This window comes from Lampris incognitus, chromosome 19 (genome assembly GCF_029633865.1).
Source record: "Lampris incognitus isolate fLamInc1 chromosome 19, fLamInc1.hap2, whole genome shotgun sequence".
In the NCBI taxonomy this organism is placed as follows: Eukaryota; Metazoa; Chordata; class Actinopteri; order Lampriformes; family Lampridae; genus Lampris; species Lampris incognitus.
In genome coordinates this window covers 19,185,535-19,323,033 of record NC_079229.1, presented here as the reverse complement: position 1 = coordinate 19,323,033, position 137,499 = coordinate 19,185,535, and the positions used below count along the sequence as shown (strand labels likewise).

Here is a 137,499-nt window from a genome sequence, read left to right as displayed (position 1 = left end):
TCAAACCTATGTGAACTGCTCCAATATATTCTACATCTATATACAGCTCAATAAACATACTTGAATATACTTCAAATGAGCTAGCTATCTTTAAATGACAACATTCACATGAGTGAAGATGAAGGAGGGCATATGAAATATCTGGGACCCAACAACAGCACAAAAGTTCACACTAATTGCTTGTCTTCTACAAGATAAAGGTCCAGTTTCCCGAACACAGATTTAGCCTACTCCTGAATTTAACTGACTTTTGTATAGAGAATCTCCATTAAAATTCAGTTTAATCCAGAACTAGGTTTAATCAGTGTCTGGGAAACTGACCCATAGTGACTGCATGACATAATTCCAGGAAAAGATGGGACTTGGTGGGTAATTTTGCATTTAGTATTGATCAGAGTTCTGTTGACAGATTTCAAATTATGCATTCTGTAGGCAGACTGTAAAATCAACAGCCCTGCTGGTAATATGAATGTAAACAACATTTTACAAAAGCAGGAATGAGAATGCAAAGCTCTGTTACAGCAGAGGTGCTGCAACTGTCTCAGGTTAGTGCCGAAACAGAGGAAATGTCCCATCCTAGAACTGTGGTACACGATACGACATACAAAGCTCTTGTCATATTGAAACCACAATAGGCGTGGGGCTCATTATATTGAAACCACAATTGGCGTGGGTCCAGACCCTTCCGTTTATGAAATATGGGACTATTTTGAATCCAGACCTTTCCTTTGAGGAAAACAGCATGCTGCTATTGTTGCAAAGGAAAATCTCAAGTGTATTTATTAATTTCACACACAGAAACATGTATGAATGCAAATTAACACTCGGGATTTGTGTGGCGAAATCTCTATAACAACCCACCTAAGTGGCTCTCAACCCGGTCTCAGGTACCTACCTGGTTTTCTATTCTGCAATAGTTGAATAGAAAACCTAGCTGGAAATAGAAAACCTACCTGCAATAGTTGAATAGAAAACCTAGTTGAATAGAAACCCTACCTTTTCAGAATAGAAAACCTACCTGGTTTCCTTTACTACAAGGTGGCTCATTATATTCACCTGTTGTTCCAGTTATTCCAGCCACCACCAATCAGGGAGGGTCTAGACCAGGCACCACAGGTGAACGTAATAATTACCTGACAGAATTGAGAATCGGCAGGATTGGTGGTACCTCAGGCGCCATAGAGTGCCAAGAATATGCAGGTCTTCCTTACATCTGACCACACCAGATAATTTCACTCCTTTTTATCTGCAAATTTGGCTAAAATTTCCATGTGTAATTTCACTAAATTACACATTTCAGGTGAAATCGTCTGGTGTACTGTAGTGGTTGGTTGAAAGGAAAACATGCACGCTCCCATCATAGCACATGGTTGTCTTAAATCAGAGTCCTAACGAACACAGCGCTTTTCCCCCCTGTGTAGGGCCGATGAAGTGCACATGGTGCCACTTGAGATGCAGCAGTTTGTGTGGTTGTGTGTGTTGGTTGTGTGTCTCTCGCACAGGGCCAGGAAGTCTTGCAGGAGGAATTCCAGTGGGTTACATAAGAGGTTTCACACAAAGCTAAGTGCGCGGAGGGAACAGAGTCTCTGGCTGCCCTGTCCATGTTTTAAAAACAACAACCACCAGAAGCTGTGCTGTGCTAAAGAAGATGACGACGTGGGCGAGAATAACAGCTGGGAGATATGGGAACAAGTGTGGTGTCGTTTTCTGACACTTAATACACACACACGCACCTGCCCCGACCGGCTTAAAACAGCAGCTTTCTGATACGTTTTCCGTCGTGCTTACAAAGGCATTGGTCTCACTTACCCCCCCTTTTTTTCCTTTTTAAATGTTTCGTGTCCAAGATCCTATTCCCCGTCGTCTCTCTCCAACATCCAAAACATTGCGCGGCGGCGGCGGCGGAGCGGTAATTGCGGCGGATTACAGAGAGACCAGTTCAGAACGCAGCTCGGCTCCACCGCATTCCCTGGACCGTATATCCTCCATGCGTGTCGCTTCCACTCGGTGGTGTGTGTGTTATTCCCAGCTCAGGTGACATGGTGTCCTCTTGTGTTGTCGGCACATCAGGAAATAAAAAGCCTTTGACACGGCAAGGGCACAGGACTCGTCCACACGAGACAACCTGCAAGACCGCGTTGAGGGGAGAAGCGACGCGTTTAAGGCTCCACAGCTGGATGCCCGACTGCTCTGCCGCCGCTGGTTTCTCCTAACGCGAATCGCTTGGCCCCAGTTTGTGTTTTCCGACATTACACATCACACTTCAGTAACACGCGACGGTCTCGGACATCGTCTTAAAGGGGAAGGTCGTCGTCGTCAACGGTACCACTGTAGGACAAAGGGAGAGAGAGGGTGGGTAAAATGTACGGGGTTTGAAGCCTCTTCCAAGGGACGAGTCCCCCCCACCACACACACACACACACACACCAGCAGATTCGGGAAAGATCGTCTCAAACCGGAAAAAAGGAGACGTCCCCCTTTCTGCGCTGCCTTGCACGTTAACATCTCTGCCGCATGGCGGCGCCATAAATCACAGTCTGTGGACTCCCGCACAGTGAAGGTCAAAATTATTAGCCCCCAAGGAACTACGGAGCCCTAAAATTCTGCCCAATGTTTGCATCATTTATATAGTAAAACACTCGTCAATGTTAAGGCCCCTATTTGGCACATTTTGGAATGTAGAATAAATCTTCAGGTTTGCTTTATACCAAATGTAGTGAAAATTGAGGCGGTCGAAATTATTAGCCCCCATGTGATCTTTTTTGCTTTCAAAACACATCTGACCAATCAATCAGCTTTCAAACCACACCTGAGCAATCAATCAGCATTGAACTTTACTTAAGGGACTCCAATGAGCAGGGCTAGTGGTACTTGGAACACTTGATTGATAGGGACTACTCTTAAATTCTTGGTAAGAAGTAATTTCATCATGCCAAAAAGTAAAGAAATCAGTCTGCAACTCAGAAAGAAGATAGTGGATGCTCACCTTAAAGGGGAAGGCTATACTGCCATTTCCAAGTGTTTCACTGTGTCTAGAACAGCTGTACGTTGCATCATTGCAAAGCACAAGGAGACGAATTGTGTTAGAAACAAACCTGGGCATGGTCAAAAGTGCAAGATTTCAACAACTTTGGAGAGGAAAATAGTCAGAGATGTCAACAACAATCCCCAGATCTCTGCCAAGATGATTGTTGCTGAACTGGCCTCTTCTGGACTTGATGTTTCAAGGAAGACTGTTGTGAGGGCTCTTCATCATGGTAGGCTTTGAGGTCATCATCCAATAAAAACTCCATTGCTCATACAGCGGCACATCAAAGCCAGACTGAAGTTTGCCTGTGAACATTTGAAACACGGGCATGAGTTTTGGAAGTCTGTCTTTTGGTCAGATGAGACTAAATTTTTAGCTGTTTGGGCACATGGATATTGCTTTTGTTTGGCGAAGGAAGAGAGAGGCCTTCAACCCTAAAAACACAGTTGCCACAGTTAAACATGGTGGGGGGAGCATAATGGTGTGGGGCTGTTTTGCTGCTTCAGGCACAGGGAACCTTGTTCGGGTGCATGGGACCATGAAGAAAGAAGATTATGTTGACATTTTGAAGGATAATGTGAAGAAACCTCTGCCAGTCTGCTGCCAGTCTAGCTTTAGGTCGCTGCTGGGTCTTCCAGCAAGACAATGACCCGAAGCATACATCCAAGTTGGTCCAAAACTTTTTGAAGGACACCAAAATCAAGGTCCTGGAGTGGGCCTCTCAGAGCCCATATCTCAATCCTATTGAGAATCTGTGGAGGGAGCTCAAGGTTAATGTCCATGCTCCGATGCTAAGATTCCTCAAGAGACATGTGCCAACCTAGTTAGGAACTACCATAAGAGGTTGTTGTCAGTTGTGAGTCAGAAAGGTTATACTATTGACTGTTATTTGTCAGAGGGCTAATAATTTTGCCCTTGTCATTTTTGTTTTTTCTTGTTTCAATTCAGCGCATCAGTAAAATATCTTAAGCTTAGTGGAGATTTTGTCTTTTTTCTTTTGGAAGCAATTAAACTATAAACACTTTTGGTTATGGCCATTTCCATGGAAAAGTTTAGGGTTTTATTTGATTTCATAAAGGGGGCTAATAATTTTAACCTTAACTGTAAGTGTCAATATTACAGACCACACTGGTGTTTCATGGATAATTAATCAGGTAGGTCAACTGACAAAGGTCCAAGTCCAACCAAGTGTATCCAATGAAATGAAGCAGCCCTTATGAGCAAAATAAACTGGGCAAAATACACTGGGTCACTACCATATGATGTTTTAAAGCCTGAAATATCCATTATTTGGCAATCCTTTCACTAAATTACATATTTTAGGATACTGTAAAGCAGTGTATTGGTAGCCGCAAAAGGTCAAGGTCGGCTTGTGGGATATGTTGAGAATAAAAAGCTCTTCTTTTAGGAAAAAAAGGCCAACCCTCTTTCGTAGGCTGACCACAGCCCGTGTTTTAGCCCATTTACTACAAATCACATTTACTTACTCCAGACCATAGAGGCATATGTCATCACTTGTAGGACAAAATGAGCAGCAAGATGCAGATGGTTCACACGCCAAAATCCCCATTATATTTTCCCATTAGAAAAAGCTAAATCTCCCCAAATAAGACCTGTGTTTCACACAAGGTTAAGTCACCTACCGATTTTGTTCTCCAATTCAAAAGCTGTTTTATGGTATCAATATGAATTTTGAAGAAGTACTCACACGAGCAAATATTGCTAATGAAACGGCAGGCTGGCTATAGGCCACTCACTCTGTAAGGTCGGACTCTCAACCAGTTAGCATCTCATTAGCAAAAGATTCATCGTGAAAGTACTGCTTCAAATGAATTTCCTATACCCATCCAGGCAGCCAGCCATTCATTTCAGTATGGTAAGACAATCAACTTTCAGGTAAACCATCACAGTGAACATTTTGTCGTCTTCATTTTTTTCCGCTAAAGTTGCATTATCATTATGCAGTTGAAAGTGGGGATGAATTTAAGAATGATAGGGTCTGGGAAAAAAAGATTGTTTTACAAATGGATTCAAACAGCCATGACTTACTCATGGAAACACCAACATTAGCAGAGAATTCCAAGGTAGATTTCAATCCACCTTAATACGTCCTGAATAAGAAAAAGGGGGAAATTGGGTAATCATTCAAACATCTTTAAAAAAAAAACTGTGGTAGGCTAGAAGTAATGTAAAGTACACTTACATTTCACGTACTCCAAAATGGCTGAGAGGGTTATTGCATTGTGACATCATCCACAATAGCTCGCTGGAAAAAAGAAAAACGATGGAGGTGCATTCCCCGTGCCAATCCCGGACAATATGACCCCCTGTGGTCATATGTCCTCCCACCGACCCCGTATTGGCACGCCCACCGGAAGCGCTATTCCTCTTTCCATCTCCAACTAAATGAGATCGGTCGATGGCTGTTTCTCTCTCGCTGGGACTAAGAGGAAAACTGCAAATACGCAAGTAATCTAGTGATATACTGGTATATTAGATACTAATTTATAGTTAGCTTACCTTTTATCGCCAAGATGTTCGTTAATCCGGTCGATGTGGCCGGATTCTACGCTTGGTGCGGGTGTGTTAAACCGGCGACGCTCCAATGGGACCCCCATCCGGACTGTGTCTCCCATATCCCGCATGTTCACTACACGGGCTACTTGAGGGATGTAGACCGTAATGAGATCGACTGCAATTTCTGTAAAACCATCAGAGGATCAGGGCGCCAAAGGTGGGCTGCCTTGTACCGTCAAAGATGGGGACTTGCAGATCCCTTCGCACCTGCTAACGAGGCGGCTAGCATGGTGCTACCTAGCTATAGCCATGGGGCGGAGGCTAGCAACATCCCTCCGATGCTTCCTAGCTACAGTCACGGGACGGCGGCTAGCATTAGCATCCCTCCGGAGCCAGAGGCTATCCCACCATCCGGGATAGTTAGAGAGGACTGGATCAATGAGATCCTATCTCTCCCTGGTGAATCCGTGGCATGTTATTCGGCGGGTGCTGAACCCGAGGATTCACTGCCTGAGGAAGTAGACGATCAGGGCGTGGAAGACGGCCAGCCAAGTTCGTCTCAACCAAACAAAGATGGCGACGCCATGCAACGTGGGTCCGAAACATTCCTCGCCAGTTTCCGCGATCTGTTCGCGCGAGCGGTCAAGTCTGCCGACATCGTTACCGAGCCGGGCAATCCTCAAGATCCGGTGGTAGCCGATTTTCCACGAATGGCAGAGAGGGTCAGGGACTCCACTCTACCACCTTATCCTCACATCGAACGAGCGTTTAAGCGGGCGGAGGCGGATCCGCTACTTAAATCGTCCTCAAAGTTCAGTCAGAAGGGGGTTGACGTCTTAGCAGTCGAGGTTAGGAACCTCAACTACAAAGACTGGAAAATTCCGCAACCAGAGAGGGACGTTTTATCGTTCAACCCTAACACCAAGGTGGGGTCTCGAGATACTCCCAAACACCCTTCGCAGTGGGGCCAACAGGTGGATCGTTACGCGTGTGATGCATGGCACGCCAGTACACGCGCAGCTGGACTCGTCTCAACGGCTGGGATGATAACGGCGTACATGCGCAAGCTCTGCAGCCTATCAAACGTCGAGCAAAGCAAAGCCGCCATCGCTACAGCAGGTATCGACGGGGCCGAGTTCGGTGACGTAGTGGCCAGCGAAGCAGGTTGTGAGTACATCTTGGAAATGGAACCCATAACTTACTCCCCACCCCTAAGCCCGCGGTGGGCACAGGGCAGGGGGACAAGCCTGCGCGCAAGCAGAAATGGAGAGAGACTTATCCAAAAAGAGGTGGTAAAGTGGGGCGCGGGCGTGGACAGGGCTCACGTCCAAACTCCCAGTCTTCCACAGATCCAGCGGCCAAGCCGGACAGCACAGACACTTCCAAGAAGGGAGCTGCCAAGTGACGTGTTTCGGCAGGATGTTACGACCCACACCAACAGACTGATTCCAGAGCCGTCTCCGGCGATATAGACGCTTGTTCAGGGGACACAGCGTGCGCAGGGCTAAACACTGCGCCTTTTATTTTGGTTTCTGATGCACAGTCTACTTGTTCTATTCCAAAGGTTGTGAATGTGAATAAAGGTTTTTATGTTGGTGATGATGGTGATTGCGTTTTAAAAGGTTTGAAACGCAAGTCTGATTGTCTGTCTGAATCTTTAGGTAAAGATGATGATAACAATGTAATAACATCCCTGCTGGAAATATTGGATGATAATGACATGAGCGCAAATGAGCCCCTGGGAGGGGACTATGATGCGACAATGTTTAGTCTCTCTGATGGGTCAAATGGTAATTTGGAAAGGTTCAAAACGCCAATTCCCCCATCTGGGTCTCCTTTACAAGGACGAAGCCCCCCCATGGATGCAGGGCATGGCGGGCGGGGCTTCCCCAGACCCTTTACGCGCAACTTATGCGCGCTACCTGAACAGCAAGGTACAGGAGGCAACGAGACCTCTTGTCATGCATGATACACAGGTGGAAGGAATTGGTCCCGTCGGCTTCTGTTTTGGATCAGATAGCCCACGGACACCAAATCCTTTTCGAGAACGGTATTGTACCCCCGTACTTGGGAATAGTGCATACGGAACCGGGGTCGGTGGCCGAAGCACAAATCCTAGACAACGAACTCACAGAGTTACTCTCGAAAGGGGCAATCACGGTGGTTCCTCCCCTAGAAAGAGAAGACGGGTTTTACAGCCGTTACTTTCTGGTCCCGAAGAAGGATGGGGGCGTGCGCCCAATCCTAGATTTGAAACCCTTCATCAAGTATGTAGAGAAGGTCAGTTTCAAAATGCTATGCACACCGGTTCTGCTGTCAATGGTGACACAGTCCGATTGGCTAACTTCGGTCGACCTAAAAGATGCTTTCTATCATTGTCCGATTGCGGAAAGACACAGAAAGTATCTTCGGTTCTGTTACCGGGGTCAGTGTTACCAGTACACATGCCTCCCGTTCGGATATCGCCTCTTTCCTCTGACATTCACAAGGTGTGTGAAAGCAGCGCTCGGAGTGTTGATGCGCAAAGGTATGCGCTTGGCATGGTTCCTAGACGACCTGTTGGTGTTGGCCCGGTCGCCGGAACAAGCAATACTCCATACTCAGGAGTTGATGGAATTCATGGAGTACATGGGTTTCACTATCAACATAAAGAAGAGCGCGCCATGGCCTTCGTGCCAGGCAACGTATCTGGGTCTGAGTTTGGATACGGTATCCATGCGCGCAACCCTTACGCAAGAGAGATGGCATTCCACCAGGACCACGTTAGCACATTTCGTCCCGGGGACATATGTCACTTATGATCAGAAGGCTGCTGGGCCTTCTGGCATCGGCTCACCAAGTTGTTCCTTTAGGTCTGTTGTTCATGAGGAGACTGCAATTGTGGTTCGCAGTTCACTTCTTGAAATACGGCAACGAACGCCGGTACAACAACCATCTTATCCTGGTCCCGCGCGTGGTAGCGCAGGACCTAGACCACTGGAACAGAGCCTGCGTGGACATGTCTGGGGTCCCTATGGGCCCCAGGGGACCCGAGGTAACGATTTATATGAATGCGTCCCTCTCGGGTTGGGGGGCCATCCTTGGCTACAAAACAGCGCGAGGAGTGTGGCCGTCTGGGGAGAAGGTCCACATCAACGCGCGCGAGACGGAGATGATTTGGCTGGCTATCCAGCATTTCGCTCCGGATCTCGTAGGCCGTCACATACTGATAATGACAGACAGCATGACGGCCAAGGCCTACATCAACCGCCAAGGCGGTTTGAAGTCCAAGCGTTGCAGAGAGTTGGCCATGCAAATTTGGATTTGGGTCAACAGCAACGCGCTATCAATCAGGGCGCTTCATGTTCCTGGGAAGGACAATGAAGCAGCGGACATCCTCTCTAGAGGCGGCCCGCATGCGGACAATTGGAGCCTCAACCCAGCCATAGTGGCTATGATCTGGGAGAGGTTCGGGGTAGCTCAAGTGGATCTGTTCGCATCGAAACTCAATTACAAGTGCCCTCGTTGGCACTCGATGCTCCCGTCCGACCTAGCGCCGTTGGGGGTCAACGCACTTGGACTAGATCCATGGCCCGAGGAGATGCTTTACGCATTCGCCCCGCGCAGGTGCCTCCTAGACCTGGTGGTCAAGTTCGAGCGCACAGGGGGTCGGTTAGTTCTCGTGGCCCCGTATGAACCGAGCACCCCGTGGTTTCCGCGAATAGTGCCCTGGATAGTAGGCGAGCGGTTCGACGTCCCGGAGTGGGCGGACGCGCTCACGCAAGCAGGAGGGCTGCTATGGGAGGGCCCCTGGATAGGAGGCTCCCGATTAGCGGCGTGGATGCTTACAAAGCCAGGCTCTTAGCTATGGGACTTAGTGCGCAAGTGATTCGTGTCATCTTAGCGGCGCGTAAAGACTCCACGTATTCCAGGTACCAGGGGTACTGGAATCGATTTGACCAATTTTGCGCTGAACGCGACATGGACCCTTTGTCAGTAGGGATTGGCCCTATACTGACTTTTGTGGAGGTCTGTAGGAGTGATAGACTATGGTCTTTCTCCTCGGTCAAGGTCTGTGTATCGGCTCTCACGTTCTTCCGGGGGGAAGATCGAGGGTAGCACGGTTTTCACGCACCCGCTCATGACGCAGTACCTGTTGGGTGCTAAGAAGCTCTCAGCTAAGGAGCTTACGAGAGCTGAAACTTGGGATGCTTCCCTTGTTCTGCGCGCACTAGAGAAAGATCCCTTTGAACCCATGTCTACGGCAGACATGCGTTATGTCTCGGCTAAGCTGGCTGTGCTCTTGGCACTTACCACCGCAGGGAGGGGTTGTGAGCTCACTGCACTCACCATCAAGGGGATGGTGTTTTCTGGTGATCTGATGGTCACGCTCTTTACAGACCCCAGCTTCGTGCCCAAAACTGTGTCTGTCCTGACGAGTAGAGCCCCGGTGGTGATACACGCGTTTCATCCGTCACCGGTGACTAGGGATGAGAAACGCTTGCACCTCTCGTGTCCTGTACGGGCTTTACGCATTTACATGCGGCGCACAGCAGATATTCGTAGGTCTGACAGGCTGCTGTTGACCTACAGAGTGAGCAAACCAGGTTATGCCCTTTCCACCCAGAGGCTAGCACACTGGCTGGTGGATGGTATTACGGAGGCGTATACCAAAGCGGGTAAAACAGCTCCTAAGATGAAGGCGCATTCTACCCGAGGGACTGCTACGTCGATAGCTGTGTTGTCAGGTATCGACTGGGAGGTCATCCGCCAAGGCGGCGGTTTGGAGTGGTGAGACCACTTTCTTACGGCATTATTACCGGCACGTTAAGGTGCGGTCGGTTGCCGACGCTGTTCTGGAGCAGGCCTCTTAGGATGCTCTCATCAGAACGCGTACCCCTTCCCACCAGGGGTTTGAAGGGTTCATTGGACGGCTAGGGAACGGAGGCAGGAATCCTGTCGTTGTTCAATGCAATAACCCTCTCAGCCATTTTGGAGTACGTGAAATGTAACTTTGGGTTCGCAACGCGAACCCTAGTTATATGAACAACGACAAAATGGCTGAGAATAGAGCCGTTCTCCTCCTACCCGGGCCACAGGTGTGGTGCTCATTTAGTTGGAGATGGTTCGACTTACAAAGAGGAATAGCGCTTCCGGTGGGCGTGCCAATACGGGGTCGGTGGGAGGACATATGACCACAGGGGGTCATATTGTCCGGGATTGGCACGGGGAATGCACCTCCATCGTTTTTCTTTTTTCCAGCGAGCTATTGTGGATGATGTCACAATGCAATAACCCTCTCAGCCATTTTGTCGTTGCTCATATAACTAGGGTTCGCGTCGCGAACCCAAAGTTGTTTTTTTGTAAATGGACTCAAACATGCAAAAACACTGGTATGGTGTGTCAGCTATATAAATGCAATCAATCTAACCATCAACCATGGAAAGAGAGGCTTCATGTCGGTGAAATTATAAAAACATTTATATTTATCTGTTAATACATGAACTCGTTAAGACAAGTACAACTAAAGAAATGTATTGTACTGCAGTACACTACATAGTGTATCAGGAACATTTAGCACTTTCTCAAAATACCATGTGTGATGTTCTCATGTGTAATACAAATAGGCATACAACTTCTTAAACAAACACGGAACTTTACTGGAGAAGCTCAGGTTCAATGCATACAGCCGTACTGTGAACTACTGTCTAACTAACTGATCTCGCGGGTTCTGCCTCACGTAATGTATGACTGCACATGACGGCAATACGTCACCGTAGTAAATATTAATCACTGTAATGTTGTACATGTCTGTAAACATTACATCACTCCCTTTTTTAAAAAAACGATTAACACGGCTGTCTTCACGAACAGGTTATAAGGTCTTAGACATAATTGATTCACTTACTGTCTGCAATACTATCTGCAATTCTCAATCACAACTCAACATACAATTTAAAATTTAAATACTACATTGTGTTAGTTCAAGTTCAAATAAAGTCATTGGTGTGTTTAGTGCAAACAGTATCAAATATATAACACTCATTCATAATTATTAAAATACATTCATAGTGTACCCAGTGTAAATGGTTTTAAAGACAGAACAGTCATTTAGAGTCCTTCAGATGAATCCATTAATGCCTTGAATGTAAACAGTCTGAAACACATAACAGTTTTCATCTATATTGTTAAATTAATTCATTTGGCCACATTGATGGCCTACAGGTAACCATCTTAATCATAGTCATTGAGGTATGACGGGTGCTGGCGATTGCTTCTGAAAGGATACCTCATGTGTTGCAACAGTAACAGTGTCACTATCATCCTCACCAGGATCTGTGTGAATGTCCTGTATCTCAGCATTGATCTTTTTAAAGAAAGAAGAGTTTTTGGTTATGGAATGTCCATCTTTGGTTGCTGTGACCATTGAGCCTTTGACCTTTGACACTGTGTAAGGCTCACTGTTGTACGGAGGGGTGAGCTTGCTGTGTTTGGGTTGTTGGTGAAGCACAGTATCACAAGGGGTGAGTGCACTTGACTTGGCATGACGGCGTGCGTCTAAGTCAGACTTCATCTTTGCTTTAGCAGTCTTGTCTCGTTCTCTTGATTTTGTGGTCAATGTCACTTTCAATGGTCGAGGTGATCATCGGGATCTCGGTGTGGATTTTGCGTTGGAACATCAGTTCTGCAGGTGACGCTTCAGTAGTGCTGTGTGGTGTGAAGCGGGACTCACGGAGAAACGTGTTGAGTCTCTGTTGCCATGGGACGCTATGAGTTTATGCCATGTGGATGGCTTTTCCAAGCGTGCGCATAAAGCGTTCTGCTGTTGCATTTCCTTTAGGCCAGAGGGGTGTTATTTTCTGGTGGTGGAAACCTAGATGGCCAGAAAACTTGTAGAACTGTTCACTATTGAAAGGAGGGCCACTGTCTGTTTTTAGGTTTCTCAGAATTCCAAACATGGAGAACACTATCGATGGCTGGGATTGCTGTGTTGGCTGAAGTGGATCTCACAATTTTAGCTACTGGGTAGTGTGTGTATTCGTCTATGATTGCTAACAGGTATTCTCCGGTAGGGAGTGGGCCATAGAAATCTGCACTGACATTATGCCAGGGGCTACTGGTAATTCAGACATCTTCAAAGGTTCCGACTGTGCTATGGGTGTATTGACCTGGCATGCTAGACAGTTCTTAACAGTGAGTTCTGCTTTCAGGTCAATGTTAGGAAACCATACCTTTGATCTGAGGAGTGTCTTTGTCTTTACAATGTCCTGGTGTCGTTCATGGGCTAGCTGTAGCACTCTGTGTTCAAGAGATGCAGGGATGACAATCTTTGTGCCTGCAGGATGATGTCATCAGTGTGTGACACAGTGAGCTCACTACTGATTTGTTTGTATTTCTTGAGTGTTTCAGCGTGCTGTGTCACTTGCAACTTCGTACCATGTATTGTCTCTGATGTGGGTACTGACCTTCTGCAGGACTGGGTCTTTAAGTGTTTCGTCTTTTATCTCTGTGAGAGTCATTGCTTTGGGTGTGGCGTGTTGTGCCACAAAGTTCACATACTCCTCCGCCACCTTCTCTGCTCTTGTGTTTCCATTTGTCTGCACTGGAACAAGGTGATGGGATATGTAGTCTGCAGGGTTCTCAGCTCCTTTTCTGTATTCTACCCTGAAGTTGTAGGGTTGTAGTCTCAGTTCCCATCTTTTGATCCTGGTGGGTGGTTTCGATCAGGGGTTGTTCCAGATCACCTCGAGTGCCTTGTGGTCTGTGACAAGGGTGAAAGGGTTGCCATACAAGTACAGGTGGAAGTGTTCACAACTCCAAACAATGGCCAGTACCTCTCTCTCTGTTTGCGATTAGCGTCTTTCCACATCACTGAGGGAACGGCTGGCACAGGCTATGGTGTGTCTCTCCCCTTCTTCCTTTTGGTAGAGAATGGCGCCCAGGCCGACATGGCTGGCATCCACAACAAGTTCTGTGCCTTGGCTAGGGTCAAAATATGACATTACCATGTTGCTGGTCAGGCTCTCGTTGATGGTCTGTAGTGCTTTGTCTTGCTCTGGGCACTGGTGCCACTGTGTGTCTTTTCTGGTCAGCTTGCGTAGTGGTGCTGAAATTGAAGCAAAGACTTTGATAAAGCATGAGCAATAGTTGGCCATACCTAGTAGGCTCCTGACTTCAGTCAGGTCTCGTGGGTCGCTGGCTCGCTAAATGGCGGCGACCTTTTTGGGGTCAGCTGAGATTCCGTCGGCTGAGAAGATGAACCTGAAAAACTTGAGTTTGGACTTGTTTAACTCACACTTTTTCCTGTTGAGCATGAGCCCTCTCTCTTTCAGTCTCCGGAACACCGCTCTGAGGCTGTTGTCATGGTCAGTCTGCATTTTCCCATAGATGATGATGTCATCACTCAGGTTCTTCACCCATTGGATCCCTTGCAGTGTCTGGCAGATTGCATTCTGAAACACCTCCGCTGCTGAAGATATCCCAAAGTTCAGGCTCTTGTAGCATCTCAAGCCTAGGTGTGTTGTGAACGTCTTGATGTACCTGCTGTCCGGGTGGAGTTCAAGCTGATGGTATCCAGCTGTCAGGTCAAGCTTGGAGAAGACTGTCGCTCCGCTCAGCTTGTGGATCACGTCGTCCATGGTGGGGGTGATGTGACATTTGTGCTGGATGGCGGTATTGGCTTGTCTCATGTCAACACATACTCTCACCTTGTCTGGATCTTTTGGCTTGGGTGGTGTGACGATGAGTGAGACCCATGGCGTAGGACCTGTGACTGTTTCAATGAGGTCATCTTCTAGCTTTTTCAATTCCTCTTCGACTTTCTGTCGGATGTGAAATGGCACTCGCCTGTGTGGCTGACAGGTCGGCTGAATGTCAGTGTTGATGTGCAGGATAATTTGAAAGTCTTTTAACTTGACAATGCCTTGAAACAGCTCTGAGTAGCTGTCTACCAATTCATCTGCTACTGTTCGGCTGTTGGGGAGGTCATACTATTCACGATTTTGACGGGGCCTAGCTCCTCAGCTGTTTTGTAGCCTAGCAGAGAAAACAGCTGTCCCCAGTCATCACATATAATTTGGCTTTAGTCTTTTAATCTCCTGCTTCTGCGTTGCATGTGAATGCACCAGCTGTGGGCAGTGGTTTTGTTATCCTGATGTAAACTGGGGTGAGTTGTGGGCGTAGGCTCAGTGTACTGAGCACCTTTTCACTAATAATGTTCACTGCAGTCCCTGACTCTATCAGCGCTAAATTCCTAACATCATTCAGTCTAATGTATGTCTGTGGCTGCATAGCATTGTTGCTGCCACTGGCTGCAAACACATATGCCTCGTCACTGCTAGATGAATCTTGTGTGTTAACACTATGTGTTGTTGTGCTGTTAATGTTATACACTTTATTGTCCGTTTTGAATTGCTTACTGTCTCTGGGTTTCATTTCAAAGTCTATTCCAGGTTGCTTTTGCTTTGACCTGCACTGTTTCGCGAAGTAATTCAGCTTGCCGCATGCTTGACAGTCTTTCCCTTTTGCTGGGCATTCTCCATTGTGAGGGTATTTTTTCCCGCAATTCCGGCATCGGTTATTGGGCTTGGCTCTCCCGGCGCGTCGGCTGGTAGCTGGTCGCCCCTTCTGATGCATTGCGTTCCATGACGCAGCTACACTCTGCTCCATGCCTGCTGCTTGCTGCTCGGGCAATTCCAGAGATCTCCCGTGCTCTAGTTCTTCTAGGCTACTATCAGGCTCCCTGAGCGCTCGTCTGCGTAGCCTCGTTGAAGAGCAGCTTTGAATCAGTTGCGCTTTAATCTCCTAGTCGACGTCGTTAAACTCACAATTCTTCGCTAGCATACGTAGTCTTGTACAGTATGTGTCTAAATTCACCTGGCTGTTGCACTGCCTTTCTAAACATGTGCACTTGGTATTGCGCATTCTTTTTAGGAGCGAAGTACTTTCCTAGCTTCTGCTTTACCTCCGCAAACTTGTCTGCCTCTGCTGCTAGCGTGTCATAAATGTCATGCGCTCTCTGTTGTAGGGTAATGTTATGCAGCCAACAGCTCCCCCCTGGGGGCACTGATTGATGTATACTTGCCCTGTGTAACATGCCTCAGCTGCGTTATGGGCACAGCGGTGAATACATGTTACTAAGCGACACAGCCCGACTCTGTCTGTTATTTATATGCACCTACACTTGCAACATGGTGTCAGAAGCTGTATTGGAACCCAACGTGAGTCTTATGTTGCCTGTTGCTTGAACAGCGTGCGTTTATTTTTTTACCAAGCGTAGCTAGAAGTTTTAGTTAGCCTGCTAGCATTAGCATCGAGCCAAGACGATGGCTTCCAATATTCCGCCGCCGGAGCCCATGAAGATGACTGGGGATCTTCACAGCAACTGGGCTAGCTTTCCATCAGAGTTTGAGGATTATGCGCTTGCGACCGGGATCGACAAGGCAGAGAAGCCGGTGCAGGCAGCGACGCTCCTGAGGCTAATGGGGAAGGAATGCCTCCATGTTTACGTGCACAACCTGGGACTCACAGCGGAAGAGCAGAAAGACACCGGAGCGATACTCGACAAACTGGGGGAATACTTCACACCTACCAAAAACGTCATCTTTGAGAGGTATGTTTTTGGCAACCTTAACCAAGAGGAAGGAGAACCTGTGGATGCTTTTGTCACGAGACTGAGAGAAAAGGCTGCCACATGTGAATATGGAGCTATAAGAGACGAGCTTATAAGGGACGGGCTTGTTCTTGGAACAACCGATGAGGGCGCCAGACAACGCATGCTAAGAGAAAAGGAGCTTAAGTTGGAGGGAGCTATTGACATTTGCCGTGCAGCGGAGGTGTTGGACAATAAATTAAAATCCACGTCACTTAGCAGCTCTGTGCCTGGGGAAAGCATCAATGTAGCACATGGACAGCGACCAGGACAGAGACCTACCAGCAGGCCATCCGAGCCCACCAACACATCTGCACAGCCACAGAGAGGCACAGGTGAATGCAAGTACTGTGGCACACCGCACAGACGGGGGCGAGACCTGTGCCCCGCATTTGGAAAGTCATGTCGCTTGTGTGGCACTGCTAATCACTTTGCCAAAGTATGCATGAAAAGAGGCCAGCAAGCACATCAGTTGAACGCTGTGGATGACCCGCCGCTAGGGGACCCGGAGGACAGCGACCGCGATGAGAGGGATGTGTACACGGCTGAGAGCGTGGGGGCTGTGAACACTCAAAGGAAAAAGTGGTTTGTAAACCTGCCACTGCACAGAGGGGTCCAGAGGTGCCAGCTTGACTCTGGAGCCACCTGCAACGTGATGAGCTTGAAAGACAAGATGAGACTGGCGCCTAGAGTGCCTCTTCAGAAAAGTCTCACCAGGCTGAGACTCTACAACAGTGAGTGGATGAGCTCAATGGGCGTGTACAGCACACAGTGTGTCATCAGGGGCAAGATGCACAGACTGGACTTTGAGGTCGTGCGCACCAGCCAGAAGCCCTTGCTTTCAGGGGAGACATGCGAGAGACTTGGCTTGATACGCTTCACCATTCCCGAAGAGCTGAATAAAGTGGAGCACTGCAAGACAGGTGAGCTAACCAAAGGCTGTCTCATTAACACTTACAATGACGTGTTCACCAGCCCAGTCGAGTCACTGCCGGGTGATGTTCACTTCGAGTTGGATAGCACTGTGGCCCCTGTCCAGTGCGCACCAAGAAATGTCCCGGTGGCCCTCAAGGCAGCTGTTAAGGCGAGGATGGACACTTAACCACAGTCACTCAGCCCACAGACTGGATTAGCAATCTGGTCATAGTGAAGAAGCCGGACAAATTGAGGCTTTGCATCGACCCCAAGCCACTTAACCGAGCCCAGAAAAGGTCCCATTACCTCATGCCCACTTTAGATGACGTGCTGTACAAGCTGCCTAAGGCACGTATCTTCACCCTGGTGGATGCGCGCGACGCATTCTTGCAGTGTCGCCTTGATGAGGAGAGCAGCCTGATGACAACGTTCTGGACGCCGTGGGGTAGAAAGCGATGGCTGAAGCTCCCTTTCGGCGTGTCAGTCGCACCAGACCTGTACCAGAGGAAACAACATGAGCTGCTGGCCAGTTTGAAAGGAATTGAGCCCATAGCCGATGACATCCTCATAGTCGGCTGTGGGGACACGGAGGAGGAGGCTGTTCGCAACCACGACGCAAACCTCATTGCTCTGATGGACAGATGCAGGGAAGTGAAGCTGAGGCTGAGCATAAAAAAGCTACAGTTTCGTGTGAGGGAGGTCCACTTCCACGGCCACATACTGTCGGCGAAGGGCCTCAAAGCTGATCCCAAGAAGGTCAGGACAGTCCTGGACATGCCAAACCCCACGGATGCAAAAGGCGTTCAGCGGTGTGTCGGCTTCGTTAACTATTTATCGAGGTTCATACCCCACTTGTCAGAGGTGTGTGAACCGCTGAGAAGGTTGCTGGACAAAGGTGTGCTGTGGCACTGGTTGCCCAAACATGATGCTGCTATGAAGGAAATCAAGACGCTGGTCACGGTGGTGCCAGTACTACGTTACTATGATGTCAGCTAGCCAGTCCCCATACAGAGCGACTCCAGTCAGACCGGTTTGGGCTGCTGCCTGCTTCAGAGAGGACAGCCGGTCGCGTTCGCCTCCCGTGCGCTGAACCAGACGGAGCAAAACTATGCACAGATTGAGAAGGAGTGCCTGAGCATCGTATTCGCTTGTCAACGCTTCCACTACCACCTATATGGGAGGGGTGATGTGACTGCAGAGACCGACCACCGCCCGCTGGTGTCAATCTTCACTAAGCCCCTTCTCAGTGCACCAAAGCGCCTTCAAAGCATGCTCCTCACACTTCAGAACTACTGCCTCACGGTGATGTACAAGCCAGGCCCTGAAATGTACATCAGTGACACGCTCAGCAGAGCCACCACCCCGCCACAGAGAACGGACACTCAGTACAGACATGAAATGGTATGCAGCATGCAGCAGGTGCAGTACGACACGGCAGCCATTCAGCAAGCAGACTATCTAAACATCACCAGCCAACGCCTCGCACAGATTCGAAAACACACAGAGGAGGATGTGTGTCTTCAAACACTCAAGTCGGTCGTGCTGGAGGGATGGCCAGAACACAAAGAGGAGAGCCCCATAGCCATCAGAGAATACTGGGCCATCAGAGATGAAATAAGCGCACAGGACGGTGTGCTTTTTAGGAGCCAGCGTGTCATCATTCCGAAAGCTATGCGTCCTGAGATGCTGAAACGGATCCACTACAACCACGTGGGGGGTGAGGCTTGTTATAGACAGGCCCGGGATACTCTCTACTGGCCAAATATGCAGGGGGAAATCAAAGACTATGTGCAGCAGTGCTCAGTGTGTAACGAGTATGCACATGAGCAACAAAAAGAGACTACGATGTCACACCCGCTCCCCACACGTCCCTGGAAGCTGGTGAGTATGGACTTGTTCAGCTACGCAAGGCAGGACTTCCTGTTCATGGTGGATCACTATTCAGACTTCTGGGAGATTGATCTACTCCCAGACCTGTCGGCAGAAACGACCATCCGAAGGTGCAAGGCACATTTGCATGGTACGGTATCCCTGACCGGGTCATTTCCGACTGCGGAGGTCAGTTTGATTGTGGGGAGTTTCAGGCGTTTGCGAGGGAGTGGGGCTTCGAACATGTCATGTCCTCCCCGAGACACCCAAAAGCTAACGGCAAAGCAGAGTCTGCAGTGAAGATTGTGAAAGGCCTACGCAGGAAAGCAGACCGGGCCAACGAGGACCCCTGGAAGGCTTTCTACACTGGAGAAACACGCCCACTGAGGGCATGCGCTGCAGCCCAGCACAACGGCTGATGTCACGGAGGCTGAGAACTCTTCTCCCTGTGGCCGACCAGCTACTAGCACCTCAGATCATCACTGGGGTCACAGACAAGCTGAGAGTGAAGCATCAGGCAGCGAAGCTGACATATGACAGAACTGCGAGGGATCTGCCAGAGCTAAACGTCAGCCAGCCTGTCAGAATGAAACCAATCCCGGGTGACAGGACAGGCCGATGGAGGAGAGGAGTATGCCTGCAGCAGGTGGGACCGTGGTCCTATCTCGTCAACGTGGAGGGAACCACGTACCGTCGCAACAGGGTTGATCTCCGACCAGCAGAGGTTGCCCCTCCACAGCCGTCAGCCCACACAGAACGGCCACCGGAGCAGCCTGTGGGCGCGTGTGCAGCTGAAGGGGGCCATGTGGGCGGGGGCAGCATGGAGGAAGTCGTCAGCAGCCCTGTAATGTCTCCAAGGTCGTCAGCCCCGAGGTCGCCGCCATCTCCCCCACAGGCTGTGACCACACCATGCCGTGAGTTACAGGGCCGGGCCTTCTCCCGGAGCGGGAGGCAGATTAAGCCTCCAGAAAGACTTGACCTCTAGGTCATACATTGTACTGAGATTGACACACACACACACTCACACACATACACACACACTGGACTGTGGACATTAAAAAAAAAAACGAAACAAAAACACGTTCACTTCTAATGTTCTTATTCAGTGGTCTTGTGGATGTTCTGATGCTACCATTTTGTCGTTATTGTTCTGCAAAGGTTTTGGTTGATATTGACTTGCTGTTCCTTCTTGATGCACTATTTCCATTGCACTATTTTAATATTGGGATATGAGCACTAACGTTCTAATGGTTAATACTATCCAATATATTATTTGGTATTGTATTCTACGAAAGGAAGGGAGATGTTGTAGGGTAATGTTATGCAGCAAACAGCTCCCCCTGGGGGCACTGATTGATGTATACTTGCCCTGTGTAACATGCCTCAGTTGCGTTATGGGCACAGCCGGTGAATACACGTTACTAAGCGACACAGCCCGACTCTGTCTGTTATTCATATGCACCTACACTTGCAACACTCTCCTGCTAAGTGTAGCAGCAATGCGTTTTGCCTTGCATCGCCTTTAATGTTCATAGTAGTAGTATAATTTTCAAACCTCTGCACCCATTTGGTCCAGCGTGGTCCGACTGAGCTTGGATCCATTTCTGTGTCGAAAGCTGGCAACGTAACGGTGTTTGCGAGTGACATTTTAAATGTAGTCTTTTGCTAGCCACTCATTCATTCTCTTGTGTATGCCACTCGTGGTGGTCCGTTGGTTAGCTTAGCACTTCGTTTTTGTTCGGTTTAGTTTTCCTTTCTATTTCTTTACTTGTGTGCAGAGTGTGTCATTCGTCGTTGTTTTGTCGTCGTTTGTCCTCGTCGCCAATGTGATGTTCTCGTGTGTACTACAAATAGGCAGACAACTTATTAAACAAACGCGGCACTTTACTGGCGAAGCTCGGGTTCAATGCTTACAGCCGTACTGTGAACTACTGTCTAACGGATCTCGCGGGTTCTGCCTCACGTACTGTATGACTGCACATGACGGCAATACGTCACTGTCGTAAATATGAATCACTTTAATGTTGTACATGTCTGTAAATATTACACCATGTCAATCCCCCCCCCTTCCATTTATTTGATTGCAGAGTTGTGTTATGTCTGTTTAACGGTGGAATTTACTGGCATACCAGCATTCGTGTTACTGTGCCTTTACCTTGTTTCTAAGTGGCCGAGCCGTGCGATTTACGGCGTGGTTGTAAAAAGTGTTGGAAGAATAAGGCTTCCTAAAACCCAGCTCAGGTCTGGTCGTTTTCTAAATAGAATATTTTCCCGAACGAGGATGTCTAATTTCGTTTTACTACCGCCCCCTCCTTTCGTACCTGTTCCCTGTGATCCTGTAGTTAGTTCCCTGGGATAGATGGTAAACGTCGTTTGAGGACTACCTGGTAGCTTTGGAACATGACGACTTGCAGGAGGCTACAAAGTGAGCGTTGCTAAGGCACTGCCTTGGACAGGAGGGGCAACGGATTTTCGCTACTCTAAGAGCTCATTTACTGTAACGTGCATGGATAAGTAGACACGTTGGCTAACGGGTCGGGCCCTTTAGTTGACTGGTTAACGTAGGCGCCCGTGGTGCGAGAGACCCGGGTTCGCCTCCTGGCTGCGCCGGTTCCCGCGGCTGCCTCCCGAATTCGCTACAATACGTATACGGAGGGTGTTGTGACTTCTCTTATGTACACTATTGTAGTGTTACTATTCGTGGGTTACTAACTTAATCGCTAATATATATAAGTACACGGAGACGAGGATGCGGCACAAGTCTGATCTTTACTGACGGAGACGTCACACACTACTAGGCTCGACCAGTGTATTACAGAACTCAGTAGTGGTGACAGTCCAACACAATCGAGCACCGAGTGCTCGATCCAATACACCACATCCCTCTTTTCCAACTGAGATGTGGCCTACTCATCAGTTGCTTCAACAGTAGACCCTTTACCGAACCATTAACACTATGGCATCAACACTGAAAGCATGTTTTTTAAATGACAGATGACTCTCATTAAACAACATAAACCATTTCCTTTTCACATTCTGGTGGTTAGCATTTAAACATTTTGAACATTCAGCAATCTTGCAACATTTCAGGTTAAACACACCTTGTACTCTTTGTTTCACCTTCTTTGTTTCTTTTTTTTCTTAATATACACTTGAATGATCACACAAAAGAACCCTGAGGTTAGTCATTGTATCTGGCAGGGCGCCTAACTGCTCTGCCGCACTTTGTGTAGCATGTGGGTGTACTGCCTGTAGTCACCGGAGGAGGGTCGTGTGGTGGCAGGTCATGTGGTGGTGAGTCGACTGGAACAGGTGCTTGTGAGGCTGAGGGTTGTACCTCTGAGTCAAAATGTTCATCACTGTCCGTGTCTCTGAATAGGCTCGGATGTATCTTCCTCAGATGTCGCCTGTTCCTTCTCTGCATCCTCCCAGCCGGTGTCTGCACAGTGTAGGACCGTGGTTCATCTCGCTGTCGGATGACAACGGCAGGCTCCCAGCCGCGCCGCGTTTGCATGTGTACGGTGTCTCCTGGGGTCAACACTGGCAGCGGCTTTGCACACTGGTCGTAACGTTGTTTTTGGCGGAACTGCAGGTTCCGGATCTTGCTGTGAATGTGCTGTGGGACTGAGTGTGTCAGCTCAGCACTGGAGCACGGAAGTGTGCTTCGTAGAACTCTCCCCATCAACATTTGTGCAGGTGATACGTCCAGTCCTGTCACCGGTGTGTTCCTCAGTGACAGCAGCACCAGATGTGGGTCAGTGCCGGTCTGCATTGCCTTCTTCAGCGCATGTTTCACTGTCTTTATGGCTCTCTCAGCCATGCCATTTGAAAAGGGAAAACCTGGGCTGGAGTGTGTGAGCTTGCACTGTTCCATATTTGTGCGCAGGCTAGCACGTGTTAGCTAGCTGCCCCAGCTACCAGCGAACTCGTTGAAGTACCGCCCTCGAATTATACCGTAACTCCGTCTTCTGACACCAAGTTGTGACTTCTCTTATGTACACTATTGTAGTGTTACTATTCGTGGGTTACTAACTTAATCGCTAATATATATAAGTACACGGAGACGAGGATGCGGCACAAGTCTGATCTTTACTGACGGAGACGTCACACACTACTAGGCTCGGCCAGTGTATTACAGAACTCAGTAGTGGTGACAGTCCAACACAATCGAGCACCGAGTGCTCGATCCAATACACCACAGAGGGAGCCCTCTGTCCATAATCTGCGTTCATTTCGTCCGTATTTCTGCACGTTTTCTGGGAGCTTGTGGATCCGTACAAACTGAGCAGTACCACCGGAAATACCACGGGAAATCGTGGGGGCAGTGTTGCGCAGTGTGGTTAATACACCTTTTTACAGTTTGTCAACAGTGATGACGTAGGTGTGGATGCGCGCGCATTTACGCAACGGAAGTATGGCGGAGTTAAGCTAGTTTGTCAACTATGCAAGGGGATTAGCGACAAAAGATCGCGAAAGTTACCTGAATAAATTAACTTTGGCGAACGGCAACCGACTTCCAGATCCGTGTGGTATTACCGAGTGGGTGGAAGACGTTACTAAGTGGCCTAATCAGTGGCCAGATATATTGTAACGTGCATAGATTAGTAGACACGCTGGCCGCTGGCAGGCGGGTCTGACCCTTTAGCGGTTAGCGATGTCTCCTGCGGTGCGGGCGATACAGGTTCGCTTCTTGGCCGCGGCAGTTCCTGTGGTTGCGTTGTCCCCCGAATTCGCTACATTGGTGTCAGAAGTGGGATGGAGCGACCGTAAGGCCATCGGAAGCGTATGCGCCCTGAGGCGTGAAGGAGCTGATATGCTTAAACGCGGGGACGCGCTTCCCGAAGGAGGGGGGGGTAGTGTAACGTGCATGGATTAGTAGACACGCTGGCCGCTGGCTGGCGGGTCTGACCCTTTAGTCGAGCGGTAGCGATGTCTCCTGCGGTGTGGGCGATACAGGTTCGCTTCCCGGCCACGGCAGTTCCGGTGGTTGCGTTGTCCCCCGAATTCGCTACAATATATACATATTTGGTGGAGAAACCGAGCGTATACACAACAGAGAAATTGCGGGCATACAAGTCACTGGAAGCTTACAACTATGTTGTCTGTGGTCACGTTCAAAATGTCAAATACCATGACATTGAGTTTTGTGTCCTGAAATTTTGTCCTGTTGCTTTTCTAGTTTGCTCAGGGTTAATGATATCGGCCTAGTTGTTGTGCAAAAATGAAATCTGCTTCTATTTTACTGTCATTTTCTCCCCTCATCACATCAAAATGTGCCTTTCCCTGTAACTCAGTCATGATAAACGGGGCATGAAATTCACATTATCATGAATTACACTCAGTGTCTTGTTGATTCAGAGTTCCAGCTGTGGATGTTATTAATTTTCAGTGGAAAAATGCGAAATTATATAGTAGAATTTACAGTCTTCTCAGCCACAGCCTTACCTGTAAATACCCAGACACACCACATTAGCCAAATAATCCCAGCTAACGCTGCTTATAGGTTACTTTAGATATTAGTCTACATCTAAACCAGGCATTCCAGTGAAACCAGAGTACATAGATAACTAACCTGATATAAAATGGGCGCCAGAATTTATGATCGTGTCCTCAGTCCAGTTTTCATCAATACGTTTGATGGCTTGCAACCACAAGCGCCTCCGGTTGCTCTGAAATGGCCGTGATCCCGTCCGAATTCGGTAAAACTTCAGTCCGCTGTTGGTAGAGTAGCGATTCGTACAGCCAAACACACAACAACCGGACATTTTGATGCTGGTTATACTTCTGAATAAACTTTGTAATCTCTTCCTCGTCTGAATCCGTGACTGAATGGGAGACTTGGGGATAGCGTTTCACTTCCGTTGCCTAAATGCGCGCGCATACTTTTGATGACGTAGGCTGTAAAGGGTCTATAGCTCACGCCGGACCAGCCAGCAACACACAACAGAGAAGACGAAGAAATGACGGAACTTTTTACGGGGAGGGACCGAACGTACGCCGCCGCTACTGCTGGGCTACAGGGGCATTTCAGCTCAGGCAAGAACCGACGTATGCACCGGTTTGATTTTCGTCAGAAGTCCGGTGAGTCTGTTGCTCATGTAAACTACTAATAAGACACGTTAGCCCCTAGCTAACGGGTTTGACCCTTTAGCCGAGCGGTTAGTGATGTCGCCTTTTGGTGCAGTACACCTCGTATCGAATCCCGCACCGGGCAAGAAAATAACCGGTTACATTGGTGGCAGCGGTGGGATCCGGAAGTGTGCAGATCCTCAGAAGTCTCTTCGGAGCGCGGAATGACAAAGCGCGAGGGCGCGCTTCCGGGGAGGGTGACGACTGTAAACTACTAATAAGCAGGGGTTAAAGTGGGATTTGGTAAGTGGGGATCTCTGTATTAGAGAGGTGGGCAAAAGTGCGGCAGTGATAGGTAGCTAGCTAACGTTAGGCTAGCTGACCACTGGTCCAGTAGTCCCGACGTTAGCATTGTTAGCTAATAATAGCTACCGGTAGCTAACGTTTGCTAGCTAGTTAGTTATTTGAATGAAAATATTGCATGGCCAGAGCTGAGGTTGGACAAACATAACTAGCTAGCTACCGGTAACGTTACCGGACGCTACCGATAGTTAGCTTGCCTAGCAGCATTCAAACAACTAGCCAGCAACGTCAGCAACTAGCTAGCAACATTACCGGGTGGAAGATAGCTAGTTAGTGTAAACTACTAATAAGACATGTTAGTCCCTAGCTAACGGGTCTGATCCTTTAGCCGAGCGGTTAGTGATGTCGCCTTGTGGCTCCATCTCAGAGTTAGCCCTCATCTGATCTACCTGCTTAATAACAGCATCAGCAGCTGAAACGCAACTCACCAAGTCACAATTTTCCTTCTGAAGGAAGGTGGGCAGGTGGTAGGTTTTTGCAAGCATCTTCTCACTCACATTCATGGACAGCATGAATTCTGCATTGTCAATTGAATTAAAGAGCTGAGTGGCTTTGACAGATGTGTCTCCTGTGAAGGTTTCACTGATTTTCTGCAGGCTGGATCGCACAGGGTCTAAAAGCTCGTTGAATGTAAATATTGCGTCGTGGCGTTCGACCCATCTCGTTTCACACAACTTCGTCAGTCGCGTTTTCTTGCAGTCGGGTAAAAGACGCTCCGTCTCGTGTCGCAGACTGGCAGACCGCAAAGCCGAATCATGGAAAAAAGTGCAGATTTCCGAGACAATTCCAAAGCAATTTCGCACCATTTGTACAGTGCATCACTTGTTTAGGACCAAATTCAAACTGTGGCTAGTACAGTGCACATAAACTGCTTGCTTGTGCTTCTCTTTGATTTTAGCTTGGGCACCATTTAAACGGACACTCATGGTAGATGCGCCGTCGTATCCCTGGCCACGTAAAAACTGTAAATCAACGCCTGCATTTGTCAACTGACTTTCGATTGAATTGGCGATTGCCTCCCCGGTTAACTTCTCGATATCAACAGAGGACAAAAAATCCTCTCTGATGCTATATTGGCTGTCATGCTGGTTCACGTATCTGACACAGACAGCTGCTCCCGCCCTGAAACATCTTTCATTTCATCTGCCAACACAGCGAAACACTGCGCGGAGTTTACTTTCTGCACCAGTTTGTTTGTTATCACATCTCCAATTATGCTGATTATTTCATTTTGTACATCAGGACTGCAGTAGCTAGCATTTGCTGCACATTTACTCAAATGTTGAAACAGTACTGTGTCACCAGATGTAGCCCTAAACCTGAGTGAAGCCCTGAAATTTCCGTCATTGTGAGTTGGCTCATTCAATGTCACTGGTCCTAAATCAATATCACCTCTCAGGGCGAGTCCTTGGCGACCGCAAAAAATCAACTTTGCAATGATGCTTTTGAGTTTTTCTCTGTTTTCTTGGACTCGCTTTTTTCTCTCAGAATCTAGCCTCAGTGAAATTGCATCCATTTTATTGTTGAGAACCATTTGGAAATTGTCCGCTTTCAAACATGCATCCTTGTGATATGCCTTTTGTGCATGGTCTTTGAACGTCTCTAAAGCATGTTTCCATTTCTGAGAAGTGGACATTAATTAGCTTGCCAGCTTTTCTGTGCCCTCCCTTGCCCACATGCTCGACTGCAAACGCAACACAGTGCTTACAAAAACAACCGTCGGACCTTGTTGAGTATACTAGCCAGCTAAACTGGTCAATCCCATGACGTTGGAAACGTAGTTTACCTCCTAGTTTTGTAGGGAATGTTTGTCCGATATTGGCCGTCCAGTCCAGTGAGTATATTTCTCTTCTCTGTTCGTCTGGTGGTATTCCCACCAATATAATCCACAAAGTCGTGTGAAAACGTTTCCGAGGTAGAGGACGGCGTCGGTTCTGCTAACTCTGGCTCCGTTTCCGAGGAGGAGGGCAGTGGGTCTGCTAACACTTGCTCTGGAAAATCGTTAACGTTAGTGACCAGATCATCTGTAATGTTCTTTTTTTTCTTTTTTGAGTCGGGACACGTTGAAACAAAAAAATCACTGATTTTACGAATATTAACTTTACTGCTCTTGCGTGACTGTCTGTTTTTGATTTCGAGGTTAAGTACCGTCCTGGTTGCAGTAATGCCGCTGCAGATGCTCTCTCTAGGCAGGAGTTTGCAGGGGAGCCTGAAACAGACCCTGACTCGGATTTTGACGACTGTATCACTGTGTGTAACCTGATTGAGCGAGGAACAGTTCTGGATCCTGGTCTTGTCTCTAGAGGTCTGGAGTGTTACAAAGTGAGACAGATCCGTGCTGGGGAGTCGAGGTCTGGTGAGACAGGTACTAAACAGGGCAACACCCCCACACTTCCAGGTTATACCAGAGAGGAGCTGGTAGGTTTTCAGGCCGGTGACCCCACCCTAAAAGAGTTTAGGGCATTTTGGGATCGGGGGAGGAGGCCATGTCCCAGAGAGAGAGCAGCCCTGTCTAGTCAAGTGAAAAGATTGTTGAAACAATGGAGATGCATACAACAACGAGAAGGGTTGTTGTACAGGGTTATCACAGACCCACGTCATGGAGAAGTGTGGCAGTTACTCGTGCCTAGTTGTTTGAGGGACCAAGTTCTAGAAAATGTACATAACAACATGGGACATCAGGGCATAGAGCGCACTGTAAACTTGCTAAGAGGGAGGTGTTTTTGGGTAGGGCTATGCGAGGATGTTGAAAGCTGGGTTAAAAACTGCGAGCGGTGCATTTTGACCAAGATGCCTCAGCCAAAAATCCATGCTCCAGGTCAGGCATTCCTGGCCTCCTGACCTCTAGAAGTGGTGGCTGTTGATTTTACAGTGTTGGAGACAGCTTCAGATGGCCGTGAAAATGTCCTTGTTGTGACCGATGTGTTTACAAAGTTCACACAAGCGTATGCTACCAAAGACCAGAAGGCTGACACTACAGCTAAAGTTTTGCTCGGGGAGTGGTTCATGAAATATGGGGTCCCAGAGAGACTGCACTCAGACCAAGGTCGAAATTTCGAGAGTGAAATTATAGCAGAGCTGTGCAAACTCTATGGGGTTAAAAAGACACTGACAACTCCCTACAGGCCACAGGGAAACGGTCAGTGTGAAAGATACAATCGCACACTCCATGACTTGTTAAGGACACTCCCACCAGAGAAAAAAAAGCGTTGGCCAGAGCATCTGTCTGAAGTAGTATATGCCTATAATGTCACTCCTCATTCCACCACAGGGTACTCGCCTTATTATTTGCTTTTCGGGGTACAGCCACATCTCCCAGTAGATGCTTTATTAGGGCGTGAGTGTGTGTCAGACAGGAAACAGGATTGGTTGTCTGTTCATCAGGAGAGACTCCGACAGGCACATGAGAGAGCCAGAGAGTACTCAGAGCAGAAGGCAGCTGAGAGGATCTCACTGCAAAATGAGAAGGTGTATTGTCCTCCTGTGGACATTGGTCAGTTGGTTTTCCTACGTCACAGACCCCCAGGTAGACATAAGATTCAGGACACATGGACCTCAACAGTCTACAAGGTAGTTGACATCCAGGGTACCACAAACACTGTTGAACCTTTTGAGGGAGGTCCCATTAAAAGAGTTCATAGGTCAGAGTTGTGACCTTGTGCGAAACCAGTTCCCAAACCAAGAACTAGAACTAGGTTACAGACCACTACACAGCCTGTAGCTGAGGATGAGCCTGAGTCACCTGAGGCTGATTTTGTTATTGTTGAGGAAGTCATCCCTCGCCGGCTTGTGCAAGTACCTAACCTGCCTCTTGCAGCAGAAAGTGTTAGTTTACATGTGACAGCACCCACAGATGAGAATGACGGTGAAGGACCTGAGGAAGGTTATTCAGATATGAGAAATTGTGGCACAGAAACAGAATGTGTTAATGATGTGCATCCAGACGTTAGCAACAGTGACTTGCCCATTATTGAAAACAGGGACAGGCCCGCACTAACAGATGATGCTGGTGTAGCAGGACGTAGAACCTATGCACCTAAACCTGCCATTAGGAAAAGCAAGCGGGAAATGGCTGGATCTCATTCAAACCCATTTCATCTGCCAAAGTCAGCCTGTAATGCAGTCTCAGTCAGCACAGACATGGTCTCTAAGGTTTTGACAAGCCTGGGTGCTGCTCTCTTTGAAAAGGCCTTGCAGGGAGTATTTGAGTCAGTTCATGTTTCGTAGTCACCGAGGACGTTGACTATATTTGCAGGGGAGTATGTAGCCGGGTGGTAAATCTGTTAAATATGTTAAATGATTTTCCACTTAAATTTAGTATAGTTTAACTGTTAATATATGTAATTGTTACACTGTCAAGCCATGTAAAATGTCATTTGATGTAGTTAAATTGTGAAGCAGATTGTGAGTGTATTTTTATAGTTTTGGTTGTCATTGCATGTTTTGACCAGTAAGTGGCAGTGTTGCGGACTTTTATTGTAACTCCGTGCAAGTTATCCAAGTGCATCTTGGGTATTCTTTCTTTTTTTCTTGTGTGGAGCACCTGAAGATTGCGGTGTGACGGTGCTCTGACTCCGCAACGCTACTGGAGTTGATGTTTGGTGATTTTGGGCGCGAGCCGTCGACCACTGTTCGCCATTGCAGGCATGACAAGGTAACTGACAGAGTGAGAAGTTGCGCGATCTTCAGGAAGTTCCACATGTCTTTGTTAAACCCTGTTTAACATACATAGTCCACTGCCGTATTTTGCACCGTATGTTGTATGTTGTATTTATTTTCCTTTTAAAATCTTTTCTGTTAAACTTGCCACATCTGTGAACATTTATGAGCTGTTTGCTCGAAAGACACAGGAATTTAAGCACTCAGTAAAACGATCTGCATTCGAAGGTTCAAACAATAAAATTAAAGCTACAAGAACCCCGGAAGTAATTGTGTCCTGTGTGGTATCTAATTCCACGGGCTACGCTAACTAGCTAGCTAGTAACAGGAGACGTCATGGCATCGCATCTACCGACGATGATTTGGTCCGACCCGGACCTGGGTGAGGCAATTTCACTGTATAAACAGAAAATTACTCTGTATTTAGAAGATGAAGAAATAAATGGCGCAGCTAAACAAGCTAGGAAAATATGCCGTGGAATCGGAGATGAAGGATTAAAAAGACTGAACGCCAGTGGTCTCACTGATGATGAAAAGAAAAAGCCTGCCAAACTATGGGACTTCTTTGAAAAACAGCTAAAGTTGAACGTAAATTTCAGAATCCATAGACTGCAACTGATGCAACACAGACAGAAACCAGATGAGAATATTGATGATTTTGTGACCAGAGCCAGAACACTAGCACAGAAATGTCAGTTTTCAGACGAAGAGCTTAACGAGCGTATGATTGAGCTTATTATTGCGAGCACTCCCCATGATGCCCTGAGGAATGATCTATACAGCAAACCAAAAGGATATTCCTTAGCAGAGGTTCTGGCCGAGGGACGAAAATATGAAGCCCTGACAGCAGGCAATGAACAGTTAGACAAACTTAGCCTGTCACACAATGAGAGAATCCACGCTGTGGACGGGGACCGCATATGTCGTAACTGTGGGAGAAGCCACCAACCACGTCGATGTCCTGCATATGATGATGAATGCAATGCGTGTGGTGCAAAAGGTCACTGGGAGCGGTGCTGCAGGAAGGCCAAACGAGAGTGCCAGGAACACTCCAGCCAGAGCAGGAGCGGGGGAAGTAAGTCCCACACACCACAAGACAAACAGCACAAGCGCAAAACCTATATAGACAAAAAGCAACAGAGCAGGACTAACGTACATGCTGTAGAGAGTAGCAGTGAAACAGACAGTGAGAACGAAAGTACTTACCAGAAACAGTTCCACTCCATAACTATCAGTGAAAAGTGCATGCATAGCATAGACAGCAAGCCGGCCAGAGAGGAGGCGTACACAGTCCTGAAGGTGACACCACCTGACCTACCTGGTCGTGGATACACACTACGTCTGAAGATAGACACAGGTGCGTCAGGCAACACACTCCCATTGCGTACCTTCAAGCAGATGTACGGTGAAAATGCATGCACCCAGAAACGACTAAAAAAAACCAACAGGAGGCTATCTGCATACAGTGGTCACACCATCCCCTGCCTAGGCACCATTGACATTCCATGCCAGTACAAAGAATCCAAATGGATCAATGCAAAGTTCTATGTTGTAGACGTACCAGGGCCAGCCATAGTTGGGCTGCCAACATGTGAACTGTTAAACCTAGTGACTGTCAATGTAGATGCAGTGACCGAGAAAGGACATGCAAACCAGAAAAAAGTCAACACAAGACAGACAAAACCCAAAATGACCATATCTAACAGTGCAGACCTAAAGAGAGCATACCCAGACCAGTTTGACAAAATTGGCCACTTCAGTGGAAAGGCCAAGCTCTTCCTGAAAAAGGATGCTGAACCATTCATAGACCCACCACGTAAGTGCAACATTCACATCAAAGACAAACTGAAAGATGAACTGAATAACCTAGTCGAACAAAATGTGTTAAGAAAAGTAGAACAGCACACAGACTGGTGCTCGAGTCTGGCATACAGCACAAAGAAAGACGGTTCCCTTCGCATATGCTTAGACCCCCAAAAGCTTAATGCCAGCCTTAGGAGATGCCCACACAAGATTCCTACTGTGGAGGAACTGAACCCGAAGTTTGCAAATGCAAAAATATTCAGCAAACTTGATGCAAAAGCTGGATATTGGTCAATACAGCTAGAGGAAGAGTCACAACTGCTAACCACATTCCGAACTCCATTTGGCAGATACTGCTGGAAACGTTTGCCATTTGGTCTCAGTGTCTCTCAAGATCTCTTCCAGGCAAAGATGGACCAAATCCTGGAGGGGCTCAACGGTGTCGTCAGCATAGCCGATGATATCGCAGTCTACGGAGCAAGCGAAGAGGAGCATGACAGGAACCTGGCCAACCTGAAGGAGAGAGCAGCCAAGACAGGTATTGTGTTCAACAGTGACAAGTGCACAATCAAACAGACAAGCATCTCATTCTTTGGCAACCTGTACACAGACAAAGGTATCAAACCTGACCCAGCCAAAATCAGGTACATCCAGAAAATGCCGACACCCCAGAACAAAGATGAACTGAGCAGATTCTTGGGGATGCTGACCTACCTGTCACCCTACATCCCAAAGTTCGCAGACAAAGCACACAAACTGAGGGTGCTGCTGAAAAGTGACGTGCCTTGGACATGGGACACTGACCACCAAAAGAGCTTTGAGGACCTGAAATCAGTTATCAACGAACATGACTGCCTGAAGTACTATGATCCAAGCACACCTCTGACACTTGAGGTCGATGCATCACAGAAAGGACTGGGCGTGGCATTAGTGCAGAACAAAAGACCCATAGCTTTTGGCTCAAAGACACTGGACGACTGCCAATCCAGGTACAGCAACATAGAGCGAGAAATGCTGGCCATAGTCTATGGAATGCAGCGATACCATACCTACCTGTATGGGAAGTCATTCATTGTAGTTACAGACCACAAACCCCTCGTTACCATATGCACAAAGCCACTGCATGCCGCCCCGCCACGGCTTCAGCGAATGCTGATAAAAACACAAGGATACAACTACGAGGTCACGTATCGACCAGGAAACCAGATGGTCCTGGCAGACACACTCAGCCGACTACCCAACCCTGAGAACAACAGCAACATCAAGCTGGACGAGCGCATTGACGGAATAGAGGCAGAAGTCGAGGATCCAGAGATGCTCACTGTTGCAATGATAAACTTCTCTCCCGAGAAACAGGACGCACTCCGCACGGAAACCACCAGCGACCCCAGACTCAATGCACTGAAAGAGCTGATCCACCAGGGATGGCCAGACAACATCAAAGCTCTACCAAGACAACTACGTGAGTACTGGTCATTCAGAGATGAGCTCGCAGTTGAAGCAGGAGTCATATTCAAAGGCAGACAGGTGCTCATCCCAGACTCCATGACTGATTCTATACTCGAACAGCTGCATGTAGGACACCAGGGCATCGAAAAGACACGGCGACTGGCAAGAGAAAGTGTCTACTGGATCAGAATGAACGATGACATCGAAAGAGTCTGCAGGTCATGTAGCGTATGCGTGGAACATCAGGATGCAAATCCAAAGCAACCTCTCAACCCACACAACACACCGTCAAAACCATGGCAATCCCTAACTTCTGATCTATTCGAGATCGATGGACATCAGTATTTACTAATTGTGGACAGATATTCTGAGTTCCCTCTAGTGGATGAAATGCCCATGCCTGTGTCCAGCCGGGCAGTTGCACAAAAAATGGAAATGTACATGTCTCTTTTTGGAAGGCCTGACGAGATACTTACAGATAATGGACCCCAGTACACAGGGCACGCGTTCCAGAAATTCATGGCTGACTGGGGAATCAGGCACGTGACAAGCTCACCCCACTATCCAAAAAGCAATGGATTCATTGAGAGGCATGTGCGACACATCAAATCCATTGTGAAGAAAACCATGAGACAAGGAGGTAACATACAAGTGGCCTTACTACAGGTCAGAGCAACACCCATCGACAGTAAACTACCATCACCAGCAGAACTGATCTTCGGAAGGCCGGTCACCACCCTGCTGCCGAGTCGAGGGGACCCAGGCAAGGAGGAAAACCGACTCCACCTGGAGCAGAGAACAGCAAACATGAAGGAACATCATGACCGCAGCAGCGGCAGAGAACTACCTCCACTCGGTCCCGGACAGCACGTATCTGTCCTAAACAAGGAAAAAGGGACTTGGTATCCAGCCACCGTCGTACAAAAGTGTGATGAGCCAAGGAGCTACATTGTGCAAACATCAAATGGGAACAAACTCAGACGTGGCAGGAGCCACCTGCGGGAAATTCACCACCCCCATGCACTGAGGAGCGCAAGAACCCGCTTCACAGAACCTCAACGGGACACTCATGCAGCTGGAACTTCTTCCAGCCAAACCTGTGAAACACACAAGACAGTACGCACAAGATATGGAATAGCTGTTTCCAAACCAGCTCACTACAAGGACTATGAGTAGAGACAATCACACACAAAAGGAGGGCTCTGAATATGTTTATTGTTTTTTGAAATGGACAATTCTGAGTGTGTTGTCTAAAAAAAACAAAAAAAAAAAGAGAGAAGGCAACCTCTGTGTAATGAAAAAATTGAAAACTAAACAGGGGGGATGTAGTGATATAACGCCATGTATATCCACTGGAACTACACTAGGTGTTATGTACTACCCGGACTGTTATTATGGTTACACCACTACCATGTATGGTTATAACGTCTGTTTTGCACGCTGGTGCCACTTCCCACCTGCACGGTCACCCTCTGCTGCTGTTCCTATAAACATGGTGCAGAGCCAACAGGCCATGTTTCAGGCATTGCGCATGCCGTGTGGGCAGAGCCAGCATACTGCTCCTCATTGATACCGGGGCTAAAGTGTCCCTCCTGAACAAAGCCACGTATGGACGCTATTTCAGTCACAAGCCCCTTGATGTACCTGCTAACTCTTTTTCAGGTTATGGCCATGCCCCTATTTCTACTTTGGGTGTGGCCTGTCTCCCGGTGGAATATAACTGCCAACGTATTCCTGATGTTAAGTTCTACATTTCACATACAGGAGCTAATGTAATGGACCTAGACCTCTTCCATGCACTGAACCTTTCTCTGACTGACACTGGGGGCCTGTGTGTTCTATAGGGCACGACCTCCTGGCCCAGCTGCCACCTGAAGCTGTTTGAGGGGCTAGGGTGCATTTCCAGGTTCGAACCGCAACCTACAGTGGACTCATCCGTACGCCCAGTTATTCAGCCATTACGGCGCATTCCCTTGGTCCTCCGTGATGCGATGGGGGAGGCGCTTCATTGCCTCACTGAGGCCGACATCATAGAACCAGTTAATGCGTCACCCTGGGTGTCCAACCTGGTGGTAGCCAGGAAGAAAGGGGGTGGACTCTGTCTCTGCATCGACCTGACGGATGTCAACAAAGCCATTATAAGTACCCCCTCCCCACCGTAGAGGACCTCGCCAGCCACTTTCATGGTTCTACAGTCTTTAGTAAGATGGACTTAAGGCATGGCTACCTGCAGGTTCCCCTAGTGCCGACCAGCAAAGACCTCACAGCCTTCATCACACACATGGGGGTGGTCAGATATAAGGCATTTGGATTGTCCTCGGCCCTGAGCTGTTTCCAGAAAAGAATGTCGCTCATCCTGGCTGACATTCAGGGGGTCTCCATCTATCTGGACGATGTGGTGGTGCACGCACCGTCTGCCACACTGCACGATGCTCGCCTTGAGCAGGTCTTCCAGCGTTTCAGAAAGGACAACGTCACCCTGAACGCAGAGAAGTGCCTGTTTGAAGCCGAGGAGGTCAAGTTCCTGGGCTTCAGGCTCTCTAGTGCAGGTATCACTCCAATTATGTCTTACACTGAGCCCATTCTGTCCCTTCCAGACCCACAGTCGCCGTCCCAGCTGTCCTAGTTCCTAGGGACCTATTATCTCCATTTCCTGCCACACTACTCCGACGCAACAGCCCCTCTGTGCCAGCTGCTTTGCAAGGATGCTGTTTGGGACTGGACCCCAGCCTGCCAGGAGGCCGTGCATGCCATTAAATGACAGCTTACATCCCTGCCCACTCTGGCCCATTTCAGTCTCACCACCCCCACCCTGGTCACCTGTGATGCTTCTGGGGTGGCACTTGGGGCTGTGCTCTCCCAGGTCCACGAGGGCATGGAGCATCCAGTGGCTTTCACCTTACAGACGCTCACTCCGGCTGAGCAAAGGTACTCAGTGGGGGAGAGGGAGACCCTCGCTTGTCTGTGGGCCTGTGAACGCTGGGACATCGACCTCTATGGTAGGGCTTTCACCATCCGAATGGACCATCAGGCTCTGATGTCACTGCTGGTGACCCAGGGCTCAGAGCACAGGCCACTGAGGCTGCTGAGGTGGGCTGATAGACTGAACCAGTACAATTTCCAACTAGAGCTTGTGCCTGGGTGCACGAATGTGGTGGCTGACCTGCTGTCAAGGGCAGTCTCCACCACAGCGGGGTTGGACAGTGGAACGCCAGACTCAAAGGGGGATGAGGACTGGGTCCAAATGCTTTACGAGCCCCTCAGCGCAGTAGTCACACTGGCCAAACTGCAGCAGGCTTCGGCTGAGGACAAGATGTTCTCCACCCTCTGCAGCTACATTCAGGATGGCTGGCCTGCTAAAGTGGATGCCAGTCTACTCCCCTACCACGGAGTCTGTGACGAGCTCTCAGGCTGAAGGGGAGGGATGCCTCACATACGGCCATCGCGCGGTCATACCAGAGACACCGTGGACCAGAGTCCTACACATGGCACATGAATGGCAACTGGGAGTGGTCAAGGTGAAGCAGCGCTGCCGAGACACAGTGTGGTGGCCACACATAGACTACGATGTAGAAGAGCTGGTGAAAAACTGCACTTGCTGCCTTTTAAGCAGGAAAACAGGCTAGCTAGCCACAGCATCCCTCACCCTGCTCCAATGGCCATCCACGCCATGGGAGCATATTCAGATCGACCTCTGTGGCAGGCTTCACGGGCACCCACACATGCCTGCTACCTACTGGTGGTGCACAATGTCCACTCGAAATGGCCATAAGCATTTGAGCTGGCCTCCATCACCTCACATGCGACTATCACCTGCCTGGACAAGCTCTTCAGGCACTAGGGGGCTGCCTAGCACTCTTACATTGGACAACGGGCCCCAATTCATATCATCTGAGTTCTCAGACTTTCTGTCATAGCGATTCATTGAGCACATCAGGATGGCAGTGTACCACCCAGAGGGTAACAGCGGGGTAGAAGAGACTTAATAAAACCCTAAAAAATTGAATACAGGTCTGTATGGAGGAAGTGAAAAACTTTAGTGCTGCACTCAATTGAACTATATTGACAATCTGGGCATCCAGGCACTCCACCACTGGGGTGTCACCGGCCCTGCTCATGATAGGGTGAGAACTAAAACAACCACTGGACTGCCTGAGAGCCAAGCCAGCCCCTGCACGTGTGAGCCCAGGGCTCCAGAAGGCCAAAGTACAGGTCCGCAGCTCACAGGCTCAGATGAAGCAGAGGTTCGACACCTCGTGTAGAGTGCGGAACCACACCCTGTCGGCAGGAGGCTGGGTCTGGGTTAAACATGCACACCGTCAGAACAAGCTGCAGTCACATTGGTTAGTGCCCCGGCAGGTGACTCAACAGCAAGGACTGGCCACCTACAGACTGGACGATGAGACTTGGTGACACCCGAACCGCCTGTACAGGGTTCGGGCCCTGATAGACCCTGAATCATGCCTGTTCCCTGCTGCTTCTCTCAGCTGGCAGCCTGCTCCGGAGACTGATGGGTTGGGGTTTAACCCCCCACCGCTGCCAGGTCCTGCTTCTGAGCCGGCTCGCCCTCTGAGGGCGAGGGCCCCGCCCATCATGTTCAAGGACTATGCTATTGGTAATTAAGGGGTTTTAGTTTCATGAATTGGAGAATGTGTTTTGCTTCCTAAGGGGAGTGGGAGGAGAAAATGTTATGTCTGCTTAAACAGTGGAATTTACTGGCGTACCAGCATTCATGTTACTATGTCTTTAAGAGCGTTGTTTCTAAGTGGCTGAGCCGTACGGTTTACGGCGTGGTTTTAAAAAGTGTTGGAAGAATAAAGTTTACTAAAACCCAGCTCAGGTGTGGTCGTTTTTTAAACAGAATAAGCTGTTCATCAATACTATATCCACAGGAAGGTTAACAGAAAATACAATTTCTTGTTCAACAATTATTGAATCAACTGTACACAGTAATGAGTAGGCACTGTGGTGGCAACTGCAACTCCCTATATGCATTTAAACCAAGCAGGCTAAGTGATTGGAAGATTTTGTTATTTTAAGATCGCTGGTATTTCTCTTGGGATGTTAGAATTCATCCTTACAGCGGTTACTTTAGCAAAGAGGAAGAAAAAGGAAATCTTGGTGTGTCCCTTTAAATGTAATGACTTCAAAATGCACAACCCATCTTGAGAAAAGCGCCCTGTCTACAGTTGCAGTTGGCCTTGAATGAGACACTTTAACCTTCAGCAGTGTTGCTCAGTAGCCATCAGCCCAAGTCTCACTGGGGCAGTTTTGAAATGTGTATTTATGTCTAACCCGTTTTTCTCCTGAATCCAATCCTCTAGTCCATCACAGTAAATAAGAATGAGCTCTTATTAAACTTGCCTGGTTAATTAATGAGGGATAAAAAAATCCTGTTAATTACCGGAAGTGACAATAAGGCAGGAATGGAGTGAGTTTGTGATCAGGTTTTAACTAGAGCTGCCTATAGATCCTGTGCACCACTGGTATCCTCATTCTCTGTCACCTTTATTAATGCTTTATAGGGAAATGTGTGTTTTATTTGAGGTATGTCAAGTTTGTACTGTAAATTATTCTAGCGGTTCTTTACTGATGTGGGACCTGTTTCTAGACTTGGAATACATTTAATCCTAAATTTAGAATAGCAAAGTAGAACTGGACAGGTAATATCTGACTGACAAACATATATGCAGCTAATTGTAATTTTATATAAGTATAAAAAATTTTGTGCATTCACCTTCATCACCATAATCACTTCAAGCAGTTTGTGTTTTGGAAAAGAATATAGCCCACCAACAGCACAAAAATGGTCACTCAATGGCTTTGAAAGCATGACAATGTTGTTGGCCACATGCCCTTTCAATAACCTGACATTGAACCGTTATGGGAGATTTTGAAACATCTGAAATTTCAAAGGAGCGGCTTGCTAGAATAGTGGTTAACACTGTTGCCTCACAGTGAGAGCGATTGGGGTTTGATCCCATTTTTTCTTGGTCAAGTTTGCATGTGCTCCCTGTGCTAGTCTCCATCTGAAGACCTGCATTGATGAACTGGAGACTCTAAATTGCCCATCAGTGTCAATCTGAGAGATGTGAGACAAGAGCAAGCACTTCGTCGGACCAATGCACTGTCCAAGACATCTTCATGCCTTGCTTGCTATGTCCTCTGGATAGGGTCCACCCCCCCGCCCCAAACCGGAATTGGATTAAGTGGAAATAAGGAATGAATGTGAACAAATTTGTTGGTTTACACCACTATCATGAAGATAAAGGGTCAAAAGATAATTTAAAGTCCCTAAGTTTGCAGTTGATAGCACAAAGTCCTCCTTCTAAGAAACTAAAGCATACCAGAGAAAGTATTCAACATTTCAACAGAGCCACTATTGCCAATGGAGTCTATCTGTTTTGTTAGAGGGCTGTCCCTCATTATATTGGTTCTTGCTCAGAGCACTCGTAGCCTCAGAAACCAGTTCTACTCTCTGGACACAAGGGTAACATCTGGGTGGGCAGGGGTAAACAGGTAAAACCCCCAATGTAACGACTACCATCAAGTTGCTCTTGAATTAAACAAATCCATCAGCTACTTCAGTGGCGTTGCTTAGTAGTAAACATTGGAAGGCCACGGCTGCACCAACCAGCTCCATTTGTAGAAATGTGCATCATAGGAGTGTGAATCCATTCACCCACTACTTTGAATACAAATATACAATACATATTTTGATTTCAGTTCTAGCTATGCTAAGACTGCGGTTGCATGGCAGTAATGTCGGGGTTCATATGGTCTGCAAACATGCTTGCTGTTGAGTAACTTCATTGGGATTAGCTGAAATACGGTCTTTCTTCATTCTGTGGAGATGTTGCAGTCCGAGGACCACAGATTGCCCCACATGACATTGTGGGACATTTCAACAGACACGGTCACACAAGAAGTCATATTTATCGTCAAAAACAAGACAGTCTCATTAGTCTCATGACAGACTGTTATTTTGCTTTACAATGAAGAGTTTACTTCCAAAGTGATATCCATTTTGCATTAGCATTAGCATGTTGTCAAGCATGGCCAAGTTATCTGTTGATTTTTAAAAATCTATCTCTGTCTATCTAGCTGTCTAGCTATCTGTCTGTCTGTCTGTCTTATCTATCTAGTCTATCTATCTTTCTGCCTGTCTATCTAGTACTATTTATCACTTTGTATGGGACTTTGGATCAACATTATTGACATATTGTAAATGTAATCGAGAAAACGTGGTCATGGGATTGCAGAGAATCAGCTATTGATTTGTATATGATCATTGGGCATCACATGTCCTTGCTTGGAAAGGTTGTGTTTGTGGCCTGTGTAACATAACATTTATTACCTGCTCACAATTGCAATCATTAAATCAATCTATTGAAATTCTTAAATTCATTAACCAAATCTGTGGGTTTTGGTTAATTTAGGATTGTTTCACATGCAAAATGAACATGGCAGAATTAGTACATGTAGTTAAACACTCTCTCTCGCTCTCTCTCTCTCTCTCTCTCTCTCTCTCTCTCTCTCTCTGTCTCTCTGTCTCTCTCTCTCTCTCTGTCTGTTAATGTCTCTGTCTGTCTGTCTCATTATATGTTTTCCAACTGAAAGACTGAGGAGAAGGTGTCTCACCTCGTCTTTTCTCGCTCCTTTTTCTTCCCCCTCTCTCCTATCTCTCCGTCCCTTCACTACCATCATAGCCACAGGAAGGCCCTGGCAGCCCTAAACACTGATATTATCTCTGTGCTCTTCATCTCTGTCCTGCGCTGTGTTGAAATCTTACCCATCCCACAAAGGGAAACCGCTGGTGCACAACGGTCCATGGCTTGACATCCGTTTCTGTGGGTAGGCTGCTTATGGTGAATGGGTGGTTGAGGCAACCTTGTGTACCTGGTGTGGGATGCAATGGAAAATGTACAGAGAAGACTGATCTATTAATGCAGATACCATCACACTCCCTCTCAGCAAGTGTCTCTTTGTTTTCAGAGAAATTCAACAGCAAAATATAATCGAAGTGTAGGTTGGGTTACATGCACTTCTGCTACTTGAGAAAAAAAAAAAAAAATTTTTTTTGTTTATAGGTTGCCTTTTAAAACAATGAAATGTGAAAACACCTTTTGTGATGGTGTTCATTCTTTGTCAGCCAGGAAAGAATAAATGAGAAAAACGGCAATACAAAAGATAATTTGCTTTGTACCAGTTTACAGAAATCATTATTTTATTTAACAAAACACCAAAATAACAGAGTTCTCATCTTTTACAATATACCACCGTAGAACAAGGTGACTATTTTGAGATGAGAAGGTTTCTTGACATATCAATAAAAATTGTAATTTAATCATTTCAAGATATCCTTCATTCAGTGACAGCAGACAGTGTTAGGTAGACAGAGGCACGTAGATCTCATTGAATCCCCTGCAGACCACAGATAATTGTGCAATCCCATTTGGTAACAGCTCTTACAGTAATTTCTACAATGGTAGGAGACATCAGGTAGATGATCATGAAATGTCCGGTAAATTCTGATTCTGCAGTTCACACATTCATACAGGCTTTAAAGTCTGTTTACTTTGGCAGAAGCCGAGTCCCACATAGAGCTTTGACTTATTATCTAGTAATTTGCACAAAATGTCGGTATAAGTATGGGCATTGCCTTGAAGATCCGTCAAGTAACAAACATGTAAGGAGGACAATCAACCGTAGACCTTTATCATTACTTATTTCTATGCCAATGTGCACGGAGTAGTTTTACTACTATTGTTGAATGTAATGTAACTGGAAGTAATGGTTCCGTGTTTATTCACGACGTCTTTACCTTCACAGGTTTAAAATCTGTGGCGGATTCCCCTCTTGTTCAGTTACTGTGTTCCCACTGTTTTGCTTAACCACAGTTTGGACTTTACAGTGACAGAAAACCATCTTTTTCCACATCCCATCCCATGTGTGTCCTCCTTTGGCACCTCGAGGCCATTTTTTACATTTTTTTCAAAACACTGTGCTGCCTCATCCAGTCATTCAAACTTCCTTCATGACAGCAAGCCTTTTCACTGCTTTTTCAACAATACTAAACAATGGTAACCTTCTCAGTTTACACCGCACCTACAATTAAAACATACATTTTTAAGCCCGTGCAAAGTTGGCCAAAAATTATTCCAATGTGATTTTTCAAATAATTCTCATTTGACTGAAGAAAACCTGAAGAGTTTTTGGAAACAGATCAAGTGACAAAGAGGGATGAAACGATTTCCATTTCCCAAACTTAGAAGTATTTTGACCCATTTTAAAATGCACCATGAACTCTTTTCAACACACAATATTAAAATATCTCTTATCTGTAATGAGATTTAAAGACATGTATATACACGGGGACCAGTGGTTCTCAGTCTGGTCCACTCCCAGTGCTGCCGGTTCTCTACTCTGCCAGGGAGTCCATTACATTCACCTGTTGTTCCAGTTTATTACAGATGCCTAATCTGCAGTTATCAAATCTGGCACAACAGGTGAACGTAATCATCAGCGGCACTGGGAGCCCCTGAGGACCCGATTGAGAACCTCTGTTCTAGACTCAGCTCAGCATCTTGGCTCTCCTGCTGCTCTGTCGTCTGTCCCCTGCAGGTGACGCTGTGACAGGATGTGTCTGAGAGTGTCCAGCTCCTGTGTGAGCTGTCCTATCCGTAACTGCAGCTTCTGGTTTTCCTCCTGCAGCTGGATGGCCCTTTGCTGAGTCAGAAGGATTCGCCGCCGAGCCTTGTCCCGGCTCTTCCTCACGGCGATATTGTTCCTCTCCCGTCGCATGCGATACTCTGTGCTGTCCTTGCTGATGGTCCTCTTTGCCATAGGGGCACGCAGAGATATAGTGGTAGGGGGCAGTGAGAAGGGAGTAAAGTCCTGTATGAAGAATCAGACATGAAAAATGTATTTATTCACAAGCACACGCCACGAAATCCAGATTATTCACACACTCACATACCAAGTACATACTAACAAAGAAAATTGGTTCCAACAGTACTGTAGGACTAGGTACTGAAAGTCTGTAAGGTCCAAGTGATATAAATTCCTTAAGTCAGACAGAATCACACAAGTTTCTCTCTCTGTCTCTCTTTCTTTCTCTCTCTCAAACACACACACACACACACACACACACACACACACACACACACACACACACACACACACACACCACCAAATGCACAGAGACACACCTGCTGTGTTGTGATGTGACTCTGATGTTGGTTTGAGATGCTTGTGCTTGCATTGTTACTGAGACAAGGTGGTGATGCGTAGGACAGATAGGGCTGTCCCATCATGTGCTCGGCCATTCGGTCTTCATTGCACCCTCTGACATATCCATTAGACTGGCTGTACATCGCCATGTCCATCTGAGCCATCTGGCCGGTTGTATCAACCGGCCTGGAACTGGTAGGGTTTAGGGACTGGGAATGGGAGTGGGAGTGGGAGTGGGAGTGGGAGTGGGAGTGGGAATGGGTTTGTCCCGCATATGGGCTGGTCCACTCCTGGATGACAGACGATACCTTGGAATCAGACATCTATTGGGATTCAGAATCAGGGCAAGAATTATATCAGTTGTCGAGCAAAAGGAACATACAAAAATGTGTCTAAGTGATGTTTGTGCAGAGAAGTATCACAACTTATTAAGTTTTAAAGTACACACAACACACAGTATGAGGAAAACGGGTTCATAAATGGTGAAGAGGGAGCATGAAAAGCATTTAATGGGCTGTAGGCTATACTTAACATATTGCACTAAATCATACATTTGAAATTCAGCAATAAACTGATGGGATAGCTTCGGGATCTTGTATGCTGCAGTCTATATGTTTGGCTGGGTCAGTAAGATTAGTTATATACTATATGCTTGCAATGTTGTAAGTCAGAATTCAGTTTATGAACTATGTTGGATGTCATTTCTCATTGCTTACAGGCATCTCTTTTCATCTGTCTTCACAGTTCTCTAATGAAGCATGAAAATAGATTAAATAATTATCAGTCCTTTAATTATTATTATTTTAAATTTATTTCTGATTTTTCCCTTTTTCTCCCAATTTAGTGGCCAATCGATCCCCCTATTTTAATTCAAACACCCACCCTCGTACTGCGTGCGTTCGCAAACTGCATCTCTCCGGCCGGCAGTCTCGAAGGAGACGCCTCGTCACTTCCGGGACAAGGCGACTCCAGGCCGAACCACTGCTTTTTCCGACACACGCAGAGACGCATTCATGTGACGAACACAAGCCGACTCCGCCCCCTCCCGAAGACAGCGTTGCTGATATTGCTGCTTCGTCGAGTCCGGCCGCAGTCGGATCTGACGAAATCGGGGCGCGAACCCCGGTCCCCAGTGGGCAACTGCATCGACACAAAGCCGATGCTTAGACCGCTACACCACCGCGGACCCTTAATTATTATTATACCCTATTATAATAATATTATTATATTATTATCTATACCCGCTTAAACCAATTCAGGGTTATTTTTAAGGCGTTTCTAGGTAATTTACCATCACTGGTTAGACTCTAATTTAGGTGGTTACATTATTGCTGTTACATGTTATTATTGTAGGTTCAAGTTGCACAATTTATATTCTTTCATTTAGCGGGTGCTTTTGTCCAAAGTAACTTGTAAGAATCAGCTATTAGCATATACATACCTATATAGTAGCAAGAGTGAATGTCATTTCAGTTACAATTAGCATAAGTGCACAACTGGTAGATAACCAATAGTGATGTGAATCAAAGAAGATTGGAATCACGAATTAGCCAGCGAATACCACAGATCAGTATCAGACATATAACTACGAGTCCATGCCACGTCAGAGTGCAAATAATTTAAGTGCATAATAGATAGCTCACCAGCAGTGATGCAAGTAGGGGGTTCTAATTACAACTTGCTGGACGATGCCACAAATCATAATCACAGTCATTTTAGAGACCATCTATGGCCCGGAAAAGGAAAGTTTTTAGGCCTTTCTTCAAGCAACTGAGCGAGACTAGCTCTGATGGAAAGTGGAATAAATGCACAAAGTAGACCTATAATATCCACACAGATTGAATATGTATCCATTTGGATAATGGATACTTTTTCAAATCAATATCAAAACTGTGATTAATACATTTGTTAAATTGGTTGTTTTCAGATACAAATGATATCTACATGGACTTACCATGACTTGTCTTTTCATGTACAACCCACAGAGTCTATTAGTACTTTAACCAAGTTCTTCTGTCTGCTATCTGACTTGAAATGGTCCCCAAGAGAGGTAGGTATTCCTCTGATCACCACTATCACTTCCTCTAACAGCACATCTCTCTCTCTTTTTTGTCTCTCTCTTTAACACACGCGTGCACGCACGCACATGCACAAACATGGGGTAGTAGCAGAGCCAGAGATGGGCGTGAACGTCTGTAAAATGATGATGATATTCATTGTATCACATTATTATTTCCATATAGGCTAGTCATAGCCAAACTTGCGAAACTTCTGAAACCTTTTCGTATTGAAACCGCAATATGTTTACATAAGTCAAAACGGCTATTTCACTCTAAGTTTAAATGCATATTTCCTACGTTACAGGTATCACCGTTTCTTTCTGTTTTTGATTTTGCATACACTTGCGCCAAAGGTTTTGCCATTTGACTTTTTGTCCGCTGGGCATGCTATGTCCCTCTCCTGCTCCCGTACATGAGGGTAATCAAAATGGCTACCTGCATGGATAACGTGAGTGAAGCCCGTTTGTTGTGTACTAAATCTGTTTTTTGTTGTTCTAAAACTCTTACTACGTAGACTGCCGTGAACAGTTTATGGTTTTAATTTAGATTCACTAATACGTGAGATGGTTGATCGTAGTATTGTTTTTACAAGACATCGGTTCAGCTGAAGCTAATGCTCGTCTGCCATTGTAGCTAGCCGTTTACTCCTTATTGCTTACTAGGTAGTTTTGTGTGACTGGCTGGCTAGAGTTGGCACTGAGCTTCTTAAATGTCATTTGAACTTTCGTGCAGGATTTAATCGACCGTGATTTACCCAAAGCTGTGCAACTGCTGAACAGTCTCACAGAGCAGGTATGTAAGTGTATAACTATCCCATTGTATTACTGTTCCATGTGCATTACTATTGCAACCGTGTACTAATAGTCATAAGATCCGTACACGTTTATTGGCACACCTCCTGATATGACTGATGGTACGTGACGAAAAAAACGACACCTATGTAAATATATCTGTAAAATGTATACAAAAATGTGTATTCAGTATTCTTAATCGAACTACTAATCTGCTAACATTAACTATGAGGCATCAGCTTGATTTGGGTTTTAGACCGTGTATGGATTTTATCTTAATTTTCTTGATTTGAATCATAAATAAACAAGCTGGACTTATAGATTTCACCACAACCTGAAACTAAAAACACCCTTTTATGATAAGAGGGAGAAAAAAAATCTGCCAATAAGGGGGAAACTGCCTTAATTTGTAAATGAAAGTTGCAAGTTTTGGTACTGAACCTTCCTTTAGATAATTGAAGAATATTTACTTTTCAAATGTCATATAGCAAAGATTTTGAATTTACATGTTTAGCACTTTAGTTGACCTCATCCAGGATAACGTGGAGAGCACAGAACAGTTAAATAAATGTCAACATGGCACATTATCAGTTAAACATAAAAAGCTAGTTTGGAGCAAGAAGCAACATAGTGGTGCCTAGATTGATAACACTGATTTCATTGATGACATCAGTTTCATTGGTCATAAACTGAGTAGTCTTATGCTATATGCTACCAGGGCTCTTGTTTCATAATTAAAAAACAAACATGCTCACACCCTTTTGCCTCATCTCTTAGGTGGCTTCAGTGACAAGTCATGTCCACGAGTTGCTAAAGAAGGTCAAAGATGGGGTGTTTCAAACATCTAAGGTGAGGAAAGCCTGACAAAAATGTAATTTGCCTGAATTTCCCATCAAAGTAAAACTAATGTGTACAACCACCTGTTGTGCTAAAACTGTTGTACCAAGCCTCTCACACTATTTATTTTCTTACTTGTACTAATGTTAATACATATGATTTAGAATGCACTTTTTATTAACATAATGTAATAAATATACATGCACAGAATGATTACCAAAAGGAAAAGCAATAAAAACCTGACAAAAGAAGACAGATTACAAGTAAAAGAAGACAATTTCAGTTGTTAAAGGGTAGGGCTGTCCAAAGAGGGGGGCAGTTATAAAAAGGTGGGATTTAGGCCATTTTTAAGAGAGTCCAAAGCCTGTGATGCTCTTAGATGATCAGAGATTGAATGGACAGTAAAAGCAAAATACTTGATCTCCCACCGTGTGGATTTTTCCAGAATTTCTAGTACCAGATGTGCAGGGTTTTGCCACATAGGGCCAAACAATGAGTGCAAAATGTTTGCACTATCACAGGAAACCTATTTTGGTGAACTACATATGACTGACGACTGTGACTATCCCCATCTGAGAAGTTCAGATGTAGGAAAACCTAACATCACCTGCTGATCCATGAAGATGTCAAACAAAACAAACCTTATTGAAATTCTATTTGATCCTGGTTTGGTTGACAGTTAGGCTATTTAAATTGGCTTGCTAATATTAAAAGCTTCTCTGTATATCTCTCTCTCCATGTCCCCCCCAGGGTTTGTCTTTTTTAGACCTTCGGTACCACCTGCTTCTTTTCTACCTTCAAGACCTCACTCACTTGATAAGCATCAAAACAGAGGGAGGCAAAATAAAAGACAGCAAAGCCTTGACCAGGGTGGTCACCATTCGAACAGTGAGATGCCTGCAATAATAAATACATGTATTTCCAGTCTGTTTATCCACCCATTTATCCATGCAAACATCAGATTTGATCTTGTACGTCCCACCACACACAGCCACTTCTCACCAGGCTGAGAATTAACCTGTAGCCCCTCCACTTTATGCACTGTTACAGCTGTGAATATGAGATCACAATAAATGAAAATCACTAACATATCATGGTTATTGTTAAAGATCCTGGAGAAGATGCGACCTCTAGACCACAAACTGAAATACCAGATTGATAAACTGGTGCGTACGGCTGTTACCGGCAGTATAGGTGAGGTGATACTAAATTTTAAATCTGAACTTAAGTTACATCAAACACCTCCCTAAGTTACATCATCATCATTCAACCCATTTTTTTCTTTATTTTTTTAATCTTTTAGCTGAAAACGACCCACTGCACCTGCGCCCTAACCCTGAGAATTTCATCAGCAAAGTAAGAGACCATCTCTATACCATACCTTATCTCTAAATATCCAGTTTGTATTTTGTTCCTGTTTCTGTCTATAGTTACAAGGGCCAGACTGGTTTTGAGAGCAGATCATATTAATAACACAGCGAAAGAATGATCAATTCTCGAGACACCTCTGGCCAAGAAGACTTAATACTTATCTGTCTTGAGATGTTTCATTAGCATTGGGTTACACTAAACTTTCAGAAACTGGGACCTACTAGAAATTGCGGAGGAAAAAGAAAATGGCTTCCATACAATGGTCAAGCTTTCAGTCTTAGTGGACCTTCATCAGGACACTATTGTTTTGGGCAACACTACCTTTTTGTGTATGCAGCAGATCCTCTCCATGTCATCATTATTTTTAACTGTTCTGTGAGGTGTCCTTGAGTGCTCTGTAAGGCGCCCACAAATAACATTTATTGTTATTATTATTATTATTATTATTATAAATCAACACAAATCATCTACTGATGATGCAAAGGTGATTTCTCAGGAATATGGTTAGATAGGCAATGCAACAGAAAAAGTGCAAGAAATGGTGTGTGTTGGGGGAGTTACCAGGATAGCAGGATTATGAAAATGAATGTATATTGGTTTGGCTTTTGCAAGCTTATTCAAGATGTCTCATCACAGCTTCCACTTAATTTCTCAGCCCTTCAGTATTATATCTTTCTTTTGTTGATACTTCATCATTAAATTCCTATCGAAATATTGCACAGCATGTTTCCAATTTCATTGCCATGCTTTGGTTTGTCAACTCAACAGCTGAGTGAATCTGAGGAGTCTGAGGATGAAGATGGGCACAAGGCAGCCTCTGAGAGGAAGATGGCTCCCTCTAGTGATAGGAAATATGTCCCTCCACGGATCGCTCCAATGCACTATGGTAATATCTTTTCTTATCTTAAAAAAAACTGTATTTATTTTGTGTGGTCTTTCTACAAGGAAGCAAGGAACAGCCAGTGGTTGGCTGTTCCTCTTTTTAGTAAAGGAACTTATAGGGTAGACTTGTTTTCTTTGCTTCAGCTTATTGTTTTTGTTTAAGTTGAAAAAACAATGGAGCATGAATATCTGATGCTGTGGATGCGTGTTTGGATGCACGTGCCTCAACTGTCAACAAAAGGCAGCAGCCAATCAATTTACTAGTCACAATACAGCACGAGCCCAGACCATCGGTCTGTGACCTGCTATGTGAAAAAAAACTAAACGAAGTTGCCACAGTGGCACATGCCAGCCACAAAACTACAGAGAAGACATCAAATGAAAACTGAAAAATACCTGCCAGTCAGAACATCTGAGGTAAGAGATTAAATTGGAGGTAAGCTTGTTAGCAAGCTGACCTCTGACAAACGCCAATGGCAGCAGAGTCTGCTAGAAAGTGATGGCAGCAGAGCAGGTATGGCTGCCAACCATCTGGCAGTGCTCATGACAGCAAAATGCAGATGGCTGAAGAGGAGAAGAGGGCAAGGCTGAGGCATATGACAAAACATCGAAAATGGGCCCTTGAGACACTGGTCCAGGCAAAGAAGAAGAAATAAGGAACAGACCCCTCTAGTCCTGTCCCCCCATTAGTCCTAATGGCACAGAGCAGATATGGAGAGTAATAATTTTGAAAATAATTGTAATTAGTTGTAATTAGCGGCACAGTGGCGCAGTGGTTAGCACGGTCGCCTCACAGCAGGAAGGTTCTGGGTTCGAGCCCCAGGGTAGTCCAACCTTGGGGGTCATCCTGGGTTGTCCTCTGAGGGGAGTTTGCATGTTCTCTCTGTCTGTGTGGGGTTGCTCCGGTTTCCTCCCACAGTCCAAAGACATGTAGGTCAGGTGAATCGGCCATACTAAATTGTCCCTAGGTATGAATGTTTGTGTGTGTGTGTGTGTGTGTGTGTGTGTGTGTGTGTGTGTGTGTGTGTGTGTGTGTGTGTGTGTGTGTGTGTGTGTGTGTGTATCAGCCCTGTGTGATGGCCTGGCAGCCTGTCCAGGGTGTCTCCCCGCCTGCCACCCAGTGACTGCTGGGATAGGCTCCAGCATCCCTGCGACCCTGAGAGCAGGATAAGCAGTTCAGATAATGAATGGATAGATGGATGTAATTAGTTATGTACCTGGTGGGGCTGCCCTTTGTTAATTTTCTTTGTAAATGTGAGTATATCATATACAAAGGTACATTAACACTTAATGAATACTTTGTAATTTATTTTGCTTCTGTTAGCTTGTAACCAGCACCATAATAATCCTTAGAAATGAGCATTTTGTAGTTTATTTAAAAAAATTCTCCCAGGGGAACATACTCCGGACCCACCTAGCAGTTCCATGTTCTTCTATGCTCACACATCCCTCTTACTTTTTTCACCCCTAACCAGTTTGCACGCCTGTGTATCATGTTTTTGACGATACCGTGTGACAATTATGTGTAAGAGGACATTTTTTTTAACTTAACAAACATTACAGGATCGCTTTCTTTAATAGCACTGTGGTAGCTGTCATGAAAAGCACTTGATTGTCATCTCATTATCATCCTGCCTTTGCTCCCAGATGGTGACATGACGGAGGCGGAGAGGAAGAAAGAGGTGATGGAGCGGCAGCGTCGTGCCGCCCTGCGGAGCTCACTGATCCAAGAGCTTCGACAGCAGTACAGCGACACCCCCGATGAGATCAGGGAGCGGCGAGACTTCCAGACAGAACGAGAGAGCCGAGAGGAGCTGCACAGGTTCTATTTTCAGTCATTTGACTCTTTGGTTTTACATAGATTAAGCAGTCTACATCATTTTAGTACTGTTCCTCTTGGAGCGATGAGAAAGACTGAGATGGAGGTGAGGGAAGACACAGATGGGAGTTGGTTTTGCTACTGTACAGGTATCTCATGAGGCTATGATGAACTCCTGGGGATAGTGAATGGTTAAGTCTACATGCATTTCTCCATACATGTGCTAGTAAACCACAAGCAAAATTATAGTGTTACATGTGCCTTAAACAAAGTCATAAATGTCCTGTGCTCAGTATTCTACCTCTTTACCATACCTCTGGCAGTAGTGACTGCAATAATTTTCCTCTCTTTTCCACAGGAAAAACTATGAGGAGTCCATGATGGTGCGTCTGAATGTGCCAAAGAGTCAGAAGAGCGCCAGCAAGAAGAGACGCGCAATGGGAATGTTTGGACAGCTGAGCGGTATCACACACTTCAGTGACATCACAGCGCTAACTGGTGGTGAAGGAGTACAGGTGAGCTGGGCTGTGTCGCCACAAACACAGTTTGGTTGGGTCAAGGCTAACCCCTGTCTCTGCTTGGTTACAGTAATGCACAAATTGAAAAATGTGGTTCTTGATGAAATTATGGACTTCATTTAGGATTGGGTTTGAAACAATTTGGGAATTAATTGGTTTCACCTGGGTTAATTGACACATGTGACTGGCTATTCAGGCCAGCATGTACTGTACAGAACAGGATTTAGCAGTCAGTTTGTACTGAATGTCTCACAATGGGGTTCATGTTATGCTCACTGTGGAGACATGGCATATCTTAAAGCTAAAATCCTGAACAGATGGCCTTTTTTTTATTATTTATTTCTGATTTCTCCCAATTTAGTGGCCAATCGATCCCTATTTTAATTCAAACACCCACCCTCGTACTGCGTGGGTTCGCCAACTGCATCTCCCTGGCCGGCAGTCTCGAAGGAGACGCCTCGCCACTTTCGTGACAAGGCGACTCCAGGCCGAACCACTGTTTTTTCCGACACACCCAGAGACGCATTCATGTGACGAACACAAGCCGACTCCGCCCCCCTCCCGAAGACAGCGTTGCCAATATCGCTGCTTCGTTGAGTCCGGCCATAGTCGGATCTGACGAGACCGGGGCACGAACCCCAGTCCCCAGTGGGCAACTGCATCGACACAAAGCCGATGCTTAGACCGCTACACCACCGCGGACTATACAGATGGCCTTTTTGATACAAATGCTGGTGTACTTTAGGAAAAAATAACTAATCCACAAATATCCAAATCATGAACCCTTTTGTTGCTCAATGTAATGGTTTGTCAGGTAGGATTAACCCTAGGAAGATGATACAGCACATATTACGTCTTTACCGTAGTAGGCAATTGTTGGAAGAATAAGGCAGGTACCAGTGAGTGTGCTGTTGTTGTTGACATTGTTGTGTCTTCAAACAGATGTGGCAGACCTCCTAGGAAACCATTACCAACAGATATTACAGTATCAATAGCTAAAACTCAGGTTCAACCATGATTTTTTGTTTGGCGCTTGGTGCTTACATAAGAGCACTGGTAATTATTTTGAATGGATCTCAGGGATTTGGAGTGCCCATACACCAGTCCTATTACTGGTATCATCCAAAGTGTCACTAAAACAAAACCCACAATCTACAGAATTGACATTTTTTTTAAAAAAAAATTTGGGGGGGGGTCTCCCCATTGTATCCGGCTAATTACCCCACTCTTCCGAGCTGTCTCGGTCACTGCTCCACCCCCTCTGCCGATCCAGGGAGGGCTGCAGATTACCACATGCCTCCTCCGATACATGTGGAGTCGCCAGCCGCTTCTTTTCACCTGACAGTGAGGAGTTTCACCAGGGGGATGTAGCATTTGGGAGGATCACGCTACCCCCCCCCCCCAAACAGGCACCCTGAGCAACCAGGACACATACCCTCATTGGGCTTCCCACCTGCAGACACGGCCAATTGTGTCTGTAGGGACGCCCAACCAAGCCGGCGGTAACACGGGGATTCGAACCAGCGATCCCCATGTTGGTAGGCAGTGGAATAGACCGCTACGCTACCTGGATGCCCCCAGAATTGAAACTTTAATTTAAATGTTTACCTGACCACAAGCCCTCTACTAACTGCCATTGATGAAAACACACGTCTTTGTGTCTTTGTCACTCAGTAGCCTGGCCTTGTGTTGTCTATAGATGTATTTCTGTTTTTTGGGGGTTTTTTTATACTTTATAAAGATTTTTCCATTTACCAGACAAGACATTGACATAAGCTATTATTTCAAGGTATAAATGTGTACAGAAAAATAACATTGGAAAGAAACAAAGAACAAAACCAGCTACATCATCCAAAAAGTAAAGATCACAAAAAACAACAACACGGCCATCATAGTGTATTTGAGCAAAGACAGGACAGAGGATGCACCGATACTTTTTTCCGACCCCGTACAAGTACTTAAAGTTGGGTACTTGTCGATACTGAGTACCGATATAAGTACTTAATAATACCATTACAGTTCTAACAATGGCTTTGAAAACACGTTTTATTTTCATCAGCTGGTCCTCCCTTTCTTTTCCTTTTGTTTTACGGATTCGAACCGGCGAGCCCCGTGTTGGTAGGTAACGGAATAGACCGCCACGCTACCCCCCCCCCCCCCCCCCCCCCGCGCCATGTTCCTCACTTTCTGAGTGTGACAAATTAAATAAACAACATGATGCTGATGACACTTTAACATTCAACTTTGCGTTTCCCTGAACAAACGTGGCACCGCCACACATTTCATTTAAATGTAACGTGCAACACATTCGTTGGATTTCAGCCCAACAGGACAACTGAAACGTCCCCATGTTAGTGCCGCCCGTGAGGAGTAACCCTCAAAACACGCCCCGCGCGGACGCGTTGCGTCATGTGGGCGGGGCTGAGCGGTTTGGGTTTTTTTTTTACCTGTTACACCAACGGCAACTGTGTTGCGTAGAGTCGCGCGCCAGCCGTGTTTTCTGCTCCGCCGTGTGCGTATTGAGCTTTGCCAGGTGATAAATGCAGTTGGTTTTGCAGGATTTGGAAGCATAAACTATATATTAACTGGTACCGAATTTATTAACTCCATCGTTTTAACTATAGGATCATGGAAACACATTGGTTTGATTGATTTTAATTTACAAAAAAAACAATCACTAGGTTGCATTGCTACGTCATATTGCCTCTGGTACAATGGGATATTTACACATTGTACTCGGTTTTTAGATAGTTCTATGTAGTTTTTACCGTCGAGGCGGAAAACGGCTGGCACGTAGCCACACACACAACACAGTCATAGTGTAGCGGGTTAAAATGAATAACCCGCTCCGCCCCGCGTCCCTGCCTCGGCTCTCTGCACCCCTCGTTTCTCGCGCCGCTTGAACAAACTTGACACATCGACGAGTCCGTCCGCTTCTCGGGCCGCTGCTCCGCGTCGTCTTGTCAGGCTCATCTCCTCTTTCCGTACCAATGGCGAAAAAAGGCACCGCTCACTTTTCAGAATTTCCGCTGAAGTGATCTTGTCGGATATCGGTTGTGGTTGTATCGGGAGTAGTTTTACGAGTACTAGTGCACGAGGACAGTGTCGGGCCGATAGGGTCTGAGTTCATAGTTCCAAGCCAGGTAAACTGTTCCTCTAGTTTATTAATGGGTCCTAGGTTTCGTAAAACCTCGGTAGAGCCCTGGGCCAGATTGTCCATAAATGGCATCAGGTGAGTTCGCCGTGCTGAGGGGTCACTAACTGATTAAGACCACGACTAGACTTTTTGAAAATATATCTTAAAATATTTCTCATATTTTCTGTGCGTCTTTCCGTACCACTGGGAGGGCGGCGAGGAGAGACGCTGTTTATTCCAGTAACTAGTGCAGTGCCCGTTCTGGTGTAATGCCCCCTCCGACCACACTACGGGTTGCTATGGCAGAGTGGCGCTGTTCGTCCGGTCGCCACGGGACAGATTCCTTCCATTTTAGTTAAGACAATAATAGTGGCACACTTACCTGCTGATAGAAAATATGTTCAGATATAATTTTACTAATTCACCCTCCCGTGTGGAACAATTATTTTTCTGTTTGACAAAGGCGAGAAGGAAAATCAGGTCCTTCGTAAATGTATCTGCCGTTTCCGACCAGGAAAATGAAAAATGCCTTTTCGTTTGAGGATTTTGAATTGGAAAATGAAATCGCTGGTTTTCATTCCTTTGATTTCCGTCTCTGAAAACAACAAAAGAACCGTTATTTCTAATTGTCCACACATTGCAGTACATTGTCTCAATGTGCTATTCCCTGTACCTTCATGTGACCTCACCTGGCGCTCTGGGATCATTCAGCTGTTCACATGGTTTCTTGCGACAGTCGTTATTTGGCTTGCCTTATTTGGAGTGATGATTTTTTTTTAGACAAACTCTGTAATGGCTTTTAATTTAGGCCTCATACAGACCAATTATGATGGAAATATTTAGCATGACATGTTCCATTGTGAGTTGCATTCAGATTTGAGCATCAGTGTAAGGGTGTATGACATTTGTAGGCCCATGTCTATCTAATGTAAGGTTTTTTTGGTTGGGTCTTATATTTTTCTGTAGTATGTGTTAACCCTGTACTTTAGCCGTAAGTTCATGTAATTCTATGTGGTCTTTACACCTATAGTAAATTTGACTTTGTGTGAAGTGGGAGAAGGGGGGCACTTCAAGTGTGGCTTCTCTATGGCACCACTGTGTTAATCTGGGCATGACAGAGCCGTTGAGGGTGCATCTGATTCTTTTCCAGCTTGATGTTCTCCATCATATCTTTGATCCATTGGTTGTGTGATGGAGGGGTTACGTCCTTCCATTTAAATAGAATTGAGCGTCTAGCTGGTAGGAAAGGGCAATTAGCTTCTGTAAGTGAGCAGGGAGATTGGAATCATATGGAACTGAGAATATACCAAAGATAGCAATTGTAGGAGAAGGCATAATATTGCAGCCATAAATCTTATAAATGGTGTCAAAAAAAGATGACCAGAAAGGGACAGGTTTTGGGCAAGCGTATGGCAGATGGTCGCTGGGGTCTGTTTACACCTGTCACATATAGGGCTTAGGTTTTTTCTTACAAGTTTTAGAGAAGTGTTGCTGATGTAGCATTTTGAATTGTATTAAGGCATTTCTTGAGCATATAGAAGAGGAATGAACCCTAGAAAGAGCCATGTTCCATTCCTCATCTGACAGCGGGACCCCTACATCATTGTTCTCGGAGATATGGAGGGATTATATTTAGCCATGATCTGAGAATAAATCTTTTGAGAATCTACCCTTATTTAGTATATTGCTCGTTAAAGATTCCAGGCAAGATAATGGGGGGAAGGGGACAAACTTTTTCCGTGCCAAGTCCCTTTGTCAATAACAGAAAAAAATACTAGTCCGTATTTTCTGGACAATTGGGTCAAAGCTGGCAGTGTTGTCAATATACAGGTTCCCAGTGCTATGTATACCTTTATCCTACCAGATTTGGAAGTCTTTGTCTAGTAAAGATGGGTGAAAAAGGTGCTTGTTTACTATAGGTGAGTGAATAGAGAACCTCTGAATACCCAGACATTTTGAACTGTTCCATATTTCCATTAATATTATCAACTAGTGATGGCAAAGATACAGAATAAAGCAGGGAGTGAGTGCAGATTGCTTGTACTTCAGTATTTACATAGTTTTGAAAGTTGCCACTCTGTACTACTTGCTTACCTCTTCATGGTCTGCTGATATTAAGATTACTGAAATATTTGAGTGAACTGAAGTAACCGCAGTTGCAGTGGTTCAGTGAACTGGCATAGTTGGCAGTACCAGTATGTTACACTTAAATATAACATACTGGTAATCAGTCTCACTGTTAGTTGACATGAGAACTTAAATCAGGGAAATAATCTAGGAGGATTTGAAAAATTCCTTTGCTATGTTTTGTTCTTATACTTAAAAATATTAAAAGGCCTGGATAGGCCCCTCTCCGTCCATGGTGAGAAACCATTTTGGCTTCATATTTAGATTTTATTCACGCACAAAGATTATACTCCTGATTACACGGGTAATACTGACACTTCCTTTCTGTTTAAAAAGGATGGAGAAAACCCTCGTCCCAAGAAAAAGAAAAACCTCATGAAGAAGAACACCAAAAAGAAAGGTGAGAATGGCATAAATCACTTCAACCAATCTGTATAATACATACATGATCTTGTTTGACTCAGGAATTGAAAATATAATTTTAAGAGGACTTCATAATGGAAGGGCAAATAAACAAGTTTCCATCATTAAATGAAAACTTCTGTGTGTATCCAAAGAACCATACAAGGAACGTACCAGTGGCTCAAACAGCTGTTGCAATAAGCTCTTTGCATTTTAATCTACAGAGAACCAGATGAAGTGATTTTTTCCCCTCAGGGCAATCCAGATAGTGTCGAGTTCCTTGTCAAAGAAAACAGTCTGGCATTCATTTTCTTTGTGGCAAACCCCACCCATCTCACAGCTAAGCAAGCAAAAATAGTTTGCAAGAACTTTTTTTTCTGACTAGTGTTTCTGCAATTTCACTTATCAGGAATCCAAATCTACATTTGAAATGTAAATTTATCAGATGCTTTCCCAAAGCCTTGCTTCACCACAACTATGCTCTACAAAAAACAGAAACGATCAAAAAGAAACTGCAGCCAGTTGTGTAAGGTTGCTAATTTTTGTTTCTTATTAGTGTCTTTTTCAAATCCTTTTCCTTCAGCCTTCAAGAAACACAGATAAGACCGCATAAGAGGCATCCACAGCTCTCTGCACTGAGCAAGGCGGGCACTAGTGGATTCCTTCCAATGCATAATGGCTGTTTTGGTTAGAAAGCTTATTTGGCAGATTGGACTTTATTACAAAGTATTTTAACAATATAAAGGAATTCTTGCCTACTTCAAAATCATGTTGGATCTAATGTTTTTCCATTGAGTTTGTGAAATAAACATTTACTTTGTATAACCCGTAGTGATTGTGACAGTTCATTTCAATTCAGAGTACTGCAATAAAATGACATTGAGGAAAAATGTCTAGTTTACGATGACTGTTATGATGGGCTTTGCTAAATATACCGTTGTTGGTTGTCCATACTATTTGAATGCATAAGCTGGTTTTAGCATTTTGTTGCAAATACTTTAGAGGATTGAGAGAGAACAGCAGTATAGCTGAGTTAACATGTAGCGAATGTGGGTATAATTTGCAATCATTTGAAATTAATCAAATTTGTCCAACATTTACAATTTTCAAATTCAGAACTGAAAGGATAGCTGGCATATGCCAGTTTTTACCCAAAATTATGCAACAATTCCCCCAATTTTTATTACTAGGAGTTCCTTTTGAGAGAAGTTCTTGGTTGAGAAGTTAAAGACGAGACTACCAAATTATCAAGACTGTCTGAAATCGCATGCTAGTCGTGTTTTGTATGCTTTTGAATAAATGACAACTTTGCTGATGGCATGGCAAATCCACCTATCTGTTCATCTAACCAGGTTGAAACACCAAATCTTGGGAAATCTAATTTCAGGTTCGATATGTGACAGGGGCAAAACAGGCCAAAATGTCCCTTGTTGGAAGAATGTCTGAATGTCAAAATTATTGCATGTTAAGTTGAATCTTAATACTTGACAACAAACTCAGTACAAAGTCTAATTTTTACACAATGTCTTTATTTTTTTCTAATTACAGACTCATGGGTTAAAAAAAAAGCAAACTTTTGCTTAAACCCCTGCCCCTTTTTTCAAAGAAAAAAAAAGAAACCACACAAACCCCGCCCCTAATCCCCCAACCCCGTAAAATAAAAGCTCCATCCCGCTCCAGTATTAAATTAATAATCAATGCCGTTAGCCCCTCATCTTTCCACAGACAAGCCGTGACTGCACTGCGCATCGTCAGAAAGGGGGCATCCAAAAGGTCCTTGGTACCCCCCCCCCCCCCAAAAAAAACAAACAAAAACCCACCCTATTTTCTGGTCCTGCCTTCCTCACTCTCACAATATCAACTTGCCTGCCTGTCGCTCAGCTATCTTGGCTTCAGCTCTCTGTATATAAATTATGTGTTGGGTGGGTGATTGTGTGAGTGCTGTTTATGTATATGCCTGTGTGTGTGTGTGTGTGTGCGTGCGTGCGCGCGCACGCAGGTGGGTGAGGAGCGAAAAGTAAAAGCATCATCAGCGTTTGTTGTTGTAGTAAATGCCCCCCGCAGCAGGCCTGTGGTCACCTTGCCCCCCTCCCCCACCCCCCCACACCGACAGGATGGGGTGAGTGTGCATAGCGGGAGCAGAGAGAGAGAGAGATGCTGCAGAGACAGTGGGGGGGGCCGGCGCCACCTGGGGAGGGGTAGTCAGCCTCCACTGGTCCTGAAACCTGAAACGACAAGAAGTGGTCTAATATACAGAGAGAGGAGGAGGAGGGAGAGAAAAGAGGGAGGGATGGATGAGGAGGGGCAGGATTGGGAGGAAGGACAAAGAACAGGTTGGGGATGCAAAAACAAAAAAAAAAACAAAAAAAAAAACACGGTTGAAGTCCATCAAAAAAAAAAGAAGAAAAAAGACGGAGCTCTGACCATGCCTTAACAATGACAAGTATGAATTTAAGGGGGGGGGCAAAAAATAAATCCCCCTCCCCCTTAAAATCATTTGTAGGCACGCGTGACCCAACTGAGCATCTAACGCCTTGTCGCTGTCCAGAAAGTGGACATTGAACGAGGTGGGTGTGGGATGATAAACAGAGAAGGGGAGGATATCGAGAACAATGAGTTAAAAGATGGGGAGGTAGGGATTAGGGGTGGGGGCTGGTCACAGAACAGCAGAAACAGAAGAGGGATAATGATACACTCCCACTACCACAAACTTAAAAAACACAACAAACAGCATTCCTGCTAGTGGAAGTTTCACATAAGTAGGATACAAGAAAAAGTTTTTGCTGCATTTTTTTTTAAACTCGCTTGATTTTCCCTGGTGGTGGTTGGAAAGAGTGGGTGGGCTGTGTTGGTGGTAATGGTGTGAGAGCAGGAGGTCACAGCCAGACCCAAAGGAGACACATCTGCAGCCTGAGATACCATCATCTTCTCTCTTACACTTTTTAACCCCCCCCCCCTAAGCAAAAATGAAAAAGGGGAGAAAAAAAGCCATCAAATTCTCCCCGAATCGGCCAGTTTATACCTTACCAGGGGTGACCGCATCAACCTCGGCACACGCACGCTCACACACAATCGCACACTGCGGCCAGTCAGTCTCTGTCCAGGTGAAGGTGTTTTTTTTCCATTTTGTCTTTTTTTCTCTTCTGGGGAATTCTTCCTTTTTTTTTTTTTTGGGGTGGGGGGTGGGAGGGTTGGGGTGGGTTGGGTTGGGTTTTCTTTTTTTGCCCCACCCCCCACCCCACAATGGGATTGTGGATGGGTGGGGTGGAGAGATAGTAAAAGGAGTGTTTGGGGAGGGGGGGGTGTATTAGTAAGGGGAATACCACGATGTTGTTCGCCCTCGGCCCCTGGAAAAGAGAGAGAAAAAGAGGGTGAGTTTTTTTCTGGTTGGCTTAAGAAGACGGACACCAATTTCTAGGTGTGGTAGTATAGTTGGTAGATATGTGTATGTGTGTGCTTGCAGGTACAGAAAGGGTCTCGAAGTTATTTCAATCCCTGAGGTATACTGGGGGGGGGGGGGGGGAGATAATAATAATAAAAATAAAAAAAGCACCACAAAAGGTTAAATAGGAAGTGTTTACAAATCACTAAATGGACATTTATACCATCTTAACGGTATTGTGCTTTTTGTCTTACAGGAAATTGGCTTGGAACAATTCAAGTCTAAGTGACAGATTCCACTACAGTGTCGCAAGAAGCTGAAAGCAGCTTTACCAGCGGTGAAAAAGTGTTAAAAATTTCCAGATATCAGGATAATGATTAGTGTGTGGGTATGAGGGGACGGAAAAAGCTCTCTCTCCCTCTTTCTCTCTCTCTCCGTCTCTCTGTGAGAGCCGCCTCTTGGGGTCACTGTAGGGAAAGACCTTGAGGACAAACAGCACCACACATATACCCCCCAGCAACACATGGTTTATACACATATACACACACCGACACAGCCGAGCACATACACACCTAACAAACTGGAAGATAGAACAGCGCCACAAGTTTTCTTTCACACACACACACACACACACACACACACACACACACACACACAACACACAGGATCAGACCTGTGGCTTCCTTTGTCTTGCTAAAACAGAAAACACACGCACGCACACACACACATGCTGGCCACAAACAAAAGATTACAGTGAGCTGAAACCAGCGGTTGTTTAGGCTAGATGCTGAGGTCAGGCTGCAGGAATGAACCCTCGTTTCTGGGAGTGAACACTGTGTAGGGGTGTGTGTGTTTTAATGGCAGGTCTTATTAAAATCTAGGAGATCCAACATCCCTACATGAGTTTGGGAAGACAATGGGTGGGAAGATGATGACCATGATAAATGGATGAAATAAGTGAATATATCACAGAAAGTTGAATCGTTCATCTGGACACAACATTCAGTGAATATACTTCAGAAGCACAGGCTGATTTCCTTCAAGACCACTGAAACCAAAGAGCTACTTTGCTTGTGGTCTTACAATCAGAGGTCAGGTATTTCAGGTACAACACTAGCAGCTATACTTGTCTGTGTTCTCCATTAGCACTCCTTCATATTTTGGAAAGTGAGGAAATTTTGAGCCCGCACAGAATGGCTTCTGTTGACTAGCGGGCCATTCATATCTCCATCTCTGTGTCTACTACAACCATGGCTCATTTCAACAGCAAGATGCTTCCCAGAACATCATGCCAAGACATGACATCCAAACCATATGAAATCTTCCCAAGCTCAATTAGTTAATGGAAAGACTGGTTTTGTCAGTGAACAAGTGTTACTGTTCAACATGGATGTACCCACAACAAGACAGCACCGTTTATTAGAGAGACATGGTGGTTTAAGATGAGGCACATCTTATTCTTTCAAGTGAGGACTACAATGAGGATTACATGATGTAGCGTCAACAGATCAAGGGAACGGATAAAAGCCAGATACAAAGTCGCCTTCTGGATACAATTCATCAAGAATGGCTCTCAGGTGTGTTTATTCTCAGAAGGTGAGTTAATAAGATTAGTCAAGGGTGATTAATCTAAGGTGAACTTTGATGTTATTTCTCATACTTTCAATAAAATAAATCTATTTATAAGAGAGGGTACTTTAAGTTATTGTGGAAATGACTGGCGCAGTCAGACAATTATTGACATTCTTGGGCAAACATTTATCTTAACATTTGTTCTTTAGCAACAAAAGGAGTACAGCCAACAAGGTAACTTGGCTTTTAATGTAGCATGTCAAGGCAACAGTCTTTTTTCTTAAAGTACTAGTGTAGAGAACCTTTTGCCAAATAAAATTTTCTTTTGAGGAAAAATTAGACAAATTGAAAAAGCCAAAAGTATCCTGTGAACACCCTTGTTCATACAAGGCTGACCCGATCCTTGATCAACACACTTAACTGTGGGAGACTTCATTAAATACCAGGCCTGAATCAAAATCCATCTCAGACAAGGGTGCCTTGTCTTGCTGATAGGGCTAAATCCTAGTGAACAAACCGGCAGGGCCGGGGGGTTCTTGGTATGTGTAGGAGTGGCTGGGTAAGTGCAAAGAGTGATTAGAGAGACTCTGACCTTGAGGCATAGACGCCTTTTCACACAGAGGAATGAAAAGAGATGCAACTTTGTCTGGGGATTATTAAAATCTAGACTGATGTGCAGACATGATTTTCAGTTGAAAGAAAGTTTCAAAGACTACAAGAAAGTATAAATAAAATGAATGAAAAAGTTAGTTTGAAGGATTTGACATCCTTGATCCCAACTTGAGTTTTACTGCAGTATCCATGCTTTCAATTACTCAAGTAACTGCTGCTTTAACATCAGATATAAATGTTCATATTTACCAAATTAGTAGTATCCAATAGTTGAGGCATGAATGAGTACAGATACTTTACAACGACTGGTGTCATTAAGTCAGAATCTCTCCATTTCAAAGCTGAATGCATGTACCTGAAAGTTAGCATGCATATCAGCGTGCATGGCACCGCAAATCGTCTCAATCTCACAAGACCTACACAGAACCAAACAACACAGCTCCATGGACAGAGCTCCTCCATGGGGCCCACTGGGAGTTCCCTGGTCCACTCTCTCAGTGGCATTGTTCACACATTAGCCAAGACTTGCATACATAAAATATTCAACATTTCTGTGATTCTTTGCCAATATTTGATGCTTGGACAGAAAATGTACAGCTTTGCTTTAAATTAAGCAAGCAGTGCCTTTGATCATGTGCCACAGACAAATTTGTTCTCAATTAGTTCCTACTTGGCCTAAAAGTGGAATTCAGGTTACATTCATAAACCAGTGAGAGAGGTCAGATGGGGAGCTCTGCACTGAAGCTCATTGAACTTCCTACACTGATCTGACCCAAGTAACTACAGAACACCTCACACTGTGACAGACACTCCAGCGTGAACTACCAGACTCCCAGTGCATGGCACTTTTTTCACACCAGGTTTTACATAAACAGTGGGCAGCTTTACAGCATACAGACTTAGTAAAAACACACCCGTTTACTGACACAAGTACATGAAGACCCATAGATTCTTTGGTTAGCAATGGATGAATATACTGCAATAAATAAATAAATGGAAAAGTATATTACTGAATACAACAGGCTTGCTTATGAAAATTTCATGGGTGTATCACCGGCTGCAACAGTAATAAACATAACTGCGATGGAGAAGAGAGATGTGTCCAATACAAATTACCACAAACTGTTAAGACTACGTTGAATCAAAAAGGGGTCTATCAAATCATGTCTGTGGACATGACGAAATACAAGCCTTGAGGTAAAACAAAACTAATGACATCCTCCTGTGCTGAAAACTGCCCGATTTAAAGACAACTCCCCATAATTCCATACAAAAAAAGACAGAAGACAGACATGGGGGGGGGGGGGGTTACTGAGATTGAACAAAAAGCTAAATTAGCTTTTTGTTAACATTAAGTGTCGAGACACTGTTTTGTCAAGCAACAGACACAAAAGACCAACCTCCTTTGCATACAGCCTGGGAAGAACACATTGCCATGCACAGAGAGTCTGCTTGCCTCCACTGAAATAGTGACACATGATGCAGCGTGCAACAAATCCAGTCAATCCCATAACAGATGTGATATGCTTCCTAAACTGGCCGGAGGCCATGTTTGTATGTGCGCATGTGTATTAGAATAATCTCCGATTCACTCCCCTCTAGCCTTTGAAATAAAGCCTTTCATTCCAAAATGAGTTATCTGTCATTTGGAAAAGCAACATCTACTTATACAGAATGATGACTGACATTTAACTTAAGTGATAAGCAACACTGAGACCATACAACTAACATTGTTGAGAATGTGAATTATGGTATCAGTAGTTTGTTACTGTCTTGTGAATTTCAAGCAACAGATTTCTCAGACTGGATGTGTAACATTTTGGAATGAAACGGTCCATATGCCAACACGACCTTAAGTGCATCAATTCTTAGCTCCTTGCAACCCTCTCCCAACTTTTACTAACTCACCTTTACTTGCCAGTCCATACTTACCCTATCTACCTCATCCCATCCACAAACTACTCCTCTACATCCACATACTAAAAGAATAGGACAGGTTTTCAAGTTCTGCTAATGTGGTCTCTGACCAGAGTGCTTACTTCACTATTCTCTTCTCTTCCTCACAGCTTCTGTCCTGTCCTCTTTGTATATAAAAAGTGGAAATTTACTAGCTTTGACATTTTCCAGAATTTTTTTTTTGGGCCCAAAAAAAATAAAAATAATAGGTGGCAGGAATAAATATCGTTGAGATTAAAGTTCATTCCTGTGATAATTACAGCATCTGTTCAAGAAGGTTAAATAGTTAAATAATCATTCTTATTCAAATATTTGTGTACTTAAAAGGCAATTGTGCTGTAATTGTAATTATTTTCTAAGTCTATCATTAAGATTAGATGACACCAATTGGATTTACATTTTTTAAGCTCTTTGGGGCCACCATAGAAGCCCAAACAGAATATGGATTATGGATATCTGACATGCATACAAATTAATCTGTAGAACTGCTCCTGCAAAACATTACGCAGATGCAAGGGTTTATGCTACAGGTGTAGACAACCCCAGTATTCTTTCTACCTAGCCTCTACCCATAAAGTTCTTTACCCTTTCATCTTGATCTTGCTCTTTCCTTTCAGTGTCAGAAATAGTGAATGAAGCGATGTGCTGGGAGTGACCTCTCAAGATGTCAAAATGTGGGACATTTCGGCATCAGCTCACCTGAAGGCCCGTCCTCTGCCCCTGGGTGGTGTGTAGCCACTGTAGTAGCGTGCGCGTGATGAGGAGAAACTTCCTCCTCGTGAGCGGAAGCGGGCCCGGGGAAACCCGCGGTCTGTGGTGCTGATGCCTGGTCTGTTTGTTCTCTTGGCACCCACCTGACGAGGAAGGGTTGGGACAGTTAGATATACTCCCAAGTCCTGGCTGTCTAAGATCTCCTTTCCCTTACTTTTGGAGAAAAAAATGTTTTAACAAATTACATGTTTTATTTTTGTTTGACTGCTGTGGGTTTGATTTTCCTCGAATGGACACTTTCAATGTGAGAGCAAAATTAACTCCATGTTCTTTTTCAAAATTTTTCTTACAGATTCCAAATAAATGTTAAGTCTCCTAAGCCTTGGCTTTATGTTCAGTGACAAATTTCATACAATTAGATGCAACCGATTAAACACATACAAACATTAGAATGAACACAAGGCATTCCTAGTAATACCAAAATGCAGATAAGAAATCTCAATATGTAAAATGTGGTCATTATGTTTGGTTTCCCTCTTAAAAAGTTTTTTTCTTCTGTCAATCACTCCAGAATCAAAGGCTCAGTTTAGCAAAGGCTTATTGACCTTTTGTAGCAGTGATGATTGGGGTTTTGTCCCAGTTTTGGTTCCACTATACCCATTTTTTGCATCTTTAACAAACTGAAATGGGTAGGAGAAAAACTGGAATGCTCATTTTCTCACTCATAGCATCTTTCTTTCACTTTCTTACTGCCCAATCAGTAGAAACAATAACAATTGTGTGGTGACTACATTACATCTCAAAATGAATAGAAGAGGGAGAAAAATATTCCGTCACCTTTATCTGCCTTCCTCTGAAAAGAGACTCGTCCAAAGCCATGGCCGTCCTAACAGACTCCTTGTCTGCAAACTCAATATAAGCAAACCTGCAAAAACACAAGCTTCATTTACAACCATTGATCAATCAATTATAGGGATAACAATAAACATTTTGAACTCAATGCAAGCAAAACACACAAAAGTTACTAATTATACTGTATATTTACCAAACAAATATATTACCAAGCACTCATATTTTGGTCATTTGAAGCTGACACGTAAAAACAAACATGTATTCGAGGACCAATTATCAAGTAGCTAATAACATGACTGAATACATGACAGAAAAAGGAACAATTTGACCCAAATGTCATCAAATGTAAGGGAATTGTGTGTGTGGGTGTGTGTGTGTGTGTGTGTAGGTATGGCGGGGCAAGCCCATTTAGGATTTTATAAGTCAGCAGAAGCACCCTGAAGTCTGATCTAACATGGATAGGAAGCTAAGGAAGGTAGACAAGAATTGGTGTAACATGGTCAAATTTTCTAGTTTTAGTTAGGATTCTAGCAGCAGCATTTTGAACCGTCTGAAGACTTGTGGTACTAGCATGTGGCAGACCTGAAAACATAACATTACAGTAGTCAAGCCTGGATGAAACAAATGCATGTATTAAGAGTCTCTATGTCTATGTCAGCCATAGACAGGGAGGACCGAATTTTAGCTGTTACGTTAAATGGAAAAAAGACCGTCTTGGTGATTTCTTTAATGTACTTAATAAAGGAAAGGCTGAGATCAAATGTTAACACCAAGATTTTTGGCTGCGACACTGTGAAATCCCAGCTGTCGATTGTTATTGTTTTTTGATCAAATTGGTGTCTCTGGCAGGGCCAACAACCTGCATCTCAGTTTTATCCCAATTTAAAAGCAGGAAATTTAGAGACATCCAATTTTTCACAGCAGGCAAGCAGGCCTCTAAATTAGTCATTTGAGTATACCCATCAGCCCTTATAGGCACATACAGCTGAATATCATCCACATAGCAACAGAAATCTATTCCTTAATTGCATATAATTTGGCCAAGAGGTGAACTATAAAGAGAGAAAAGTAGAGGGCCAACAACCAAGCCCTGAAGTATGCCATACTTAAAGTCAGAGAATTTCGATGTAATTTTATTATAGCAGACAATGCGTTCTTCCAGATAAGTAGGACTTAAGCCAAGACAGCTAAACCAGAGACATCAAAATTACAACTTATTCTGTCTTATAGTATACAGTGATCAATGGTATCAAAGACTGCATTGAGGTCCAGTAGTAGAAGCACAGAGATGGAACCAGAGTACATAGCTAGCAGATCGTTCACCAATCTGGTCAGAGCAGTTGCAGTGGAGGGACAGGTCCTGAAAGCCGATTGAAAAGGTTCATATAGATAAGTTTTCTCCTATATGGGTCGAAAGTTATTGATACACAACTCATGCTAGTACTTTAAGAATAGAATGGTGGGGACGTCTGGGTAGCGTAGCGGTCTATTCCGTCCACCAAAAAAAAAACAGAAAAAAAAGAAAAAAAAGAATGGAAGATTAGAGACTGGTCGATAGTTATTATGAGATCCTGGATCGAGGTGCAGTTTTTTAAGTAGAGGTTTGACAACAGCTGTCTTAAAACCGCTGGCAACAGTAAGTGATAAATTAATGTCTAGCATTGTAGGTCCCAGGAAAGGCCAGAGGTCTTTAAAAAGTTTTGCTGGTAAAGGTTCAAGTAAGCAGTTGGTTTAGAACCTGACACGAGCTTAGTCAAAGTATCAACAGAGATAGCCTCAAAAACTGGAACCATCAGTGACTCACTGTATAGATATGATTTTGGCAAGACAGGATCTGCATAAGCAACTGGAGTTGAAGAAATTTTGTTTATGATCTCAACCTTAATGCAGAAAGTCTAGAAACTCATGGGCCCATGAATGGAGAGTAGCTAATAGATGTCTGCTTTTTAGTAAATTTAGCTAGTGTCAAAGAGAAATCTGGGATTGTTTATTAATATTGATTAAACGAGAGAGATATGCTGCTTTCACAACAGCTGGGTAAAAAGGAAAAAACTTCCAATTTTGATTTTCGCCATTTACGTTCCAGTCTCCTGCAGGCCTGCTTAAGAGCACGTCTCGTCGTTAAACCAGGGTGTAGGCCTCTTTAGTAGCCTAGCTCTGGTAGTGAGAGGTGCAACTGAATCGAGGAGACTAGAGGACCACATTTAAGTCACTCGTGAAATTTTCAAGAGTTGGTCTCTACAGTGACAGGAACCAAGACTTCTGGCAGCTGCTGGCCAAATGCAGCTACAGTGGAAGGACCAATGTGGCGGGTGGCAATTACATCTGTGCCAACATTAAAAGAACAGGATAATGCTTCAAATTTAATGGAAAATTATCTGACAGCAGATATGGTTGGTAAGACATTCAGATCAGAAACAGCTATCCCTTCAGATAAAACCAAATCAAGGGTGTTACCACTGCAATGAGTCGACTCCTAAACAAACCCAAAAGTATCAAGTGCCAGAAAGAATTTACTTAAGAGGACCAGCAGCCTTATTCAGATGAATATTGAAATCACCAAGAATTAGAATCTCATCAGAATGAGTAACAAGACCCGAGACAAATTCTCCAAGAAATAGTAAGGGCCAGGAGGTGTGCAAGAGTATCACAATCTGGAGAGAGCAGTCATATTAGTGGCTGAGAGAGATGGACTTAGGATAAGAGCCTCAAAAGACTGGAATTTAGATTCAAGTTTAGAAGTTTAATTGAAAGTAGACATATATTAAGGCGACACCACCACCTTGTTTATTTGCCCGAGCTACATGGGCATAAGTATAGTCAGGTGGGGAAGCTTAATTTAAGGGAAGCAAAAAAATTGGTTTCAGCCATGTCCTAATAAAATCAAAACTATGTTCAAGAATTAGATAATTTAGGCTTTGGTAGATAGTGATCTGATATCTACAAAACCAAATTTAAGCATCTTGTTGAAGTGATTAGTAGTAGGCAGAACTTAAGAGCTACCAATAGGTGAAATATTAATTGGTATTAGAATATGAGCTGGAGTTAGGGTATGAGTAAAACTGGACATGTTGAGATACTGGGAATGGAGCATGTTTTTTTTCAGTGGCAATTTTAACCCCTTAAATCAAAACAAAAACTGAGGAAGAAGCATATCTGTTAAGCAAGACTTGCACTGGCTACTGAACCCCCAAAATAAATAAATGAATAAGACCTTAAGATGTAGGTAATCCAGCACATAAGTTTTTGTTTTTACTTTTCTTTTTTTTTTGAGGAAGCTAGGAGTAAGAAGAAAACACAAGACCAGACCAGCATTGTCACAGCAGGTGTTGAGACAGGAGTATGTGGATAGATTCTATTGACACTTCAGAAAATTGCATCCACAGACAGAAGTGATGTTTTATTGCTTCGCCCTTCAGAATGTCCAGTTCGTGACGAACAAGTAGTTGTATTTGTCCTCACCCTTTGGGATGCCCTGTGAATTTATCACACAGGATGGTGACTCTGTTGACAGAGCCGCAGCCGTGGAAATGAGCTTCCAGCTCCTCTGCCGTGGCCCCGTAGTCCACCTGAGGACGGAGAAGGTAAAAGGTCAAACAGAACTAATGCAGTTGCACAAAAAGACAAATGTATCTTTTTTTTATGCATGCGCAATAATCTAGGTAAGAAAATCACAGAAAGTTTAATCAGTTCATCTGGACACAACGTTTATTGAGAGAAACATTTCATCACTCAATGATCGGTTTCATATGCAAATTGCCATGCGCATTAACTAGAATTTCAATGGCAATGTGTAGTACTATTCACATCAGATTTGGGAATGGTTGCAATCACAGCATTGTAAGATGGCAACAGATCCTGAACCGAGTCCCCCGGTTCAGGAATGGTCATTCCCTTTTCACATAGATGGCCTAGTGAATTTCCTATCGTTTTCGGTCGTTATGCCACTGTATTGTTTATAAGGGTGGGGATACCAGCAGTCAGTTGAGACTGAAGAGGTCACTTAGATGAGTGATCAAACGTTTCTCTCTCAATAAACATCGTGTTCAGATGAATTGACTCAACTTTCTGTGATGAATGTATATCAATATGTTCAGTACTCAAAATAAGTAAATCCATACATTTAGCAAGTGGACATTAAAAGTCAATAGCTAGTTTTCAATGACTATGTTTATGCAAATTGCAAGGTATTTTCAGTTACACGAATGTGCAAAAGAAAATCCGAATAAATTTTTGCAAAAAATAATATATATATATATATATGTGTGTGTATGTATGTATATGTATGTGTATATATGTATGTGTGTGTATATATATATGTATATATATATATATATATGTATGTATATATATATTTTTTCTTTTTTGTTTACACACACCAAAGGCAGAAAGGTCTTCTTGATAAATACTTTAAACTATAAAAAACAGTAAGAGCATTTTTTTTTACTGTTAATTATGCTGCACCATAAAGAATTACAGTTGGTTTCATTGTGTTCACCAGGTGCATTTTATGTTCAGGAAGCATATTTGCCTACAGAAACACACAATTAAAAATCTTTTTTCCACAAACATTTCAAAGCTTACGTAAAATTTGCCTGAGTAAGAGTCAGCCACAGCTGGCACTGAACAGGAAACGCAACCAGACAAAAAAGCGCTCACCAAAAGAAAGATTAAGGATGAACCAAGAGTATCTGTAGCATTTTAACATTAGTTAAGAGCATGTTAATTTTAAAAAAAAAAAGATGATTCCAACTAATAAAACCATATCCATGTTTATGTGAAAGTAAAGAAAATGGCCTACGTTTCCAACGTAAATAGATCTGCCATCCGCTTCCATCTTCTCCTCGATGGACATGATGACAGGGCCAGCTGCACATGGGGGGGGGGGGGTAGGAAAGCATACAACTTCAGACACAAGAATAATCCTAGTGAAATATAAAAAAAACATTCAAACTATAGATTGATACCTATATTTGGTCTAAGAAATGTGGTGAAAAAGCTTAAACTGCCATGTGATCAACTGGAATCAGTTGAGCAATACAAGGGCCTTTGCCAAACTACAGAAACTAGTTTAGTTCAGTGTTGCAGCCCTCAGAAAGGATGCTGCTCAGGTATTTGAAAAATGGAGCAACTGAGAGTGGTTGGTATTCTATAGTGAAGACAGGCGTAGTGGGTGGGGGGCTGGCCTCCATTGGCATAACAAGTCTTGGTGGTGTTGACTGATAGACCCAGCCTGCTGTAGGCATTCACAACTGCGGCAAGGATGGTTTGCAGGTCTTCTGGTGTGTGAGCTACAAGAGCGCAGTCATCAGCGTACTGCAGGTCAAGGACGTGCACTGCAGACAACTTGGTGGTTGCCTGGAACCTTCGGATGTTGAAGAGGTTTCCATCTAGCTTAAAGTCTATTGTGATCCCACTACTGTCTTCCAGATCTTGATGAAAAAGTTTTCTGACACATAGGAGGTAAATGTTGAAGAGTACCGGTGCCAGCAAACAACCCCTGCTTCACTCCAGTACATACATTAAAGGGTGCTGATTCCTGTCCTCCTATGGCCACCCGTGCCACCACGGAACTGTGACAGAATGTTCACAAATTTGCTTGGACAGCCAAACTTTCTAAAAGATTTTCCAAAGTAGCTCTCGATTCAGTGTCAAAAGCTTTGGCGAGGTCAACAAAAGCCATGAAAAGGCCCTGATGTTCATGGCACTTTTCTTGTAGCTGTCTTACTGTGAAAATCATATCCCCCAGTACTCCTGTTCTTCCTGAAACTACACTGTGACTCTGGCAGCAGATGTGTGTGTGTTTCGCACAGGGTGATGTGATGCGTCTAGTGCAGTAGTTAGAGGAAAGATGCATGCTTGCTTACCACCTGCTTTTCTAACCTCTCGCTTACAGTTTGCTGCTGCTGGCTAGTCCTTGTGGTGAACAAAGAAGCAGCCCTGTGCGTAAGCCTACCCCCCATCAGTACATAACCTCTCCTTTGCCAAGACCCCTGCCAGGCCTCCTCGTGGCCACATATACTAACTGGGCACCTCGTGGCCTCAGGCAAACTTGGTAAGGGAACTCGGAGCTGCAGTGGTCCTGAGTATAAGCCCTTGCCACCAGAACCAATCTGGCATGGCAAAGACAGAGCTACTGAGGACTGTGCACCCCCTGTGGCACTCTAAAAACCTCCTTGCGTAAGTCTCCACCTCTGACCATGGTGTACAATATCCGGCCTTATATTCGGTTGAAGTCTGGTGGTGTTGGGGTGTCTGGCGACGGGAGCAGGGTAGATTTGGCTTGGGAGCTCCGAGTCAGAGCCCTGCACATCAGTGGTATGGGGTATATGGTCACTAGCAGATGGGATTGATTGGCAGCTGCTTTCGGCAGACCCCCCGTGTGACTGAGCAGCCCTATTTTGGGATGACCACACTGCTCATCCCAATCGGGGAGGGGCCTAGAAAAGGTGGCCTAAAAATTGTCCACTCAACCAACCTCCTAGGTAGGTTAGAATTCCATCCTGCGGTAAAAACAAGAAAATTACCCCATTCAAATTGGCAACACACACATACACACACGCACACACCCTACCTGGTGGGGGGCTGAGGTTCATCTGTTTCTCCACCTCGTTCTGTAGCTCCTTCAGCTTCTCTGCTTCTTCCTCCATCTCTCTCACTCGGGCTTTAATTGCCTCCAGCTCCTGTTAAACAGCACCAATTTCAAGACTGAGCTATCAGTCTATACAATGATTCAAGAGTAACAACACCCAAGTATCAGATGTCCCCTACTCATCTTTGGGGAAAAAAAATGCTCCAAATTGGACTCTTCTTTTTGGATAGTGGACAACAAAGCGGTTGTGGTTGGTTGGGACCAGACAGTCTCTGATTAATGCAGTGTTATGTGCACCATGCTTGTTGATATATTTTGTTCTTATTTTCATTTCTTATTTTATCTTTTATTTCCATTTGTTTCTGTTTATCTTGTTTCTATTGGTTTCTATTTTCTTGTTATCTTGTATCTTGTTAGTTTTTAGTTTTTTCTTACTAGAACTTGAGTGTCTGTTATAGAACCCAATTCCCCTTCGGGGATGAATACAGTATTCTGATTCTGGTAACATTTATACTTCTGCGAAGGAGTTCTGGTGTCATGGCGGAGTAAAAACGCAAACTCAAGCGCTCCTCACGTATTGCTAATTTAATAACTTACATCAATACGTCAATTTATTTTAACCGAACACTCACGCTTTTTTAAAAAATATATACATATAAGAGTTTGGTGTAAAATTTGGCTAATGTAAGACCGCACGACAAGTGGTAAGTCCAGTACGAGAGCAACAAACCCGAGAAAACACGCGGCCTCGGCTAACGATAACCATACCACACGGCCAGCCACAGGCAAAGCTACGGTAGCTAATGCTAGCCTGAAAGCTATCGATGCTAATGTCGCAGCGGCTAACCCTCAGCAACTTGCCCATGGCGACTTGAAGGGAATGCTCGACACCACGAGGGACGAAATCCTTTCTGAGCTCCGAAGCACAGTCGCAACACTACAATCCACAATCTTCTCTCACGTAGTGAAAATCCAAGAGGTGGAACATGGTTTGAACAACGTGGATAGCAGAGTTGCTACACTGGAGTGCTCCTATGCAGACCTGAAGGCTGAAAACGAGAAGCTTCACGCTCGTCTGGATGATCAGGAAAACAGATCACGGAGGCAGAATATTAGAGTTGTTCGTTTCCCAGAAAAAATTGAAGGCAGCCATTCCCCCTACTTTATAGAATCCTTCCTGGTCGAGGTGTTCGGCACGGACAGCTTCCCTCATAAACCAGAAGTTGACCGTGCTCATCGCGCCCTCAGACCACCGCAGCCAAATGGGCCCCCTCGAGCAATCACACGTAGGCCTGCATAACTATCAAGCTAAGGAACAGATTCTGCGCCTATCCTGGGAGAGATCGGGGCAGCAGACATATCGTGGGACAAAGATTAGCTTCTACCCGGACTTTAGCACTGACGTAGTGCGGAAGAGAGCTGCTGTTCAAGCCAGTAAAGAAAACGCTTCGCGAAGCCAGCCTGAAATACTCTCTCGCATATCCTGCAACGCTCCGGTTCACATTTGAAGGGTCCAAACAAGAGTTCAAGTGTCATTGCTGGATGCGTCTACCTCTGTTAAGGCTAATATCGGCAGGGCTCTGGAAGCGCCAATGGTATTAGCCTTAACAAGAGTAGACGCATCCAAACTGGGAGTGAAGATATGCCCCCGCTGGAGAAATAGTTGGCTACCTGTCCTTTGAAGTGCAGACGTTCCATCACAATATGCACGCGGGTAAAATAAACAATTTCCTCGCGGTCATCTAGACAATAATTTGTAAATTGTGCCTATTCCCTATGTTAGACAGTTGCCAATAATATATCTGTAAGATCGGTTTAAGTCTTTGGCAGCCTTTTTCAGTTCACAATTGTAATCTGTGTTTATTATCCATGCCAGACTGTTGCCAATGACATGATCCAGTCTTAGATGTATGTTAATTCTCACTCGTTCCTATATTTGAAGGCTGTCACTAATAGCGAAGTCTGGGTGTTCTGTTCTTTTATCCCCCCCAACAATGTAAGTTTACACCTCCATTTCTGGTATTTATTGAGTGCCAAGATGCAATAGTGTTAGGTTTAAGGCATCTTAAGCGGTTGTGTACTATGTGGGGCTTTACAACATTTAGTTTGGGTAAGTGCTATGGAGGGGGGAATATCCTCGTCTGAATTTTTGTTTATCTTTTCATAGTTTTTTTGCTTTGTATTTTGTTAAGTTCACCATTACAACTTCAACCATCTTCACCCACATCAATCTCTCGTTGAGCAAAAGGCTCTTCCTTCCCTGGATTTAACCAATCTATATGGTTCCACTGCCCTCATTAATGAATAAGGTTAGGAATAGAAAGCTTAATCTGATCTCTTGGAATGTGAAGGGCCTAAACAACCAAGTGAAAAGAAACGGAGTACTAGCTCACCTCTCTCAGTTAAACGTGAGTATATAATTTCTTCAAGAAACACACTTTCATAACGCTGATGTCATCAAAATCTGGAAAAGCTGGGTAGGGAAGGTTTTTCATTCGAAATTTAATTCAAGGGCCAGGGGAACCGCTATAATTATACACAAAGATTTGAAACTGAAAAAGTTGTAGTTGATCCAAATGGTAGATATGTGATAGTTACTGGCAAACTTTTAAACAAACCCGTAATCCTGGCAAACATATATGCACCTAACTGGGATGACGATGCTTTCATTATTTCTTTTTTCTTGGCTCTACCCGATGTGGACATCCATTTTTTAATCATTGGTGGAGACTTTACTTGTGTCCTCAATCGCATATTAGCTTGCTCTGCCACCAGGCCACTATCACTGTCCAAGACAGCCAAAGTAATTAATAATTGCATTGAACAATATGGGTTATTTGACCCATAGACATTCAGTTTCCCAACCAGAAGAGCATTTTCTTTTTTCTCGCCGGTTCACCACATCTATTCCCGAATTGATTATTTTCTTCTTGACACTCGGCTTATGCCCATCATTTACTACATTAAGTATCATAGTATTATCATTTCTGATCATGCTCCCCTTTCCTTTGAATCGTCTTTCCCTGAACAACCCACGCCATGCAGAGCATGGCACCTGAACTCTCTTCTACTCTGACTCTAAATTTGTTAGGTACTTGAGCACCCAGAGTTTTTTATTGAAACAAATGCTACAGCAGATATCTCCCATGGAACTCTCTGGGAAACTCTGAAAGCCTACCTGCGTGGCAAAATTATTAATTTTTCCTCACATAATAAAAAAGAAAATATTTCCAAACTAAAGGACCTCAGTGATAACACAGCCCAATTGGATGCACAATATGCCACTTCACCTTCCCCAGAACTTTACCAAAAGCGGATCCATCTTCAGACAGAATTTGACTTAGCTTCAACAGCTAAGGCTGAACATCTTCTTTCAAGGGCTAAATACATTACCTATAAATTTGAGGACAAAATAGGCAGACTCTTGGCTCACCAGGCATGCCAGGCATACGTGTTGCGTCAAATTACACAAATACAGACCACTTCAGGTTCCACGGTTACAGCCCATAAACAAATTAATGATACATTTGCTGAATATTATGGTAAACTATATACATCAGAGTGTTATAACGGTCCTGATTCCTTTTTTCAAGGATTGAATTTACCTACACTTAAGAGATGCAGAAAAGTCCAACATAGTAGTTTGATGGTGGAAGAGGTTCGGGAAGCCATCAAGTGTACGCAGTTGGGGAAAACACCTGGGCCAGATGGGTTCCCAGTGGAATTTCTAGGAAGTTCTCAAATGAACGCTCCCCATTACTCCTGAAAATGTATAATCAATCCCTCTCGGATGGTCAGCTACCACAAACACGGAGGCAAGCCTTAATATGTCTCATCCCCCAAAAAGATAAAAGATCCTCTGCACCGTGAATCCTATCGTCCAATCAGTCTCCTTAATGTGGATTTTAAAATTCTTGAGAAATGTTTAGCCAAGCGCCTTGAAGGGGTTCTCCCACCCCTTACTTCACCCGATCAATTAGGATTTATTCAGCGTAGGCACTCCTCTGATAATGCTCGTAGGCTTTTTGATATAATACACACCCAGTTGAAATCTGCTTCACCTGAAGTTGTAGTTGCCTTAGACGTGGAGAAGGCTTTTGATCGGGTGGAATGGGTTTCCTTTTCGACGCACTTTCAAGATTCAGCTTTGGACCCAACTTTACTTCTTGGGTTAAATTATAAGGTAACGACCCCTTACCATCGGTTGGAACTAAGGAGGTACAATCAAGATATTTCCCTCTGTATAGGGGAAAAAGACAGGGTTGTCCCCTCTCCCCATTGCTTTTTGATTTAGCGATCAAGCCACTTGCAGCTTCCTTACGACATTGTGGCGCCTTTGAAGGGATAATCCGAGGTGGTAGGGTACACAAGGTGTCATTATACACTGATGACCTTCTCTCATATATCACCAACCCTGCACTGTCTCTTCCCTCTATCCTATCTAAGCTGGAACAAATTGGGAACCTCTCCAGATACAAGTTGAACCTGCTAAAAAAGCAAAGTTTTCCCTTTGAACCCTACGGCCCCTGGTATCCCTGCCTCTATATCCCCCTTCAGGAGAGTGACCTCAAATTTCAAATATTTAGGGATTATGGTTCCTCGCTCCTTTCAGCTTCTCCCCTTTAACTGAGAAATGCAAACAAGATATGGAGCGCTGGCGCACATTACCATTATCAATGGCTGGGTGCATTTAATATTGTCCCTAAATTCCTGTATTTTTTCAGAACATTCCTATATTCATTCCGAAAAAACAGTTTAGCTTGCTTGACAGGATGATCTCTAACTATCTGGGATGGCAGACAGCCCTGGATACACAAGGACTTCCTACGACGTCCCAAAGCACTGGGAGGGATGGCTACGCCCAATCTTCTTTACTACTATTGGGCTAGTAATATCCAGAAGGTTGTCATGCATGTTCAAAGCAGCTCGCTTGAGCACACACCTGAGTGGGCAAAGATAGAATCCCATGATCTTCCTATTCATCCCTTAGTCACTTACCACTACCAATAGTAATTGGCACAGCACACAAAAATCCGGTTACAGCTCATACAATCAGAATATGGACTCAAGTTAGGAAAACATTTGGTCTACAAAAAGCCTCCTTAATGACACCCATTACATCAAACCACCTCTTTACCCCTGCCAAGTTAGATATGGCTTTTCGAGCATGGCATGGGAATGGAATTCGATTTATAAAGGATTTATATTTTGATGGGATATTTGCTTCATTCAATCAGTTGGTAGAAACATTTAACCTACCCCACTCCCACTTCTACCGCTATTTACAGATTAAGCATTTTGTTCAGAAGGGTTTCCAGCCTTTCCCTGAGATACCTCTGACAACATTAATCAATACACTATTAGCCACAGAGGCTAGTCTCAAGGGCGCCATCACAAGGGTCTATAATAAACTATCTACTATAAATCCTCAGCCAATGGTTAGCCTTAGAAACCTCTGGGAGCAGGATCTTGGTACTCCTCTCCCTGATGATCTGTGGGATGCAGTTTTGGATCAGGTACACTCTTCCTCTTCATGCAGTAGATTTGGGCTCATTCAGTTTAAGATTGTTCACCATGTCCACCTTACCAAAGCTAAATTGGCCAAAATTTACCCCAACATCGACCCCACTTGTGACAGACGTAAACATGCACCAGCTACCTTGTTGCATATGTTCTGGACATGCCCTCATCTACATACATTTTGGTCAGCAATATTTAAATCCTTAAGCGAAATTTTTAGTACAACTAATGATCCACATCCTTTCATTGCCATACTTGGTGTGAGACCGGAAGACTGTGACTGGCCATCTAACATGTATAAGTTGGTGGCCTTTACTACATTACTAGCTCGGCACCTAATACTCTTAAATTGGAAGAGCTCAAGATCCCCAACCCATGTGAGATGGATCAGGGATATTATGTATTATTTTCAGTTGGAAAAGATCAAATGTACCTTAAGGGGTAACAGGGACAAGTTCAAGAAAGTCTGGATGCCTTTTCTGACTTACTTTGACACTTTAACGAGTGTAACAGACTGGGGTGCCCTCTTGACTCGAGTCAGGAACAGCCCAACTAGTACAGACTGTAAACCGAGAGATTTTTTTGTGTATAGGTGAACCATGCGGATTATTTTTCTTGAACTTTTTTTGTCTTCGATCTAGTTGTATGTAATTTCATTATTTCTTTAATCTGTATTTCTCCTTGAGGATCTGGGAAGGTTGGGTGGGGGGAGGTGAGGGGTTTACTGTGTTAAATTACTCAATATGTGACTTGTTTAATATGCCAAAATTGTAAATGCCAATAAACATATTTTCAAAAAATAAATATATACTTGTGCATGTGTGACGTACTTGGAACATGTAACCGTTTGGGACTGCACACCTATGGCAGAGTTTAACCAGCAGGGGTGCAATGTTTATAGATTATTTTCAGGAAATGCAGAACATATTTGCACAGAAATGCTGAGATTTCATCCAGGACTGTAGTCTTTGATTGAAATAAGGCATGCATTAAATTTTTCACGAAAAAAAATAACATGCATGCATGCAATTATTTTTAACGACTTACTTCAAAACACATGTAATTTTTTTTAACTTATATTTATTGGATTTTGTATTTTACAAATCACAGAATCCACATATGAAATAAATCCAGTATTATTGCCATCCCTCCCGTCTCCACCCCCCCCCAACATCCTCCGAAATGGCGTCAAGTACAAATACATATATGACAGATATACAACGACCTCATTCACATTAAACACAGACAAGGGAGAAAAGCAAAAAAAAAAAAAAATTTTTTTTAAATTAATAAAAAAATACACTCATTTTTATCTTTTAAAACTAATTCTTAATTAGACTGCTACAGTTCTGCTCCAACAAAGAAATGATTAGGTTATGAACTATCTCAATCTGTTACTTGGGTTAGGTCATCATAGTAGATCAGAAAAGGCTTCCAGACGCTTTCAAATTTATTTGCATCCCCCTTCAATGTAAATCTGATTTTTTTTTTCAAACTTCAGGTAAAACAATCTCTTTTAGCCATCTTGTATGGGATGGTGGCACCACTCTCTTCCAATTTAGTAGGATGAGACGTCAAGCTAACAGAGTAGTAAAGGCAACCACACTGCACATTTCAGTCGACCACACGGCATCCTCTGAGCTCAGTCTAAACAGGGCAATAATGGGCTGAGGTACAATTGTCATATTATACATGCCACTACTATGGGATTCAAAGACCTTTTTCCAAAAAGTCTGAAGGTTTGAGCATGACCAAAACATGTGCAACCAGTTTGCAGTGGTAGTCTTACATCCAGGGTCCGAAATTAACTTTTTGGCTTACCGGCCAAGGGGACTGGTAGATGAAAAAATCTACCGGCCAAGCATGTTTTTTTTACCGGCCAAAATAATTAGTAACCTTTTTTTGTGCCATACGTTTTCAGTACATATCAATGAGAGAATAAGGTATTGTGTTGAATAAAAGCCTTTAAAAATGTGACAATAGCAGATCTGAAGCAAAATATTTTTATGTAAAATTAGTCAATGGTTAAACAATTAAATGTTACAAGTATGATTTCATGTTTTATTTGCAGTATTATTATAACTACTCGAGTGCTCCACGTGCCCATCCCTAGTCCCAGACTACTTCTCACTCTACAGCAGCCACTCTCTTTGCACCATCCATGAAGTCTGGCCTCCTGCTCCTGACAGAGTCTTGGTGCCACAGATCAACAGCACTGGTTGGGTCATACTCCCTGATCTCGGGAGATGACTGCTGCACCATCAGTAGATACGAGTATGTGTCTGAGTTGAGGTTGGACCGCCAGTCAGTTTTTTTTCTATAAATGTATTTCTGATTTTTCCCCCTTTCTCCTAATTTAGTGGCCAATTGATCCCTATTTTAGTTCAAACACCCACCCTCGTACTGCATGCGTTCGCCAACTGCATCTCTCTGGCCGGCAGTCTCGAAGGAGACGCCTTGCCACGACGAGACCGGGGCGCGAACCCCGGTCCCCAGTGGGCAACCGCATCGACACAAAGCCGATGCCTAGACCGCTACACCACCACAGACCCTTGGACCGCCAGTCAGTTTTAACCTGTTTCGTGGTGTTGAGGCTAGCACACAGCTAATGTTAGTGCAAGCTAGGTGTCACATACTAGTACTAGCTGGCTAACGTTAACTACAGCCAGCACTTTGTTTACGCTGTATAAGGATATTTTGAGATGACAACTAAATTCACTTACTCGCACATCCATTCGAAGTCGGAGAGTGGTCTGGCCTTCTTGCCAATGGCATGCACAGTCCTAAACATGTTCTGCATTCTCATGCTGGTCTGCTCGGACATGGCTATCAGCGCCTTTACGGAGGATGTTGCGAGGAGAGGCTCCGACTGAGCCCGAAAGGCATTCATACAGGTAATGTGACATCTGGAGGTCTCATGTTCCTTGATGTTTTCTACCTTCATTATCTTTTTACCGATGACAAACGAATTGCTACGGTTTTTGGCATACTGACGACAGACGGAGCAACTCATTATCACGGTCTGTGCATTATACTCCAGCCAGCCTCTCGCTGCTCCTTTATCGTCATACCTCCACTTTTCAATAAACTTTATTTTTTTCGGTTTGGTGGCTTCTTCCTCCTCTTTGGGGCATGGTTGTCTTTTAGGTGGTGGTTTTGCCCCTTCTAAATATCGCCACATAACTGGTGTTGCTCGCTAATGTTAGTTAAAAGAATAGAGTAGGCTAGTACTGAGTTTGACGGGTGCTGCCGTCATTATTTCTTTCGAGTGTGTGCACAATGTTACCCACCAGTAGCGTCTATCAACATTCTAATGCACTTTGATTGGTTAGTTTCTGTTATTGTTGTTGCTATGTTATTGTTCTAATGCACTTTTGATTGGTTAATTTCCGTTATTGTTGTTGCTATGTTATTGCTGTTGCTAAGGAGAGAGAGAGGGGGGGGGAGAGATAGAGATGGGGGAGGGGGATTAAGTGGTTGGATTTCACCTTTTTTGTTACTCGCCATGTGGCAGGTAGGCTTCTGAGATTTACTCGCCAATCAGAAAATCTACTCGCATTTGGCAGGTGGCGAATGTTAATTTCGGGCCCTGCTTACATCCATCACTGTTGGAATCAATGTTTGGGTATATCCTAGCCAGTTTCTTCTTAGTGAGATGAAGACGATGAACTATCTTGAATTGTATTATACCGTGTCTAGCACAAGGAGATGAGGAGTGTACTAGATCAAGAACTGAAGTCCACTGGTCCTCTGCAAAAGACAGGCCTAGGTCTTGTTTCCAAATTGTCCTTAGGTTGTTGGGAGATTTTGGGTTAATAGTGTTAATTACATCATATATCCAGGAGATGGCCCCTTTGAGACTAGTATTAAATCCTAAAAGAACATCCAAGGGTGCTAGCCTTTTTGTACAAAGTGCCTAATTTGAAGGTACCAAGGAAAAATGTAAAAAAAAAAAAGGGGGGGGGCATGGCAGGGCATACTTTTCTGGCAATTTTTAAAATGAGGCACATACTCCATTTATATATAACTCTTTAACAACTCTAATGCCATTTCCCATGCCAGGCCCAAAAAGCCAGGTCTGACATAGAGGGGGTGCAAAGATGATTTGCAAAAATAGGAGCCTGAAGTGAAGCGTTTTGCAACCCAAAATGTTTGCGAAACTATAACCACATCTTTAATGTATGGTTAACTACAAGATTTTCAAAAGAGCCAGCACTAAGTGGTAAAGGGCCAAGATTAAGGACAGGAGTTTCAATTTTTAAAAAGTCAAATTTTACCCAAACTGGAATTTCTGCACCATCCCTGACCCACATTATAATGCTTTTGATATTGCTAGCCCAATAACAGTGAAGAAAGTAAGGCATGGCCATACCTCCTAACTTTTTCGGCCTTTGTAGAAATGACTTACGAATACGTGAGGTTTTGCCATCCCATATAAATCCAGAGAGGATTTGGTCCAGTGATAAATGTTTTTTTAGGAATAAAAATCGGAATACTTTGGAAGAAATAGCGATATCTAGGAAAAATATTCATCTTAATTAGGTTAATATGGCCAGCTAGTGAGAGAGGTAAGGAGCGCCAGCAGTGTATGTCCTGCTTGCAGTGCTCGATCAGAGGTGTGAAATTTAATTTAAATAGCATATGAAAGGAGAGAGGTACCACAACCCCAAGATATCTAAAGTGGGATATCACTCTCTTGAAGGGAAATGCTGTAGCTGGGATATTGAGGGCCGCTGGGTTTACAGGATAAAGTTCACTTTTTTCTAAGTTCAACTTGTAACCTGAGAACCTTCCAAATTGTTCCAAAATAGACAGGGCATGTGATAGCGAAGATGATGGGTTGTCAATATATAAAAGGAGGTCATCAGCATAAAGAGATCATTTATGCACGGCATCTTCTCGGGTTATCCCTTCTTAGGCCTGGCACTGACGTAAAGAAGCGACAAGTGGTTTGATGGCGAGCACGAAGAGCAGGGCGTTCTTCAACCCTGGGCAACCCTGTCTGGTGGATCTATGTAAAGGAAAATATCTTGAATAGAAGTGATTCGCATGGACAGAAGCTAAGGGGGATGCGTATAATAGTTTAAACCATGATATATAGTCATTACCAAATCCAAAATTTCCCATAGTCCTAAATAAATGTTCCCATTCCACCTGATCAAAAGCCTTCTCGGCATCTAAGGATATCACACACACAATTCTGTACGAACAACCTTAAACTGAATGACTAACCAATACGTGCCTAACATTAAATTTTACTCAAATGTAATTCTAGTGCTTAACCTAACCCCTCACGATGAAAGACACTTTTAAAAGTTCCCAGCAAACCATTAATTCAAAAAATGAACTAGAGACATACAAAAAGCACCAACCGCCAGACATTAAAGCTTAATGTTTATCTAACCACTATACATGAATGACACAAGGCCAGTTGAGGAAAATCCTGCTGCAGTCTAGGACAATTTTGCATGCATATATATTGTGATGTCCAATGACCTAATGGTGTCAAGTGAGGGGATAAAGTCACATGATATTAACCTTTAGGGAGGAGGAAAGTGCAAGTTGTTGATTTCTGATCATCACGATTTATGCCTCAAAAAGTTGTCTACACAGTTGCCAATCCTGCTCAGAAAAAAACAGGTTCAAGGTTTTTGTAGGTTCCACTCAGGGTCAGGACATTTGGAAGTTGTTTTCATTCTGACATGTAACCTATCACCAATCATATCAAAAAACAAAACAAAACAAAAAAAGTGATCAGACATCATAAATGCTATTTATAGTCTATTAAAGAAACAAGAATAAACTTCCTTTGGAAAGAAATCTCAAAAGCAGACGATGCGCAAATAAATAAATAAATAAATAAAACATATTCCAGATTATTAAACTGAGAGGTGCAATTCTTCATATTGCAGCGATCTCTTCCTGACAGTGCTGCACTGCAGCATACTGGGAGTCGCTCCAGCTCCTTCCAGGGATGCTGCTGATACTGACTGGATTTAGTTTTATGAACTTGTCCCAGAACACCAGCAGATGTCATGGGCTGAAAGAGACCATATATGACTTACAAAAAACCCTCCAGAGTGCCTTTAAATCTCTCTCCGGACATTGGTTTATGTCTGCTAAGTGACAGGCAGCTCATGTTAATGAGGACGGCCGTGTGGCACCATCAAAGGCAACAGCGCTACCGTTGCAATGCAAAGTGACCTAGAATCTGATACTTCAATTAAAAAACAATCGTCAAGTGCATAGCCTTACGTGCATCGAAGAGGGGGGGGGGAATTCCTATTTCACAGCAAGCATGTAGTCAAGCATTATGATACATATAATTGGCTAGCTCAGATTTATTTTTAGTGGCAACTATTTTGTCGCATATTCAGTACATGCTTCATCACTCCCCTGCCTTCAACAATACACACAGGATGCAAACCCAGCCCCTCAAATACCGCAACCCCCTGCTTCTGCGTTCACACCAGCTCACACTGGTCGACCGTGCTCGAAACATTTTAGCACACCTGAACATGCTGTGGAAGAAATGTCACAGCATGTGCATATCAATATGTGTACAGGTATTAAACAATTAGGACCAACCCATCCGACGTCACCACCCCTTTCCATGCATCTAATACAACGATTTGCATCCAATTACTCGTACGATGTGCTCTAACAGACGAGGCAGCACGTGAACGCGAATTGCGGACAGTCGAGCCAGGGGCACGTCTGCCATCTCCACCCCTAGCTTTGATGCAACCAGCTAGCGTGCTAACTAGCAATCTCAGTCAGTGCCATTGCATCATTATGGACACTGATAATGCTAACGAGGTACGGTCAAATAACAGCATGTGCCGCATTTCATCCAGTGGCAAATGAGATGCACGACGGCTTTCAATGTGTGGTGATCAGATAACCAGCAATACTGGATGTTAATGCATAAGCTAAGCTAATCCGATGCAACTCGATCATTTACATGTGCACCACTGTTTGAAACGCAGCAGCCGCCGGGATATGGCGACGCTGATCAAATAAAAAAAAGGCGTGTTTACCGTGAGTAGGTCGCCTCCTCAAGCAGAAAGACTTGCACTGCAGCGGCTAATGGCGGCGGCCTGTTCCTACCCTTGCCCCTGACCGTCTCCTACATCTCCATCTCGCATTTTGGCGACGAGAACCCCCCCCTTCCCCACCCCCACTGGGTTGAATGCTCTCTGGCGCAGAGAAACTGGCACCGCTGCTGCGCCAAGATGGCTCCTGGCACCACGCACGTCACCACCCATTTCTACTGCACTGCGTGAACCACAATGGCGGGCTAATGTCGACCTGGCGACTTAAGCGGCGAACACCTCCATGTGCGAAGATTTGTGGAGGAAAAATCAAAAGCGCGGAGCTTCTAGATGCGCCGCAACGCGGTCAAACGGAAAACGCGTCCACCGTCTCGATTTTCATGCAGCGCTTCCGTGGCTTCAACAATGCCCTTCACTTACCGGGTCTTCAATCGCGGCCTCTCCCTCTTCTAACCCTGGTTCCTCATCGCCGACACCCGGGTCTTCTAGTTCAGGATGGCCAGGGTCCGAATCTAGTAGGGATTCCTCCGTCAGTCCATTACCAAACTCCGCCATCGCCCTGTTCCCTCTGTACGGACGCACCTCGTGGCTGTGAAGGCCCCTACTCACACAAGGGGGAGAGAGTGAGCGGGGCGAGAAAGAGAGGAGAGACGGCGGAAAACGCCGCTTACTAAAAGTTAAAATGGGAAATTAAAACGCCAGCTAAAATTCCTGCTACTGTTCACACAGGAATCCCACAGTATTCAAGGCCTGCCGTTTAACCTGCTGCCTCGGGTAAATGAGCTTGCTTTACGGCAGAAAATCTAGTTTATTTACTTGAAAATGTGTATAAAAGCGAGGGCTCTGCGCGAAAACGGTGTCCCTTCCGTTCAGAAATGGAAGCCGGGGGCGGAGTCGTCTCACTGCAGGCGTCAACTCTCAAACCCTATTCGCCAGTGAAGTATTTTGGACAAACCGTCTTTGTGTGTCGCGGCCTCCCGTTGGATAGTCAGACAGGGCTTTCCGGTTTTCAACTCCAACGTGCACCTTCTGATTCGATTACAGTTCTGTCAATCACCCGCCCCGTTAGTCATAAGACCTGACTGCCCGCTTCTTGAGAAAATTAACTCGGCCACACTCACAGGTGTCACAGCACTCGTACGTTTTTGTTGTGCAACTTCAAAAACATTTCCTGATAACTTCGTAGGGCAGCAAAACTCGCAAAAACTGCTGATTAAAATGCGACTATAACTTGTCTTATAATTTAAACCCATGTTTTTGACACTTAAATCTAATACAGTTACACTCAAACAAACATCTGCTGTTGAATTTATTTTATTTCTTTTTCTGTATATCAAAGAAAGCAGAATGGAGACAAAACACAAAAGGCAGGTATAGGTGAGGAAAAAAAATAAGCTTAATCAAAATTCTAACAAGTCATAACAACACTGCCACCATTATTGTTCAATATTCATACCAATACCATACATTTTTTGAGCAAAGAGGCGGCATTAAAAACCGTTATGGATCAATTATAATAATCAAAATGGTGATGAGTAATGATGACCATAGGATAAGTAGTAGTAGTACAGTTATAACAATAGTGATAATCAAAGTGACAATGAAACATAATAATAAAAGCAGATCTCCATAAAAACCTATCTAGTTTGGACAGTGCAACACCGTGTCTGTGTGAATATAATCCCAACCTTGAGAATCAAGCACTCTAGTCCTTGATTTCGACACAAGATGCAGCTTTCGACGGCAATAGGAATTATTACTAATGAAAGGACAATTTTGTAACCACTCTTGGTTCTCAAATCCACATTATTGACTGTTACATTTTATGGCTGTGTTCATACGAAAATGCCTGTAGCTTGTGCAAAAATTGTGGACTGGTGCAAGTGTCAAGCTGTGGGACTTCCTTTACAGTTTGCATTTAGGAACACCTCTCCTGCTCTCTGTCGACCTCAAGATTGCTTTTTGGTTTTTTTTTTTATGACAGAAAGCAAAGGGAGGATAACTTTGGAATCAGTTCTTTTAATATATTTCTTTACAAAAAGTTTTAGCTTTGCATTTTGTTAAAACTATTGATAGCAACATTAATATACAACTTAAACTGAAGAAAAAGTCTTTAGTATTTTGTGTGTCCTTCAAAACAGCACCATCTTGTTAGCTCAGTCAACACATTTCAGATTTCCCAATTTGCTTCCTAAACTTGAGCACCCATAGTCCCATAAGGCTACTGGAGAATACCCATTTCTCTCCTTTGTCTTGGTTCCCATGTTGGAGCTCGTTTCCCATTACATCGAGAAGCAAAAATGTCTCAATCGAAGAAAAAAAAAAGAAAACGAGAGAAACAGTCCACCTCAAGCTCCATTTTAGTAAAATGTCAAGATGTTTGGCTTTTCCCCAAGTTCTGCCTGTTTTTATTATTTGCTTATGTTTCTCATCCATTCCATCCATTATCCAAGGCGCTTATCCCAATTGGGGTCGCGGGATGCTGGAGCCTATCCCCGCAGTCATTGGGCGGCAGGCGGGAAGACACCCTTGACAGGCCACCAGTCCATCACAATATATTTCTCATCTGGGAAGATATTAAATCAATAAAATGTGTACTGCTATCCAGCTTGACACGAATAATTCATGACAAAACAGTAGGTCTGCAAAATTAAAAATACAAAGTCTCCTTTTCAGAAATGGGTCAAACACGTTAAAATTATCTGCTCAGATTATGGGGACCACCTGGTTTTGAATTCATCTACCAAGTGACATTTGCTTTTTGTTAAGGCCATCGTGTTTGACACACCACCACCACCACTTGTAGTGGAAAATGTTTATTTTTTTATACATTTGTTTCACTCCAGGACGGGATATCCACCTCTTTAAAGTGATGAATCCAACTCATACAGAGGGGACTGACAAAAAGATGCCAAGTAAATTAGTTGGCAGCTAAAGCCCTTGGCTGACAAAATGCTGATGTTTCTAAACAAAGGAGTATATTGGTATACTTTACTTGAATGATGTTCAAGGATATAACTTTTTAATAGATACAAAATATTTTGCAACTATCCAGTTCTGAATTCTGCATAATATGGCCACACTTCAACCAAGTACACTAGCCAAAAAAAAAAAAATCAATTTATGTGATTTATATTAAGGCATCCAACATGCATCAATGTCTCTTTTTTTCATAAAGACACTGCACTAGAATGCTTAAAAAACATTTCATACAATGTTAAATGTGTCAAAGTGCGGTATGCCAAAAGTCTACCTTCCTCTGCCTTGTTCTATCCCTGTCTATTTGGATTGTCATGAAAATGGTGAACGTATAAAAATGGCGACCTTGTAGACAGCCCTATTCTTGCTAAAGTACCTTTGAAATCCCAAGTGAACGAACACATTTTAGACCACAAGCTTGTAGCAAACAAAAAAGTGACAGTTAATAGCAGTTTTGCTTCTCCCATTGGTTCAATCTACTCAGTTAATTCAAGCAGTTCCTTGCCCCAAAAGTTAAAATTAATTTCATGGGCGAAAACAGGGAGATATTTATGTAACTATTCCATGTCACTGTCCAAAAAAGTGTGTCAGGTCAAATGTCGAATGGCCACTTACCAAGAAATACTTTGCATCAGTCTTTGTGGTACTCAGACAGCATATAAGCATGATAAGTTGAGTGAGTTTAAAAATCAGAAGCTCATGTAAGGAAGGAAATATATAACCACAGGCCTAGGACCAATAATGGGGGGGGGGGGCATGTACATCACTCATCCAAGAGCTATGATTGAAGTGTAAATAGTGTGGCAATAGTCTGGTCTATTAGATTCCTGGTGACTTCTGTGGAGTAAACGTCTAAACAACTTTCCAGTCAGTGAAGGTTGAGCAAGGGGATAGCAGGTGCAGCTAGAGCAGACTTTGAAATCTGAAGAATATTAGCTTTTGAAGATTAGTGCTCCAAGTTGTGTTCATTAAAATCTGAGGAGCCCAAATAAGTCCAGGAAGAGTCATATGCAGACCAATCGTGATCCAAGTCTAGCTGTTGCTGGTGGCTGTTAGTGGAGGTGACTCAATAACTGTCTCCCCTCCAGAGCCACCATCAGAACTAGTGACCAGACCGGTATGAGAGACCTGTGAGCCCGGCACAGTAACACCACCTCCAGTACTACTGATTCCATTGTTGTTGGCAAAAGATGGCTGGCCAAAGTTAATGGTTTTCAGAGTTGCCAGGTGACGTGGAGAGAAGACATGGGCTCTGGCGGCAGCCCGGGACTCAAAGCTGACATTGCAGGCCTCACAGCGGCCTGTCAGTGTCTCCTTTGGTGCTGGCTGTCCTGCGACTGGGGGCGTTGCCGGTTCAATGACAGTCAGCTGAACTGGTTTGGGAAGGATGGGACGGTTGGCTCTGAGAGCATTGTATTGCAGGTAGCTTCCCGAGCTCATGTCCATCTTTCCAGCTGACATTGGAGACTAGGTTGGTTTGGGCACACGCGCACACACACACCCACACACAGAGAGAGAGAGAGAGAGAGAGAGAGAGAGAGAGAGAGAGAGAGAGAGAGAGAGAGAGGAGAGCTATAACTCATGATATTTGATGCAAGTTTAAATTTAATCAGAAATATCTGGTGTTTATGTGCTCATTACATATTTCTACAACATTTAAGTGTCTCAAACTATTCATTCTCATCTGGGTAGAAAACCTATTAATGCATTTCTACAATCTGGGGAATGAAGAGTCAAGAACAATTCCATAAACATATTTTGAATGAGCAAACAAGTACAAGTGCTCTCAAGCACTGGCATAATTATTGCTGAATAATGTGACTGCTAAAGTATGTTCATAGTAACATCAGATAAATATCCTTACACACTTGGGTACATTTTAGCCTAAACTGCTTAAGGAATCTGCTTTTAGAAATCTAATGACCTGACTGAGAAATGCAATTGCGTGGGGTCATTTACTAAGTACCCTTATTGTTTTTTCCCCACAGTTGATCCACACATGCGCGCACGCACACACGCGCGCACGCACACACACATACACACACACACACACACACACACACACACGTGTATTGAGGACTACCAAAAACTACATTAAGATTACGCCTACACGAGAGCTTACCATTTTCTCTTGCTGCAGCCTCCAGCGCTTCTCCTTTGCCCTGGTGTTCTGGAACCAGATCTGCACCACCTTTAAGGGCAGACTGAGCTCTGTACCGATGGCCTCACACTCCACTGCGTTAGGATGGGCACAGGTCTCATAGCAGGACTGCAAAATGGACAGCTGCAGGCAGGACAGGTGTGTGCGAGGCCGTCTGCTGGAGGAGTGGGGCAGAAAGCTGCTTTCCGTTGGGCTCGATTTAACCACTGCTGGGGTGGCAGGGCTGGCCACCTTGCCGGAGCTGGGCGTATTTGGGCTCACCGGAGCAATGCTTGGGGTGGGAGGAGGGGGAATAGTACGGGCAGGGGTGTGCGTGGGAAGAGCCAGCTGTTCTCTAGATAGTGTGTTGATTTTAAACGAACCCTTAGAGGTCCAGTATTTGAGCCCATTTTGTTTTTGTGGCACTGTTATCGTGATGGGAGGCTTGTTGTTGATGGGAGTCGAGGGCAGTTTGGGCACCATTCGGTTAGTGGTTCCCACTCCAGGCCCCAGCTCATTTTCATCGTCTTTCTCCTCATCGGTTTTATCTTCCTCACTCTCCTCTTCCATCTTATGCTGTGGAGTTGGGCGTGGAGCAATGGGGATAGGGTCCTTTAGGGGTGCAGGGAGGATGGGGGTGTTGACTTTGGGTGCAACTTTCACCATAGTGATGCTGCTGGTGGTTTCGAGTTTGGTCTTTGGCACTGCAGAACCACTGCTGCTCACAGGGGTGACTGGAGTGGTGGAAACAACTTCCTTAGGCTTAATGGGAACAAGGTTTTGTTTTTTCACCACCATAGGCTTGGCAACCTCTTTCACAGGGTCTTTTTCAGTTTTAATGAGCGTGCGAACTATTGGGGCTGCGGTAATGCATGAAGTATTATTGGAGAATATTGGCTTGGAAAGAGGCCAGGTGAACTTGATCAGCGGTTTGCCCACTGCCGCCAATGTTCCATCACTGATGAATCGGACCTCGCCTTTGCGTTCCCTTGCCCTCATATTCTGAAACCAAATCTGGACAACTTTCTTAGGAAGGTGGACCCACTCTGAAATCTGCTCAAACTCCTGTTTCCCGGGATTTGGGTCTTTGAAGTAGCAGCCGTACAGTATGTCAAGCTGTTCAGCTTGGATGATGGTTCTGGAACGCCTCATCTCCCGGTACCGTCTGCCTTTTGACCTCCTCTGCTGCTGTTCCCGCTCCTTCTCCTTCTCTTTTTCTCGCTCCCTCTCCAACAGTGAGGCATTCATCTTCTCAGCTGCCCTCATGTAAATACTAGACTTTGCCATGTTATTGCAGTTGACCAGACTACTGCTGCTGCTGTATGAAGGGGGAGTGGTGGTAGCAGACTCTTGTTTAACCTTAACAACTACCAGACCTTTGGATGTGGGCCTCAGGCCGAGCCCATCTAGCAAACGTCCCTTCTGTGCTGAGGTTTTATCAACCATAGATAATGATGAGGAAGCAGATTTTGAATTGCTGTTTTTCCCCATGCTGAGATCCAGGGCTGACTCACAGTCGCCACCATTTGACAGGTAGTGATAGGCTTGGCAATTGGAGGAGAGAGACTGTGAGAGAAGGGAATCAGAGAAGCGGGTGATGTTAGGTGGACTGGGAAAGGTGGGCATCTTTCCTCCTTCTCCAACCACCGAGGGAGGAAGAGAGAGAACATAGGGGCTGAGGAACTGAGTAGAAAGGGGAGCAAGGGAGAGAGATAGAGGCAAGGAGTGGAGGATGCCACTTGGAAGCTCCATGGAGTGGGGCTGAGTGCTTGGTGGATCCCCCTGGGCTTCTAATTCTAGATCAACATCAGGGTCCTGTCTTTCCTTTTTGACTTCTATCTCTTCACGCTCATACTCCCTCTTTCTTTTGTTCCTTTTCGCTTTCTGATCCACCCCACCCTCTTCCTCTTCATACTCATCTTCAGCATCTGAAAGAAACACAGTGGTGGAGCGCAGCACCTTTCCTCCACCCAAGCCCTTATCGCTGACCATCTCCCGCTGTGCTTCTTTCACAGGGCTATTGGGACCTGCCCTCAAGGACCCATTCTGACTTTCCTCATCAGACACAATGACAGAGGTGTAGACTTCTTCATTTTCAGAGTCAGAAGTCAGACAGGCGGCTCCCTGACCCTTCCTCCCCAGATCTCTCTCCTTCCTCTTCCCTCTTCTGCTGGACAGATCTATCGCTTGGCTACTGGAGGCTATAGCACCATCCTCATCTTCTGCTATTATCAATGCACTCTCTTCCTCGTCAAAGGAATTTTCTGAACTTCTAACCTGCCTCAGGGGTGCCACTAAACTGTGCCTGTGCTCTAACCCTGTGGCTCTCTGCCGCTCTTTGGCATGCCGGGCTTGGCGCAGCCATGTACGTACCTCTTCCTCAGTGAGCCCTACCTCTCTGACCAGTGCCTCACAGTCTTCGCGGGGTGGGCTTGCAGCATCAGCCTCACTGCGTGATTCAAAGAATGCCCAGAGAACCTCTGACTGGAACTCGGACAGAACTGGAGGGCCTAAACCAAAATGCTGCACCCTCATATTACTACAGGGATGAGTTTGGTCAGGGGACATTAAGGCATTTTTATAAGGGCTGGATTTTGGCGTTCCGAGTGAGCTACACGGACTTGTTTCTGCTTGTGATTTCTGAATAGTAGAATCTGGGCTTAATGTAAGATTTAAATTTACAGGGCTGAGGCTTGAGTTACTAGGGACAGATGCAGAGGGTGAGAGGTTGTTATTACAGAAACTTCTCTCTGAGGCAATTGGGGAGAGACTTGGGCTAGCTGCTTTATCCCCATCTACATCCAACTGATCAGTTAAGCCATCTGCATCTGTGCTGTTCTCTCTAGGTGCCTTCTCACCGCTTTCATCTTTTTCAACCTTCATCATTTTGCTCTCTGTTTTCAGACCCTGCACAGACTTCTCGTCATCTTCCTCTTCTCTGTCTCTCTTAATACTTTCCTTAGTCCAACTCACCTCATCCGCAGTGTTGACTAAGCCTTTCTTTTCAACCATATCATCTCCTTCCTGCTTCATTTGTTCTCCTTCACTCTTTACACTCTGTGTTTGCTCTTCTGGACATACCGGTGTGGTTGTCTGGAGTCCAAAAGGGGGCCACTGGTTCTGCAAGCTACTGAGTCTTTGGGCGAGGAGAGCTTGCTGGGCTGCACTGAGACCTAGTAATGGCACACACTGGGTCAGGAGCTGGCCTTGCTGGTTTTCTAGTTGCTGCTGTGTTTGGGCTTGGAGCCCATTCAAGATCAAGGGCATGAGCATCTGAGGCTGAGGCACCAGCTGAGGTGTGGCTGCACTAGGAGTGGTGCCAGCTGCAAACAGGGAAGGGAGAAGGGAGTGCGGGAGGGAACTGGGACTAGATGTGAGGAGGGTGAGAAAGGCGGAGACTGCCTGAGCTGATGCTACAGGGGAGGAGAGCAAAGAGGGAGCTGCAGGCGAGGCTTGGAGCTGCTCCCCGCCTTTCGCAGTCACCATCAGGTTGACTGGAGCAGAGCAGGTGGTGGTGGTGGTGACTATCTGACTGGCTCCACCCACAGGAGTGCCCACTACTGTGCTTGGAATGCTGTTGCTGCTTCCTCCTGAGCTCCCAGGAACCACTGCACTGCTGGCAGTGTTGACTGCGTTTCCTGCATTTCTGCTCCGGGTCTGGTGTAAAACAGATTTCATATGGCTCTCAAGGGTGATGGCATGGTTGTAGGAGACACGACACACAGCACACTGGTAGGGCTTGTTTGATATATATGGCCGAGACAGGACAGGGACCACAGACATGTTTTCCCCACCCTGTTTTGTAGAGCCTGTTGTCATCCTCTGAATGTGGGATGCAGAGGTGTAATGGACACTCAAAGCAGACTTGGTGGTGAAAGTCTCCAAGCAAGCATTGCATTTGAATAATCGGGTGTTATTTTCTGCCACCACACCATTTTTATCAGTTGACTTTTCATTAGTGTCTTGTGTTTCCATATTTTTCGTTGTGTTTGTAGCTTGATGTTCCTCCTGTTCCGATTCTGGGTGAATTTCACTTCCTACCTGTTCTGCCACTCTCTCTTCCTCCATCACTTTCTCTTCAGAGTCCTGGGCAAAATGTGATTTCTCCTCTGTTTGGCAGGATTGTGAAATGGAATCGTCACCTTGTTTCAGTTGTTGTAAAGAGGAAGAATCTGATAATATTCAAGAAAAAAAAATCAAATGGCACATTCAAGTAAATGGGACACATGACATCACTGACTTAGAAGAGAGCCTATATTTATTTTCTTAACATTTCTGCACCTGATCAACTGACATCAGATCTTTTAAAATATATTTCTTGCATCCCTTCATACAGTTCTCTGGAAAATTACCATTTTGCTTTGAAAATACCTTAATTATGCTTCAATTAATTATAGAACGCGTTTACATGATTCTTGTGTTACCCAATTCTTCTGAATACCTCGTTGCTTGCATTTCTAAAAAACATAGCTATTAAATACTGTGATTTGTAAGATGTTTAATACAGGGCAAGTTCAATCAAGTGTCCCTCACATTCACCTGCAACTGTCTGAGCACCTCTGTCCTCATCTTCGCCCCTGGCACGCTGTTTTAGAACGGCCTGTTAGAAAAAAGGAAAGGGGTTGGGAAAAAAAATCCACAGGTTTCGTCAGCAAAAGTACAAAGGAATATATGCCACTTCCCTTAACATGAATTCAATCTGGCTTTAGGACTATTGTACATGCTGCCAATCTGGGTGTGACTCGTTCGTGCACAGTTAATGTGCCTTACAAGCCCGCCCAGCTCCTACTTTCCCACTTGCCCTAAAGGCATTAATTAACATGTGGTCCATCATATTTTCCATTTCACCATGATCTGTAACAATCATTCTATTGACAAATTACCTAAAGACATAAATAGCTGTGAAACTTCATGACAGATATTTTACTGTAATTGAAAGCTCAGTTGTCAAGTACCTCTCCACCCAAACATACAGAATAACCTTACTAACTAAAACACTATAGTGTTCAAATTACCACAAAACACTGAAGTACTAGCTAAAGTAAATTGACCAAGACAATGCAAGCAGATAGAGCCAATCACAGCTATCACAGCTATCAGTCTAATTTGTTGGTCAACTACTAACTTATCAATGTATGATTACAATATGCTTTGTTCAAACATTAAGCAAAAGAAATATTTCAGACTGAAGTGGTTTCAAGTAGTGCTGCACGATTAATCCAATTGCAATATCCGCCTGTGCAATTATATAACTGCAAAAGGCTGCGATTTAATTAAATAATAAAATGTGCGTGTGTGAATGTCTGCTTGTGTGCAGTCTGCATATCTACACCCATAATTAAGAGATGACCAATCAGTCTGTTTAGGCAGTGAAGCGTGTGCAGTCTGTGGTCACATGACTATCCGGTGTGCTGTGCGCAGACCGGAAAAAATTGATACCGAAGACAACGAGCAGGTTAACGCTGATGAACTGGTGGCAAAAAACAAAAACAAAAACGCGACCTCTGTTATATGGCGATATTTTGGATTCACGCTCAGCGATATTGAGCAGAAAGAGGTACTATGTAAAACATGCAAAATGAAAGTTGCTACATGCCGCAGCAACACAATAATTTTGTATTATTTATGTATAAATGTATTATATCGCAATCGCAATATTGTCCACAATAATCGCAATATGACTTTTTCATTAAATCATGCAGCACTAGTTTCAAGTATATTAATTTAGACTGCTAACACTGATAATTGCCTCCAACTCATATTGGCATATTCTTATGATACCTTAAGGTAATTTAGATAACATACAAAATATCACGTTACATTTCATTTGGAAAAATGTCACTGCACTCTGCTATTTGAAGACAAATAATGTGAAAAGCTGAAAATGATTACAAATCAGGGTTTTGATTAGTGTTGGGCAATAAAACAATCATTGCACCACCTAAGCTAAAACACCTAGTAGCCTTGCGCCTTGCTAAGGTAGGGTAGTGCGTTTGGTTGGCCAACAATATTTTCCAAGAGGGACCCACTGACCAAGAAGTACCTGTGCACCTCCAACACCCGCTCATCCTTTCAAAGGAGTTTCAGCACATGAGGAAACACCCATTTCCATCCAAATGTTAAGTGGATTTAAAAGCACTTTGGAAAAGATAAACAATTTCATCAGCTGTGTTTCACTTCATATGCTATAAGTGATAAAACAATTTCTCTGGGTGCAAAACAAAAACAGAAAAGGCCTGACGAGTATTGCTTGCCATGGGAGAAATTCCAAAATATAGCTTCCATTGCCAATTATTACAGACATGTCTGCATTTACAGATCAAGCAAACAATGTCTGTTTTGACTTCCCTTTTCTAAATTATAACTTCATTTTATATTCACAACCCATTTGTATTTTACTTTTTGTAAAGGGGACCAAAAAATAGAAAACAATTGGTGATATGATGTTCAAGATTTTATTTTCTCTATTGCTCGTGAACTGTTTTGTTATAAATAGTGAGAGGTTGCTGATAAATGTGTTTTAGACAGTTTTCTCTATTACTTTAATTCAGAAATGGCTCATGTTTGAAAAATAAAGAAATAAGAGTCTAAGACCAAAGAAGGTTGAATCAGTTCATCTGGATACGTTTATTGACAGATACATTTCATCACTCATCTAAGTGACATCGTCAGCCTAAACTGACTGCAGGTATCCCCACCCTTAAAAACAATACAGTTGCGTAACAACCGAAATCATCGACCGATTAAATATGCAAATATGGGCATGACCACTAACTACATTACTTTAAATTAACTTTCAGTGGCCATGGCCATTGAAACTGGCCTCTGACTCCCCGTTCAAACTAGCGTTCCCCGGGCGTCTGGATAGTGTAGCAGTCTATTCTGTTGCCTACCAACATGGGGATCCCAGTTCATATCCCCGCATTTCCTCCGGCTTGGTCGGGCATCCTTACATACAGACACAATTAGCCGTGTCTGCGGGTGGGAAGCTGGATGTGGGTATGTTTCCTGGTCACTGCACTAGCGCCTCCTCTGGTCAGTCTGGGTGCCTGTTTGGGGGGGGGGGCTGGGGAGAATAGCGTGATCCTCCCACATGCTAAGTCTCCCTGGTGAAACTCCTCACCGTCAGGTGAAAAGAAGCAGCTGGCGACATCACATGTATCGGAGGAGACATGTGGTAGTCTGTAGCCCTCCCTGGATTGGTAGAGGGGGTGGAGCAGTGACCTGGACAGCTCAGAAGAATGGAGTATTTGGTACAATTGGGGAGGAAAAAGTGTTCCTCCCTGAATGGGGAGTCAAAGAGGCCATCTGTGTTTAGAGGGAATGACCATCCCTGAACCGAGGGGCGGGGGGTAAGACTACATTTACATCTTACAATGGTATGACTGCAACTTTGAAACTCTAGTGAATGGTCACACCCATATTTGCATATGAAACTGGCCGTTGGTTTCGATCGTCATGCAACTGTACTTTTATAAGAGGTAGGGATACCTGCAGTCCATTTAGAATGAAGAGGTCACTTAGTTGATGAAACGTATCTGTCAATAAACGTTGTATCCAGAAGAACCGATCCAACCTCCTTTGATTTTCCTACCTGGATTACTGGGCATGCGTCATAACACACTGGACTTGTTCCTGGAGTCACATTATTTTTCCCCACAAGTAACACACCCCCATACCACCAAAAAATAGAGAAAATGCTACAATATGACATTTTAGCCAAGTTACTCTGCCCTACTTACAATATCCAGCAGTTTGTCCACACAGGTAGGGAGTACGTTGTGTTGGTCAGTGAGATGAAGGGACAGGGAGGACCTGTCTGCTTGCCCTTGCTGGCACAAGGGACAGAGCCACTCTGCCACCCGATTACTGTCACTGCACACTGTCTCTCCAGACTCCTCCTGTGAAATAAAAGCAACTATTAGACAACTCTGCTTTAAAAGACTACCATCATGGCATTTTCACTTCATAGCAAATGTATGCAAAATTCATTATTACAATGGGGAGATATAGTGAAATACTTCATGTCAGAAGAATGTCAGTACATGTAATTTATGTCATGAGCTGAGCTCAAACCCATAAAGTTGCACTCATATATGCTGCCTATCCATCTAAGCCAGCTGACCAACACACCTTGTGTTTTTCTGTGTTTACAGATGTAGACAAAAAAGTAACAATGGATCCTAACCATTTCGTTTAGGGTTAGATAAATCTGACCCTAAATCAGTAGTCCTTAAAAAAAAATCATACCAGACTTGTTTTACAGATTGGTTAACTTTTATAGAAAGTTTCCACGTTCTGTCTGCAATTATAGTAACTCCCTACTATAATTATTTCAAAGACAGTCGTGTAATCAAATTTAAAAGCAAACCGGTCTAACAAACATAGACTCTTAAAAATAAATAAGGGCTATTTTAATGTTATCTCAGTCATTCTAGTTTAACACACCATTAATACACTAGTCTTGTAATATTACCGGTGTGTATTAATACCGCAGAATGCAGAACTAGACGAACACTACATCCAACTATACAATCACGGCTGACCATGTATAGGGGGGGGGGGGGGGACTCTCAAGACAAGGCAATTATTTCAAGAAGTTGGCCCCGATTAATGCCCTGGACAAACGTGTCAATTACATTAAAGATTATCTGAGGTCACGATGCTGCATAACCGTAGCCAGGCTTGACATTAGCACAAGGCATCAATAATCAAACGAGTTATCTCTATGCAGCCTCTTGATCCAAACCATTTAACTACGCTACCCGTGTGGACTGCACCACACAGATCAATCAACCTTACCATTCGTATTCATGATTAAAATACTTGGATTCCTGGATTCCTCGCCGCGGAAATGGGTTCATAACGATGAATACCAGCACAGCTATGTTCCCAAATTCCTCGTCATGCCAATTAGCAAGCTAGCAATGTATCCTGCCAGATAATTTTGCGACGAGAATCCGGTTCTGCAAGTTGTCACGTACAAAACTGTTCATCGATAGACTCATAATCAGAATACAAGATATTGGTAGGCCATTGTCTCTTTGCTATTTGGTCAGCTAATTAATGGGGTCTAATTAGCTATGCCGACTAGTGATGAATCAATTAGCTAGCAAGCTCGGTTGTGAAGCCCCCCCCCCCGAACGTCGCATTACAGTGGTCTTCATGGAAATGCTGGGCAGCGGTTAATTTAGTGAAAATATTCCTGCGCGATAGACTGCCGTGGCCTGAAACTGCAAAAAACACAAGGCAGACGCGGCCACAAACATGTTATCGGTCCTTCGCTAAAGCTAGTCGGCCATTAAATTAATAAAACAAAAGGGCTGAGCTAATAACAGTCGTGGCACTTTGCTAGCTGTAGCCTGTTAGCACTCTAGGTAATTAACCCCTCCTCAAACAGTGTCGAACCCGGAGGAGGAGGAAAAAAACAAAAAAAAGCCCAAAACTCTCCCTGGTCCAGGTGTACCGCTTCAACACACATGTCCGACAGAGTTCGCCTCGGATAGGAAACATACGGAGGGAGGCTTAAGTAATTTCATCAGAAAACCTCGGCCTCGAGTTGTTTTCTTACCCCTCTGATTGCGGGCTGCCAATCGGGCATCTAGTATTACACCACCCGCCGCCTGCTCAACAGCGCAAATTGAGGCCTACACGGACCGAGCCATTTAATTAATGAATGTGGGTTCCGTTTACAGATGTGTAAAAAAAAATCGCGCCCCCTCCTCCCTCTCAGCTCAGAAGGACCCCTCCGGTGTATTTTACTGCCCAAATTCACAGCCGAAACACTTTTAGCGCAACACAACGTCAACTCAACTATCATTTCAAAGAGCTTCTTGCCATAATTGGCGAAGGAATTAAACGCTTAGCTACTTGAGACGGACTACGTGCAACGCAATCGGCGATGGGGGGGGGGCGTTAAGAGGAAAGGGGAGAAAAGGGAGACCGAGGCGGACAACAAAAAAAAAAGTTAGGAATTTAAATGTGCGATTTGTGATACGGATCGGATTAGTATGCGGCATAATCCGCCGTTCGCTCGATCCCATCAGTCGCAGGCCACTCTCTCGGCCACGTCCGTATAATTAAGCGATCGCGAATATCGTTTAATTAAGTTCGGGGGCAATTAGCTAATGCGTTTACCTGCATGGTCGCCGCTCCAACACACGCTTCCTCTTGCTCCTCAGAACTGAAAAGTTTTCTTGCTCGCCCTCCCTCGGTTGTTCTCCCCCTCCCTCATTCGCCCTAGCCCTCTCTCCTTCCCCTCTTCCCTCTAGTAAACACACGACAGCTCCCCCCAAGGCTGATTGCTGACATTCAGAGTGAGGGACAGAGACATGGCTATCAAATCCCTTATGTAACCAATAGATTTATTAATGACCATGTCGCCCCTTTAGGCGCCATTGACTATCGAGCAAAATAAAAATTAATAATAAAAAAAAGAAACTTCAAAGAAAGTGCGCCGATGGTTTGATTTCGCGGAATCCGTGCCAGTAAACTCCTTACGGGATTCCATATTCAATGTGGGAAAATGAATTCCCCATTCCGCCGACCTGGGTTGATTCCGAAAGGAGGCCAATGCATAGCGATTCAATTAAGGCTGAACGATGGTGATATATACACGTGGTTTATTCAAAGTAAATAAAATCATATTCTTTGTATAGCTAAAGGTGTGGCGCACATTTAACAGTCAAGCATGCGGAATCAATATTCATGAAACAGGATTAAAAATGCACCGTCTGTGTGTCCCTGCGCTAGTGGGACAGGAAATGATGTGCGCGAATACGCTGGTAGGTGTCTGTAATTGCGCCTGTGCAAAATAAACTTTGCTGACGTGTAGGACTGCCGGAGTGAGTCGCTCAATCTTTTTATCATTAAAGAGCTTAAACCGGCCGTTGTGAATTTAAAAGGTGGGTAAGTTTTTGGTGTATGCGTCGTCCATGCCGGAGTTCTTTTAACAGCAGGTAACAGCACGCAACGAAGGGTTCCACAATTAACGCTTTCATTGACTCAGAAAGCCTGGATAATGTGACAGGTGCAGCTGCTGTGCTTGTTGGTGTACGACAGTATACACAATGGAATTGAAAACTATAATATACAGTAATCGATTTGATTTTGTGTCGTTTCAGATGAGTGTGGAGGTGGAGAGAAAATTTGTATGTCATCCTGACATTCTGAAAACCCTGGAGGGTATTGGAGGTGGGTTTCCAAAGTCTTGTCATGCACATATTGGTTAGATGGCCTACATGGTTAGATGGCCTACATTTCAATTGGGGATTTGGGCAATCCGACCAAATTAATTTGCAATGGTCACTTACAGGCTTTCCCAATACGTAGCGACACTAATCTCTCTGTAGTCTGTATTCTGAAACTGTAGTCCCGTTAGTAATCTGACTTTAATTAATAACGAGCTTTAATTGATTTCAAGTATCGTTCACGTTACTTAATATAGCTTGTGTTGAAAGAAGAAAACATTTGATGTAAACGTGGTTCTCTTTTGGCGGCGTCCGGGTAGCGTAGCGGTCTATTCCGTTGCCTACCAACACAGGGATTACGGTTCGAATCCCCGTGTTGCCTCCGATTTGGTCGTGCGTCCCTACAAACACAATTGGCCGTGTCTGCGGGTGGGAAGCCGGATGTGGGTATGTGTCCCGGTGGCTGCACTAGCGCTGCCTCTGGTGGGTCGGGGCACCTGTTCGAGCGGGAACTGGGGGAATAGCATGATCCTCCCACGCGCTACATCTCCCTGGCGAAACTCCTCACTGTCAGGTGAAAAGAAGCGGCTGGTGACTTCACATGTATCTGATGAGGCATGTGGTAGTCTGAAGTCCTCTCCGGACCGGCAGAGGGGGTGGAGCAGCGACGGGAAGGCTCGAAAAGTGGGGTAATTGGCCGGATACAATTGGGGAGAAAAGGGGGGGGGGCGTGGTTCTCCCTTAATCATTGCTCTTTCTCTGTCTTTTTAAAACCAGCAGTGTGCAATGTTCAGCGTCAGTTTCACGACAGATACTTTGATACTCCTAATTTCGACCTAACCTTGAATGACATGTGGCTGCGTAAGCGTGAAGGATGCTGGGAGCTCAAGTGTCCAACAACAATGGGAAGCAGGCCAGAAGACACCAGCAGACAACAGCCTAAGGAGGCAGCCCTATGTACCCGCTATAAAGAGATAAATGATTTGCTTGAAATACAGCAGAAATTGAGAGAAGTACTAAAAGAAAGTCTTACATGTGGGCAGTCTGCATGTCAGCTGCCAGAAAAAGTAATAGAAGAAAGAAAGAGTATGACAGAGGTTGGCTGTCAAAATAAAGGGGAGCCAAATATTAACAAATATGGACCTGAAACCGCAGAAAGAGACTCTTCAGATGAGGATGATGCTTGGCTGAGTAAGCTGAATCTGGTATGCTTTGCAGAGTTTACAACAGTAAGGCATTCATTCATTGTCGAGGAGGGAGTGCAGATAGATCTTGACCAGGCTGACTTTGGCTACTATGTAGGTGAGATAGAGGTCATGGTGCATGAAGGGGAAGATGTGTCATCTGCCCTGGAGAAGATTGGAAAAGTAGCTGCAAAGCTGGGTGAGCACAGAACAATTGGATTGCTTGACCAGTTGTAACTTACCAGTGTTATGAGTTCATGTTCATCTAAACTGATAAAAAGGGGCCTATGATTGAATTGCGCATTTAACTTCTTTAATATAACCTAAAGTAGAGCACAGTAGCCTTATATAAGTTGTCACATTTCAGGCAATTCTGCTTAGTTGCCTAATTTTCTAATGCATGTTTCGCTTGCTTCATCACAGGTCTGACCGGGGATCAACGAGTTCAAGGAAAAATGGACGTTTACCTCCAAAGATACTGCCCAGAGCACTACACGAAACTTCGAAGTGCACATGTTTTGTAAGACATAATGTAATGGAGGAAATGTTGACATACATATTTATATCTGTAAATTTTGGGATGTTTTTTTTGGTCTTACTTAAATGCATTTAAATGAAGTAAATAGGAAGGACAATGAAATCTCATCTTTGTGTTTTTCAGTGAAAATGTGTCAAAGTGGAGACGCTTGGTATTGAACACTGTCTTAATGCAAAAGGAAAGTTTGCTTTAAGTGGCCTCAATCATACACTATGACGTTCATCTACATAGTGGCTACACATTTCTAGGTTTTTCCCAAAAGCTTTCATCTTTGATAACTGTTCAGGAAATCATCGTTATCGATACAGATTTCAGGCTGCACCAGAATATCAAACTAAATTATATTTATAACACTAAAATTATCACAGTTCCAATGAACTAGTTCTCAGATTTAATTGTGAGAATGTTTAATAAGCTCCAGTTGTGAGGAAGACAATAAAACAAAAACAATAAAACGTTTTGGGGTTTTTTTTTTTGCTCCTGTGGCTCAAGTAACATTTTAGGAAAATAAGACTCTTTTGAGGCTTAAAGAGTTTCACTGAATGCAAAACTTCAATATTTTAATTTTGTGCAACGTTGCACCAGTATTGGTTATGACAATGCTTGTAGTCCATTCAAATCATTTATTAAAACAGGTATGTACTCACTTTATGTGCATGTGTGGCTGTTGTCATCCACACTTGAAGATGTATATTTGCCTTTGTGCTGTAGTATGGCGACACGGAAATTGGTGGAGGACTAACTGGAAAATGATTCACACAAGTCAAGATTTTATTGTATCTAATTTCACATGATCGTTGGACACATTCTTCACATTCAGGATTTATTGGTGCATTTCCAAAGCAGTGCAGGAAGTATTGGTGCATTTCGTTCAAAAGGAGTTGTTGGAATTCATGTCTTCTCGTGTGGGTCAACAGTTGGATATTTTGCAGTCTATGAACCAATAGACTGTGTAAAGATGGGAGCCTTTGGATCTTAAGTCATTTATCACTGAGATTTTCCTTTTACCCTTCTGGAGTTACACACTAGATGAGTTTTTTTGATAGCTAATTCAGAATGGGGTTATACAAAACATAGTAATAGCTTGATTATATGTTTATCTAACTACGAGCTTTCCGTCTTTTGATAAATATTGTGATATGCATTTTATGTCACATTTCTAACCTATCAATTAGTTCGTATGACTAGCTGCATAAACCCGGACTACACTGAGAGTGTCATGGCTTCTCTTCACATCGGCGTACACCTGGTGCGCTCAACAATCTGCCACACGCGTTTTATATGGGCTGGATTTTGTTTAAATCTTCCAGCCAACGGTAAACCCATCAGCCCTGCCGTTCCGCAGTACCTGCAGTACATTGCATACTGCATACTTAATTACTGCACTGGCACAACTGCAGAGCGACTTACTTGTTTTTTTTATCCCCACTTTATTGCCAATTTACTCGTTGCCCACAGATACTCGTCACTGTACCTTCCCTGGCACGAATGACCTCGGATTGTATGACTAAAAGCATTACGGCATTGTTAAAGTGCCGTGGTTAACGTGACTCGATCCGAGTGATTCGGTTAATTACTTCTCGCAAGTCCAAAAGGCGCTTTGAGTCTCGCGGCAGCGGTGGCGAGTCACGTGACAGCGAGAGGGGCAGGGGCTCGTGCTGGGGTTTCACATTTTGTAAACAACATGGCGACTCACGGACTTAGAGTGCAGCAAACCCTTTGGTGAAGAATTGTTGCGGACAAGGCTCAAACTGCCTATGAAATAAAACGTACATTAGTCTTGTGTGGTACCGATACACCGAGGACATTGGTTAGGTCACCTCACACCAAAAAGCGCTGGGCCGACGAGCTGTCAAGAAGACCGTTTGACAATCAAACGGTAAAATGAAGTAGCAGGCAAGCTAGTGTTTAGTTAGCTTTGTTAGCTGATGCAATGAACCCAAACATCATATCCACCACTGATTTACAGCAATAAGGTGACTCAGTGGTTTTGCACGACGGCTAGTTTTTCAGTAAGAAGTATAAACACAAACTAGACGACGTGAAAATGGACAATTGCGACGAAAATTAGCTAGTGTGGGACAGTGTTCGTGTGAGGAAGAAAGAATTTACTTATGATTCATATCTTGTCTGTCTCTGTGCTTGGGGGAAGTAGGGCCCACATTCGCTGCATGCTGTCTTTCCGTCCCTCTCTTTCTGTTCAATGTGTGAATTAAGTTAGCGAAGTAGAGCAGCTGCATTTCTACATACTTTCAGGCAAATCTAAACGTTTCAATTTTGCCCAAACTACACCTAAACCTGATTTACGAGACCATATTGCTTATATTTCTTTGTAAAGCACTTGTAACATTGTTTTAAAAAGTGCTATCTATATAAAGTTATTATTATTATTATATTCTTCCATGCCAGGTTCTCTTCAGTCTATGGGCTCTCAGTCCAGTTCTGGGATGTCTGGTGGAAGGGGCTCCTCCAGTGGCAACCCAGTAGACCAGTCAGAACCAACAGAACCGAACCAGAGCAGCAGCGGCAGCCGAGGCCGCAGGACGGCTGACAGGCAGCAGGGGGACAGGCAGTCAGCATCAGAGGAAGACGTTGATTTAGCCGAAGTACTGGCTTACCTACTGAGGAGGTTAGTTAGATTAATATATATTTATGTGTTTTAAATTCAAGTGATAATCCTTTAGATGACCTGGATTATTTAGCATGCATAAAGACAACCTGAAGATCAGTTTTCTTTACTGGTAATCGCATCAGTGTTTGACCACTCCCATAGACAGACTTATGTCCACAGCAATAACAGACAAATCAAGCATAGCTATGCTAATACTGTAACTTACTATCAGAATAAATAGCGTGTATTTTATCTCTCCTCAACTTGTCAAAACCACCACGATTAATTTAGTGCTGCAATCCTCTAAAGCCTCATTTCTGTTTAACTAACTGACTGACACCTGTGGTGATGCTGTCAAAGAAAGTTGATTCAGTTCATCGGGACACAGCGTTTATTGACAGAAACGTTTCATCACTCATTTAAGTGACCTCTTCAGTCTAAACTGATTGCAGGCCCTGGCCTCCATATAAACAATACAGTTGCATAATGACCAAAACCAACAATCAGTTTCATATTGCAAATAGTTAATGGGCATGCCTATTTGCATATAAACATATAGTATAATGTACTTACTGTACTTTGGGGAAACATTGCAGTCAGTTTAGACTGAAGAGGTCACTTAGATGTGTGATGAAACATTTCTCTTAATAAACGTTGTGTTCAGATGAACTGATTCAACTTTCTGTGATACTTTACCATTGATTGTACCTGTTTTATTGACTAGTTCTGTTTGTACCATCTGTTTTGTTGACTAGTACATTTGATCTTTTCATTAATTTAATGTGATCATACGCAATTTGATTAACCTGTTGTTTGTGCAAAGATGAAGCTGCTGTAATGGTCCATGTACACACGCATTGATTGATTGCTTGGGTAAATCGGCAGTTGTTTATGTGATTCATTGATCTAGTGGTTTGTGTGTGTGTGTGTGTGTGTGTGTGTGTGTGTGTGTGTGTGTGTGTGTGTGTGTGTGTGTGTGTACACATTTGTATAGGGGCCAGGTGAGGCTGGTCCACGGCAGCGGGGCAACAGGGCTTCAGCTGGTCCAGTCATATTCAGACTCTGATGAGGATAGTGATGGAGCTTGGGAGGGCCGCCTGGGAGATCGCTATAACCCCCCTGGTAATGAAATCATTGATGACTCTTTTTATGTATGTTTTCATAATGATAGGAAAAAATGTGCAAAAAGTAAATTGTACTTTTCTAGATATTCTGAGACCTACAAATATTATGCTGACAAATACCTCTAATTAAATTCAAAGAGACAATGTTTGCTAAGCTATATGTTATACAAAATGTCATGGATATTTGTTCACTATCTTTCAGTCAAATATTAAATGTCATGCTTGGATACTATATCAAATTACTTATGTAAAAATAATAAGTAATCACAAATATGTTGTTTGGTTTGGGTCGCACATAATGGAAGACCTGGGACACTCATATTGGCTGTTTAACAGAAATGTTAATATTTAGACAATGTTATATGCATGTGTGTGTCAGAGGCAATTGCTTTAAGACCACATTGGAGGCATAGATTCCCCTAAAATCTGAATTTAGAAAAATGTGCTAATTAAATTTCTAGCAAAGGCTAGATAGGAATTTGGAGAATATCAGCAGGAGTTTCATTCATCATGGTGAGTTAGTAGAGTATATCCATTTGGAAAAGGTTAGCATGATTTAATAAACTATTCTACTCATTTAAGAAAGGAAAGAAAGACTTAAAGTTGTGTAATTAAAATTAATTATTTTGTGATTTAGGTTAGACTGGTAGGCAGATGAGTGTTGGCTGTTTTTTTTTCTTCTTCCAATTGACAAGACCTCAGTAACCTACTAGTTTAATATCTAACTGTAGCTGGTTGAACAGATCAGCATTTTCCAGAATGGTCACACTCTACAAGAAAGTTTCAACAGAGTTTTTAAGACTTATTCAACCAAAATATCTTTTCCTCTTTTATGACCATGATTAAATCAGATGTTTAATATTAGCTGTGTTGTCAAGTCAAACTTTATTTATATAGCACATTTCATACACAGGGCAACACAATGTGCTTTACACAACTGTGTATTAAATGTGTTAGAAAGGAGAAAGGAGGGCAGAATTTACAAACAAGTGACTTGACAAGTTAGATTTAGAATAGAATGAGAATAGACTTGAGTACTTTGTTTTTTTGTTTTTTTTTTTGCCGTTAGATAAGTGGGAAGTGTGCTTCCCCTGTGTCAGTAAGGACCAGCCCCCACTGGTGTGTGTGTCTGTGTTTATCAATGAAGGTTGAATCAGTTCATCTGGATAGAACATTTATTGACAGATACGTTTCATCACTCAACTAAATGACATCTTCAGTCTAAACTGACTGCAGGTATCCCCAACCCTTATAAACAATACAGTTGCTTAACGACCGAAACTAACGACTACTTTCATATGCAAATACACTACCGTTCAAACGTTTGGGATCACCCAAACAATTTCGTGTTTTCCATGAAAAGTCACACTTATTCACCACCATATGTTGTGAAATGAATAGAAAATAGAGTCAAGACATTGACAAGGTTAGAAATAATGATTTGTATTTGAAATAAGATTTTTTTTACATCAAACTTTGCTTTCGTCAAAGAATCCTCCATTTGCAGCAATTACAGCATTGCAGACCTTTGGCATTCTAGCTGTTAATTTGTTGAGGTAATCTGGAGAAATTGCACCCCACGCTTCCAGAAGCAGCTCCCACAAGTTGGATTGGTTGGATGGGCACTTCTTTGAGCAGATTGAGTTTCTGGAGCATCACATTTGTGGGGTCAATTAAACGCTCAAAATGGCCAGAAAAAGAGAACTTTCATCTGAAACTCGACAGTCTATTCTTGTTCTTAGAAATGAAGGCTATTCCATGCGAGAAATTGCTAAGAAATTGAAGATTTCCTACACCGGTGTGTACTACTCCCTTCAGAGGACAGCACAAACAGGCTCTAACAGGTACTATTTAATGAAGATGCCAGTTGGGGACCTGTGAGGCGTCTGTTTCTCAAACTAGAGACTCTAATGTACTTATCTTCTTGCTCAGCTGTGCAACGCGGCCTCCCACTTCTTTTTCTACTCTGGTTAGAGCCTGTTTGTGCTGTCCTCTGAAGGGAGTAGTACACACCGGTGTAGGAAATCTTCAATTTCTTAGCAATTTCTCGCATGGAATAGCCTTCATTTCTAAGAACAAGAATAGACTGTCGAGTTTCAGATGAAAGTTCTCTTTTTCTGGCCATTTTGAGCGTTTAATTGACCCCACAAATGTGATGCTCCAGAAACTCAATCTGCTCAAAGAAGTGCCCATCCAACCAATCCAACTTGTGGGAGCTGCTTCTGGAAGCGTGGGGTGCAATTTCTCCAGATTACCTCAACAAATTAACAGTTAGAATGCCAAAGGTCTGCAATGCTGTAATTGCTGCAAATGGAGGATTCTTTGACGAAAGCAAAGTTTGATGTAAAAAAAATCTTATTTCAAATACAAATCATTATTTCTAACCTTGTCAATGTCTTGACTCTATTTTCTATTCATTTCACAACATATGGTGGTGAATAAGTGTGACTTTTCATGGAAAACACAAAATTGTTTGGGTGATCCCAAACTTTTGAACGGTAGTGTATGTGTGACCATTAACTAGAGTTTCAATGGCCATGTGTCCTATTCACAGAGGATTTGGGAATGTTTGCAATCACAGTATTGTAAGATGGTGACAGATGTACTCTTAGCCCCCCCCCCCCCCACAGTTCAGGGGTGGTCATTCCCTCTTAACATAGATGGCCTCTCGACTCCCTGTTCAAACCAGCATTCCTCCTTATCAAGGATGTGCACATCCTGGGCTATAGATGGGTGTAGATTGCGGAGTCCTGGCCTGACATGTTAGAGCTCGTGTTATGCCATTCTCTTGGCCAGCATCTCTTTAGTTTCCCCTATGTATAAGTTACGGCAGTCCTCCTTGTGCAGCCGTGTTTTGAGGTTTGAAAGCAAACGAGACGCGGTGTTTGGAAAATACGTGTCTCAGCTTTTCCAACACTCCCGACACATACGGAATCACCATTGGTTTACGCATAGGCAGCTGTTGTCCTTCTCTCCACTCTTCGATCAGCTGGTGCACTGTTTGGGCGTCTTCCTGGCTTTGACAAACGCCCAGTTAGGATAACCACACTTAACCAGGGCCTGTTTAAAGTGGGATTTCTCCCCTTCCCTGGCTGCTGTGTTGGTGGGGATGTGGCAGCTTGGTGGCACAGTGTCCTGATGTATCCTAGTTTGTGCTCCAGTGGATGATGAGAGTCAAACCTTAAGTACTTATCAGTATGTGTTGGTTTATGGTAAACAATCAAATGTCCCCCATCACCAATGCAATTTACGATAAACAATCAAATGTCCCCCATCACCAATTGCAATTTCAGTCTTAGAAGGCTAACATGTAATTTTTCACATCCCCTCTGGTGAACTGATGTGGTTGTCCACAGAGTGTGGTCGGTGAAATGTGGTACATCCTGAGATTTAATTTTAACCTGGGTGTCGTCCACAAATCACAATGGCTAGGTGTTGTCCCTGGATAGGACACCAGAGCCCTCTTTTCCACTTTCCTCCATATACAAGTTGGCCACTACAGGTGAGACTGGGGAACCCATAGCACACCCATGCCCCAGACAGTTTCAGCAGCAGACACACTTGGTCATTGTAAAGGGTCGTCCCATTGCTAAGGTTGGGGTCATTTTTTAATTTCATTCAGACTACCGCCACTGCTTCATCAACAGGAACGCGTGTGAAGAGAGACTTAACATCATAAGAGACCATTGTTTCATCCTTCTCCATATGTCCCTATTCAGCTTCGCGGCCCCGAACAGTAGTTGGAAGCCTCTGGTGTTTCGCTAGCCTGTTTAGCGTAGCCTGGCTCGTAACTGCTAACAAGCTTTCCAAAGAGTCTGGGGTCTGGGCCAGCTCTGCAGGGGGGAACGGGGCACTTTATTTCAGCACTGCAGTTAAATTTGATACACAGCCTTCTTATGATGCACTAGAATCCTCGCTTGGTAATGGTGGAAACTTTCCTCTCAGCACAGTGCGATATCTGTGGCTGCGGCTAAGAAGAACATACGCACACGGGCTCGCTGCATCTACGGCACCCACACAGATTACCCACAAAGCCAGCTCCTTAAAGGGCAAGGCTCAGTTTGCAACACCTGAGTATAATCTCATCCCATCTCATCTTCAGCTGCTTTTTTTGGGGTCGGGTCGCGTTAGCAGCAAGCTAAGTAGGGCACTCCAGGCGTTCCTCTCCCCAGCAACGCCCTCCAGCTCCTCCTGGGGGATCCCAAGGTGTTCCCAGGCATCCTAATCAGATGCCCGAACCATCTCAATTGGCTCCTTTTGATGCAAAGGAGCAGCGGCTCTACTCCAAGCTCCCCCCAGATGTTCGAGCTCCTCACCCTATCTCTAAGGCTGAGCCGAGGAAACTCATTTCAGTCGTTTGTATCCGCGATCTCACCCTTTCGGTCACTACCCAAAGCTCATGAGGACTAGAACGAAGATTGACTGGTAAAATGAGAGCTTTGCCTTCCGGTTCAGCTCCTTCTTCACCACAACGGTCCAGTACAACGTCTGCATTACTGCTGATGCTGCACCAATCCACCTGTCAATCTCCCCCTCCATCCTACCCTCACTCGTGAACAAGACCCCAAGATACTTGAACTCCTTCATTTGAGGCAGCAAGTGAAGGAGTTCAAATATCTTGGATATAATCTGTGGTACAAAATTCTGTCAGTAGCATTGCCCTGGTCTAACATCTTCAGACAATCTATCACCTTTTTCTTGAACCACTGCCCTGATCTCGTTTCAGGGGCTCATAAATCAGTCCCTCCAGGATTTCTAAAAAATGGCAATGCATGTTGCGATGATTTTGGCCTCTCTTTTTTTTTTGCAATTGGGGGAGCAAGTGAAAATTGCAAAAATAGCTGCGATTTTTTTTGTTGTAAAATTCATTAAAAATCAAAGGCAACTTGTATCAGTGAGAATAAAACCGCACTGTTCTGAGTGTTATAGGTAACCTAACCATTACCTTACTCCACAAAAAAAGCAAACAGGCTGCACAGAACCTCACCACTAACCACGCATATTGAATCTAACTCACCTTGATTCTTTCCGCGCTTGCAGTAGATCTGGATGTAACAGCCTCTGTCATGATTTTCGTTTGCGTTTCACCACAACGTTGCACGTGGTGCAAAACAGTTTGCCCCCGCTTTTGTGCAGATCAGGGAATTGCCTTACACAGTCTTTGGCGGTAATTTTAGTTGGTAAATGTAAGACGCTCCAAAACAATAGAGGGATTTTATTCAGGGGGCAGCCCGGGAACCACCCAGTCAGGACGCAAACCCGGATCACCTGCACCACAGACGACAACGTTAACCAGTGTAGCGCTATCTATCCCTTTTTACTGTCAAGGACAACGCTCCTGAGTTCTATATACAACTCGGTATCCAATAAACTATTGAAGTATTCTAATTTCGCTTCTTACGTGTTTAAAGTATGTTCTAAAGGCTCTAAATGTCTTACAGTGTCATCTGGTAACTCCAACTAAAATGGTTGACTACCCCTTTAAGGTACTTAAATATGGCATATGACCCCTTTAAGGCAATCTAACATGGTCCAGACACCTCAATGTGTCACCAAGTAACTTATATTAAAACGGTGGACTAGCCCTTTAAGGTTCTAAAATATGGTGTATTAGCCCTTTAAGGTTATATACTATGGTCTACACATCTCTGGGTGTCACTAGGTTACTTCCAGTAAAAAGGTGGACTAGCCCTTTAAGGTTGTCTCAACATGTCACTTACCATAGCCTAGACACCACAGGAATAAACACAATAATCCACACTCAAAAAGGTACATAGAATTATATATACAAATGTATTATGAGTAATAATTATTAGAATGAATGAAAGTAATAAGCCTCAATGGTTAACAAGCATCTGCATTCATATACACACAAATGAATCAGACCAACACATTAGCATACAGCTCGACAACCCTATAACTAAGGCGGCAATAAAAATAAAAGAGTCAACCCCCAGTTGCAGGCCTGTTTCTTTATCGGATACGTTGGGGCCCTAACCAGCCCTCTTCGCTCCCCTTGGGAGCCCGCACAATCCAGCTTGTACTCACAAAGAATGAATGCTCCTCTTCGTCTCACGCTTCCCGCCGCAGCGCAGCAGCGAACGTCAGGCAGGCATCCCTCCTAGCTAACTGGCTAGTTAGCCGTTAGCACCATCTCACGGTCGAACCGTGCGCTCGCCTCGGCAGCACAACACGGCAACAGACGACTTCTTCTGCGTTCCTCGACGGTCGCATGAACACAACACTACACTGTAACTGATAACGTTACTTCGCTAAACTAGAAGACGGCCCGATTCACTGTGGGGAGAGCCCCTTACCGCATCCAGTCCATTCGCGCGTCTTGCTGTGCTAGCAATGAACACCGACTGGCTAGCTCGCTCCGTAACGTCGCTGGGTCCACATATGGGACTGACGAGTAGTCAGTTTGTCTCCCCAGTCCACACAAACAGTTCCCGGGATGGGTCTCGGTCAGACACCCGCACACATCACTGTTCACTAAACTTCAATTACATTTCTCTCACCGCAACATAGCATATAACAACTCGACATCAAACTGCTCCGTTTTGCTCACACAAGGGACGAGTGACCTCCTTTCTCTCCCAGTTCAGTCTGCTCGCGCTGACGTTCCCCCTTGCCCTCTCAACCAATCACATTCAAGGTAAGTTATTCTCTCCGTAGCCAACCAATCACAACAATGGTAAGTTTTCAACAATAAAAGTAAATGCATTTCACATTGGTAAACAACTGTTTTGCAGAACAATATCAACTATATAATATATTCATATTCAAAAGGTAAACAAAATAACAAACATAGGCCAAACTCTTATCTAATAGTGCAATATAATATATCTAAGGCCTATAATTTAACCACAGGGTTACACCAGTCAACTAAAGGGTCCGACCCATTAGCCAAGGGCTAGCGAGTCTACACATCCGTGGTCGTTACACTACCCTCCTCCTTCGGGAAGCACGTCCCTGCGCTTCAGCATATCAGTTCCCTCACGCTTCTGGCGCGCGCGCTTCCACGCTTCCGATGGCCTCACGGTCCCATCATCCCACTTCTGATACCAATGTAGCGAATTCGGGGGGGGGGGGCCGCCGGGAACTGCCGCAGCTGCAAACCTGGGTCTCTTGCACCATGGGCGGCTGCGCTAACCAGTCAACTAAAGGGTCCAACCCGTTAGTCAAGGGCTAGAGAGTCTATTTATCTGTGCACGTTACACTACCCTCCTCCTTCGGGAAGCGCGTCCCAGCGCTTCAACATATCAGCTCCCTCACACCTCTGGGCGCACACACTTCTGATGGCCTCGCGGTCCCACCATCCCACTCAGGGCTGGATTATGGGCTGGGCATGCCGGGCGAGTGCCGGGACCCTGGACCACAAGGGGCCCCAAAAGCTCAAGGGTATTGTGTTCGCGTATAGTAGGGATCCCCAATCAAGGGGCATTAGTTCCAACCCTGCGTCGCGATACAGGACCCAAGCTAGTCTCTACTGATGCAGGGCCCCAAGTTACAAAGTCTCTATTGATGCGGGGGCCCCAAGATACACTCTCTACTGATGCAGGGCCCCAAGCTACAAAGTCTCTATTGATGCGGGGCCCCAAGCTAAAAAGTCTCTATTGATGCAGGGGCCCCAAGCTACAGTTTCTATTGATGCAGAGTCCAAGCTACAAAGTCTCTATTGATGCGGGGGCCCAAGCTACAGTCTCTACTGATGCAGGGCCCCAAGCTACAAAGTCTCATACAGACAGTATGTTTACATTGTAGCAATTAAGAGTGCAACATGTGCCTTGTGTTTACATTGTAGCGTTGAGAGTGCAACAAAGTCTGACATATCGCAAACTCGGTGCTTATGATCGAATTCGTTGTTTCATTGTGTATAGTTAAACAAATGTGCTAGCTCGAATGCCCACACTGAAAAATAATTAAACAGATAGTTTACTAAAATATGCCCATATTTCACTAAATTATTTGCTCTGAAACAAACAATTTCCTGTTGGTAAGCCGTTGTAAGTGGGAAGAAGGCTTTGCAATATGTTTGCGATGCTGTGAGCTGCTATTCTCATCTCTGTTTTGTGATTCAAAATTGTGTTGTACTTTGTAGTCGCCATCCGAATCCCATGCAGATTAGCATAGCGTTGACTACCAGGTTGGGTATTTGCATTAGTTTTACATTTAACAATGTTTAGTATTGTTTGCGTAGCCTATCTGACGGGGCGGGGGGGGGGGCAACGGACGTGTATGCCCCGGGGCCCCCTGGTGGGTTAATCCGGCCATGATCCCACTTTTGACACCAACGTAGCGAATTCGGGGGCAGGAGGCGGAGCTGGAGGTGGCAGAGTTGAAGATGCTAAGATTTTCACTGGGAGTAACGAAGAAGGACAGGATTAGGAACGATTATATTAGAGGGACCGCTCAGGTTGGACGGTTTGGAGACAAAGCAAGAGAGGCAAGATTGAGATGGCTTGGACATGTGTGGAGGAGAGATGCTGAGTATATTGGGAGAAGGATGCTGAATATGGAGCTGCCAGGGAAGAGGAGAAGAGGAAGGCCAAAGAGGAGGTTTATGGATGTGGTGAGGGAAGACATGCAGGTGGCTGGTGTGACAGAGGAAGACGCAGAAGACAGGAAGAAATGGAAACGGATGATCCGCTGTGGCGACCCCTAACGGGAGCAGCCGAAAGTAGTAGTAGTAGTAGCGAATTCGGGGGGCAGCCTGTGAACCACCGCAGCCAGGACGCGAAACCGGATCTCCCGCACCACGGGCGACAACGTTAACCAGTCAACTCAAGGGTCCGACCCGTTAGCCAAGGGCTAGCGAGTGTACACATTCGTGGTCGTTATTGTAGCGAATTCGGGCGGCAGTCTGGGAGACCGTCGCCACAGCCGGGACGCGAAACCGTGTCTCCTGCTCCGCAAGCGACAACGTTAACCAATCGACTAAAGGGTCGACTAGTCGAGCGGTCAGCGATGTCTCCCGCGGTGCGGGCGATACGGGTTCGCGCCCCGGCCGCGGCAATTCTTGTGGTTGCCCACCGAATTCGCTACAATATATGTGTGTATATGTATATAGAAATGGAAGACGTTCGTGGCGCACATATCTGCATCTTCACAACCAGAAACAAGGAAGTGAGTTTTGTGACGTATGGCTCAATGGTTTGCGCGGGGGATTTCTATGATTGGTGAAACTCGCGAGAAACTGCTATGATTGGGAAAACTCTTGGGAAAACTGCAGGGATTGGACAACATTACAAGATCGCGCAGAATTGTTGCGATCGCGACACCACGAAATCCTGGAGGCGCTGAGCTCTGACTGTCGACAGCTCTGCATTGGGGGGAGCGCGGGGCTCATGTTCGGGTTAAAATTGTTATAATTTATGTGTTACAATGTGTGGTTCATTTTGGGATATTCTGTTGTTTGGGGGGTCGACTCGGACTGGATGGACGATCATTTAAATGACCTCGTTAGGAGCACCCTTGGGGTCGTGTGGTGTATGGGACACAGGAGCTGTCATTATAAAGCAGGGCCGGGCAATCTTATCCAGAAAGGGCCACGGTTTTCGTTTCAACCAAGCAGTGACACACCTGATCCCACTAATCAACCAGTAGAGTCTTTAGCGAGGATCTTGATTAGGAGACACAGGCGTGTAATTGCTTGGTTGTAGCAAAAACCTTCACCCACACTGGCCCTTTCTGGATAATATGGCCCTTTCCCGTCAGTTCCGTCCGGTTCTGGCGGCGTATTAAAATCCAACAGCACTCCCGGTGTCCTGCAGTGTATGGAACACCAGAGTCGCGAATAAGAGATCTCGCCCCATTTCTTCCGCGCCGGCTCGCCATTGTATTTATGTCGCTAAGTAACGTCATAACTTTCTCATGATGGTCTGTTTGGTTTAATACAACAGGTTGAAACGTCCGCAGTTGCTCCGCGTCCGGGTCCGTGGTGGCGTTTTTACGGATCGCTGATTGCGCGGCTGTGATCAGTTCCACTAGTGGGATTTCATTCGGCGTCTGAGCAGAATGCAGCCTCTTAGCAAGATGTCTGTCTCCGCCCGGGTGAGTTGTCGGTCAAGACAAGATCCTTCACCCATTCGTCCACGTCGTCGGCGTGTGTTTGGCGTCCTTCTCTGTCGCTGTGGGCGCCGTCCGTTATGTGTCGATGTCTCTGGCGTGCAGCAAGTAGGTCGAACTCCTTTTGCTGCCTGGTTTTTGACATTTCGTGTTGCGCTAGACGAGCCTTATCCGTGAACTCAAGTCACACGTCGGAAAGTGGTCTCATCTAGACGCGACGTGTCTTGGTTGGATCTGCTCCCCCTTTTGCTTTCAAAGCGTCGATAGTAAAATTGGTTTGTCTCACCCGTTCGTTCAACAGCTGGCTCTGTGCCTTCTGGAGGATTTGTTTAGCTCGGTGACCCTTGACCGAAGACTTCATTTGCAGGCTTTGGGGTTTAATCCCTCTCTGTCTGCATCTGAGGTTGAATCTCAGGTGGTTCCTGTAGATCCGTCGCCATCTTACAATGATGTGGTTGCAAACGTTTCCAAATCATCTGTGAATAGTACACATGGCCATTGTTAATGGTCACACCCATATAGGCATATGAAACCGGTCGTTGGTTTCGGTCGTTAAGCAAGTATTGTTTATAAGGGATGAGGCTACCTGCAGTCAGTTAGATCGAAGATGTGCTTGTGATAAAGTATCTGTCAGTAAAGTATCCAGATGAACTGATTCAGCCTTCTTTGATGTTTGTGTCTTTGGTTATGGGATATTTTTATAAAATTATGGAAATAGATTTTCACAAATGTGTAGGTGCTTTGATTCAGAGAAAAATCTAAAAAGCCCTGAAAGTTTGATGCCAGATAACTAATCTTGAGACCTGTCTGTTATGTCCTCTTTCCAGTGGATGCCCAGCCAGACACTCAAGAAGTTGACCGGAGTGAGATTCGAACTCAGATCCTCCTGGCCACTGCCTCCTCTGGGCTCAAGGGCCGCCACAGCTTCACCCACATGCTAGCAGAGGTAAGACCATATATAAGTCCCTCATACCCCAGGGGTACTTAAACACTAATGCTGGAGTTAGACACTATACTGACACCTGGTTAAAAATTGTAAATGATGACAGATTCAATATTTTTTGTGTTCTTTCATTAGAGGGAACAAGGCAGATGTAGAGGTTCCAGCTTTTCCCATGGAGAGTGCAGTCGCATTCGCACACAGTATGTATGTTTAAGCATTGAAGACACCATCTCTGTCTTCCCTTCACTCATCTTTTACCACCATATGTCCACAAGGTGACACTCAGAGAATCAAGTGTAAGCTGACCCCACAGTTAATTATCAATTTGTGGGAGACACCACCTACATGAAACAGTCTATATGACAGATTGACAGTGGTATTGCAGCTGATTAAGCAGTTTTCACTACAAAGCCCTCCAATACATCCATCCATCCATTATCTGTGCCGCTTATCAGACATGATATTTACCAGAGTCCTCTTAATATACTTTCTCAACCAAAGAAAGTTGGATTGGTTCATCTGGATAAGTTTGTTGACGGATACGTTTCATCACTCATCTAAGTGACCTCCTCAGTCTAAACTGACTGCAGGTATCCCCACCCTTATAAACAATTGGTTGCATAACCACAGAGACCGATGATCCGTTTCATATCCAAATATAGGCAGCTACACATGGCCATTGAAACTCTAGCTAATGGTCACGCCCATATTTGTATATGAAACTGATCGTTGGTTTCGGTCGTTATGCAACTATTGTTTACAAGGGTGGGAATACCTGCAGTCAGTTTAGACTAAAGAGGTCACTTGGATGAGTGATGAAACGTATCTGGCAATAAACGTATCCAGAGGAACTGATTCAACTTGCTTTGATTTTCTTACCTGGATTATTGAGTATGCATTAAGACATACTTTCTCAACATTCAGCATTTCGACGTTTGTATTTCCTCAGTTTCCTGCCAAACTACGTGTCCCACAAGGATACATACCAGCAGAAAGCTTTCTGTGGGGTGTACAGTGAAGATGGCAACATGTTTCTCTCTGCCTGCCAAGGTAAATAACTTAATGAATTGAAAAGCTGGGGGAACATTACTGTACTACATCACTTCCATTATAGCCATGCCTGAGTGAAATAGCAGTCACATAGAATTAGATAGGTTTGTTTTAAATCCACACGGAGTGCCAAATGGGTGGACTTATGTTGCATCAGGAAAATATGGGCAGTGTTCATTATGTGGTTATTTATAACAACTTGCTTATAAGAACTAATCCTATTTATGAACACTATTTACTAGTTTCCTTTTAATACAATATTTCCATTTTTGATTTCTTTCTAGAATTTCTTTTGAGGTTATTTCTCTTTAATCAGATAGTATAAACTAGAAGGCTAAAGTAAAATATGGGTAGGGAGCATGAATCAGTTTTTTTGTTGGTTCTGCATCACGTTTGAATTTACAGTAAGTCCAGGGTATACTGCTTCACCTACTGAGTCACAAGCATGCCATTTTTTACTGCTAAGATATTTTTCAGTTAGTTTTGTAAGAGCTTACAAGTGAAAGTCAAAAATCTTTGTCTCCTTGAAGGCTAAGTGCCTTTTTTTAACATGTGCTTTTACCCAATAGTGAAAGCCTTCCTCAAAAATGACCTCCTTATCTATTGCAGAAAAGTTGAATCAAGTCATGCGGACACCCAAGTTTATTGGGAAAACGTTTCATCGCTCTGAGTCTGTCAGAGGAGTGATGAAACTTTTTCCTACTAATTTTGTCCAGATGATTTGATTAAATTTTCCTAAGATTTCTACACCTGGATTATTGAGCATGCACCGAGACACTCCTTAGCTATCATGTTCTTATAAAATCCATGCCTTTCCTACACACTTGGTTGCGCCAGTCAACTGTGTAGTCATGTTATTTTGAAACAACTTGCTTTTATACCAGGCTGGCTACAAGCTGTTGTAATGGAGTGTTCACCAAGCAGTGGATTGAGAGCTTAAAACTGATCATATGAGGGAGGATATGCCTTCTTAAATTATTTTCAATGTCATTCCTCAAAGTGCTATAATGTGAGAGAGGCATAATATAATACTGAAGGCTTATAGTCAGTTGCCTGAAAAAAAGAAGTCGTCTAAATTTAATAGTTACTTCAAAGCACCCTTAAAAATTAATTTTGGCCTGTGGGAAAACTTCTTTTGAAATCTACTATGTTTCAAAGAAGTTTGTATTAGATAACTTCAGATATGATAGAATAGTGCAAATATTCCTCTTTTGCTCACGACAGACCAGAACATCCGCCTCTATGACACCACCAGAGGACGATTTAACCTACGGCGAACGGTGAAGGCCCGAGACGTGGGTTGGAGCGTGCTGGATGTCTGCTTTACCCCTGACACACAGCACGTGCTCTACTCCAGCTGGTCTGACTACAGTAAGGCTAGAAGACCAGTGAGATGCAGTGCAATAAGTCTGAGTTATCATACACGTACATGTTATACTAAATAAGAGCGGTTGACTTTGGAAGATAACTTCATAGTTATCTGGCTAATAGGGTATCAAAGCATTCTTAAAACACCCTCTAGGCAATGCTATGCTTCAACATGTTGGGATTCAAAGAAAGTTGAATCAGTTCATTCTGGACACAATGTTCATTGACAGAAATGTTTCATCACTCATCTAAGTGACCTCCTCAGTCTAAACTGACTGCAGGTATCCCCACCCTTATAAACAATACAGTTGCATAATGACCCAAACCAACAATCAGTTTCGTATGCAAATAGGCAATGGCCATGTGTACTATTCAGGATTTGGGAATGTTTGCAATCACAGCATTGTAAGATGGTGACAGTTGTACCCTTAGCCCCCCCCCCCCCTCAGGTTCAGGGATGCAGCCAGTTTAGACTGAAGAGGTCACTTAAATGAGTGATGAAACGTTTCTGTCAATAAACGTTGGGTCCAAATTCAATTCAAAACTTTATTGCAGACTCAGGGTCCATAACAGACAAAGACAAATAGGTAAAAGACAAACCCCAGACAATACAAAGAGTAAACACAATAAAATAACATAAATGGAACAAATCAGTGTCAACTATACCAGTAGTCCCACTGCCGGGATTGATTGCGTGTGATGAGCTGATTCAGCTTTCTTTGATTTTCTTACCTGGATTATTGAGCATGCATAAAGACATGTTGGGATATTAAAACTATCTCAAGCCCCCATGGTTTGAGTTTTTGCCTTTTGAAATTCGTTTTTTTTAAAACTATTATTATTTGTGTTGTAAATTTCAACAGCATGGCACTCAATTCTCAATATTTGGTTCTTCCACTAGTTAGTGTTAAGATTTGTTCACTGGTATTTGACAAAATGTTCCTGGTTTGTGCTTATCTTTGTGTTTCCCCCCTCCAGTTCATGTGTGCAGTGTAGATGGAGACAGTGAAACCCACACCGCACTGGACCTCAAGTTAGTGTTTCCCTCATAGTAACTTATAGCATTACAAAGCAAGTAATTTATCATTTCCTACCACCTGGCTCTCCTCACCGTTTTCATTGTCACCTGGATGAATGGTGTTGTCATAGCATGTCACCTCAACTATCCATCCACTCTGCGTACATGTAATGATGTTAATTAGAGGGATCAGTATGACCTGTTTCCATAAAAGGTTCAAATTAAGCCCATAACAACATTATTTCAGAGATGATGTAAAAGATATTTTAGCATTAGGGCCTCTTATGATAACGATGATCAACCGTTTAGTTGTAGTTAGCTCGACAGTAGTACAGTGTTGACTTGTTTATGTGTGCTATCGTTGTTTCATAGTCCAGATGAAAGGAGGTTCTGTGTGTTCTCACTGGCCGCATCTACAGATGGCAAGGAGATCTTGGGAGGGTGAGAACAATTCTGTTTTCAGTTTCATTGCCTTTATAGCAAGCCTGGTAGATTTGAAACTAGGATAAAGGCCAATTTTCTACAAAAGGTTTTCTAATGATGTGTAGCTACTTATTTTCAGTTACTTGTACCAGTAATTCAATGTAAGTAGCTTCACATGGTAAAATGCCTTGGAGACCTCAACGTTTATGAAAATCCACATCTTTCTTTATTTGAAATGAAAGTGAACTGAACCAGCCATGATTGAAACAATATTTAAGAATGCACTTCCTCTCTAATATCCAAAATTGTAACTGTGGCAGAGTGAGACGCAGTTGCACCTGTCTTAAGTCAATGTAATTGGCTTGAGACAGGTCAAACTGGGGCTTTTCCCCCATGAAGATACACAAAAGACAGGGAGAGAGTATAAACAGAGACATGGATCTGCATAACACTCTCCTCAACTCCAGACGTCTGAGTATTTTAACCATTTTATCTGGTGTTTTTAACTTTGTGTGTTGATAAACAAGGTATTGAGCCCTCACCTACCATAATTGCCTATGTCTCTGTGCTGGAGAACTGAATTCCATCAGGTGTTCTCAAAGTGATATAGACTTGGGATGCAAATTTACCCTTGCTCCAAATTGTCTCTCCCTGCAGAGCAAATGATGGGTGTCTTTATGTCTTCGATCGTGAGCAGAATAAACGAACACTGAAGGTTAGTGCAGAGTGATTTTAAACCTGTGAGATGTGACCTTTGTGTATTTTTTGCATGCTTTTGCGTGTGTTTATGAATGTGCACCCTTCACTGCCTGCACTTAACCATTAGTGAGTCACATTTTACTCTCTGATTGTAGCTCGCTCTGTGATCAAGATGAGCATGTGCATGTATTTTATGTGTTTGTGTGTTCACAACCAGGTCACACCCAAAACTTGTCACTTCCCTACCACCTGTGGTGATGTGGTAATCCCCTCTGTGGAGAGGTCACCCACCGACCTCTGCCATCTGCTTTACCTCTCATCTGCTTCTTCTCCCTCCACCCTTTTTCTTCCATTCCCTCATCCAACTTGTCCTAAGTTAATCTGTGTCAGTGCTCTCCCTCCGTTATCTCTTACGCCTCCTCATGCTCCACACTTTCTGCTTTCTAATGGTTCGTCTTATCCACACACGCACACACCATGCTTTCTCAGGCACATTAACACAGTCTTAGGCAGATGTACATACAGTGGCTTCAGAAAGTATTCAGACCCCTTAACTTTTTTGCACACTTTGTGTTCAATCAGTTTATCTGGATACAACATTTATTAACAGAAACGTTTCATCACTCATCTAAGTGACCTGTTCAGTCTAAACGGACTGCAGGTATGGAGCCCCTCAGTGGCAGAGCACATACCATATAAAGCTGAGTCCTTACCGCAGCGGCCTGGGTTCGAATCCAGCCCGGGCCCTTTGCGGCATGTTATCCCTTCTCTCTTTCTACTGTCGCTGTCCAATAAGGACAGAAAATGCAAAAAAAACAAATCTTAAAAAAAAGCTGACTTTAGGTATCCCCACCCTTCTAAACAATACAGTTGCATAACGACCGAAACCAACGATCAGTTTCATATTTAAATAGGTGTGACCCTTAACTAGAGTTTCAATGGCTATGTGTACTATTCACAGAGGATTTGGGAATGTTTGCAATCGCAGCACTGTTTCATTTTGATTTTTTTTTTTTTTTTTTTTTTTGCATTTTCCGCCTTTTTTATTTGATAATGATAGGGGAGAGAGAGGGGATGACATGCATTAAAGGGCCTGAGCCGGACCCAGGCTGCTGCAGTAAAGACTCAGCCTTAAGTGGTATGCAGTCTACCAGGTGAGCCACCGTTGCACCCCTGCAATCACAGCATTGTAAGATGGTGACAGCTGTGGGACTTACGGTATGGTGCAGGAGCTAGTAGCAGCATAAAACGGAGGCTTCCAGATGGTCTTACTCCCCCCATAAAAAAGGCACTTGATAATCAAGTAGAAAAAGTTGATATGAATGGGGGAAACAAAAGACAGGCCAGAGGAAAACTACAACAAAACCTAAGAAAAGATGATAAATCATGGACGGAAAGTGAGGACACAGCCAATAGAGCTAACACACCAGCTGAACACGAGGCTATCCAAGCTAACATCAATGCTGTGATACAGGTGGTCTATTTGGATGTGAAGAAAGAATTCAACGAAACAATTGGAACACTCGAGACTCAGCTGCTGGACCTTCAAGGAGAAATAAGTCAGAAATAAATAGTATTACAATAAATGGTTTTATTTCTGAATTAAAAGAAATAAAGAGTTGAGGGGATGGAGCAGAGCCTGACCAACTTGGAGGAATGGCACACCGATGTCAAGGAGATGCTTTCCTACATGCTTGAATCTCAAAAACCCATCCAAGCCTAGCTGATGGACCTAGAGGCGCGTTTGCACAGGAGTAACATTCACGTTCACGGTATCCCTGAGGGGGACAACATGAAAGCATTCCTGGAAGTTTTTAAAACTGAGTTGTCTCACCCTGATACCCCCCTCGGTATTCAGTGCTGTCACTGGGACCCAGACTGTCACAAGGCTCTAACCCAAGGTCCGTGGTTGTCTGATTTCCTGAAATACACGACCAAGGAGCTGGTGCTCCGCTCTGCTTGGAGATAGGAGATCCACTACGATTGAAGAAGAGTGGGGTTTTTTGAGCAGGACTGCCCAGCCAAATTACTCATGAGAAGAAAGGCATACTCCTCCATTAGAAAAATGCTCAAGGAGAAGGAAATTTGTTTCCAGACGCTTCACCCAGCGAAACTCAATGTTCTTCAAGACTGGCCCAGCTGTCTACAACAGCACACAGGAGGCGACAGATGATTTGAAGAAAAGGAGATTCATCCCGGACGCCTGTGGAGCTGAGACCCCCGCGCAAAACACACCTTCGGCAAGACCGAGACAACCTACCTGGGAAACAGCAGGCACAAAATCACACCGACACCAAGAGGCCTGCCTCAAGCATATCCAAGATAAGCTCAAGGGGTTTTGACACAATGAGGATGCTTCACAAGAACTTTGTATTCTGTGTAACAATTAATCTAGAGATCGGTAAGATTATCATCTCTAATACCAGATCGGATTGTATTTTATTGTATTGTATAACCAGGCGAATTTTCCTACTGTGACATGATCCAGTTAAAATGACTGTATGTCTGGGAACTGAAGCCTAGTTTTTTTTTTATGTGCACTGCTCTGATGTTAACCTGTCGGAGATACGGGGTGGCACAGGGAGGGAAACCTTCAGGGTTAAGGGATTCCTCTCCCAACTTAGAAGTTGAGTTTACACTTCAAGGATGGAAGTCACTAATGTTCAATATGTGTGCTGTGTTCACATGTTATGTTTAATTTTGTTTCAGGTCATCTATGGATATTTGAATAATTGGGTGAACTTTTTTTTTCTTCACTGATTGAAATGCTTCATCAAGAGTATAGAATAATCGCTGTTAATGTTAATGAGCTAAATAATCCTATGAAGAGGAGTAAGGGTATTTCTAAAATGAAAAGAGAGAAACAAGACATTATTTTCTGGCAGGAGACGCACCTTACAAGTACTAAACATAAGAAATTGTGTAAAATGGGGTTTAAAAACTCATACTATTCCTCATTCAAGAAGGGAAATGCAAGGGGTGTAGCAATTTTAATGTATTTATTTATCGATTCTATTTACTCTGTTATAAAAAAGGGGACCAGAAGGTGTGATCCAATTATCGGGGCACCACACTGCTCAGCCTCCCAGGGAAAGTCCACTCTAGGGTGCTGGAAAGAGGCTCCGACCGATTGTTGAACCTCAGATCCTGGAGGAACAATGCGGATTCTGTTCTGGTCGTGGAACAATGGACCAACTCTTTCCCCTTGTGGAAGTGCTGAGGGAGGCATGGGAGTTTGACCAGCCAGTCTACTACATGTATTTTGTGGACTTGGAGAAGGCTTATGATCATGTACACCGAGGCACTCTGTGGGGGTACTGCGGGAGTATGGGGTACCGGGGCAGTTGCTAGAAGCCATCCGGTCCTTGTATAAGCAAAGTGAGAGCTGTGTCCACATTCTCGGCACAAAGTCAAACACATTTTCGGTGGGTGTCAGATTCTGCCAAGGTTGTCCCTTGTCTCCGATTCTGTTTGTGATATTCATGGACAGGATGTCAAGGCGCAGCCAGGGTGAGGAGTGTGTCTGTTTTGGGAACCTCGGAATTGGATCTCTGTTCTTCGCAGATGAAGTGGTTTTGTTGGTTTCATCGGAACGCGACCTCCAGCACGCACTGGGGCGGTTTGCGGCTGAGTGTGAAAGGGCCAGGATGAGAGTCAGCACCTCCAAGTCTGAGGCCATGGTTCTCTACTGGAAAATGGTGGCTTGCTCCCTCCCAGTTGGGGATGAGTTGTTGCCTCAAGTGAAGGAGTTCAAGTATCTCGGGGTCTTGTTCACGACCAGATCAAAAGGGCTTTGTGAAAAACAGGCAAGCCCAGGACATTGTGCAGCAGGCTCTCCACCTCATTGACCATGTGAGAAATAGTGACATGGAATCCATAGTTATTAGTCTTGATGCAGAAAAGGCTTTTGACTCTGTCCATTGGGAATATTTATATTTGGTTCTTAAACGCTTCGTCTTCATCTTCAACGATCAGGTAATTGAATGTCTGAATTCTCTATATTGCTCCCCCACGGCCAGAATGAAAATAAACGGGTCCTTACCTAAGATAGTATTTCTTGAAAGGGGATATCGTCAGGGGTGCCCCCTTAGTCCCACACGTTTTGCTCTCTTTATTGAGCCACTGGCACAGGCAATCGGAGAGGATAAAGATATGACTGGGATATTGATTGGAAACACACAACATAACATTTGTCTGTACGTGTACGATATTTGGCTCATACTCTGATTGCAAATTAAATTTACATAAAACTCAGACTTTTACCTTTAACCAGGGACCACATGAAAACATTTATTGAACTTGTAAATTTAAATGGACAGGTAACATAATTAAACATCTCAGGGTACAATAAACAAGACAGATATTTATTACAAATATTAACAAGTAGCAAGAAAAGAATAACCAGGAAATGGCTGAGCAGCGAGTGTCTGACAATCGCAGACTGGATAGAAATAGTTCATAACATTTTCCCTGAGACATGATACTGAGAAAGGTAACATGTATTGGAAGAATTGGAGATGTTGCTTGGATCTGAGGTGATCTCATTACGGTATATTTGCTCTGTGTGGAGAACTCTGTACTTTTCTGTGTTGGGACTTTTAAAGTGGACCCTGTGAATGTATGGAGGAACACTCCCCCTTTGAGAGTATCCTGTTTTATTATGGATCAAAGTGGTGAATCATGGGTACCTCAGAGGACTGCTATGGACATGAAGGACCCCCAAACCCAACCTGCTAGCCCATTTTTTTCTGTTTTGAGTGATGTCTGGTATTTCATATTGCCGTAGATGACCCTGTCTATTGTGTTTTGTATATGTATGTATTTATTGTCAAAATAATAAAAATAAAGTTAAAGAACAAAGATGGTGACAGATGTACTCTTGGTTTGAGTCCACCTGTGGCAAATGGAATAGATTAGACATAGTTTAGAAAGGCACTAAAGGTCCCCCAATTCACACTGCTTGTCAGGCCAAAAACCAAGCCATGAAGTACAAGGAACTCTTTATAAACCTTCATGATAAAATTGTGGTGAAGCATAGTTCAGGGCAAAGGTATAAAACCATTTCTTGGGCTTTGAGTGTTCCCAGGAGCACAGTGGTCTCAATAATTGCAAAATGGAAGAATTTCAGAACCACCAGGACTCTTCATAGAGTTGGCTGTCTGGCCAAACTGAGTAACTTAGCAAAAAGGGCCTTGGTCAGGGAGGTGACCAAGAACGCAATGGTCACTGTAACAAAGCTTCGGAAGTCCTCTGCATAGTTTGGAGAACCTGCCGGAAGGACAACTAGCTTAGCAGCACTCCATCAATCAGGCCTTTATGGTAGAGTGGCTCATTGGAAGCCACTCTTGAGTGAAAGGCATATGACAGCTCGCTTAGCGTTTGCCAAACGGCATTTAAAGGACTCTCAGAGCATGAGGAAAAGGATTCTCTGATCTGATGAGACAAAAATGTAACCCTTTGGGCAGAGCTCCAAGCACTATGTCTGATGAACACCAGGCACTGCTCATCACCTGGCTAATACCATACCTACAGTGAAGCATGGTGGTCGCAGCGTCTTGCTATGGGGGTGCTTCTCAGCTGCAGGGACAGGGAGACTGGTCACAATTGAGGGAAGGATGAATGCTGGCAAATACAGAGAGGTCCTTGAAGAAAACCTGCTGCGGATTGCACACAACTTCAGACTGTGGCAACGGTTCACCTTTCAGCATGACAATGTCCTGAAGCATACGGTCAAGACAACACTGGAGTGGCTTCGGGACAAGTCTCTGACTGTCCTTGAGTGGCCCAGCCAAAGTGCAGACTTAAACCCCATAGAACATCTGTGGAGGGACCTGAAGATGGTAGTTCACAGACGTACATCAAATCTGACAGATTTTGAGGATCTGCCAGGAAGAATGGGATAAGCTGCCCAAATCCAGGTATGCATAGCTTGTAGGGACTTACCCAAGAAGACTCAAAGCTGTAATTCCTGCCAAAAGAACTTCTACAAAGTACTGAATTAGGGGTCTGAATACTTACAAAAATTAAAGATTTCAGTTTTTGATTTTTATTAAATTCTAAAAACATGTTTTCACTCTGTCATTATGAGTTATTGAGTGTAGATTGATGGGGAAAAATAGCAATGTATCCATTGAAAATTGAATCTACAACACAAGGTTTGCAAAAACGGAAGGGGCCTGAATACTTTCAGAAGCCACTGTATGCATACATCTAGTCAATAACTCAGTCACACACAAACTCCCTCATACACAAACTGACAGTGTCTCCCTTCTCTCAGATCGATGCCCATGAGGATGATGTGAACGCGGTGGCATTCGCTGACAGCTCCTCCCAGCTGCTCTTCTCTGGCAGTGATGATGCGCTGTGCAAGGTATGGGACAGACGGACGCTGCGTGAGGACAGGCCACAGCCTGTGGGACAGCTGGCTGGACACCGAGATGGTATCACCTTCATCCACAGCAAGGTGGGTGGGATATGAAGAAATCAAGTATGTTAAGTATTTAATTAATCTTATTAATGGAGAAAAAGATCTTTATGCTAATAAAGAGGGAAAACAAAAATATGTATTCAGTCGTGTAATAGACACTTGCCGTCGGGTTTGAACCCCACCTACTAAATCATGGCATGACTTTTCTAGGGCGATGCACGATATCTGATAAGCAACTCGAAGGACCAGTCTATCAAGCTCTGGGACGTGAGGAAGTTTTCACCCAAGGAGGGACTTGCAGCCTCGCGCCTGGCTGTCACCCAGCAAAACTGGGATTACCGCTGGCAACAGGTTCCCCAGAGAGGTGAGGAGAGGAGTGACGGGTGGGATTAGGATAGGTGGGGTTGAAGGCAGGAAGGGAATCATTGTTGTCACGTGATTTGGAGAGGGAAGGGGAGGATGGGGGAGGAGATGGCAAAGGAGGATAGAAGGATGGGACATTCTTGGAGAAGTAAAGGGGGCACCACTGTCTTGGGAGTATTGAAGAAAGGGAGCAGAGAGCAAGAAAATAAGAGCCAAGAAAGGTGAAAGACTGGTAGCTCACAGGGTGAAACTGAGGACAGGAGGGAGTCATTTTCATGATAAGTCACAGATAAAAGGAGTGGTCGACAACTGATTAAAGATAACAGGGAAATGGTCATCATTCGTCATTCCCATAACCCCATACATCTATCTATATGTGTTTGTTCAATGCTCTGAGGACCTTCAAACTAAGTCATAAATACCAAAACCGATATTCATGACAGCAATGAATGAATTCTTTAAATGAAAAATATATAATTTTAACAATTTTTGTTTATCTATTTTGATTTCCAGTTACAGACATTGCTTCCCTCTTGCTTTCTGAATTGTGTTTTGTTCACTCCCTTGGCCTGTCATGTCCCCCAGCCCTAAAAAGACACAAGCTAACGGGTGACACCTCAGTGATGACCTACCGTGGCCACGGCGTTCTGCACACGCTAATCCGCTGCCGCTTCTCGCCAGAGTTCAGCACCGGGCAAAGGTTCATCTACTCTGGCTGCTCCACTGGCAAAATCATCAGTGAGTCCTTGTGCCTGCTCATGCGTGCATGTGTGTATATATGTGTCTCTGTTTGTGTGCATGAGAATGTGGGTATGCCTGCATTGCTGTGCATGCATGTGTGTGTGTAGTGGGCATGTCTTGGTGTGCTTGCACATCTGTCAATGCAAGAGAGCTTATCTTGCTCAGTGGGTATTTCTGCACCTTTTAGTTAAAGATCAACCTTTTTTGCAGATCCATGACAGCGCTAGCAGATCCATGTTAATTACATTGTATTTTTCCACTGCCCTAAAGCATTCTCAAGTCTGTCCAGTCATTTAAAGTACCTAGAATAACTAAACTGAGGTATGCTAGGCTACCTCTTACATCTGTTAACTTCTGTTACCAGCTTTGACAGCATGTTACTGTTAAGTCTTTTGTTATACAATATGTCCTGATAAGGGTTGGGGTCTGATTTTTTTTTTTTTTACAATTTGATTCGATACTGGATTCAGGTTCAATAAAATGCTATTGAACCCCAACCCTAGTCTTGACTGCACCTTATGTGAGGTGTTGTTTTTGCTGTACCTTGTGTGCCGGTGGTGGGTTGTGTAACTGTCTTGTGATGTGTCAGCACCAGTTTACCAGGTCATACTCCTTTCACTGCCAGCTATTCCTAGTGAAAAAAAGTGATTCTCACGTGTATGATACAGAAAGTGCCCTAATTTGAATGCCCAAAACAGACAGATGCTCATGGGGCTGGAGAAGGTGTGTGTGTGTGTGTGTGTGTGTGTGTGTGTGTGTGTGTGTGTGTGTGTGTGTGTGTGTGTGTGTGTGTGTGTGTGTGTGTGTGTGTGTGTGTGTGTGTGTGTGAGGGAGAGAGAGAGATGGCGAGATAAGGAGAGATATCTCTGATTAAACTTCATCCTGCCACACTATGGTATCTGTTATGACTTGCCCTTAAGTGCCAACATACATACATGCATGCATACTGAAACTATCTTCACACTCAAACTGTCTCTCTTTATTGCTTGTTGGTTTGCCCACTCACTTACTCAAATACAGAACAACAATTACTTCACACACTCTATTCTGTGTGTGGGCGCTGTGATGGCTTGGCAGCCTGTCCAGGGTGTCTCCCTGTCTGCCGTCCAGTGACTGCAGGGTTAGGCTCCAGCATCCCCGCAACCCTGAGCAGGCTAAGCAGTTCGGATAATGGATGGATGGATGCTGATTATCAAAGTGTTTGTTTTTTATCTGTAAATCTCATCGCTTAATCGACACACATCGTCAGTTATTTTGGATGGAGGGTTTTGCTTTTTATTTGTTTTCAGGTGTTTGATTGATAGGCCAGGGCTTGCTTCCTGCCATGTGCAAAATGTTCAATGATAACATTTCCCCCCAGCACCGTTTACAAGGGCACCAGTCAGCGTAGCTCAATTTAGGCCCGCCCTCGACGATTCCGATTGGTTAAAAATTCAGTCAACCCAGAACGTTTTTTTCATCTGTTCCAGGATGATAATGGGTTCTGCCAGACCTTTCTCCTGTGCTGGCACAGCAGTAAAACATAGTGTGGAGATAGGTACGAGTATGCCAGATTACATTTTTTTAGATCTACACTACCGTTCAAAAGTTTGGGATCACCCAAACAATTTTGTGTTTTCCATGAAAAGTCACACTTATTCACCACCATATGTTGTGAAATGAATAGAAAATAGAGTCAAGACATTGACAAGGTTAGAAATAATGATTTGTATTTGAAATAAGATTTTTTTTACATCAAACTTTGCTTTCGTCAAAGAATCCTCCATTTGCAGCAATTACAGCATTGCAGACCTTTGGCATTCTAGCTGTTAATTTGTTGAGGTAATCTGGAGAAATTGCACCCCACGCTTCCAGAAGCAGCTCCCACAAGTTGGATTGGTTGGATGGGCACTTCTTTGAGCAGATTGAGTTTCTGGAGCATCACATTTGTGGGGTCAATTAAACGCTCAAAATGGCCAGAAAAAGAGAACTTTCATCTGAAACTCGACAGTCTATTCTTGTTCTTAGAAATGAAGGCTATTCCATGCGAGAAATTGCTAAGAAATTGAAGATTTCCTACACCGGTGTGTACTACTCCCTTCAGAGGACAGCACAAACAGGCTCTAACAGGTACTATTTAATGAAGATGCCAGTTGGGGACCTGTGAGGCGTCTGTTTCTCAAACTAGAGACTCTAATGTACTTATCTTCTTGCTCAGCTGTGCAACGCGGCCTCCCACTTCTTTTTCTACTCTGGTTAGAGCCTGTTTGTGCTGTCCTCTGAAGGGAGTAGTACACACCGGTGTAGGAAATCTTCAATTTCTTAGCAATTTCTCGCATGGAATGCCTTCATTTCTAAGAACAAGAATAGACTGTCGAGTTTCAGATGAAAGTTCTCTTTTTCTGGCCATTTTGAGCGTTTAATTGACCCCACAAATGTGATGCTCCAGAAACTCAATCTGCTCAAAGAAGTGCCCATCCAACCAATCCAACTTGTGGGAGCTGCTTCTGGAAGCGTGGGGTGCAATTTCTCCAGATTACCTCAACAAATTAACAGCTAGAATGCCAAAGGTCTGCAATGCTGTAATTGCTGCAAATGGAGGATTCTTTGACGAAAGCAAAGTTTGATGTAAAAAAAATCTTATTTCAAATACAAATCATTATTTCTAACCTTGTGAATGTCTTGACTCTATTTTCTATTCATTTCACAACATATGGTGGTGAATAAGTGTGACTTTTCATGGAAAACACAAAATTGTTTGGGTGATCCCAAACTTTTGAACGGTAGTGTAGATACGGCCTGGCGGCCTGTCCAGGGTGTCTCCCCGCCTGTCGCCTAGTGACTGCTGGGATAGGCTCCAGCATCCCCGTGACCCTGAGAGCAGGATAAGCGGTTTGGATAATGGATGGATGGATACATTCTTCCCAAATAAAGTACATAAAAGTAGCTAAACTGTTTGGTTCAACTTTCTTGTTTGTGTGTGTGTGTGTGTGTGTGTGTGTGTGTGTGTGTGTGTGTGTGTGTGTGTGTGTGTGTGTGTGTCCAGTTTACGACGTGCTAACAGGCATGGTGGTAGCCAAATTGTCGGGCCATGACGCGTGTGTGAGGGACGTCAGTTGGCACCCGTACCAGGACAACATTGTCAGCAGCTCTGTGAGTCCCACTCCTGCAGCTGTTTTCAAACGGGAGCAGCTAGACCACAGCCAGCATGAGAGCTGTTAACCATACATGATAAATCTAACCTAGCTCAGTTCAAAAGCCAAGTTGCATAACGGTAATATCTGTTAGCCATAAGGAAGCGTCGTCTCTTCTCCCCCTGTTCTTTTTCTCCTGTATTCATATATCCTTCTTTCTCTCCCTTCCCTTTCCCTCCATTCTTTCTTCCATGTTTGCTCCATCTCTCAACCCTTACCCCCTGCACCCTCTCCACAGTGGGACGGAGCGGTGTGCATGTGGGAGCACAGGCAAATCCATCCTCTGGAAGAGGAGAGAGAAAGGGAGAGAGACTGATGGCCCTGCGATGCCAGAACAGGATTGATTGACAAAAAGAGAAAGGGTAAGGAAAGAGAAGAGAGACCAGCAGACTGATGTCAGAGGAAGTGACATCACCACAGACAAGAAGAGGCTGGGCCTGACAGAGCGAAACGAACTCGTAAAGAGCAAGAAAGACTCTTGTGATCTTTTGAATTAAATGCTGGATATTAGTAATTATAGCGTGGTTGTGAAGTGATAATTGGGAAGGATTTGTAACCTTGTATTGCTAAAGCTACAGAATAGAACATGGATTTTCGTTTTATCAACCAAGAAGATGTCCTGTGTAACTTTTCTTTATCATCCACCTCACTTTGTCACATGGACTGGCCAAGGCCACTACATTAGGCCTGAAAGACCTATACTACCGCTCACAATGTTAATCGCTTGTTATAATGGGTTATCAAAAAACAAAACTGCATATGGACAGAACGTTTATTATGGTGTTTTGAGGAGAAAGCAGTTTCACACAATTAACCGAAGTTGTAAATTAAATCAGCTGATTTAATTAAATCAAGACATTGCGGGGCAAAACTTTAATGATTGTGGCGATAATTCTGTGTCATTGATGTAAGATAGATTTAAGTTTCCCAGGCATGTAATCACGATGTAAACGATTCTGATTTGTGAATGACTTGACTTTCCAGCCGTCGTTGACAACAAGGGTCCTGGGTGACCTTATCAGCGACCCTGAATAAGCTCAACTTTGTGAAAACAGTGCCCTGGGTTGAACAAAGGAAAAGAAGAAAGAAAAAAAAATAATTTTTGTTAACAACAAATGTTTTGATTAAATATGCTGGTGTGTTGACATGTTATGGTCAGAGCTTGACAGAATAGGGAATGTGAGTACGTTATGAAAACATGCACATCGTTATGTGAATGTTGAGTACGTTTCTATTGATGCCCATGCGTTAGCCTCAAGCTGTTGTTTTACACCGACAATAAAATCTTTCTTTAAATGTGATGCATGATTGGTTTGTGCCTGCACTAAAAAGGCATGGCGCTGGTTTTTGTCCTCGACCTGACTCTCAGATAGCGCTTAACGCAGGTTGGACGTGAGCAATATAAATGACCCCCCCCCCCAAATGACCCCCCCCAAATGACAGATTTGCCAAGCAAGCGAAACAATTCTGACGTCATGTGTGACGCGTTAATAGCGCTAGTGTCCCCGCTCAGTCCTTACACGATATACAAATGTCAAAAGAAGCAATGCACAGTCATACAAGATGGCGAAGGCTACTTTATGATGCTAGAAACAGGCCCAAAGCGTTAGCAGCACTGACACAATGTCACGTCGAGTATCACTGGCGCGCGTCCGGGCAGCGTAGCGGTCTATGAAGTTGCACACCAACACAGGGATCGCCGGTTCGAATCTCGGTGTTGCCTCCGGCTTGGTCGGCCGTGTCTGCGGGTGGGAAGCCGGACGTGGGTATGTGTCCTGGTTGCTGCACTAGCGCCTCCTCTGGTCGGTCGGGGCGCCTGTACGGGGGGGAATAGCGTGATCCTCCCACGCGCTACATCTTCCCGGTGAAACTCCTCACTGTCAGGCGGAAAGGGGCGGCTGCTGACTTCACAAGTATCGGAGGAGGCATGTGGTAGTCTGCAGCCCTCCCCGGATCGGCAGAGGGGGTGGGGCAGCAACCGGGACGGCTCGGAAGAGCTGGGTAATTGGCCAGATACAATTGGGGAGAAAAAGGGAGGGGGGGTCGTCATTGGCTGCAAGGTCTTAACTGCAAATGAGCAGATTTAGCAAACCATTACACGCAACTCACTAGGAATGAGCGGGAAATTCTAGTTTCCAAGTCTACAAGCCTCCCTTGCTCTTCCAGAAGACAGGGTATCGTCAATTGCATAGTGACTCGCATCTGATAAACAATTAGCTGCTGTGGGGAATATAGCAAAGCTGTGTTGGGGACATTGTACCGACAGGAATGCAGAGGAGTGATCTAAAATTAGAACCAGATTCTCTGGCAGCAAAATGCCTGGTTCCCTTTTCAAAACCTAACAAGGACACACACACACACACACATACACACACACGTATTGCTTTGCTTCGCCTCAAACAAGAAAAATTGTAATTCAGTATCGTCTGAGATTATCGGTTTGGTTGTGATTTCAGTTTAATGGATTGTGCTTTAGAACTCATATTTTAGAAATGTACACCAGAAAGTTCTCCAAGGCCTCTGGCAGACTTGTTTGACTCGGTGTAAGGTGGTGGCCTTTGTACATGTGGGAGAAAATAAATGGCAGAGTCGGTCAAGAAGTGAGCCAGATAAGTCTGTTTTATGGAACTGCTACAGGTTTTGCATCACAGTGAATTCAAAAGAGGAAGTGTGGTAGGGTTTGAAATATGAAGGAAGTAATGCTGAAACCGCTCTAAAATAGAGTTACAATACGTCAGCTACCGACATTGTGAATGCTTTAGATGTGATGAAAGCCTTGATTCCCAATTTGGAGTCATTCCTCTGTTCCCAGCGTCCTCTGTTCCCCAGATTTATATGCCACATAATGGGAACATGGGGCGGCACGGTGGCACAGCGGTTAGCGCGGTCACCTCAAGGCAAGAAGGTTCTGGGTTCGAGCCCCAGGGTAGTTCAAATTTGGGGGTCGTCCCGGGTCGTCCTCTGTGTGGAGTTTGCATGTTCTCCCCGTGTCTGCGTGGGTTTCCTCCAGGTGCTCCGGTTTCCTCCCACAGTCCAGAGCGCTGTAGGTCAGGTGACTCGGCCATACTAAATTGTCTCTAGGTATGAATGTGTGTGGATGTGTGTGGATGTGTGTGTATGTTGGCCCTGTGTGATGGCCTGGTGGCCTGTCCAGGGGGTCCCCCCGCCTGCCGCCCAATGACTGCTGGGATAGGCTGCAGCATCCCCGCGACCCTGAGAGCAGGATAAGCGGTTCGGATAATGGATGGATGGATGGATAATGGGAACATGACGAAGGGTCCTATGTTCCCAGCTTAGATTTAGGTTAAGGTTAGGTTGAGGGTTAGCTAATTGGTTAAGGTCAGGTTAAGGTAAGCATTAGATTAAGGTTATAGGGTTAGCTATAGATTAGGTTAAGGTAAGTGTTAGGTTAGGGTTAGGTTGAGGGTTAGCTATCCATTAAGGTTAGGTTAAAGTTAGCTTGCGGGTTAGCTGTTGGTTAGGTTAAGGTAAGTGCTGGGTTAGGGTTAGGGTAAGGTTGAGGGTTAGCTATTAGTTAAGGTTAGGTTGAGGTTGGGTTAAGATTAGGTTAAGGTTATATCACATTTAGGCAAGTTCAATGAATTTGGGGGATGTGAGTTAATTTGAAGGAGTCCGTGTGTGTTAACAGAATATTGTACTGGGGAATTTAGGACGCTGGGAACAAAGATACAATCCCCTCAATTTCAGGGTAATAAAACAAAACTTCC

The 137,499-nt window shown here is 44.3% G+C and overlaps 6 protein-coding genes across 13 annotated transcripts; 3 read left to right on the top strand and 3 right to left on the bottom strand.

The window, feature by feature from the left end:
• Window positions 1-42,881: 42,881 nt before the first annotated feature.
• cebp1 (CCAAT/enhancer binding protein (C/EBP) 1) lies at window positions 42,882-43,858 on the bottom strand. Its single transcript, XM_056299210.1, has 2 exons — window positions 43,514-43,858; window positions 42,882-43,199 (listed from the first exon to the last, which is right to left on the bottom strand). The coding sequence occupies exons 1-2, from the start codon at window positions 43,856-43,858 to the stop codon at window positions 42,882-42,884; spliced, it is 663 nt and encodes a 220-aa protein (XP_056155185.1).
• A 2,129-nt stretch (window positions 43,859-45,987) lies between these two features.
• Window positions 45,988-58,318, top strand: ngdn (neuroguidin, EIF4E binding protein). Its single transcript, XM_056299639.1, has 11 exons — window positions 45,988-46,043; window positions 46,328-46,387; window positions 47,164-47,235; window positions 47,974-48,111; window positions 48,333-48,417; window positions 48,527-48,579; window positions 49,363-49,480; window positions 51,124-51,298; window positions 51,654-51,810; window positions 57,413-57,476; window positions 58,062-58,318. The coding sequence occupies exons 1-11, from the start codon at window positions 46,008-46,010 to the stop codon at window positions 58,079-58,081; spliced, it is 978 nt and encodes a 325-aa protein (XP_056155614.1). The 5' UTR covers window positions 45,988-46,007; the 3' UTR covers window positions 58,082-58,318.
• Window positions 58,319-59,016: 698 nt separating this feature from the next.
• On the bottom strand, window positions 59,017-86,598 carry pabpn1 (poly(A) binding protein, nuclear 1). 4 transcript variants are annotated; one of them, XM_056299395.1, is made up of 8 exons: window positions 86,547-86,592; window positions 86,151-86,331; window positions 73,138-73,246; window positions 71,365-71,432; window positions 70,026-70,132; window positions 66,549-66,636; window positions 65,700-65,854; window positions 59,017-59,703 (listed from the first exon to the last, which is right to left on the bottom strand). In XM_056299395.1, exons 2-8 carry the CDS (start codon window positions 86,283-86,285, stop codon window positions 59,508-59,510), a joined length of 858 nt encoding a protein of 285 aa, XP_056155370.1. In that variant the 5' UTR covers window positions 86,286-86,331; window positions 86,547-86,592; the 3' UTR covers window positions 59,017-59,507. The 4 variants fall into 4 exon arrangements, with proteins under 4 accessions (XP_056155370.1, XP_056155373.1, XP_056155371.1 ...); XM_056299398.1 differs by lacking the exons at window positions 86,151-86,331; window positions 86,547-86,592 and adding an exon at window positions 85,716-85,862; XM_056299396.1 differs by having other exon boundaries at window positions 59,550-59,723; window positions 86,151-86,598.
• Window positions 86,599-88,288: 1,690 nt separating this feature from the next.
• Window positions 88,289-94,833, bottom strand: LOC130130032 (zinc finger homeobox protein 4-like). The gene is made up of 2 exons (XM_056299760.1): window positions 90,832-94,833; window positions 88,289-90,176 (listed from the first exon to the last, which is right to left on the bottom strand). Exons 1-2 carry the CDS (start codon window positions 94,822-94,824, stop codon window positions 89,742-89,744), a joined length of 4,428 nt encoding a protein of 1,475 aa, XP_056155735.1. The 5' UTR covers window positions 94,825-94,833; the 3' UTR covers window positions 88,289-89,741.
• A 6,834-nt stretch (window positions 94,834-101,667) lies between these two features.
• On the top strand, window positions 101,668-104,298 carry thtpa (thiamine triphosphatase). 4 transcript variants are annotated; one of them, XM_056299721.1, is made up of 4 exons: window positions 101,668-101,753; window positions 101,973-102,042; window positions 102,819-103,421; window positions 103,646-104,298. In XM_056299721.1, the coding sequence occupies exons 2-4, from the start codon at window positions 101,973-101,975 to the stop codon at window positions 103,744-103,746; spliced, it is 774 nt and encodes a 257-aa protein (XP_056155696.1). In that variant the 5' UTR covers window positions 101,668-101,753; the 3' UTR covers window positions 103,747-104,298. The 4 variants fall into 4 exon arrangements, with proteins under 4 accessions (XP_056155696.1, XP_056155692.1, XP_056155694.1 ...); XM_056299717.1 differs by having other exon boundaries at window positions 102,816-103,421; window positions 103,646-104,294; XM_056299719.1 differs by lacking the exon at window positions 101,668-101,753 and adding an exon at window positions 101,762-101,807 and having other exon boundaries at window positions 102,816-103,421; window positions 103,646-104,295.
• A 1,153-nt stretch (window positions 104,299-105,451) lies between these two features.
• Window positions 105,452-135,066, top strand: dcaf11 (ddb1 and cul4 associated factor 11). 2 transcript variants are annotated; one of them, XM_056299487.1, is made up of 15 exons: window positions 105,452-105,639; window positions 106,170-106,389; window positions 107,366-107,493; window positions 118,394-118,512; window positions 118,645-118,709; window positions 119,459-119,559; window positions 120,784-120,930; window positions 121,906-121,960; window positions 122,318-122,386; window positions 123,026-123,083; window positions 129,345-129,530; window positions 129,705-129,858; window positions 130,443-130,595; window positions 133,624-133,730; window positions 134,010-135,066. In XM_056299487.1, the coding sequence occupies exons 2-15, from the start codon at window positions 106,184-106,186 to the stop codon at window positions 134,085-134,087; spliced, it is 1,626 nt and encodes a 541-aa protein (XP_056155462.1). In that variant the 5' UTR covers window positions 105,452-105,639; window positions 106,170-106,183; the 3' UTR covers window positions 134,088-135,066. The 2 variants fall into 2 exon arrangements, with proteins under 2 accessions (XP_056155462.1, XP_056155463.1); XM_056299488.1 differs by having other exon boundaries at window positions 105,452-105,656.
• Window positions 135,067-137,499: the final 2,433 nt, after the last annotated feature.

What these genes read in the sequence shown, in the direction of transcription:
- cebp1 (XM_056299210.1), bottom strand. Translation starts at nt 43,858, where the DNA reads ATGTCTGATTCCAAGGTATCGTCTGTCATCCAGGAGTGGACCAGCCCA. An exon ending in GTCACATCACAACACAGCAG is followed by an intron (nt 43,200 to 43,513) that starts GTGTGTCTCTGT and finishes TTCTTCATACAG; the next exon opens with GACTTTACTCCCTTCTCACT.
- ngdn (XM_056299639.1), top strand. Translation starts at nt 46,008, where the DNA reads ATGAGGGTAATCAAAATGGCTACCTGCATGGATAAC. An exon ending in CTGAGAATTTCATCAGCAAA is followed by an intron (nt 48,580 to 49,362) that starts GTAAGAGACCAT and finishes TCAACTCAACAG; the next exon opens with CTGAGTGAATCTGAGGAGTC. An exon ending in GATCGCTCCAATGCACTATG is followed by an intron (nt 49,481 to 51,123) that starts GTAATATCTTTT and finishes CTTTGCTCCCAG; the next exon opens with ATGGTGACATGACGGAGGCG.
- pabpn1 (XM_056299395.1), bottom strand. Translation starts at nt 86,285, where the DNA reads ATGGCGGAGTTTGGTAATGGACTGACGGAGGAATCCCTACTAGATTCG. An exon ending in GAACCTCAGCCCCCCACCAG is followed by an intron (nt 71,433 to 73,137) that starts GTAGGGTGTGTG and finishes CCCCATGTGCAG; the next exon opens with CTGGCCCTGTCATCATGTCC. An exon ending in TTCACAGGGCATCCCAAAGG is followed by an intron (nt 66,637 to 70,025) that starts GTGAGGACAAAT and finishes GTGTTTTTGCAG; the next exon opens with GTTTGCTTATATTGAGTTTG.
- LOC130130032 (XM_056299760.1), bottom strand. Translation starts at nt 94,824, where the DNA reads ATGGAAACACAAGACACTAATGAAAAGTCAACTGATAAAAATGGTGTG. An exon ending in GGCTGCAGCAAGAGAAAATG is followed by an intron (nt 90,177 to 90,831) that starts GTAAGCTCTCGT and finishes AAACCAACCTAG; the next exon opens with TCTCCAATGTCAGCTGGAAA.
- thtpa (XM_056299719.1), top strand. Translation starts at nt 101,973, where the DNA reads ATGAGTGTGGAGGTGGAGAGAAAATTTGTATGTCATCCTGACATTCTG. An exon ending in AACCCTGGAGGGTATTGGAG is followed by an intron (nt 102,043 to 102,815) that starts GTGGGTTTCCAA and finishes TTTTAAAACCAG; the next exon opens with CAGTGTGCAATGTTCAGCGT. An exon ending in AAAAGTAGCTGCAAAGCTGG is followed by an intron (nt 103,422 to 103,645) that starts GTGAGCACAGAA and finishes GCTTCATCACAG; the next exon opens with GTCTGACCGGGGATCAACGA.
- dcaf11 (XM_056299487.1), top strand. Translation starts at nt 106,184, where the DNA reads ATGGGCTCTCAGTCCAGTTCTGGGATGTCTGGTGGAAGGGGCTCCTCC. An exon ending in GGCAAGGAGATCTTGGGAGG is followed by an intron (nt 122,387 to 123,025) that starts GTGAGAACAATT and finishes CTCTCCCTGCAG; the next exon opens with AGCAAATGATGGGTGTCTTT. An exon ending in CTCCACTGGCAAAATCATCA is followed by an intron (nt 130,596 to 133,623) that starts GTGAGTCCTTGT and finishes GTGTGTGTCCAG; the next exon opens with TTTACGACGTGCTAACAGGC.